Source organism: Nuphar pumila, chromosome 12 (assembly GCF_984573655.1).
Source record: "Nuphar pumila chromosome 12, dmNupPumi1.hap1.1, whole genome shotgun sequence".
Lineage (NCBI taxonomy): Eukaryota > Viridiplantae > Streptophyta > Magnoliopsida > Nymphaeales > Nymphaeaceae > Nuphar > Nuphar pumila.
The window spans coordinates 88,014,541-88,158,719 of record NC_143260.1 but is presented as its reverse complement, the minus strand read 5'-3'; the positions used below and the strand labels follow the sequence as shown (position 1 = coordinate 88,158,719).

Sequence of the window (144,179 nt, the reverse complement as noted above, 5' to 3'; positions counted from 1 at the left end):
ATTCCAAAAATGTAACGACTACTTTTTAAAAGCTATATAAACACACTCAAATAAACTATTCAGAAAAAGGAATGGAATAGACGTGTGAGCTTACAACGAGAAAAATTTCTATTCGATATTTGAAAAGAGAGCCTTGAAAAAGAAAGAGAAAAAGAAAAAGAAAAAAGAGAGAAAAAGTCAAGTCCAGCTCTTTGACAAAGAGTATCCTCTGAGTGACAAACAGAACATTCTGAGAATCCTTCATTCGTGCATTCATATCTTTCTGAAGGTTCTATAGGAAGTATTGTAACTCTGTTATTCACTGTATTCCTTCTTTGTTGAAAGAAGTAGACCTCTGTGAAAGTGGGTGTTGCCCTTCTCTGTTGAGAGAAGAAGACCTCTGTGAAAGAGGGTGTTGTCTTTCTCTGTTGAGAGAAGAAGACCTCTGGGGAAGAGGGTGTTGTACTATTTATCTGGTGACTCGGATGTTACAGTGGAAAGCTCAAGTGGTTTGCTTGGGGACTGGATGTAGGTCTGGATACTGACCGAACCAGTATAAATTCTGTGTTTTATGTGTGGTGCCTTATTGCTTAATTATTTTAATTTATCGATCATTATCATATTTCACTATTCACCCCCCCTCTAGTGGAATTTCATCGGGTTCGGGTTTGGGTTGAAGTATGTTGACCCGCCAACCCGACTCGATTGCCACCCCTAATGAAAACTATACACACTTATGAGGCAAAAGGATTTCTTCCTGCCGACCATGCAAAATTAAATCTACATGCACATCATTCTTCATGTTATCTGTCAAGATTGTCAGTTGCATCGCACTATACTATGCATCGAGTTGTTATTTACTTTGCTAATAAAAGAAATGACTTGTCGTTGTTTACGATAGCGAATCACATGACAATGATTTGATGACAGCTACGACGCTGTGAAGAGATTTCAATTTTAATCGCTAAATGAACAACGATTTGAATACGCAAATCGCCAGCGCAATCGTGCAATAATGTAAATGCCACACACACATATTTCAATATCATAATACAAATATCTTACAAATCGACACTAGCAAACACATAATATGTTACAAATCGATATACATATCGCATAATATATTACAAATCGATACGAAAATTTAGCATAATAGCTTACAAATTGATATTAACAAACAAAACAATATCTCTCAAATCGATAGTATGTTACTACAACCACGATTTGCATTATACTATTCCAATATTTTCTATACAAAGGCAAAGTATTGTGGTCGACATATATGGCATTGCGTAAATCACATAAATCGTCAACTGAAATCCAGGTCTCACAAGGCATATCGATTTTTTACAACGTGCAGGATATGGAACGATGTTTACTGTTGAAGCCCAAACGTTACAATATGTACTTATAAAGGGTGTGATTTCTACATCGATTTGAAGCAGTGATTTGTATATTTAAAGCAGGAACTATTTATACGTTTGATGAAATAACGATTTATACTCATAGACGATAGTGATTCACGTAACAACTATTTAATTATAGGTACGAAGCTTTGAAGCAATTTCCATAAAAATCACTAAATGAGCAACGATTGAAACACACAAATGACCACCTCATGTCGCTACAATGTTGATTTCTCACGCACAGTTTTCAATTACATACTACAATATGTAACAAATCAACACTAGAAAACACTTAATATTTTATAAATCGATACATATATCTCGTAATATATTACTATACCTAACCCTATACCCTAAACTCTAAACCCTTAATATCTTATTAAACCCTAATTTTAAACCCATAATATATTACTAAACCCTAAACCGTAAACCCTAAACCCTAAGTCCCAAACCCTAAACCCTTAATATATTACTAAACCCTAAAACATAAACCCTTAATATATTACTAAACCCTAAACCCCAAACCTAAACCCTAAAACTAAACCCTAAACCTAAACCCTAAACCCTAAACCTTAAACCCTAAACCCTAAACCCTAAACCCTAAACCCTAAACCCTAAACCTAAACCCTCGATTTATATGTTGATTCTGTATATCGATTTATAAGTTGTCAAAATGAATTTTCATATCAATTTGTATGATATTTGATCATCGATTTGCGTGATACTATGACAATATTTTCATAACAAAGGCAAATCGACTAAACATTACAACGATTTTTAAGATATCAATAGGAATTGCCATATCGATTTAAGATAATGTTTTGATTCTTAATATCGATTTAAGATATTATTTTGATTCTAAATATCGATGTTTAAGATATCAATACGAATTTTCAAATCGATTTAAGATATTGTTCTGAATCTTAGTATCGATTTCTATGTTGATTCTTAATATCGATTTACGATATTATTTTGATTCTTTATATCGATTTAAGATATTGTTTTGATTCTAAATATCAATTTTTAAGATATCAATATGAATTTCCAAATCGATTTAAGATATTATTCTGAATCTCAATATCAATTTCTATGTTGATTCTTGATATCGATTTAAGATATTATTTTGATTCTTAATATTGATTTGTATCCTGATTCTGTATATCGATTTATAATCTATCAACAGAAATTTCCATATCAATTTATGGCCGACAAAGATGTCATTGCGTAAACCGCTTAAAACATGAACCACTTAAAGGTATATGTTATTTTATTATAAAATCTTTGGCGGGTCCCATAAGCATTAAACCCCTCTGCTATAAAAGGAGATCCTTGCAATATTACCCCATAAACGTTCCACAAAAAATCTAACACTTTGTTTTCTTTCGTCGGAGCACCCTTTGACGTCTCGGTGAGTTTTTATGTTGTGTAGGTTACCAATGGCTTGCATTCATAAGAGAAGAAACACTTCGTCGTTAGAAGAAAAATCTCTTAACGAAATCATTAAACAATATGCTTTGTATGAGCAATTAGAAGCGTACTACAAAATAACGACGATTGAGAATGATAAAAAAAGGGAGCAATTGCTGGTAAAGTATAGAGCGGAGCCTAATCCGTCAGATATTGAAGATGATGATCCAACGAAGAATGATGAGGAAGAAGTAAAGATGAAAAAGAAGAAGAATGATGACGAAGAGAAGCAAAAGGAAAGGAAGGAAAAGGATAATAAAAAAAAGCAAAGAAAATCGCCACAAAAGGAGGAGGTGGACAATAGGGAAAAGCAAAGGAAGAATAAGGAGAAGGAGGAAGAGAAGCAAAGGCAAAATGAGGAGGAGGAGAGGGAAAGACAAAGGAAGAATAAAGAGAATGAGAAAGAGAAGCAAAGGCAGAAGAAGGAGGAGGAGGAGAGGAAAAAGCAAAAGAAGAATAAGGAGGAGGAAGAGAAGCGAAAGCGAAAAGAGGAGGAGGAGAAGAAAAAGTAAAGGAAAAATAAAGAGGAGGAAGAGAAGCGAAGGCAATTAAAGAAGAGGAAGGAGGAGGAAGAGAAGCAAAGACCGTTGAAAAAGGAGGAGGAGGAAGAGAAGCAAAGACAATTGAAGAAGGAAGAGAAAAGGAAAATGAAGCAGATTCAGGATAAGGAAGAGAAGGAAAGGCAAAGGAAGGAGAAGAAAGACGAGGAAGAGAAGAAAAGACAAAGGAAGTAGAAGGAGGACGAGGAAGAGAAGGAAAGAGAAAGGAAGAAGCAGGAGGAGGAAGAGAATGAAAGGAAAAAGAAAAAGCAGAGGATGGATGCGAAAGAGGGAAGAAAGGAAGAAGTACAAAAGCAGAGGAAGGGAGGGGATGAAGAGGATAAAAGTATGACCAAGGTATGTTAATCGCTACTGGATGTCGCAATGTACTGTTATAGGTATTATTATGTATAGCGAATACTATGAATAGCAATTACTCTATATATCAATTACTGTTATAGTGCTTACTATGTATAGCAATTAATTATGATTTGATATTTTGTATTACAGACAGGTCAAAAGAGAAGTAGAGCAGCAGGTAAAACACTGAAAAGGCGGTGTCAGTGGCTTGTAGTTCTGTCATGGTATAGAAAGCTGAGTGAATATCAGAATGACCGATTACGAAAGATGCACTTCGGTGGCCTTCTGGACCAACATTATTTTGAAAATTGCTGGAACACCATGACCCACTTGGCCAATAAGTGGAACCATAAGACGAACACATTTTAGTTTGGGGTTTTTGAGATAACCATGACCCTAGAAGATGTGGCACGGATTACGGGTCTCAAGTGCCATGGAAGTGATGTCCTAACAAGAGATTCAAACTATAATCCAAGGGACAATTGCACGGCCCTTCTAGGAATGTCGATGGAGGAATGACGTGAGTGTATTTTTGGTGGAGGCAATTCCTCAATGATGAAAGTTTATTTTTTTTGTAATAAATAGGAAGGCCGGTCCGCTGCATGTGCATCTGAAGCAGCTGACCAAGAGTTGTGATGCTTCCTTCTTTATTTTTTTGGACTTACTTTATTTTCTGATTATTCTAGTTCGAGAATAAGTTACTTGTGGCTGCAGTCCCTAGAAGACTTAGATGAAGTCAACAACTAGGCATGGAGTGCTGCTATGCTCGCATACTTGTACAATCAACTTTACAATGCGAGTAATGGTATGAAAACTGTCGGGGGGTTTTGGCCATTTGTTCAGGTATTTGTTTATTAAATATTTAGTACTTGTAGACTAAGCCCGTTCAAGATTGTAGTCTAACTAATATATTATTTTTGTAGGCCTGGACGTGGGAGCCTTGCGTCCTCAGTGTGGCCCTGCGGTTTGTGGTTTTCCCAAGATCGACCAGTGGGCTTCAATAAATGTTAAGGAGGAAAATGCTCAGTTTATTTTAGATGGACTGCAATTAAATGAGATAAATGGTTTAAAATCGTTGTAATGTTTAGCATTCTTAAGTAATCATCACTTTAGGATTTTGTCTTCCTTAGTACAAATCGTTATCTCCTTAGCATCTAACTTTCATTAGCGTAAATCGTTGTAATGTTTAGCATTCTTAAGTAATTATTGCTTTAGGATATTGTCTACCTTAGTACAAATCATTATATCCTTAACATCTAACTTTCATTAGCGTAAATCATTATAATGTTTAGCATTCTTAAGTAATCATCGCTTTGAGATGTTGTCTTCCTTAGTACAAATCATTATCTCCTTAGCATCTAACTTTCATTAGCGTAAATCGTTGTAATGTTTATAATTATTGCTTTAGGATATTGTCTACCTTAGTACAAATCATTATATCCTTAACATCTAACTTTCATTAGCGTAAATCGTTATAATGTTTAGCATTCTTAAGTAATCATCGCTTTGAGATGTTGTCTTCCTTAGTACAAATCGTTATCTCCTTAGCATTTAACTTTCATTAGCGTAAATTATTATAATGCTTAGCATTCTTAAGTAATCATCGCTTTAGGATTTTGTCTTTCTTAGTATAAATCGTTATCTCCTTAGCATCTAACTTTCATTAGTGTAAATTGTTATAATATTTAGCATTCTTAAGTAATCATCGCTTTAGGATTTTGTCTTCCTTAGTACAAATCATTATCTCTTTAGCATCTAACTTTCATTAGCGTAAATCATTATAATGTTTAGCATTCTTAAGTAATCATCGCTTTAGGATTTTGTCTTTCTTAGTACAAATCGTTATCTCCTTAGCATCTAACTTTCATTAGCGTAAATCGTTATAATGTTTAGCATTCTTAAGTAATCATCGCTTTAGGATTTTGTCTTAGTACAAATCGTTATCGCATTCAACATTTTGCACAATCTCGATTGTACAAATTGTTTGGAGACCGTATGAAGATGGGGAGGACGAGGACAAAAAGGTTGTTGTTGTGACTGCGAGACTGTCTGTCTGCAATATTTGGCTCTTTAGCAAATTTGAAGCTGAATTGCAGCATGGTAGTGAGTACTCCTACAAGCTGGCTTGGGACAGTCGGTATCAAAAGTGCTTGTGCTATTGAGAAAGAAGATGAATAGTGGTGGGGCCAGAAACGTGAATTGGCATGAACGCTTCAGGAAATAATTGGATAGCTAGAACAAAGGAGGTTTTTGTGTCATACTATATGATTATAAAGAACGACAATATGACCCCAATTATTTCAAACAATATTAGCAACCCATGCGTCTAAATCGACAGATTGAGGAGAAGCAACCTGAAAGTAAGGACACTCATGTCCCCGATCATGTCATCTTCCAGCATAGACATAACGTCCCTCATGTCCCTTTGGCACTTCCTACGATTTTCTCTGTTGCAGTACACGATAAGGAGCAAACACTGCTCCTAAAGGAGAATGTATCATCTAACAAAAGTTTAGCGATGCTAGAGAGGGAGAATAAGGAGTTATGGAAGGACATGCAGAATTTGGGGAGACAAATTGGGTCACTGGTTGAGATGATTACCAGTGGGTTTAATAAGATCAAGGGAACGAATAGGCCATCGAATAAAGAGACTCCACCAAGGCAAATAAAGAGACAATTTGTATGTCCATCTGAGTTGTCAAGTGCCACTGAATAAACATATGTGATTTGTGTATCCCGATAATTCTATGTTGTAATTCTATCATTCTTTATTGTAATTATATAATTCTTTCCTTAATAAGTGTAACATAGAAGTACCACTGAAAAATCGACGAGAATACATAAACTCAGGTTTGTAATTATATAATTCTTTCATGATTTGTACTTACATTTGCTAAATCGTATAGCAATCACTGACTTAGGGTTTATTATGTATCGTGATTCCTGTGATAGTGATTACTCTGTATAGCGATTACTATGTATAGTGATTATGAAGTTACCATGATTTGTACTTACATTTGCTAAATCGTATAGCGATTACTAGTTTTGAGTTTATTATTTATAGTGATTCTTGTAATAGTGATTACTCAGTATAGCGATTATGAAGTTAGCATGATTTCTACTTATGTTTGCTAAATCGTATAGCGATTACTGGTTTAGGGTTTATTATTTATAGCGATTCGTGTAATAGCAATTACTCAGTATAGAGATTATAAAGTTAGCATGATTTGTACTTACATTTGCTAAATCATATAATGATTACTGGTTTAGAGTTTATTATTTATAGTGTTTTCTGTGATAGCGATTATGCAGTTACCATGATTTGTACTTACGTTTGCTAAATCGTATAACGATTATTGGATTATGGTTTATTATTTATAGTGTTTTCTGTGATAGCGATTACTTAGTATAACAATTAATAATTATAGCGATTATGAAGTTACCACGAATTGTACTTACGTTTGCTAAATCATATAGCGATTACTAGTTTTGAGTTTATTATGTATAGTGATTCCTGTAATTACTAGGTATAACGATTATGAAGTTACCATGATTTGTACGTAGGTTTGCTCAATCGTTAAACGATTTCTGGTTTAGGGTTTATTATTTGTAGTGTTTCCTTTAAGTGCAAGGACCGTCACATAAGATTAGTTTAGGGTTTAGGGTCTAGAGTTTAGGTAAACGTCAGCTGACACACTACTGATGTTATGTGACATGTCATACATTTACACATACTAATGTCGTTTCGATGATTCTAGCAAATGAAATGACGTCTTTTAATTAATGCGAAATGTAATTTATTTATTTATTATAATCTTTGGGCATGATTTTTGAAAAGTGGCAGGATGTGAAACGACGTGAAATGAAACATCGCTTAACTTCGGTAGTGTGTTATGCAAGGAACACAAGACATTTCCTTTAAGCGCAAGGAGTTGCACAGGCAACGTTTCATTTTCCTGCTTCGTGAGCAATAAACAAAAAAACTGACGTTTCAGTTAACCACCATCGTCACAAACACTGTATCGATATCGAAGAAGGACATTGCGATTCAGTCGACCATCTAAAAAAAAGGGTACCTTCGATTCCTTTAACATGCTTCATCTTTTTTATGTCGTTTACAGTTCGCTTACTGAATATAATGCAACAGTTCCTTTACTGAATATTCAGCTAATTTCAGTGCAACATCCACAAAACAAGGTGCCAGAAAACTCAGCAAAGTGCTCTAAGAGAACATCGACCGGATGCGAGATGAATTTGTAGAAGGATACACTATCAATAATTTTATACGTATGAAACCACTATCAGTTATACATTCACGTATGTCATGGTCATGTATATTAACAAGTGCATATTTGTTGTAAACAGACTATACACGATTTTGACATGTATATTCAAAGCAAGAGATTATCCATGCCGGTCCACATCATCATCCCTTATTTTATGGTATATCAGTTATCTTATATATTTATTTTCTTTTTTGATTTACTAATGTACCAGCATGTTTTAAACTTACTATTATTATTGTTTCGTTCAACAGAGTATCGTCCACCGAATACCATACGCGACTGGATTTCTAGATGGACTATAATACTGGGGTGACGAAGACCAAATGGCAGACTTTTCATCAAGTGAAAAGGTTTATGCCCATATCGATTTGCAAGATGTTAAATCGATTTAAGATGTTGTTTTGATTCTTAATATCGATTTCTATATTGATTCTTAATATCTATTTTAAACTATCAATAGGAATTTACATATCGATTTAAGATATTGTTCTGATTCTTAATATTGATTTATATGTTGATTCCAAATATCGATTTAAGATATTGTTTTGATTCTTAATATCGATTTCTATGTTGATTCTTAATATCGATTTTAACCTATCAATAAGAATTCACATATCAATTTAAGATATTGTTCTGATTCTTAATATCGATTTATATATTGATTTCTAATATCGATTTAAGATATTGTTCTGATTCTTAATATCAATTTATATGTTGATTCCTAATATCGATTTAAGATATTGTTTTGATTCTTAATATCGATTTATATGTTGATTCTTAATATCAATTTAAGATATTATTTTGATTCTTAATATCGATTTCTATGTTGATTCTTAATATTTATTTTAAGCTATCAATAGAAATTTACATATTGATTTAAGATATTTTTCTGATTCTTAATATCGATTTATATGTTGAATCCTAATATCAATTTAAGATATTGTTTTGACTCTTAATATCGATTTATATGTTGATTCTTAACATCGATTTATATATATTGATTCCTACATTGTGGCAATCGAAAAAGCATTGGGTCTTATACGTGTTGGATCTACGAAAACAAAAAATATGGTTATACAACTCCTTGGAGTATAACATTGGTGTAGACCGTGACATTGTGCATTTGATATTTTTCTATCTATAAGATTATCGTATTTTCTACTATTGCCCAAAATTTACTTGCTTTTGCATAAACCACAAGTTAAAATTTTCAGAGACATGTTGGGTGTCGACATTGGACCGTGGAGGCTTCACGTCGCCGAGGATGCTCCTTTACAAAATAATGACGTCGATTGTGGCATCTTTGTAATGGAGTATATTGAAGCAATATACTATCAACGAGTATCAGAATTCATCGTTGTATGTTGTACACTTAAACATGTTTTATTATCCTATATTATTGCTAACTACATTTCTATATTGGTCTGACTTTCAGTTTTTTTTAGGATGATATTACAGGATTCCGCACAGAACTATGCAAAAAATTGAAGGATTTTCTAATTGGGAAAGATACAAAGCCCCAGATTGCAAGATTACCTAGAAAGCAATGAAGGACGTGAGGCCCCCAGGAGTAAGAGGAAGCCATTTTAAATGTCTACCTGTTCTCAAGGATAACGTGAAGAGGGTTACATTCTACTGCTAAGAGTGAGAGATAACAATTTTTGGTTCAACATTCAATTTCTCGAACATGACAACTTTTTTGTGTATAGACATTTGTAACAGATTTTGTAGACTGTGTATACAAATTTTGTAAGACTGTGTATAAAATTTATATTGATCCATAAACCAAAATTACACATTGGCACACATGTGTTGAATACGCAAATTGCTACCTCAAGCTTGCAAATCACAACAATGTCAATTCCGCTGGCACATGTTTCAAAATCATAATACAAATATCTTACAAATCGAAACATCTTACAAAATTACGCACCTGGCACTTGTTAATATCGATTTGTAATATATTATGTTGAATTGTTGTATATCGATTTGTAAGATATTATGTGTTTTCTAGTGTCGATTTGTGAGATATTGTTTTGTTTGTTAATCTCGATTTATAATATATTATGCTGAATTGTCGTATATCGATTTATAAGATATTATGTGTTTTATAGTGTCGATTTAGTGATATTTTTTTGTTTGTTAATATCAATTTATAATATATTATGTTGAATTGTCGTATATCAATTTGTAAGATATTATGTGTTTTCTAGTGTCAATTTATGAGATATTGTTTTGATTGTTAATATCAATTTGTAATATATTATGCTGAATTGTCGTATATCGATTTGGAAGATATTATGCTGAATTGCCGTAAATCGATTTGTAAGTTATCAAGACAAAGAGAAGTAAAAATTCTTACCAGCTTTCTTAGAAATGGAAACTTTTGGGTCATTAATTGATGAAATGGGGAAAGGTTCATCAGCAGGTTTAATCATTGGCTTCTTAATGTCAGTTTGATTACTGTTTTTGTCAGCACACCCTCTCTTTTCTCGAGCAAATGAATGAAGCGAAACTGCCTCCGCAACCCACCTTCTTGAGAATGAAGCTTCCCGATATAGTGTCGATTTGGTGATATTGTTTTGTTTGTTAATATCGATTTGTAATATATTATGATGAATTGTCGTATATCGATTTGTAAGATGTTATGTGTTTTCTAGTGTCAATTTGTGAGATAGTTTTGTTTGTTAATATCGATTTGTAATATATTATGCTGAATTGTTGTATATCGATTTGTAAGATATTATGTGTTTTCGAGTGTCGATTTGGTGATTGTTTTATTTGTTAATATCGATTTATAAGATATTATGTTGAAATACCGTAAATCGATTTGTAAGATATTATGTGTTTCCTAGTGTCGATTTGATAGAAATTGTAACTTCATAAATCATAAAAACACATGGTTACACGAAACTCACCGAAAAAGAAAATCATATATTATGTGTTTTCTCGAAACAAGCAGGTTTGTGAGATATTATTTTGTTCGTTAATATCAATTTGTAATATATTATACTGAATTGCTGTAAATCGATTTGTAAGTTATCAAGACAAAGAGAAGTAAAAATTCTTATCAGCTTTCTTAGAAATGAGAACTTTTGTGTCATTAATTGATGAAATAGGGAAAGGTTCATCAACGGGTTCAATCTTTGGCTTCTTAATGTCAGTCTGATTATTGTTTTTGTCAGCACACCCTCTCTTTTCTCGAGCAAAAGAATGAGGCGAAACCACCTCGACAACCCACTTTTTTTAGAATAAAGCTTCCCGATATAGTATCAATTTGGTGATATTGTTTTGTTTGTTAATATCAATTTGTAATATATTATGATGAATTGCCGTATATCAATTTGTAAGATATTATGCGTTTTCTAGTGTCAATTTGTGATATATTATTTTGTTTGTTAATATTGATTTGTAAGCTATTATGTTGAATTATCGTATATCAATTTGTAATATATTATACTCAATTATTGTATATCGATTTGTAAGATATTATGTATTTTCTAGGGACAAGTTTTATGATATTTATAGTATGATTTTTATTATAGAAATATAATAAAGAATTATAATATTACAACAAAGAATTATAGATTTACAACAAAGAATTATAGAATTACAAGAAAAAATTATCGATTTACAACAAAGAATTATAGAATTATAACAAAAAATTACAGAATGATAAACATTACAACAATTTACACTAAAGAAAGTTAAATGCTACAACTATTTTGTAGCTGAAGAATCCACACGTGATTTCTGTGTTGCATTGCTCACTTTTGAATTAAACTCAGCCTGTCATTAAACATAACAATATCAGGCACTATATTAAATTCAATAAGAAATGCAAACATCCTCCCAAAATTGTTACATACCAAAAGACTTGTCAAACTCATGCCATCGTTCCACTCAAACAGGTTAGGGGGATTGCAGGTTTCAATGTTGTAATGCACGTTTGTAGGGTATTGCTGCATGTTAGAAATTATACAAGTTAGATCTTGATTAGTTGCACATAATACAATTTATATGGGAAGCAATATACTGTATTACATACATGTTCATGCTGGTTGCTTAAGGGTTGGTTGTTTCTTAAATATTTTCTTGCAAACCAATTCCAGTGCACCCTTTGTCCTTTGACGACTGTGATCAGAAACAGGTTTCCTTTTGATACCCTTCGCTAGGTGAATATTTCTATCATAATCTACAAGGTTTACTCCTGACTTATCGAAGATGATATTGACGCTTCAATGCAACTTATCATAAAGGTCAGGGGAAATGTGAATTTCACCTACGTTGTTCGATCCCATTTTCTTAGATTGGTCTTCATGAGCTGCAACGAACTCATGGTGAATTAACAACACTTTTTTAAGTAATTCCCTTGACAATTTTCTCATACATACATAGGCTTCTTCATTTTTCGATGCTAAATTCACAACATGCATAAGTGACCTATATAGTTGTTGGTAACAGGAGGCTATGTGGCACTTTTTATCAACACCGGATAGACTGACATTATTTCTATCCAGTAGTTCAATCTTTGCTTGTCTTGTCCATCTTTGCTTTATATATGACTCATGTATTTCTTGTATCTTCTCTTGATTAAGTACCTTTAATGCATGATGACATAAAATACCTTTGAATTCAAACATTTTGCGCGTACATTCAACTATTCTGTTGTCAATATTGTACGTAACATATGCTTCTTTTCTTTTTTATTACTCTTTGCCCTCCCATACAACATAGTATTTGTGCATATTCTCAGTTTATATACGTCCTTCTATGTTGCAATTCATGACCTGTATAACCTCCTTCTTAGTCCATTCAAATATAATTAGTGTATATAGATCTGCAGGTCGCGTCAATATTTTTATGCCCAAAGTTATAAGGCGGGTGTTGAAGCATTTCACATCTTATTCAAGCTCATTCTGTCTAAGACCGTTTATAAATAATTCATACTATTCCATGAAGCGAAACATTGTTAAACATGAATACAAGGTTTTTTTCAGTGTGGCATGCATAGATTCAGCTCTTTGTGTGCTTATCATACCTACACAAAAGTATTGTCTTCCATATGCCAATGCCCACTTCTCTTTGTCTGCATATAAATGTTGTAACCACACACAGTCTTCAAGGTCTTACATCTGAATCATTTCCTCTCAATCAAACATAAATGTGACCTCGTCTATGCTCTCAAGTACACACTTTCTAAACTTTTTATCAAAACCTGTCTTCTGATTAAAAATGTGTCCTATGTTCTTGGCTGCATTTTGAAAGATATGCCACAAATATAGGTGATGATGTGCATATGACAATACATAAGACACTGCAGCCACAATTGCATGATCACCATCTGTAAGTACAGCTTCAGGGTGCTTCTCATTTATTGCCTGTGTAAATACTCTGAATAACCACTCAAAGGTTTCCTTGGTCTGGTCATACAAAAAAGCGTTGCCTAATATGCAACTCCGTGAGTGATGGTTTACTCTGACAAACTGCGCAAATGACCATTGTTCTGTATTAATCTTTACTGACATATAAAAAACAAGCACATCATTGAAGCATTCATAATCTACTCTTGACTTTGAATCTGCCCAAAACAAATTCACAACATACCCATCTTCATCCAGTTTTGCATTAAAGAAACCAGGGTCATTGCTTGAATTCTTCTGTAGGTAATCAACCAAAGAACATATTTCTTCAGTGTTCATGTTGTCTGACCTCTCCCTTCTTAAATGGTTTCTTAGATCCATAGGTATGAATGGTACATTCTCGCGACCACCATCTATGTGCGTGCACAAATTATATGTCTTCCTTGGTGCAATGTCGGCGCAATCAGCTATTTCAGCAATTGCAGCATGCACTTCAGTTACTTTACGATGTGACCTTAACATAAGAGTCATAAATGAAGGAGCTAATTTATGGTTATGATCATTGATTAAAGTATGAACTACACGTTTCCTATTCGAAGGTCTTCTTAACACCATTCTCGCTAGACAACCACATCTTGAATTTGGCTTGCTCATTGTTGGATTTTCACTTGACTTCTTCCAATCTTGCTTAGAACAAACATATGCCTTTCTCACCGCGACACCCTGTGCATTTTTTGCCCAAGAATACCTTCTAACACTGAAGCCAAGTTTTAAGGCATAATCATTGTAAAATTTGTATGCAGCTTTCTCATTATTAAACTGCATTCCTTCTAGGGGAACAAAGTCAAGTGTACTATCATGTAGACTTGAGGTGCCTGCACTTTTGTCAAGTGCACTGCCATGATCGTCTACCTCATTATCAATTTGCATTTCGTCAGATGGAATATCATTATCGAATTGTATTTCGTTTGCTGGAATATTCAAGTCTAAAGTGAATCCAATGCATGCACCCTTCATATCATGTGCATCATTAGTACACATATTCACTAATTCAGGTGCATCGATAGTACAGATGTCCGTTGCTTCATGACTTTTCAGTGATTGAGACACATCATCTTCACTGCAACTAGTTGATATGCTTAACACTGTCATGAGCAAAATATCAATTTGTGTTAGCCAGCGCATACGTTTACAGCAATTCAGCATAATATATTACAAATCAATATTAACAAACAAAATAATATCTCACAAATCGACACTGGAAACAAATAACATCTTACAAATCAAGATTAACAACCAAAACAATATCTCATAAATCGACACTAGAAAATACATAATATTTTACAAATTGATATACGTCAATTCAGCAAAATATATTACAAATCAATATTAACCAATAAAACAATATCTCACAAATCGACACTAGAAAATACATAATATCTTACAAATCGATATATGACAATTCAGCATAATATATTACAGATCAATATTAAAAAACAAAACAATATCTCACAAATCGACACTAGAAAACACATAATATCTTACAAATCAATATACAACAATTTAGCATAATATATTACAATCGAGATTAACAAACAAAACAATATCTCACAAATCGACACTAGAAACACATAATATCTTACGGATCGATATACGATAATTCAACATAATATATTACAAATCGATATTAACAAACAAAACAATATCTCACAAATCGACACTAGAAAACATATAACATCTTACAAATCGATATATGGTAATTCAACATAATATATTACAAATCAAGATTAACAACTGAAACAATATCTCATAAATCGATACTAAAAAACACATAATATCTTACAAATCGATATACAACAATTCAACATAATATATTACAAATCGATATTAACAAACAAAACAATATCTCATAAATTGATACTAGAAAACACATAATATCTTACAAATCAATATACAATAATTCAACATAATATATTACAAATCGATATTAACAAACAAAACAATATCTCACAAATCGATACTAGAAAATACATAATATCTTACAGATCGATATACGGCAATTCAACATAATATATTACAAATCGATATTAACAAACAAAACAATATCTCACAAATCGATACTGGAAAACACATAACATCTTACAAATCGATATACGGAAATTCAACATAATATATTACAAATTGAGCTTAACAACCAAATCAATATCTCATAAATTGACATTAGAAAATACATAATATCTTACAAATTGATATACGACAATTCAACATAATATATTACAAATCGATATTAACAAACAAAACAATATCTCACAAATTGACACTAGAAAACACATAATATCTTCCAAATCGATATGCGACAATTCAACATAATATATTACAAATCAATATTAACAATCAAAACAATATCTCACAAATTGACATTAGAAAACACATAATATCTTACAAGTCGATATACGACAATTCAACATAATATATTATAAATCGATATTAACAAATAAAACAATATCTCACAAATCTACACTAGAAAACACATAATATCTTACAGATCGATATACGATAATTCAACATAATATATTACAAATCGATATTAATAAATAAAACAATATCTCACAAATTGGTAGTATGTTACTACAACCGCGATTTGCGTTACATTGCATATACTGAGTGAATGGATGATACCGGATGGGGTAAAAGCCCTTGCTCGCATCTGTAACCAAATATTCTTATCAACAGGTCCCAGCGTCTTACAAATATCTTAAAGTTTTCAACCGTCAAAACGATAAAATCTACCTGCAATAACAAAACAATGCCTTAATGACACTCACGACGACATACGTTCTTCAACAATAGCATGATGACATTGAAAGGTACTCACCACACTTTAATGACATTTGTTGGAATGTTTGTGTGTCATTGTTTTTTTCCATACTGCCTAATGAAAATGAAGAAAAAGAGATGACTATAAAAAGAGATGGCTGACAAATCCCTCTATGACGCCAACTAATGCTTGAACCAGTCGTTCGATTTATAGTTATCTCGATGAGGTAGGAACGAACCCGGGAATGTTTTCTATCTAACACAAGGCAGGAATGAGAAGGCGGTCATGTGTTGTAACACAAGCTAAAAACAAAGGTGGAACGTGCAAATCTATATACGGGGAGTGGGAGGACATTTTCGTCCAACGCATATCTATCTCACGGAAGGACATTTTCGTCAAAAACATATCTACCTTTTTTATATGTTATTTTATTATAAAGTCATCGTGGGCAACATTGGCATATGAATTATTGCGGGTCCCAAGATATTCTTCCGTGCACACCGAAACACGTGATATTTACAAATTAACGGGTTTCACCATGACTAGCCAATGCCAGTTTTGTAAAGGAGAATGCGAATCATACTTTCATTCATTGTTTGTGTACTCAAAAAGTTTGGAAACAGACGTGTAGGATGTTTGGACAACAGTGTTCGCTTAACAGCTCAGTTGAAGGACTTCGGATTTGCAACGCTCATGGGTTGTAGCTTTTCAAATTACAGTTTGGAAATTATAAAACCTGCGTAATTTGATTATTTTGCCATCACACCGGAAACACCTTGTTTCGCAGGACTTTTTCCGTCGATCAACGATCTCTACCGGGTTTTTCAATTGCGTGGAATTAGAGAACTTCTGGTGCATGGCTTCCTCCTCCAAACTGGTTCAAAGTTAACATTTGCAGTATTTTCAGGAATAGATGGTAGGTCATAGGTGGGATACACTATTCGAGAATCTGTTGGTTTTTAAAGGTCGTCTCTGGTACCTACATCATGCTTCAATGGAGGACCGTGATTGGCTGATCTGGGACAAATTTATTGATTCGATTTCAGGTGACCCTTGTATCATGATAGATGATAGAGGCCTCTCGTATAGGGATGGCAGTGGACTGGGGCAGAGGACAAGGTCTCCACCCCCGCCCCATCTCAAAATCCGAACCTCCATCCCCGTTTCAACGAGGCAAGGCGGGGCAGGGCCCATTTCCCCTCAGTCTATAGTCATCCCTTGAAAGATTGGTGATGGGGGCGGGGCAGGGCAAGGCAGGGATTGTGATGGGGATGGGGATGGGGCGGGGGAAAGCGTGTGTCCATCCCCGCTTCCATCCCGGGGATAGATTTTAACCTTCATCCCCGTTTCATGCCCTTCATCCCCGGTCCAAACAGGGCAAGGCGGGGCCCGTTGTCCCCCGCTCCACTGCCATCCCTACTCTCGTAAAGATGTAGTGGGCAGGGTGTAACAGAATGAAAGGTAGGGGCTCTGCTCAACAGGTTTTCGATGATTTGGTGGTCCATCTTTCCCGGTTCCAAAGAGTTATCATTCGCCCTCTGTTTGTAGAGATTATAATGAAACAGCGCGTGCTAGATTGACTGTTTCGGATGTTGATACTCACTGGTCTGATATGGATCCTGATTGGGTCCGCCCTTGTAATTGATGTTTTTATTCTGTTAATAAACTGGTAGGGGTCGTACTAACCCCAGCTTTCTTTCTTTCTTTGAAGAAAATTACAAACGACACACTGATATTTTACTGCATTCTTTAGTATTATATTGGCCTCTAAAAATATTGGGATAACATTGCACTATATTTTCAAATATGTCATTTGTCATATAGTGTTCGATGAGGAGATACTGGACCAGGGATGAGTCATGGTCCGACGGGATCTAGATTAGGCAGGGCCAAGCTTCATGTGCTACTTGCATGCTATCATATTAATCATTGTAGTGAAGTAGATGCCCTTCTCATCAACTCCATTAGTAAATAAACTTGTCTTAGCGTAACGTGTTACAAGAAACCTGACCTTTACTGGCACTAAATTAGCGACAGTGAAAGTCTGATTGGAGAGGCGCCAGTAAATATATTAATCATTGTAGTGAAGTAGATGCCCTTCTCACGTGAGCCCTTGATCATAGTGCACTGTACGTGGAAATACATATTATTTATTAAAAAATAGCTAAATTAGCTATATAGTTTTTAAAGTGATCAAATTCTAATGTCCAAAAAACATGAGATACATTTGGCTTTTTTCTAAACCCTCTTTGTTAAGAAGTCATATCCATGATCAAGGATGTGACATTTACTATTCCTATAAGGATTTATTGTCTTCAGTTATCAAGGAGGAGGGATTTAAGCTCTGCCATTAAAGAAGAAGTTGTGCTCTTGTCGTAGCTAAGTAATCTTCTTGTACTATTATACTATGGTCTACTGCCTAATCTCGTGAACCTTGAACAGGGTGAGAGGTGGCAAATTTGGTTACGATGACTAAACAGTGACTTAGTTTTTGTTTATTGTTTCGTCTGCAGTTGATCTAGCCTATATATAGAGAGAGTAATGGGCACGTGCTAAATGAGTTTTTCAGGTTTTTTTGTTTTACTTTTAAATTATGACGGTACAGATGTGATCTATGTACTTGATTTTATAGGGATAAGCTCTTGAAGTGTCCGATTCCGATACATGGGTGGGTTTTTATAATGTTCAAAAAATCAACAGTCCAAAATCTTTGTAAATTTTTGAGGCTCAAAATATCATTTTTTTCATCAAAAACACAACCCAAATGTGGATTCCTCGTAAATCAACCATGCTTGATACATTTATGGGTCAGAACGGTAAAAAAAACACCAAAAGAGCACTTTTCTCATTTTACCCCATAGGTCGCAAATTTTGATTATTATAAATAAATAAAGTAAACATCTTTATCTTCAAGTTAAAATTTTGTTTATGACTTTTAAATTTCATTTCTAGATAAATTGCATGTTCATTTACTCATTTCTAGTCAATAAAGATATAACTGATATTTTTTTAGAATTATTTTAGGTAATTAATTATTCAAAATATTTGATTTATACTTAAATATATATAATTAAGCGTGTTTATGACTTGTCAAAGTGTTTTCACAATGTTTGAGCTTAACTAGATTTATTTAAGTAACTTGCGAATTGAATTTTATCAAAAAAGGTATTTTAGTCAAAAATAATTTAAGCAAGCATTTTAAATATCGATAATGGTCAATTAACGAATTTCTAAAACAATAATTTAATAGGGTTATAATAAATTTGCATTAGTTTAGCAAAGTTTAAGATTTTGTTTAGTAAAACCGGATTTCTAATATGGATCCGTAGTCCATATGGGTTTGGACCTAATGGGTCAACCCAAATTAGGATTCTTATGGATTTTTAATGGGTAAAGAGATTTATATTTTTTTTAAAATTTAAATGTTACATATAGATATGGAAATGATATTGTTATCATTATTCTAGTTTTCAATTTTGAATTTTCTATATACCAGATTTGGATCCGGTTTGGACGGGCCACAGGGGGGTTAATGAGAGGCTGGGCTGGGCCCACTAGGGTACCTGACCCTCTCTTTCTTTTCTTTCTCAAACCCACAAGTCGACACTCCCAAACCCCCTTAACTCATTTTCTCCTTTGTTCTTTTGAGAGAAACCCTTTTTCTCTCTTCTCCTACCCCATCTGACCCCTTGCATAGGGATTCATGCCAGATTGTTGGGATTTATGTCACCAACAATCATCCATTGATGTCCCTAGGTGAGTCTTTATCTTCTTCATCTATTCATCTTCTTTTTAAAAAATCATAGTTGATTTTCCTAATTAAGGATTTTTTTTTTCTTTTGTGCACATTTTCAACATTGAGAATCATGCTCGGTAGATCTAGGCCACTTCTACCTGTAGTATCACCATCTCCATCATCGTCATCCTCTTCTTCTTCCATTTCTTCTCTTCTTAATCGATTTCTTCAAGAAAATCAAATTTTCCTTAGAAACTATGTGCATTGGTAGTCGTGCAGCAACATAGAAGTTGCTTGGGATTGTGAGCAGACTATGAAAGAGCTGCGAAGAACCAGCCCAGCCATTGTCGATTTGAAGGTTGGATAAGTTTTTGAGGAAATTGCCCCACCAGATTTTCAATCGGGTGTCAATTTTTGTGTGATGTTGTTTTTGACTTTTGCCTCGTGATTTGTGCAATCCTATAGCATCTCCGTCACCATGAGAGCGCTCTAGCTGAGCCTCATTGTGTTGTTCTTCTTGGTGTTGCATGTGCACGCCAAGTGTTTGGTTATTTGTCATAGACGCGGTTTGTTGTGGTTTTTGCGACACTCCTTGGTCTTTTGGGTTTTGCAACGTTAAGTACAAAATCTATGAGGATAAGAACCCTTAATTAAATTTCTAGATATACTCATCCAACTTGTTTTGTCACCATTGTATGTGATTTATCGCTAAATTCGTCATGCATATAACGTAGTCTAATTTTAGCATAAATAGGTTTGGATATGCTTAATAAATAGATTATGCTAATATTAGATTAACCTATGAGTGAAGCATGTAATTAAAATTGTTTAATTAACATATTAAATTATGTTTTACATGCTATAAATTTTAGAATTTTAGTTTTGCCTTCAGAATTGTATTGTATGTTAAGTGTTTGGTAAAATCCTTAAGAGAGAAAAATTTTCAGATTTAGATATGATTTTAAATGTGTTTTAAAACCATTTTTAAAAGATTAATTATATGTATTTAAAACTTAGTTTTGAAGTGGTTTTATACATATTTACGTCAAGGTTTTGATTATGTCGTGAATGTGCCATAAATGCAAATGAGAAAGTGTAAATGTGCATAATTAACTAAGTTGACATGCACATCATAATTTCAATTTTGTGCAAATGTCCGTGCATTGTTTATGTTCATAATTGAATGTATGTAGATATACTTGTTAATTTAATTTTAAACATGTATTAAAATCTTGTACTATATATATATATATATATATATATATATATATATATATATATATATATATATATATATATATATATATATATATATATATATATATATATATATATATATATACGAATTGTCATGCATCTATCAAAAAAAAATATGATATTTTATGCTAAGTATCGCAAGCGGCTATAAAGCCAAAGAGCATTACAAAAATGCAATTGCTTATAAAATCGAGTAAACTATCCCATGGTAAGTATGATGTGATACATCATGCAAATATTGAAAGAAGTTTGAAGTTCATGTAGAGCATGATTTGATTGTATGAGAATATAAGTATTCTTCTTGTCGTGGTATGGAGATCATGCTTGACATGATTTTAGAATAGTGAAATATTAGATACTTTTGAAAGTACACATTGTGAATGTATGATTAAAATGCATATATACATTATATGAATCCATTATTGAAATGAATGCACATGTAAAATGAATGTACGTGAATCATGCCATATAAGTAATGAATTTATCATGTGTATGAGTATGTATGAATGAATAATGAATGAGTGCATGAATTAAATATGACATGTATCATGCATCGAAGCATAAATAAATTGTATCATGTATCATGCATGAAGGCATAAGTACAATGATGAAATGAGTCACGCTTAAAAGCATGTACTATTGAATCACGCACAAGGGCATGTGAAGGTTATCATATAAGAAAATGGTATTGAGAGTGACACCTATGACTTTAATAAAAGATAACCCTGAGACCACAGGTCCAAATGAGGCACTCGTGAAACTGAGCTCTTGGAGATGGCTAGGTTCATCTCGATCTCAATGAGATGACTGAGTTTGTTCCGATCTCATGTCTTTCTTGAATAGAAAAAGGTGGTACAAACCTCATGGGGTATAAAAATATTGAAAGACTACATGTGCCTCGTCCCCACCCCACAGAGGTTATGGGGATAGGCCTACCTGGGGATTCATAGGATAGGGTCAGAAGCTCTGCAGAGTAAAGGAAGGCGTTTTCTTTTGGTTTTAGCTCGGGTGACGTATACAGGCATAGGTTAATACAAGGACTTCATGTCCATCTCCCAATCGCTTCATTGCAGGATTGATCGTCTAAAAATATATAGCATAATAAATACTCCTATAATTATTTCTAGGTAGTTATACTCTCTTTTATACTAGATGAGTTTAAAATAATTAAGAAAAACAATGCATTAGAGTTTTAAAATCACATTTATCATATGCATAAACATCATAAAGTAGACATATAGATTGTTAATGTTTATGAATGTCATTATATATGAGCATACATGTGAATTAAAAAGATATGTATATGGTTATGTGATTGATCAGATGACTTAACTCAAGAAATTGACAGAAATACATGTGAGATGCATGTGTGTATAATACACCGAAAAGGTTGTGAAAAATGATTTGTTTCTCTTTATGATAATGCAAAAAGGCACAACATGGTCATGAGATCTAACATGTGAGCTACATAAATGCATGAATGCATGTTATTGACATGTATTGTTATAAGGTTGAACTGGTTATTCTTTTATAAAAAAATGAACATGAATATCATAAATGGTTATAGACTTTTATGTTTTGTTGCTTGTAGAGCATGCACATAAAATATATGCTAGAATGGTCAAATGAGATTTTGACTTGTTATATGTAATTTGTGAATGCATATATTATGAATATGAGTGATTTGAATGTCTTGACTTGTTTGAAAAACATGTGCATGTATTTCACGCTAGACGCAGTCAATGAGTCTTGACCTATTTGCCTTACATAATTATATGTGATGTATTTTAATGACTTATTCAGTTATGTAAATGATTGCCATGAAAACAAATGAATGAATAAATGAAAGCTTTGAAATTGAATGAAAGAATGCAATGTGAATGAATGTTATGCATGCAGATTTCTTTGACCCTCATTTATAAATGATGAGAATCACAATATGGTTGTATCAATACAAACTTGATTTGTATAAGTTTAGTTTTGGTGTATCCTATGGACACATTGTATTAACGCCCAAACAAAATTACAGATATCATCCTGAAGAATTGAAGTGAAGGACGGGTTGTTGAGCACTTGAGGGACACTCTTAACTACTTGATCCTTTAAAGAATTTAGTCTTCATTTCTTTTTGAAAACTTGTAAAAATTTTACTGATTTAAATCATGACTATTGTCTTGAATTTTATGGCTAAAGACTTGTAAATATTTTGGAATACGATAAACTTATGGATGTTAGTTTCTTTCTCTTATGCAAATTGAAAGTTTTATTTTAAATCTCAAACTTTTACATAATTTTTCTTAAATAAATTTTGTCTTCAACATTTAATATATGAATTTTGATAGTGTAATAAACTCAATCGAGTTGTGTCTACAGATGGTTCCATATAGTATCTGATACTGAGAGGCTAATATACACTCGTACTTGCGCTCAGGTGGGCCGTCCAATAATTGAAATGGTTGGAATGTATTCTTAGGTGAACTCATTGACACACTACCTTTGGAAGTCATATATAATTTTACTCAAATAAAAAAATTTAAATTTTCTCAAAATTTCAAGTTTTGAAAAAAGTTTTTAAAAGATTAGATTTTTTTAGGAATGTTATAGTTTTGTGATAGATCTGAACCATTAGATGTGTTTGCATGCTCAATTTAGTGAGAATCGACTCTTGAATTATGTTTTTTCAACGAAAAATTTTTATGAGCTAGGAAAAATTGATGGCTTCATAGCCATTGGTTTTGGATTACTGAAAAACCCTGTATACAAGTCATATTTCGGTGATCCAAAAGCATATTCCCATTAAACGAAACCTAAAAATCGCATCTATAGTGTTTGACATGAGAAAAAATACAAAAAACTATGATTTTTAAAAGGGCCTAACGGGGCAAAACCAGAAAAGGGGTCCAGCACCAGCATATTACTCACACATGTATATAAAAAAAATGCGTTGGTTTTGTGCACTTTCTCCGTCTGCCCCTCAAAATAACAATTTTTTGGTATTTTTTCTCACATCTAACACCATAGATGTGATCTATAGGTTTTATTTAGTAGGAACTGAATTTTGGATCACTAGAATCTGACCTGTATACAAGTTTTTTTCCAGTCATCCAAAAATCAATGGCTATGAAGGTACCAGTTTTTCTTAGCTCATAAAAATATTTTTTTTGGTTGTAAAAACATGATCCAAGAGTCAATTTCCACTAAATCGAGTATGCTAAATACATCTAATGGTTCAAATCTATCATAAAATACTTAAAAATTATGGGGCAGAACAAGAAGTGTAGCCTAATATGTTTCAGTTTTCATATATATATATATATATATATATATATATATATATATATATATATATATATATATATATATATATATAAGAACTTAGGTGCTCAATGATATGTGCCTAATCATACGTGCTTAATGGGTTTTTTCTGCTCTTTCAGTATTTTTTTTTTGCAGTTTTGACCCCATGAATATGTTGGGCATGGTCGATTTATGAGGAATCCACGCATGGATCATGTGTTTTCGATGAAAAGAATAATATTTGGAGCCTCAACAATTTATAAAGATTTACCGTTCAATTTTCAAACCTTATAAAATCCCACCCATGTGTGGGAATCCAACACTTGAAGAGCTGATCCCTATAAAATCAAGTACCTAGATTACATATGTATGGTCAGAAATGAAAAATAAAACTAAAAAACCCTAAAAAACCTATTAAGCATGTATCATTAAACACCTACTCTCTCTCTCTCTCTCTCTCTCTCTCTCTCTCTCTCTCTCTCTATCTATCTATCTATCTATCTATATATATATAGGGCAAGTGAATTGAGAAAAGCTTACTCCAATTACTTAGTTCTATCTTGACCAGATTTTGATAAAACCCATCGGTTAAGTTGGATAAGTGGTGCCGAACCAGATCCAGTGTTCAGGGCCAAACACCTAACAAGCAGTAGCTACTAGAGGTGAGGTGAGCATTGGGCCGGGCAGCCCGCCATAGGCCAGTAAATTTGGCCTGAACTGTGTAGGTCCGACCCAAGGCATGTGTGTGTATATATATGTATTTAATCTGACCCAGCCCGATTAGAACCAGGGACCTAATGGGTGGGTTGCGGGATGGAGTTTTCCTAGGCCTTTGGCCCATTTCGTTGATTGAAGAGCTGGACTTTGACTGGGCCTTCCTGGTCAGCCCACTCTATTAGTGGGCTGGCCCATTGCACACCCCTAGTGCCCATCCCCTTCCTCTAGGGGGGGGGGGGGGGGAGGAAATTTCTGAGAACACCGAACACTGGATATGTCTTAACACTACAAGAAAATTGTTAATTAGCGACGGAAATTAGCGACGGATTTTTCCCGTCGCTACTTAGCGACAGATTAGCTAGAGATAGAATCTGTCGCTAATTCGCGACGAATTAGCGAGGAAACGACTTTTATCGCTAATCTGTCGCTACTTAGCGACGGATTAGCGACTGCATGTTTTTGTCGCTACTTTTTATTACAAGAACACCATTTTAGCGACGGATTTAGAGAGGGAACTCTGTCGTCGCTAATCCGGCGCTAATTAGCGACGGAGTAGCGACAGAATATATTCCGTCGCTTTTTTGGTATTTTGGTTTCGCGACGGCTTAGCGACGGAAAAATTCCGTCGCTAAATGTCGCGTAAATCCCTAATCCCATCCCTCTTTCTCTTTTCCCTGTTTCGCTGTATTGCTCCCTCCCGCCGCCCGTCGGCTCTCGCCACCGTCCGGCCGCCGCCGCTCGCCAGCCGCCGCTCCCCGTCCACCGCTCGCCAGCTGCCGCTACCCGTCAACCTCCCACCACCGTCCGGCGACGCGCAGGTAATATTCTTCTTCTTCTTCTTCTTCTTCTTCTTCTTCTTCTTCTTCTTCTTCTTCTTCTTCTTCTTCTTCTAAACGCAGGGGGTACGCCCCTTCCCTGCCGGAAACGCAGGGGGTTTAAGCCCCTGTCGTGCTTTCCGGCAGGGGGGGTCGACCCCCTGCCGAAAAGGCACGGCAGGGGGTCAACCCCCCATGCCGGAACTGCCTTTCCGGCAGGGGGTTTAACCCCCTTCCCTGTCGGAAAGGCAGGGGGTTTAACCCCCTGCCATGCTTTCCGACAGGGGGGGTCGACCCCCTGCGTTATGCTGCCTAAGTGACTTGTCAAAAAAAAAATTCTGTTTTTGAATGCCTATGCTGCCTATATGAATCGTTTGAAAAATAAAATCTATAGTAGGAATAACATGCTGCCGATGTGTATTGCTTTTGAAAAAAACAATCTGTTATGAGATATATTATGCTGTCTATGTGAATTGGTTTCAAAAAAATCTGTTTTTTAATGCATATGCTGCCTATATAAATCAGTTTGAAAAAAAAATCTTTAGTAGGAATACTATGTTGCCTATGTGTTTGTTTGAAGAAAAAAAATTTGTTATGAGATACCTACGTTGCCTATGTGATCTGTTTTGAAAAGAATTTTTGTTATGGATACCTATGCTGCCCATGTGATCTCTTTTTAAAAAAAAAAAAAGTTATTATGTGATCCCTATGTTGTCCATGTGATTAGCTTGAAAAAAAGTTTGTAATATGTGTATATAAGATGTCCATATGGTTTTAAGTGTAGTTTGCATATATGTTGTCCATATGGATTTTAAGTTGAAATTTTTTTTGTAATGTATATATATAAGTTGTCCATGTTGTTCAATTTGTTAGTTTGTTAATGTCTACTGGTAGTTAGTTTTACTTCAATTTGTTTTCTTGAAATCTGATTAGTTAGAGTATTTCAATCTATTAGTCTTTTATAATTATATTTTTCTTAGATAGATTGGTATTTAATGTTCTCACAATCAGTTAGTTAGATTAGAGCTATTTGAATTCTTTATGATAGTGGTGGTTAAACGGAGTTCACATCTTTTCTAGTAAACTAATTGATTGATTTACTATTCCTTTGCTAAGTAGTTCAGATTAGAAATTGTCTATGACTTTATGTTAGTCGACTGGTTCAACATGTTATAGTTGGTTTGTTAAATTAGCATCTTCTAGTTAGATTTGGCTTAACATATATACTATTTTTCTTTTCTCTTCTTTCAATTAGTTAGAGTTGTTTTAATTTGTTTTAATTTTTTTAGTTAGTGTTTCATCTTGTTTCATGATTAGTTAGTTTGTTACTTAATTTGTTTTGTTTTTGTGCAGATTTTTCAACGGAACCAACTCGTGTTCGGCCACCTGTGGTAAGTAAATGACAAAAACAATGCAAATCGGGTAAATACCCGTGGTGAGTAAGTGATGCAAACGTATCACATGTTATTTAATTTATTGAATGCAACACTTTATTGTTCACACACTCACTTAGTTGTTGATATCTAGGACTGCTTTGTTGGAGTTCGGAGATCATGCTGAGCATGATTTTAATGTAGAAATATGGAAGTGTTCTTATTTTTGGAGTACGGAGTCCATGCTAAGCATGGTAGTAGTTAGTGAGATATTGAAGTGTGTTTGCTGCAGGTACATGTTTGCCATTTATTTGATATGAATGATTATGATGTATTGCAATGTTTGATGTAATTGTATCCATGCTTGCATGTAGTTACTTTCAATTTGATTTTGACTTCCATGTGAAATTTTATAATAAAAGCATGCTTCAAATGATTGTATCATGTCATTAATAGTTTGCACATGAAAATATTAAGTTATCAATGCATGCATCAAAATTCTTGTTATTGTTTGACATAGTATATTGCATGATAAATTTGATATTTTCTTCATCGTAGCATTCTGATTGTTTTTTTCTTAATTCGTTAGGATACTATTCGTAACATCATACGACAGAATGACTGCAAACCGTGAATGGATGTACCGTAGGATAGTGAACAATGAGTTATCGCATGAATATATGGATGGTGTCGATAGTTTTATTGAATTTGCAACGGCGAGTGTCAGTACGGTAGATCCCACAGGTCGGATTAGGTGTCCCTGCAAGATTTGTAAGAATAATCGATTTGTAGAACCTCATGGCGTTAGACATCACCTATACAGGAAGGGTTTTGTGAGTGATTATCAGAACTGGACGTTTCATGAAGAAGAATTTAGAAACGATTTTGATGCACGGGTGAATGTGGTGCACGATAATCCATATACGAATTTGATATTTGATGCTGCAGGAACAGAACTGGGTTCTGCTATGAGTTCTAGTGATGTAAGAACTGCCGTAGATGAAGAATCACCAAACGATGCAGCTAGTAGATTTTATGATTTACTTAAAGATGCTGATGAGCCACTTTGGAACGGTTGTGAGAGTCACACTATCTTGTCTGCAGTTCTTCAACTAATGAATTTGAAGTCCGAGTATAATTTGAGTCAATCATGTTTTGACCGTTTGTGCATGATTGTGAAGAGTATGTTGCCTAAAGATGAGAAATTGCCACAAAATTTCTATCGTGCGAAAGTTATGGTCAACGCTCTAGGTATGGGTTACAAAAAGATTGATGCTTGTCCAAATCACTGCATGTTGTATTTCAAGGAGCAGGAAAACGACATATCATGCCCGTCATGTGGGCATTCTCGGTTCAAGCCAAAGACAAGAGGCAATGGTAGCACGAGATCAAAGGAAGTTTCATACAAGTCGCTCCGCTACTTTCCTATCACTCCTAGATTGCAGCGATTGTATATGTCTTCAAAGACAGCTAAACACATGAGATGGCATGCAAATAAAGTTCGACACGATGAAAACAAGATCACGCATCCTGTTGACGCTGAAGCTTGGAAGCACTTTGATCGTACTCATCAGAACTTCGCAATGGAAGTGCGAAATGTTAGACTCGGTCTATGTACAGATGGATTTAATCCATTTGGGGGTAGATCAACTCCATACTCATGCTGGCCAGTATTTGTAACTCCATACAACCTTCCACCAAGCTTGTGTATGAAATGTCCAAATCTTTTCTTGTCTCTGTTGATCCCTGGTCCGACCTCACCTGGTCAAAATCTTGATGTATATCTAAGGCCATTGATTGATGAATTAAAAGTACTGTGGGATGACGGTGTTACCACGTATGATGCCCACAAAAAACAAAATTTCAACATGAAGGCCGTTGTTCTATGGACAATCAGTGACTTCCCTGCATATGGTATGTTATCTGGTTGGAGCACACATGGGAGGTTGGCTTGTCCGTACTGCATGGAGGATTCCAAAGCTTTTAGATTGAGGCATGGAAGGAAGCCTTGCTGGTTTGATTGCCATCGTCGATTTCTACCCACCGATCATCCGTTCCGACGTCAAAAGAATGCATTTACAGCAGGCACAACTGAAATGGAAGGTCCATCCTCAAGATTGTCTGGCATAGAGATTTTAAGAAGATTGTGATACTTTCCAGATGTATTAACAGATGCCCGCAGTCCTACACCCTTCCGTGGATTTGGGAAGGAACACAATTGGACGAAAAAATCTATTTTTTGGGAACTACCGTATTGGCCGACCCTATTGATACGACATAATTTGGATGTGATGCATGTAGAGAAAAATGTGTTTGATAATGTGTTCAATACAGTAATGAATATTAAAGGAAAAACGAAGGATAATCCGAAGGCCCGTATGGATTTAAAATTAATATGTAAAAGACCAGAATTGGAACTCAAAGAGTATAATGACAAAGTACTGAAACCAAAGGCGAAGTACGTGCTCGGACCTGATCAAATAAAACATGTATGTCAATGGTTGAGACAATTGAGATTTCCAGATGGATATGTCTCTAACATTGCTCGGGCTGTGAAGATTGACGATGGACAGTTATATGGGTTGAAGAGCCATGATTGTCATATCTTTATGCAACGATTGATACCCCTAGCATTCCATGATATGTTAGGCAAACCTATATGGGGGTTATTGTCTGAGTTGAGCGGATTTTTCAGAACATTGTGCGCATCGGAGGTCATTGTATCAGATGTAAAGAATCTCGAGGACTCTGTCATCACCACTGTTTGTCTGTTAGAAAAGATATTTACGCCAGCATTTTTCGATGTTATGGAACATTTAATCATACATTTGCCATATGAACTAAGGGTTGGTGGCCCTGTGCAATATCGATGGATGTACCCATTTGAAAGGTATATGTTTTTTTATATTTGTCTCTTTAATGACAGATATTTAAAATTTGAAATGTATATTCTTGTCAGATGCATGTTCGACCTAAAAAAAAAGGTTCGTAATAAAGCAAGAGTAGAAGGCTCTATTTGTGAGGCGTACACTTTAGAAGAGATTTCAAATTTCTCATCTATGTACTTCGAACCTCATATTTCAACACGTTACACATGCCCGCCCCGTAACGATGATGGAGAACAAGTAACTGTAGCTGACAAGCTGTCGATATTTCAACCACTTGGGCATGCATTTGGTAGTTGCCGATCAAGGCTATTGACAGATCGAGAGCAAGATGCAGCACACATCTATATTCTTTTTAATTGCTCAGCGATCGACCCATACATCGAGTAAGTATATGTATATGCAACTCAATTATAAATCCTTTTATGTTCTATATGTGGATACATGACTCGGTAATATAAGTATTTGTGGTTTGCAGACGATTTGATCTAGAGTTGCGAAACGAAGTTTCACATCTCACTGATGCAGAAGTACAAAAAAAACGTGAAACTAAGTTTGTGGAGTGGTTGAAACAGTTGGTAAAGAAGCTAACATAAATTTTGTACTTATAAACAACACTAAGTTACTTAATTGATCATGATCACAATCATTGTTTATGTTTGTGCGTAGGTTCGCAATGGTGATGTTAAAGATCAAGGAATATGTGATTTAGAAAATGGTCCGACCAAAGTTGTGCAATGCTACAACGGGTATATCGTAAATGGTTATCGATTTCATACAAAAGACTACGGTATAAACAAATCAACGATAAATAGTGGCGTGTGTGTCAAGGGTAGCAGCTACGGTGAAAATGAACATGATTACTACGGTGTTATAGAGGAAATAATGGAGTTGACTTACTTAGGCATGAATAACAGGGTTACGGTATTCAAGTGTCATTGGTTTGATCCAACTGCAACAAGACTCGACAAAGCTTCAGGCATTGTGGAGGTGAATCATAAATCCAGGTTTGGAACATATGAACCATTCATATTAGCCTCGCAAGCTCAACAAGTTTATTATACTTCATATCCGAGTATAAAAAAGTCAGATAGAAATGAATGGTGGGCAGTTTGCAAGGTGAAATCCAAACTATACCCCGAGTATGATCAGTTACAGGAAGATGAGTTAGCTGAAGACAGTGATTACTATCAATCAGATGATGTCTGTGACTTCGCTTATGGTCACGATGTTGCGCATGATATGCATGTCATATCTCCATTAGCTGATGAAACATTCATAGAGGAATGTGATCCAAATGATGTACCAAGTGGATGGGCAAACAATGAAGAAGAAGAAGAAGAAGAAGAAGAAGAAGAAAGTCAAACTAGTGACGAGGAAGAATTCTCAAGCTAGTGAGCAAAATCTTATACTACAAACCTCTATTTAAATGCATTGTAATACTTGATGTGAGTTGTATTGCAATACTTGGTGTGAATGATTAAAAATTTTATTTCAATGTATTGTAATACTTGATACGAATGATTCGAATGCATTGTAATACTTGATGTGAATGATTTCAATTATCTGAATGTATTATAATTTATGCAATTAACGAATGATTTGAATTAGTGCAATACTTGATGTCAATGATTTGAATTATTTGAATGCATTGCAATGCTTGATGTGAATGACTTGAATGCATTGTAATACTTGATGTGAATTATTTGAATGTATTGTATGACATATGTTATTTGTTAGAATATGGTTCGTGGAGGTTATAGTGGTCGCTCATCCAGTAGTAGCCAGGCTCAAATTCATCTTCACGGGCTTCTGTGATAGGTATATCATATAACTAATTAGATGCTTGATTAGTTCAAATGCACATTCTGAGAATTTCTAATGTATTTTTTTACAGATGATGTTGCGCCTGTACACGACCCACCTACACCAGTTGATCGCACAAGTCAACAGCCAACACAGGAAACAGGGTCTTCTCAGGCTGGCACAAGAAGACTCATTCGAATAGTGTATATCGATAATCGACCGTAAGTATTTTGTTTTCAATTATTGCATATCTTTTAAATATTTTATATTGATATTTACTGTGTAACAATTCATGTGCAGCACGAGGTTTGAGCCACAAGAAGTAGTACGGGAGATTAGGAATTCACTTCTTCAACATCTACCAGGACCAGTTGCTCAATGGAAAGAGTACCCAAAGGAGGTGTTAGACAGATTGTGGTCCTCATTCATGGTATACAGTTGTTCCTCATAGTTAATGTGTTTCATATTTAATTTATTTAAGCAATGTCTACTAACTTTCTGAAAATATTTGTAGGCTTCGAATCGCTTTGCAACTACGGTGGAAGAAAATGATGCAAGGAAGGTGTGGCAGAAGATGGCTGCCAATCGATTTGCAGACATGCTGCACACTATGAAGACTGCAGCAAAAAAAACATCTGGCGTAGTAGATGATCCATTACTGTGGAAGGGCCATGGTCCTATTACTATCAGGAGAGATTACTGGGATGAAATATGCGATATGTGGGCGGGAGATGCATTTAAAAATCGCTCTGCGAAGGCTTCACAAAATCGATCGAAGATGCCCGAAGCCCATCTACACACAGGTGGATCTAAGACATTTGGGAGCCACCTAAAGAAAATGGTAACTCATCAATATATAATATTAATTTTATAAGTATTGTTGCAAATTTGTGTACTAAATCTTTTGTCATTTAACTTCGCAGGAAGCAGAAAAAGGAGGCAGTGTACCATATAAGGATGTGTTTGTAGAAACACATAAACGGAAGACCACGGGAGTCTTCGTATCAGAGAAGGCGAGAACGACAACGGTATGTATTAATTCTATTAATAATCATTGCAATATATATGCAAGTTATCATAATGTTATCATTAATTATTAATGAATACTTTAAACATTATTTTGTAGGAGGCATATGAGCAACAGATGGTAGAGCGATATGGCGAAGACGCTACTCAGCATCCATCATTTGATCCTACAGCATGGGTGACTGCAGCAGGTGAACCCAAAAAAGGTCGCGTGTTCGGGTTTGGGAGTAATATGAACACTTCACCAGTTATTAGTTCTTCCAGTTATGGCTCACCGACTTCTTGCGCCGACATAAGCTCCAAGCAGCCGACTATTCTTTCCGGTGATGATGTACGCGAGATCATTAATGAATCACTGAATAACTACTTCCAATACACCGTCGCCCCCTTTCTCCGAAATGAGATCAAGGTCGCTGTTCAGGATAGGGGATCTTCGATTCCAGGTCCCTCTCAGGTATAATCACATATATAGTTTTTTTTACTGTCTTAAAGCACATCTGAGCATGGTAGAATCACATATAGAGTTTTTCTAGATGCCTTAGAACACATATGAACATGCTATAATCACATATTCAATTTTTTTACTGCCTTAGCACACATATGAGCATGATAGAATCACATATAAAGTTGTTTTGCCTGCCTTAGAGCACATATGAGCATGCTATATTCACATATTCAAATTTTTTACTGCCTTAGCACACATACGAGCATGATCGAATCACATATATAGTTTTTTGCCTGCCTTAAAGCACATCTGAGCATGGTAGAATCACATATAGAGTTTTTTTATATGCCTTAGAACACATATGAACATGCTATAATCACATATTCAATTTTTTGACTGCCTTAGCACACATATGAGCATGATAGAATCACATATATATATTTAACTTTTTGTCTGTCTTAGAGCACATATGAGCATGATAGAATCACATATAAAGTTTTTTTTATTGCATTAGAACACATAAGCATGCTATAATCACATATTCAGTTTTTTTACTGCCTAAGAACATATATGAGCATATTATAATCACATATTCTATTTTTTGACTGCCTTAGCACACATATGAGCATGCTATAATAACATATAGAGTTTTTTAACTGCCTTAGAACACATATGAACATGTTATATATCATTTATGATAGAATCACATATAAAATTTTTGGCTTTGCCTGCCTTAGAGCACATATGAGCATGCTATATTCACATATTCAATTTTTTTACTGCCTTAGCACACATACGAGCATGATCGAATCACATATATAGTTTTTTGTCTGCCTTAAAGCACATCTGAGCATGGTAGAATCACATATAGAGTTTTTTTATATGCCTTAGAACACATATGAACATGCTATAATCACATATTCAATTTTTTGACTGCCTTAGCACACATATGAGCATGATAGAATCACATATAGAGTTTTTTTATTGCCTTAGATCACACATGAGCACATGATAGAATCACATATAGTGTGTAATTTATTTCATTATATTTTGTTTATCAATACTGACTGTTCTTTTCTTGTGTAGGCTGCTAGCGATAATCAGGGTAGTGGAGCTGAAGGGACAGATAAAGACAATGAACAAGAAGACGCACAAAATCTTGGCGATGATTAGAGGACTGTGTTGAAGAAGTTCTATTTTTTTTATTTTTCCTAATTGTAATTGTTGAATTGTAAATAATTAAACTTCTTAGTTTTAAGGTGGAACGATTAATTATTATAGATACTTGTTATATGAATTTTTTTGTGTGGTTTGTTTTTTATTTACAGGAAATATAAATTGTACAGGAAATATAAATTGTACAGTTCTCGGTAATTAATTTTTAAATAAATTTTTTTTGATTTTTTTTCGTTTTTGCGACGGTTTAGCGACGGATGATTCCGTCGCTATTCATATTAATCTAGCGACGGCTTAGCGACGGAATTAAATCTGTTGCCACGCCGTGGTCGCCGTTTAGTACCGGCGGATTGGCGACGGAATATAGCGCTCGTTATTCCGTCGCAATTAGCGACGGACTTGGCGACGGAATTATTCCGTCGCCAGTTAGCGTCGAAATATTCGCGACGTAAGCATACTGTCGCCGCGTTGTCACTAATCCGTCGCTAACATGGTTAGCGACGGAATGTGGTCGTCGCTAATCTACTGCTTTGTTGTAGTGTAAGTGGTATTAGGACCATATTTGGTTTGTATTCAGCCCAATTGTTTTTGTTGCAATATGGACATAATGTGTGCAAATCAAGTTAAGGGCACCATGGATGTTGCACCTTGAGTTTCAAACTCTCGACGTCTTTCAACTAGAATGCCCGAAGCTGACCTAGCCAGGTGTGTGGAGCCCCTTAGGCTTGGATATCTTTTATCTTAAAATTGAATGGCAAGCATTTACAAAAGGCACTTTATGAGCTATCCATAGGAAAAAGGTAGGACCCATTTTAGGAATGGACATCCCACCACGGTCGTTTGGAACAACATCGAGAGCAACCCTAAGGGCCTATTTAGATTTGGGGAGTTATGGGGAATTTGATTTCAGGAATTAAATTCTCAAGATTTCAATTACATTGTAGTCAAGAAGAGTAATGTGTTTTTAACTTTTATAAGATTTCCTTAAGAGGCAACAGTGGAAGAGGATTTCAATCTCAGTTTGTTGAAGTACTCCAAGGTTGTAAGTATCGTATCGTTACTCGTATCAGTTGAATCCAAATTAAAACCGTATTGTATCGTATTATATCATAAAATATTATAAATTTTTAATAAAATTTCCAAAAAATAAATAAAATAAAAATATCAAAAATTTTTAAAAATGTATATCAAATGAAATAATAATGATTTGCACAAAATACAACCATAAAAACACATATGAAACATTTATGTCTCTATGAACAGCATAATACATCAGCTATCTCACAAGAACAATGCAAAATATTAAATATCTTGCAATTAAGAATATGCTAAAGACTCAAAAATATTATAGTTGTATTAGATTTTCAATTGGTTTTCACTTATTATTGAGTGTCTCATTGCCACGATGGATTATATGATGCAATTTTTATTGGAGTGTAGAGCCTGATTTCTATCCTGATATAAATCTTTAATTTTAGTGAATCCAACTTCACGGTAAGTTGGTGGGGGTTGTAAGGGATAATGCTCCTTGAAGCAAAAAAAAAATTGGAAAGTAACTTTGTAATTTTACTCCTAATAGAGATTTTTTATCTTAACACATTTTCTTGAGTGAAAATAGTAGAAATGCACTTTTTCTTTTTATCTTAACACACTTCTTTTGATTAAAAACAATGAAAATGCATTTCTAATACGAAAAAGTCAGCCCTTAAAAGGTATTTAAAACTCAAAATGATAAAAATAACTTTTTATTTTTTAAAGTTTGCGGAAGGTATAGTGGTCATACAATACACCTGATATAGGTACGATGCACACTCATATTGTGTATTGTAAAACCCAAAAGTAACAATAGGTACTATACTTATAACACTGCTCCAAACAATTTAAATAAATCATAGGAATTGGATTTTGGTCTTGAGTTCTCTACAGTTCCCAAATCCAATCAGGCCAATACAGTCCCGGTGACGGGCACAACTGACATGATCTTCTTGACCATTTATGTTAGAAATTATTACTCACCGTAACGGATGAAATTTACTAGTTATGTTCAACCCTATTAACTTTGAGTTTAACCCAATTCTAGGGATGTAAACTGTTCATATAAAGCCAATACCAAATCCAAATAAATCAGATATTGGCTAATCATACTTGGATTCAGATTGAAAAAAAGCTAATACCGAATCCAAAAAAAATACATGTAATCAAATTCAAATATCATGACAAGTTTTGAATAAAAACCACGATAAGTTCTAATACCAACAACAACAACAACAACTACGCCTTCATCCCAAAACAATTGGGGTCAGCGATATGAACCAAAAAAGAAATTCATTTTGGGTCTTCCACATGAATCCTTTTCCTCCAATCATTTCTATCCAACGCCATGTCCTCGGTGAGGTTCAAAGCATTCATATCCTTTCCTATCATCTCCATCCAAGTCTTCCTAGGCCTACCCCAACCTCTTTTAACTAATATATTTTCCCATTTCTCCAACCTTCTAACTGGAGCATCATTAGGCCTTCGCCGAATATGTCCAAACCACCGTAAACGATTCTCTCGCATCTTATTTTCAATGGGTGCAACACCTACCTTCTTGCGTATCTCTTCGTTCCGAATCTTATCTTTTATTGTATTTCCACACATCCATCTAAGCATCCGCATCTCAGCTACACTCATTTTTTGAATATGATGTCTCTTGGCAGCCCAACATTCCGTACCATATAGTAAAGCGGGTCTAATAGTCGTCCGATAAAACTTTCCCTTCAACCGCAATGGCATTCTACGATTGCACAGCACTCCAGTAGCACTTTTCCATTTCATCCATCCAACCTTTATCCTATGATTTACATCTCCATCAATTTCTCCATACTTTTGAATGATGGATCCCAAATATTTGAAATAATCATTCACCGGTATATCTTGCTCACCAAGCTTCACTACACTCCCATCACTACTTCGTTGCTTACTAAACCGACATTCCATATATTCAGTCTTACTCTTACTCAACTTAAAACCTCTAGCTTCCAATGTCTGTCTCCATAATTCTAACTTAGCATTAACCTCAGCTCTAGACTCATCAATCAAAACAATATCATCAACAAACAACATACACCACGGTACATTTTCTTGAATTGATCTCGTAAGCTCATCCATCACTATCGCAAATAGGAAAGGGCTTAAAGCAGATCCTTGATGTAACCCAACCGTTATCGGAAAATTGGTTGTCACCCCTCCACAAGTGCGGACATTGGTTACTACTCCTTCATACATATCTTTAATTATACTAATGTACTTGAGAGAAACACCTTTCTTCATCATTGTCCACCAGAGAACGTCCCTAGGTACTCTATCGTATGCCTTCTCTAAATCAATAAAAACCATATGCAAATCTTTGTTCCTCTCTCTATATCTTTCAATAAGTTGTCTAAGAAGATGTATAGCTTCCATAGTTGATCTTCCAGGCATAAAACCAAATTGATTCTCCGATATCATGACAACCTTCCTCAACCTAGACTCAATCACCCTCTCCCAAAGTTTCATAGTATGACTCATGAGTTTTATACCACGATAGTTTGTGCAATCTTGTATATCACCCTTATTCTTATATAAAGGCACCAAAGTACTCTTCCTCCACTCATTAGGCATCTTATTTGTTCGCCAAATCAAGTTAAAAAGATTTGTCAACCATTCTAAACCTTTCTCTCCCAAGCATTTCCAAGCCTCGATAGGTATACCATCTGGGCCAACTGCCCTTCTTGATTTCATTTTCTTCAAAGCCTCTGCAATTTCTTTCTTTTGAATCTTGCGCATGAAGTCACGATTTATCTCATGAAAAGGAATGGAGAAGTCTCCAAGATCTTGAGCATGACTATCATTAAATAGCTTATCAAAATAATCTTTCCATCTCTCCTTAATCTCCTCATCTTTGACTAAAACCCTTTGCGTTTCATCTTTGATACATCTAACCATACCCAAATCCTTCGATTTCCTATCTCTCATCTTTGCAAGCCTATAAATATCCTTCTCGCCTTCTTTGGTATCCAACTTGTCATAAACCTTCTTATATACCTTAGCCCTCGCATTTCGAATAACTTTTTTAGCTTCCTTCTTTGCTATCATATACTTCTCCAAATTCTCATTATCACGACTCTTACTTAGATTTCTATAACACTCTCTTTTAAACTTAATAGCTAATTTGACATCCTTGTTCCACCATGATGTATCCTTACCTAGTAGTGCACCGCCTTTAGACTCACCCAATACCTCCTTAGCTACTTTTCTCATACCACCCGCTATCTTATTCCACATTGATTCTGAATCCTCCTCGAGACACCAATCAACTTCCTTAACTACCTGCTCTACAAACATTCCTTGTTTAGCTCCTTTCAGTGCCCACCACTTAATTCTAGGATCTATCCTATGTCTATCCCTTTTGCGGCATTGTCTAATTCTAAGATCTAAAATTAAGACTTTATGTTGTGTAGCTACACTTTCTCCTGGTATAACCTTACAATCGATGCAACAACCCCTATCTCTCTTTCTAAGTAGGAAAAAATCTATCTGACTCGTATTAACCCCACTTTTAAATGTTACTAGGTGAGACTCCCTCTTCCTAAACCAAGTGTTTGCTAAGATCATATCATAGGACAAACAAAAATCTAAAATCCTTTCTCCACTTTCATTTCTTTCTCCTATACCATAGCCTCCATGGATATTCTCAAATCCCTCCCTACTAATGCCTACATGTCCATTAAGGTCACCGCCGATGAAAAGCTTTTCTCCATAAGATGTCTCTTGTACTACTCCATCTAAATCTTCCCAAAATTGATGCTTAATGGAATCATCTAAACCTACTTGAGGTGCATAAACACTAATAATATTAATAATATCCGTACCTAATACTAATTTAATAAGTAAAATTCTATCACCCTTCCTACGGACCTCAACTACATTATCTATAAACTGACGACTCATAACAATCCCTACTCCATTCCTATTCCTATTTATTCCTGTATACCAAATCTTATATCCCCAAGGTTCGATCACTTTAGCTTTCTCACCTACCCATTTGGTCTCTTGAAGACATAAAATATCAATCTTTCTCCTACACATAACATCTACTAACTCTACCAACTTACCAGTTAAAGACCCTATGTTCCAAGTGGCTAACCTAATTTCATGGTCTTGGACTAACTTCTTTACCCCCACCCGTCCAACAAAGTGAGGGAACCCTTGCCTATTTGACACCACACCCGGGCGCCGGTGTGACGCGTCACTTCTGGGCGACGACCTAGCAACCCTTGCACATTTATCACTGCCTCCGGGCCTAGAGAGTACAGCGCGTCGCTCAGTAGGGAACGCCCCAACGAAATTCTCATATTGGTTCATTTTCATAGGATATGACAAAGTTTTTATGCTGGCTGTCACAGGCCTACCGCAACCCTCCTCCTTTATCCGGGCTTGGGACCGGCAGTGTATAACTACACAGGCGGAGTTCGATAAGTTCTAATACCGATAAACACAATATAGCGTATCGATAGCAATGTATCACCATTGATTTAGAACCTAAAAAATTCTCAAAAAGCAGCCAAAAAATAGGTACCGTGATATATCACGACAAGTTTTGAATAAAAAACACGATATTTTTCTTTCTTTTGTTTTTCTTTCCAGATTTTGTCTTCCAAAATGATGTGGCATTAGGAAGAAACTGATTTTTACGATATCATTTAGGAGAGTTCATAATTACACAATTTATTGATATTTTGTCAGCTATTTTTTATAAAATATTTTTTTTTACTATTTTCCTTATTTTATCTTTCTTTTTTTGTTCTTTATTTTTCCTTACACTTTGTGGGTTTGTCGTGGTCTGAGGTCTAGTCTTCTTAATTCTGTGCAAATCTTTTCATGTTGCACTTTATTCATCTTTTTTTTTTCTTTCATGCCATTCCTTTTTATGTAAGCCCATTTTTGTTTAATTCATGATATAATCTAAGGTTTTCTTTGTGAGTTCAAATATTTTGGTAGTTTTCAATTTTCATTTTGCTATAGTGAAAATTGCCTTATAAAAGCGTACTGTTGCAGTTTTTTTGTCTTCATCTAAGTTCACGTGGGTTTTGTATATAAACATTCATTGTTTACATTTTTTTTTCTTAAGAGTTACTGATAGTTGCAACTGATAAAAATAATTTAGTGACTTAAATTTACTTATTTTCATGTATTTTTTTAATAGTAAATAAGTTCTCAATAAATTAACGTATATAGGGAAGCAGATCAGGTCATGCTGAAAATGAGGGTTTTTGCTCATGCCAATACTTTTAAGCTTTTTAAAATGCAGATCGGATGGCCAGGATGTCGGCATGAGCAAAAACTCTCATGTTCAGCATGACCTGATCTGCTTCCGACTATATATAGCTGATATGCGATATGAGTGGCAAATTATAAGTTGCCGATATATTTAACTTGTGACCATTGATATATATATATATATATATATATATATATATATACATATATATATATATATATATATTAGGTGGTTTTTTACCATGATACCGTATGGTGGTGCACACTCTTATTTGTATGAATCTAACTCTACGAGAAAAATACATGGAGAAAGAAAATATATGGAACCTCTCATAGTTGATTCGGACAAGGGTGCTCAACGTTTTCCTCAACCTATCGACACCCACAATGTGCTCAGGCCGTCAGGTCAAAAAGTGAGCAAGACCCTAAATCCAAACAAGAGAGATCTCTTTGGTTGCACTCATCAAACAATCATGCTTCATGTGAATCCTTTACATGCCCTCATTGAATATGAACCATTCACATTCACGGAACCCTCTGCACACTTATGTCTTTCATTAAATGTGTCAAACTGGGTCACTCATGGTTGGACCCGATCTGAAATGTCCAACACTAACCACCAAGTGGCAGATCCATCCATACGTGTTTAGCATGGTTTATATATTTATTATGTTTGAAGATACTAATACATCATAACATCATATTTTTTAGACAATGACACTCAACGGCTCACAATTCATTAAAATAAGGATGGTGTAAAAATGGTATATACCATCATATTTCAGTCAATTTTACATAAAAATTTGACTGAAATATTATTTGACATAAAGTACTATTAATATAGGCTGTTGACTTTTCAACCATACAAAATCCTCCAACAAGTTGGAAAACATGATCTAAGCATCTATTTCTATGACTCAAACATGTAGATCACACTTAGAGGGTCAAATGTTATAAAAAAACCACTTAAAAATAGTATAGCTTTCCACCAAGGTGCCATTTGGATGACACCCAAAACCAGATTTAAAACCTTATTTTGGGTGTCAAACCAGGTTTTGCACCAAAACCTGATTTTGTTGGCCGTTTGCAACTTTGCATGCCACCAAACTAGATTTTGGTAAACCTAGTTGGTGTAACGACCCCAACTCATACCTTTTGAAAATGCAGAATAATTTTTTTTTCAATCAATGCGAAAACCTTCCCAGAGATCCGGGGTTCTCACAGTTCCAATTTTCATTGGATAGCCCAACACCACAAATGAACTTACAATCATCATTCATAAGTACCAACCCAATCCTTTATTTATGAACCAGAGTAAATTGTTGCTACAGTGCTTTATACAACTGAGAAAGTAAAAAGAACTGAAAGTAATAATAAAGCCAAAACCAAAGAAAGAGTCACTCTGCCACTGCTGAAACTGTCCAACCCATGTGTGACCCTCGCCCATCCCTAATGACCAGTCCAACCTCACTGCTCACCATTTCCTGTGAAAAACTAACAAAGTAGAGGGGTCAGCACTGAAATTCTAAGCACGACTACTTCTAAGAAAACCAGGTGAGACAAAGAACATGGATAAGATTTCATATATTGATTTGAGTGAGTGCAAATATAACAAATGTGCAGAATCTGACAATTTATATATGTGACAGATTGCATATACTCACCAATAAATAACAGTAAGGCAGTAGCACATAGCAAGAACCAAGTAACCAAACCTTTCAGCATGCTTTTAGGAAATTAATTACATACCATTATCATATCATGAACTAGAGAACATTCCAAATTATGCATGATGTAGTGCAGAACAGGAAAATGCATGATACCCTTTTCAATGCATGAATTCCTTTATTATCTTACCTTTAAGTTCTCTTTTCCTTTCCATATGCATGCCCTATTTAATGCATACATATTTAAGTTCCTCTTTTTAATTTTCATAGCCCGCGAAGACACAAAACGGGTAAAATCCCTGAGGTCAAGTAGGTTCCCAAAGTAGCTTAGCACACAATTTGTATTTTATTACTGGGTTCCAACTTAGCCCTCGACCGAGTCACCTTCGGAACATTAAACCTCGACATCTAATATCGGGGACACAAGGGACACCTCACGCCCACAAGTGTCACTTTCTTGGTAACAAACAAACTCACAGTTGTGACCAACACACCACTTCCGGGCAAAGTGACAGACTCTCCCTAAAACCGTGGCCATGAGAATGAACCTCAATATCGGATTCAAGAGATCAAATTTACGCACACGGAGTTTTTGTATCCTCACAGTCTCCCCAAGACCGGATCTCTAAGATCTTCATTCTCCAGATGGAAGACCCCAGAACATATGTTACACTGTTCTTTATTATATTTTTATTTAAATTCAATTCTTTAAGTTTGCAACACATATGCAAAAGTAAAGTAAAAAGGCTCGCATCCACCGTTGCGAGAACTATTACGGGGCTCCAGCCCGCGAAGACCACATGAACAGTGTAGTAGTATGTCATACCATCTTATATGGTGTAAGTGATGCAGTCAAATCATAAGTGAAAACAAACCCACGGCTCTCCAGGCCGATGATGGTCTATTTAGGCCATCGATGCATCACATAATGAAACCAAGTAGTGTTTACTCATTATACTATGCCAATGGTGCTAAAAGCATGTGCACTCATGCAATCATAACTCAACCATATGCATGTTATTTATCAATCATATGCATTTTCACTATGTGTGTGTGACCTATATCACATACGGGTATTAACCAATCCATGTTTTCTTGGAGTGTGTGAGTGTACATGTACTATTTCACATAATAAATCAAGCATTCATGCCCAAAAAGAATTACCAATAACTGAATCATGCTCACACTCATGAGTACCATAAACATAACAATAACACTTACATAACCTTCTTCTAAATAACATTTCAGCCTGTTCTTGACACATAGATAGGTGTGTGTAGGTTCCAAGATTTTCCTTTATTCATATCAGAATTTAAATCATACACAATATTTAAAATTTGAAATATATTTTCATTAAACCTGATTCATATCAGTCAATTGAAATCATAAGCTTTCATGGCAAACCAATACACCAGCCTTTAAATCACTCATAGAATTCTAAACAAGAATATAATGTTCAGCTAGAGACAACCAGGCAAGTCACAGTATGTATTAAATTCAGTTTTATGTGTCCATCCTTCTTGAACAGGGTATGATGACCCCTTATTTTACATGATTGAAATTTTCAAATATGACTCAATAATCCACACTGCATATTACAAATATGTGCTTAAGCCACACTGAAGAACCAGCTTGAGATACTTTAAAGCAACTCGTGTGGATATGCATTATGTACTGAAATGACAGTGGGTGCCTATGCAAACAGAAATAGTAAAGACAGTTAGTAAAAAAAATTCTACTTCTTTCAGGACACGCACTCAGCACGCGGATTCCGCACAAAATTCAAGATCATACAATCAATCCCAGAATACCCTATCCTTTCCCCAATGGAAGTAACAACTTGAACGAAAACCAGAAATCACGATTTCCATAGGAAAATACAATAATTTCCATGCAGTTACAAAACAAACTTTTGAAATCAAAATTTCAGATTGGCTGTATTCATCGGGGAACAACATACATTGCTAAACATCAAGGTCCAATTATTCAGCAGGGATACAGCAAGAAAACTTTTTTAAAAAAAGAACAACGATCACTCTGCCCTTCAGCTTAGAAGCTTTAACTCCTACCCTCAGCATGATTGCAAAGATTACAAAAAGAACATAATAGAAGAAAACTTGGTGCTTCTTGGTAGGGATGCAAACAGGTCAAATTTGGGTAGATCTGAATCTGAATCTGAAATATAAATAGTAGATCCACATCCAAATTAGATTTGAAAAACAACCTAAAGTTTAATCGGACTATGAAATATATGTGGTAATACTGGATTAAGAAAAAAACAGGACAACAAAACAAGCTATTTACATATAAAATATGTATTCTGGTAGGATTTTGATTCCGATCAATTCTAGATCTGAATTAAAATGCTGATCCAAAAACCGACCGAATCTGAAAATAATGCGATTTAACAGATCCATATCCGATCTGAATGCACATTCAGATTTTACTTAGAGGGTCAAAGTCCAAAAATAACATGTCAAACTTGAATCAGATATCCAATCATATCCGATCCATTTGCACTTCATGGTGACCTCTATGAAGAAGCTATTAAATGTTTAAAATGGACAGCCTGTGGCTGGTAAGTTGGTCCCCAAAAGAAGATTTCTCTTCAGCATGTGCAGGAGTGCTTCTCATAGACAATATAAGTGCTACCTTTATTTCCATGAAAAAGGATAATAATTTTGTCACTAATCTGGTGAGTTTAAAAATAAGGAAACATGTTCTGCTGCTCCCACGTGCAACAGAAAAATGGGATTTCCCTAAACACGAAGTTGTCTCTACAAATGGGCAGCACTAAATACGAGCTTGATTTTTAGGTGTTCATAAATTTGAAGGGAGACCCACATGTTTACATTCATAGGGGTCATCTAGGAGCACCATCACCACCAGACAGTTGGATGTTGTTATTTCTGATGTTGAGCCATGATAAATTATTGTGATATACACTTGGTTTATACAAAATCTAATTTATATTGTGATATACACGTGATTTATACAAGATCCATGATAAATTATTGTGATATACACTTGGTTTATACAAAATCTAATCTATATTGTGATATACACTTTATTTATACAAGATCTAATCTATGTAATAAATATTGGCGATATTTTGACAGTACTGTGTATTTTCTAAATATTGCTTATTTTTAAAAATGGTAATATTTACTTGTTAAAAATGGGTTTTAAGTTTTTTTTCATATATTTGTATTATTTTATATTTTTTCATATTTCATATTTGCCAATATTTTCCAAAGGGTTTTATGAAAAAATCAAAATATTTTATTTGATCACGAGTTTTTCCCTCCACAAAAGATGTTGATATCAATGTTTTATTATATTCGACAAAAACTTTAAAAGTAGAAACTAACTTTTTGAGCATGTTTTCTGCTTATTATTTTATTGTGATATTTTTCTTTCTATGAGGAACGAGGAAACACCTAGTCACGCCCCCAAACCCATTGGGGCTAAGTTTATTGTGATATGATTGCATTATTAACATTTTTCATATACTTTTATATTTTATTTTGTATACTTTCTTATATATTTTTAAAATTGAAATATATCTATATTTTCTTGATATTTGTCTGAAAAGAACACATTTTCTTTTTCAACATCAATAGTTTTGATCAAGTACGGAACTCGAACCATCTAGGGCAATACCCAAAATGTTGAGGCCATTTTCGTCATTTTCAAAATATTAATAAAAAAATGAGAAAAAGGCCATTGGTCGACCAAAAGTGTTTGAAGGTAACCTGAAGATGATAGTTGGATTATGTTTTCTTTTTCTTTTTTATATATTTTCCCTTTTTTTTTCTATACCGAGCAAAGGAGAGAGACGATGCCTGCTCTCTCCCTAGGGCTCGCCCCAACGAAGGCGCTCAGTTCACCGGAGTACGGCCGCCGGGATCTCCTTCTCCAGAAAGCCTTCGCCGGAGAGAAAACCGGCCGGGGGATCAGCTACTTCTTCGGTGGAGCCGCGAGATTTCCCGGTGGAGGAGGTGCGCCGTTTCCCCTGCACCATTCGGTGGCCATCGGCTTCGATTCGGTGGATATGTGGCCGGAAACTCGCCGGAAGGTCGGTGGAGTCGTCGGATCCTCTTCCGATTTCTCAGGTTGGCCTCTCTCTCTCTCTCTCTCTCTCTCTCTCTCTCTCTCTCTCTCTCTCTAGCTCCTACCCTCTCTGCTTCGGGTGGATAATTACGAAATGGCCCCTTTTCCCGAAAATGCCGAGGCGAGGAGAGGCTGTTGAAGTGTTGATGATGGGTTCTAATTTGGATCGGGCCAATATTTAGTTGGATACCAATCCGGACTTGTCGGATTTGGAATGTTGAATCCGGGCTCCCAGTTGGGTTGAGTGAGGACTTCTATCAGTATCCAGTCCAGATCCATAAGGCCTCAGATTTATTTCTGTTGGATCTAAATTTTAGGGCTGTCAATGGGTTGGGTCTGTATGAGTAAACAACCCGACCAGAACACCTATGGGCATAAAAAATGCCAACCTAAATATTATTTGGGTCGATCTTTATGGGGTCAGATTTGACTTGCAATTTTTATCCAATATCTGACCTGACTCGGCTTAATCCTGAGAATTATATATATATATATATATATATATATATATATATATATATATATGGTCAATCGATTGTACGTACTATCTAGTTTGAATCTGATTTGACCAATGTTGTCAGTATGGTATCGGCCACTGAATCTGACGGTGCTATATATACATTGGTGTTGCTTGGTCTTGCTATTATATGATTTTTTTTAATAACGGGGAATCTTCTTAGGGATGTGGATCACTTACTGGATCCACTTAAGGATGTCAACCGGTCGAGTTTGGTTCAGACCCAGGTGAAATCAGACTTGCACCAGATTTTTGGATATGGTATCAGGTCCGGACTCTGGTTTAATCGGGTTCCTGATAAGAACTACATGAATCAAACCTTGACCATACCCGGTAAAACCATATTTTTTTTATCAATTTTACAATGAAAAATTACTAGTCTTAATAGGAACTTGGGTATAAAATTTCACAACCTATACCGGGGTCTATGTATTAATCGGACCTTCAAGTCCGGACCCAGATCTTAATTGGGTCTTCTTATTTATTACCATACCCTAACCCTATAAGATTTGGTTCCGGTCGAGTTATGGTAAACCAGGCCCGTTGAGATCCTAGGTCCATCCACTCACCTTGATTAGTCCGCTGACCATCATGCCTTTGGAAACTTACTAGTAAAAGGGGCGATCTTGTCTGGCTTATAGGATTAAATGATTATAATGTGAATCCCCACTTGTCACAACGCTCTCAGGTGGCATTATTTAGTGCATATGTCAATTTGATGTTTTTTTTCAATGATTTAATATGCACCCCAATGCTCTTTTTTTCCTTTATCACAAAAAAAAAAACTTAGCCGAAGCGAAGAAAACCTTGGGTGGGCCCCACGATCAACCTGCCTTATGTGGCGACTTCTGAAAGTTACGGACACACCTGTGCGCTGAAAGAGTTTGATCCAGTGTCTTCGTCTCGATGTTCTCACAACTGGTCACATGGGCGACTACTGCTGTGGTCAATGTTGTCAATATCAGTTTCAGACCTAAATCGATTTTCAATTTAGAGGATCCTCGATTCAGCCTCGAACGGAATCAGAATGCTTGTTTTTAAATTTAAAAAATCATTAAAATAAAAATATTAAAATATCAAAATAAGGCCCGAGCCCTAATCAGACTGATTCTGCTCGATTCGAGGTGAATCGGAGTTGAATGAAGCCGATTCTATTGGCTCCCCCTTATAGAATCAAATTTTGTCATATTCGCATCGATGCTGACAACGATAATACAAGCAGAATGTATGTTTAGAGATTTAGACTTTGAAAAGTTTGGCAGGGTCTGCTTACACAGAGGATCATTCTCTCTGTTTATGGAGATCGTAAGATTTATGATCTGAACCCAATCCAACTGACTCTCTCTCTCTACTTTGTTCATGATTCAGTATGACATGCTTCCCTGTCTCTGTTTGCAGAAGAGTTGTTGGGTACCAAAAGGCAAATTAAGCCAAAGAGGACTGTGGCTGGGGTGGATCAAGATGAGCTGTTGGATCCATCCATGCTGGCTGACCCAGACAGCTGCTTCCATGAGTTCAGTGGTGTTCAGATACACCATAAGGTATGTAGTGCAGAAGAAGAAGAGCAAGCAGAACTAATGGGTTTCTCAGTTCAAAATGAAGCTTCTCATTTCCAAGCCAGAAATGGCAGATTAGGACTACCCATGATTCTTCTTCACGGTTTTGGGGCGTCTGCTTTCTCATGGAGCAAAGTAACGAGGACTCTTGCTAGTATGGTTGGGTCAAAAGTACTTGCTTTTGATAGACCTGCCTTTGGATTGACATCAAGGGTGGAGTACCCTCCTAGTCCAAGTTCTGCAGTGGTGGCTTCCACTCATTTGAATCCTTACTCAACGGCCTTCTCTGTTCTTGCAACACTTTCTTTCATGGACTTGCTGATGGGAGACAAGGCGATTATAATGGGGTGAGAATACTTCTTAATTTCCTTTTATTTAAGCTTTCATTTAGTTTTTTACCAGTTCAAGTCTTAATTCAGGAGCCATTGATATTCTTCTTCTTTTTCTTTCTGATATGAGACTAGCTTGTATCAGAACAGAATCAACGGTTCCTCAATAATTACTATGTAAGATACACCTATATAATGGCATAAGTTATAATAAACTAACATTAGGATGGTTTAATGCCATTATCAGAAGCTGCTTAATGAGAATTTGATGTAAAGTCCAAACTATTATGTTGTTCACCAATGTTATACCCATGAAAAATGTTGTAGTTCCTTTTTTATTACTCATGTTCTGGTGGACTAATAATACAAGGCATAGTTCTTCAAGTAACATCTATACTTGAGAAAAATCAGAAGCTCAGTTCCTTGATGAATTTTCTTCACATTAAATTCTTGATATAGCTTATTTAGCTCAGGCAACATTTTGGTGAGTCTTTTCCTTTTCGAGCATCACCAAATTGTACCAACATAATTTACTATAATTTGCAGGCATTCAGCTGGATGTCTTGTAGCAGTTGACACATACTTTGAAGCACCTGAGCGTGTTGCTGCACTGATCCTTGTTGCTCCTGCAATTGTTGCACCACTTGTCTCATCTAATAGAAAGAAGAAAAATCTTACTGAAAGAGAAGATGGGATAAGAAATGGAGAATCTGGTTCAAATGACCAGGATAATCTATTTTATCGCATTGGTAGATTTCTATGTGCACTCTATTTTCAAGTCCAAAGAGCCATAATGTTCATAATAAAAGGGATTATGAATTTCATCTCCTATTGCTACAAGAAGTCATTGTCGGCAATTCTGCGGACTTACTTTGCCATCATGCTGGTAAGCATAAAATCTTAGAAAGGCGTTAAGTATTAATTATGGTTTGTTGAATCCTTGAAGGGTTAATGTTTTCTGAGTAGGGACACCATTGATAATTTGAATAAATTCAACATTATGGAGTATCATTCTTTGTGTGTATCTTGTGTAAGATTGCCAAGTTCTCGGTTCCTAGAAATTGCCTTCAACTATATAGTTCTTTGATTGCAGGTAAGGCTGATAATGAACAAATTTGGCATAGCAGCTGTTAAGAATTCTTGGTATGATGCAAGCCAAGCTACCGAGCATGATATTAATGGTTATACAAAAGTAAGTTTAAAAAAACATATGTTTAGTTGTTTGCTTGCAGGATTATATGACACACTTTTGAAGTTTTGATAGTTTTAATCCCTCATGATTTCGTTTGAGTGACATTATTTGATCTTATCACTGTGACTTGTTTACGTTTTTGGTAATCATTTACCATCTATTATATCATGATTCATTGTTCAAGTTCTTTCAGAAAACATTATTTTCAAGAGGATTATTTATGTCAGCAAGTGCATGTGTCATGTGGAGCAGTAACAATTACAGCATAGCAACACAGATTCTCCATTTACTGAATTGCAAGTGAAAAATAACAAGCGTATATGTCCTAACGATGAACTTGGGAAATGCTTGAGGGCATGCATATTTTATAGCAAGATTTTTATGACATTTGTCTGCTAGGTACTGTGACTAGGATATGATTGCTAAGTCAAATTGAAGTAATGTTTTTCCTTATATAGGTAGTCAATTTGTGCAGAAGATTCATTTTACTACATGATGCATATTTAGAGTCCAGGCAGAAGCATATCTTGTTGAAAGCCTTGAGCTTGGAGTTCGACTTTATATGTACACATAACAAATGCATGGCAATTATTCCCTTCAACTTGTGGCTCTAGCTTATTGGTCCAGTAACAAAAAAATCTTATAAATGAGGAGATATATCTTCTTGATGTTACAAAGAGAATTATTTTAACACAAAATTACCATGGTCTCTGTCTTAATATGATAAAAGTAGTTCCATTACAACTGAGGTTATACGCCTCTTGGTGGTGCCAGATCAAGGGGAAAACGTCATCCTCCAAAATTGTTCCCGCATCTCAGTAAACATTACCTAAAATAAATGAAGAACAGTTATATGGAATCCCAACAATCAAATAAAACATCTCATTCAGAATGCTAACTTCCACTGAAAGTCGAATGTGGGGAATCAGTAAAGTTCCTGACATTCAGGTCCAGATGCGGGCATTATGAGTTCTTGGTGATGTCTTTTGGACTCACCAATGGGATGCTCATATTATTTGTGGACATTGATAGTCCTCAAAATCCAAACTCATGTATGTGTGCCTTTGTTGCATTGCAGAAGATAGGTGGACATTTTCTTTTGAATGAACTAATAGTTTTATGATATTCCCCTACTGCAGCCACTGAGAGCTAAAGGTTGGGAAAAGGCACTTCTGGAGTTCACAATAGCTTTGCTCACTGAACCTGAGAAAAAGCCATCAAGCAAGAGCAGACTTTCTGAGATTGCATGTCCTGGTAAGACATAAGTCTTGATTTGTTTTACAGTGCTTATGAAGAAAGCTTCCAATAACTCTTGAAGTATGCATATACTTCACAAAACTTGAGAGTGCACTTTGTGTCTTAATTCACAAGTGGAACATTATTCAGCAACTACTAAAACAGTTTTGTGAAGTCTAGGATCTTAATTTATCTATTGTATATTCTTCATTATTACAGTTGATTTTCTTAAAAATTTGAAAGAGTATGTCTTCTGTACCTGCTGTTTCATGAGAGAATTGCTCTCGTTTTGTAGTACTTACATAAACTGATCTCGTGTTGATCAACAACCAGTTTTAATTATCACGGGAGAGAATGACCGCCTTGTTCCTGCATGGAATGCAAAACGGCTATCACTAGCTATACCTGGCTCCCATCTTGAAGTGATCAACAACTGCGGCCACTTGCCCCATGAAGAACGAGTTGAAGAGTTCCTTTCTGCTGTCAGAACATTTTTGTCAAGAGCTTTCAGCATTCACAGCAATCATGTTCACCAAGAAACAGCATGATGTCATAGTATAAAGATTCACTTTCAAGAGTATGTTAAACTCATAGTTTGGTAGAAGCAAGCATCTTGAGATGAGGATGTGCTTGGATAAGTTTCTTACCTGTTGCGGCCCTAATTTAATCTAAGAAAAAGGAGGGTGACAACCATGGATTAACCAAATTCCCAACCATGGGAAGACTAAATTCTTATGATCAAATAATGATTTACTTATTTAGCTCTCTGCAGTGTGTATTTATAGACTACCACTTGTAGCATGTCATATATAAGCAATGAAAATTCATTCTTTTTCCATATAATACCACATTTATGCATACCTAGTGAGTCTAGACAGAATTTACATTTATGAGGGATGAACTTTTGAGCATGTTTTTCACTAAAATGGAGAAAATGTACAAGATGTAAGCCGAAAAATTGGACAGAGAGGATTTTGAGAAACTTCAAAAGCATTCTGTTGAAAGAATGGTAGCCAATTGGTAAAATTTTATGCGCAATATCTGATGGTTGTGTGCAGCAGAGCCTCTATCAAGTCGGGTGAAATTTGAGCCTGGTCTACTGTAATATACATATATGTGTGCATGTGCATGTGCATGTGCATGTGCATGTGCATGTGCATGTGCATGTGCATGTGCATGTGTATGACTCCATTGTGTTCAGTCTACTGTATGATGTTGAGGACATGCTCAATTCTCTATGGGATCACTAAACATCATATGTTCTAAATTTGAATCAATAAAGTAATTGATATGCTTGTGCCAGCTTTCTTTTAGCATAAAGTGACAACAAAAGAAGAATATTAAAAAGACTTGAAAGTAATGCTGACTACAAGGCATCCTGGCATTGGTAACAAGACAATCTGACTCGTTCTTACAAATGATTCTCAGAATCTCAAGTTATCTATATCCACTATGATTAAAAAGTGTGATATAAAAAATACTCACCCTTTTTAATCATTCAAAATAGCCATCTTCATTTCTTTGAAGAAGTGCCGCGTCAGGAACCCTTTTTTTTCAGTAACGAAAAGAACTGCCTGTCTATAATGTTTGGAGATGAATTCACGGGCATGTCCCCTCAAAGCGCCTTTGAATCATGGGACGCACCCGAGCGGGGACTGACCTGTCCCTGCCCGGGTGGCATCCCGCATTTGATACGTGGGAAGCAACTGGTCTGGCGAGGACCCGTTGCTTCCCGCCCCCTTTGTATTTAGACTCTGTTTGGAAACTAGCAGCTGGGATGGGGAGTTAATGCAATTGGCAAAGACTTGGTTAAACTACCTTGGTGGCAGACGTTTGGAAACCGGTAGCTGAGATGGGTGTTTATGCATTTGGGATGGGAAGTGAGGGCCTCTCTCTTTTGTATTTACACTAATCAATGGATTGATAGCTATCACCTCCTAGAGGTGGTGGTCGCTCCCAAATCCAAGATTTGACAGCTGCCACTTTTTCAAATGCATAAGCTCCATCCTACTACCAGTTTCCAAATAGAACCTTAAAAGTGATGGGATGGAACCAATGAGTGGTCCTGGACAAACACTGTCTGGCATGTTTAGGCAGTGTTCGTCCAGTGAAGCAAACACGCCCTCAGGGACCTCAACCATCCCTTTGCCAAACACGGCCTCAGGCATGTTCAGTCTTGGTTTATTCTTATTTATACACTTGTCTGAATTCACTAACTTAGAAGACAGCCTAAAACATATATGAATGGATAGAGACTGGTCCCTTTACATACATAGCCTCCACCCTTGATACATATTTTCCCTCTTTTCTCCCAATAAACAGAGTTTCCTTCATGGAGATCAACTCCATTCTTTAAAAATCATTCAACATAGAACTAATGACATGAAGGGACACTTGTTCCGTTGGATGGTGACAAGAAGGCAATCAGAAGGAGGCTGGGCCTCAGGGAGACAAGGAAAACAAAAACTCTTTCTAACTTTATTATTAGTTATCATCTTTCCTGAATCTTATCTCTTCTTCATTCTTACTACTATCTGAAAACTTGTAGTCAAGCATAGGAAATGGAACTTAACAACCAGCAGATTTTCACCATAATGTCTCCAGGTCGTATGCCTAGAACAAGAGGGAGCATCAGGTGCAATGTGATTGCACACTTTTAGTATGATGCTGTGCTTGATCACCATCCATCTTTGTGATGCAGTTTGTCAGCTGTGGGGCCCAAGCAATGACGGAGGGTGATAAGGTGCAGCAGCACACTAAAAGCATGCAATTACATTACACCTGATCCTCTCTCAGAACAAGGTAGCCCGTCCTTCAACTTGAAGCGCCTTTTTTGCCGATCCACTCATCATCATTTTCATTATCATCTTGGATTAAAGAGCTGTGGGTATAATTAAAAACTATTCCATGATGAAATATCTTGTTCATTAACATTATCAAAAACTAAACTCAAATTAGAACCAAACATCATTTAAGTTTTAAATATAACATTTACTTATCAAGGACGCTTAATCAAAGGTATCCCCTACTTGGGAATCGTTTAATTTTCGATTAACATCCAAATCAGATCTAAAATTTGCACCAAAGATACACAATCTGATAAAATATCCACAAGTGGCATGACATTGAATACTTATTCATAATGGCATATATTATACAGTAACATAGTGGTGCTCTTTCTTTTGTATCATAGCAGAGGATTAGCAGAGATTGTGAGACTTCCACCATCCAAGCCAGAAGGATAATCCATTGCACTCAGGAAATCATCACCAAAAAGGAAGGCACCCGCTGCCATGGCCCCACCAGCAGCCCCCATACCAAAGCCTGGTCCCAGTGTTCCTCCTTTTGCTGCTGCAGAATCCCTTGCTGGCATGCTCAAGTAGGTTCCACTTGGCTGGCTTAAACTTGGAGCAAAGGGTGGGAGTAGAAAACCAGCATGTGATGGTGGTGGAGGAGGTGGTGGAGGTGGAGCTGTTGTTGGTCCTGCATTATTAGGTGGGAGTTGTGGTTGTGGATAGCTTTGCAGCATACCATGGTATGGAGGAGGTTGGGCTGAGTAAGGCTGGCTTGGATTCACATTAAAATTGGAGGGCACAGTGGTCTCATTTCCCACAGAAATGGACATTGAAATGCCATTGAACACTCCATCACTACCTGCTAAAGAATTTACACAAGGGTGCATGAGCAAAAATGTCAGTTTTAATAAGGATGTGCAAGCCGATGCGTGGCGACTCCCTGAGGGCAATGGGTAAGCCCACAGAGTTTTAAGCTGTCAGGACAGCGACCGTTACGAAAGTAGCGCGGTTAGGTCTCTGATCCTTGAGGTGGTTTCTCCGTGTAAATATAAAAAAAATAAGAGCATAACGAAAACAGAGAGTTCATTTTGAATGATCCAAATGTATTTTCTTAAGGATGTGCAAGATAGTTAGCAATTCTTGGTAGGGGTTAAGGGATGTCAACAGGATGGTATTTAGATCTGATATCCAGCCGAATCTGATTCAGTAAACCAAATCGGATCAGATCAACAATCTGATTCTGATTTGGTATGCAGATTTACATCTGTGTTGGAATCCCAATCTGCTGGATTATCTGACTGATTACATATAAAACACATCTGATTAGCTAAGTTAAGTACCTACCTTCTTTCTGAAACCAAATCTGAACCGAGTTAGGCTTAGATCAGATAAGGATTAGATCTGACCCAAGTCGAACCTGTTTACAGCCCTAATAGAGGTGGACATCGGGCTGGTGCAGTCCGACATGACAAGGGGCCCATTCGGACCTGATAGGCTCTTATCCTTACCCAAGTCCACTGAAAGCCTGACCCAGCTCTTGTAGGGTTCAGGTTGATTTCCAACTTGTGATATCCTGTCAACTTAGTGACATTATTAAATTCCTCTGCCAGATGAGCAGATTGTCAAAATCCATAGAATTGGCTGCTTTGAATCGAATCAGCACTTCACCCATTTGTTGAATTGTTTTTTTAATATTTTGTAGATAATTATGATATTTGTTTGTTATTATATTTACGTAAATACATACTTGGACCATTTTTTCCCTGTATTTTTTATGATTTGTTGAATTTTGAAAAGAATTTGTTTAAATAAACCCGATTAAAAACGAGTCGATTCAGGACGATGTAGTGAATTGATTTGAAAAACGATTCGGTTCAGAAACCGATTCTGACAGCATCCCATGAAAGCTTTAAACAGTTTGTATCCGACTTTTAACCATGTCATAGAAAGATGTGGACCCTCGATCAATGAAATCAACGGCTGGCATCTCTCTCTCTAAACCACGATAAGAGTGTCTGATGGACTTACCTTCAAGCGAAGGCCCCCGGCCGTCGTCGGGACCGTCCGAGATCCGGACGGAGATGTCGACGAAGCCGCGCAGCTTCTGGGAGTTCCCCTTCCTCAGCTGGAAGCTCCCGGACTCCGCGATTCCCGGCGCCGGATTTCGGTCGAACTTCGCGAGGAACTCCCTCAGGAAGATCCTGGCCGTCCCTTCCAGCCTTTCCCTCAGGAACAGAGGCTCCCTGCCGTACACCTCCACGTGGAGGGTGACAGCATCGAGGCCGCCTCCGGCGGAGGCGTCGACGGTGGCGGCGAACTTGGTGTTCCAGACGGGGCTGGTGCCGCCCCGACCGTCGATCTTAGTGCAGTACTTGCGGTCGGGATCGATCCACGCCACCGCGAACCACTGGCTGCGGAAGAAGGACCGCCGGAGACCCCGGGCCGACGCCACGCACACCTCCACGTGGTACTTCGTCATCTCTCCGTGAGAACGATGTGGGTCGCCGGGCTTTTGAAGAGAGAGAGAATTTGGTGGTGGCGGTGGAAGAAATAGAGAATCATGCTTTGCTTTGGTATTTCATATGGAACAGGATGAGGAGAAAGGAAGATGCCTTGGTTACAAAGGGTTTAAGGCAATTGGATTTGGAGCATAGATGCAAAACCCTTTCCTGCTTCACCAATTGCTTTTCTTGTAGGACAATTGGCATGCCCCCACAAGGAGTAAGCTTAGTTGGAGCGGGCCTCCGCTGGCAAAGCGAGTTTTTTTTTTTTTTTATTACTCGAAAAAAATCACACCCAGCACCGAGACCTGATCGTCCTGAGCCGACAGCCCCTACCCCTAAGGGCGTATGCTAGCGAGTTCTTTTATGAGAAAAAATAGTTGTTGTAGAGTCAGTCGAATCTTCTCATCCTTTTCTTTCACTTAGGGTACGTTTGTGTGTCAAGAAAAATGGGTGTTTTTTTGCAAAAATGCATCAACAGGTGTGTTTTAGTGACAACACAAACAGCGGAAACCATCATTTTTTGGGGAAAAAACCCTCGATGAACATGCCAAAATACACGTTGTCTCTAGGTTTTCTGCGAAAACGGTTCTCATGGGGGGTGCGATTCCGTTTCTGCAGCAAGTATTTCCATGGAAGGGGGTGCCACAGCACTCCCCTTCGGTGACATGCAAACGCCCTCTTAATGATGATTTTGATGGTGGTCATTCTCCTATTCCTCTCTCATAGCTCCATCTCCTCTCTTGACCCTACAATACAAGTACAGATAAAGCATGGGACTACCACGATAATGACATACCTCACCTTTAGTCCAGTCCTGCTACTACCTGCCCGCTTGAGAGCTCTTCCCTTTTCCAGAACCATAATTTGCACTTGCTTTTGACCGCTCCTGACTTTGCTTTGGGCTGCTATTAGGCTGGTTCCATTCCTGCATGTGCTACCCCCCCTTGCATGAGCCAACACCCAGTATAGGCCTTGAGCGCAATTTCGGTTATAAACAAAAAAAAATGGAATGGACCCACAACCCATATCACAGACATGTGGGTTTTGGTGAGAAGAAATGGTTTATGTGGATAATAGGTCTAGCCATGGGCCATGGCAACAAATATTTCGATTATTATTGAAAATGTACCAAAAATTTATGGAATTTTGTGAACATTAAAAACATTGGTAAAATCTTGACATTTTCGAAATATCTTGATATTTATCTATATATTGTTTCTTTAATTTGTCTAATACCTACCTAATACATTTAATTTTATTTCTTCTCAAGGAAAAATATTCATTTTTATCAGCAAAATCTTAAGGGATTTTGTATTCTGCTTTTCACATATTTTACAATTTGCATTCTTTTTTACATTTTTTGAGCTTTTTTTTTCTTCTTTTTCGACTACTACCAGGAAATACATCCAGCTTCGACATTGCAGCAAGGGACACCTTACGTGGGTTTCGAACTCGTCACATCTAGTCAACCAGGTGACATTCATAAATCACCCCTACAAGATAAGCAGAGTATTTGGGACAATTTTTCTATAAAAAAAAAGCCCAAAAATAAGTTGTTACAACATGCATAAGCATGATTGGACCTTGGCCATGTTGCCCATTTAACGATCTTAACTCTGGTCCATGTTTCTGGATGAGCATCCTGACCGGACTGTGGATTGGGTCTGGATTGGACCCATTGACAGCCACAAATGCTCCAGCTTGAAGTCATGGTCATCCTGCCACCCTCATTAGAAACACAAAAAGAGGTCAAGCTGGATACTTTTCTTAATGGCACTTCCTACTCTAGAGTTATTCATCTTCAAAATTTCCAAGGGTTACACTCTCTCCGAAATTTTCCAAGGTTTGGAGTTTGTGAACCTGGTTATGTTTTTATCATGTATGAGACGCATCAATGTAAAAGAAATGTCAGAAATTCATGAACCTTTTTCTCATTTCATGTAATGACCAAACATGAACTGAAAATATAAACTTACATCCCAATTAAGAGAATACAAAGGGCCATAGCCAAAATCAAAGAGCAACTGGTTTACAAGTTCACTGTGTAGTAGAAGGCTTTAGCTCTGGAGGAACTACCAATAACATTCTGCCAGCTCGCCTGACCATGGCATCACCCTCCTGAGGGCAGATTGGAGTCCTTGTATACATCATAGTTGTTGATCCCAATACATCATCTCCAAACCCACATGCCTGGAAAAATGCACTGCATATGAAGAATAAATAATAAGACAACTTAGCCCCAAGGGGAGTTGGCGTAATGGGGTGGGGCCTTGGCCGTTAGACGGGTGGTCAAGGTTCGATTCCCATAGACATCTCCCCTCTGCGCAAGCCGACACCCAGCACAGCCCCGGGGGCCAAAGGTCCTACCGTCGGAGTTTTACACTGCCAGCACAACTACCATAGGTATGGCAGACTGAGACAGTACGATCAGATCTTTATGCAGCGTGTGGTTTCTTCCAGTTATAAATCAAAAAGTAGCAAGACGACTTTTTTTTATTTTAATATGATGTATCTAGTTAAAACCTTTAATTACTTATTCAAAGCTAATTAAGCCCAAATTATACTTGGACCTGAAACCAACTGGGTCTGATTCTAGAGCTGTTTAAAATCAGGTCAAATGTGATCTGACACAAATTTGATGCAGTCCAAACCCACTTATGCCAAGAGCAGACCAGATCATATTGTATATAACCAATTAATCAGTCATATTCAATCCCACCACTCATCTCAATTGATAGGGATGTGTATGGACCCCACTCTCATAGTCCCCAAGTGAGATGTGTGGTGGAGATTGAATATAATCGATGATTGGTTATATAGAATATGACCTGATCTGCTCTCACTTACACACCTATGCAATGCCAAATATGTAATTGGGACTTTTTCTGCATATGCTGATGCAAAAGATTGACAAAAATATATACCTCTCTTCTTTTGAACAAAGTGCGGAGATATCATATATTCCCTTGCTAGTGAGGACTCTGCAAAGTCAAAAAGTTAGGAACTATCATAAATAACTTTACATAATCAATACTTTTTAAAAAGCAGCTCATTAACTAATAAATGAAGAAAAAGAAAGTTTGGCTATGTGAATGGTGAATCTGTTTCTGTTGTGCTACACGTTTTACAGGTTTTGGTGTTATGTTTTTTGAAAGAAAAAACTTTTACAAATCTCTCACTCGGAGAGAAAAGCCAGAACGCCAACCAAATATGAACATTTATACCTGATAATTCTCTGAACTATCTTCTTGCCGATGCCCAATCCTTGAAATGAAGGAAGAACCTGAAAAGAAGCCAACAATCACTTATTGCGGTATTGGAAGTGAATAATACATGTTGAACAATGGAATAGAGATTCAAACAATGCAACGCTTTTGCAATGAACTCTACAACAGGCTATTGCATACAAATGTTAATGTTATGCCTTATCCAACAGCTCATACTATGTTGGTGTTGGCTGAGCAATTCATTGAGGTAAATTTTAGCTGAATATGTGGGTGTAAAATTCATGTTCCTTACCTCAACAAAAAACTTTTAAAGGTTTTTTGCAAATTAGTCCCTACCTTATCACTAATTTGCAAAATTGTCCCTGCCTTAGAATGTTTTGCATATCGGTCCCTCCCTTTCATTTAACCATTGCAAATTCATCCCTGGGGTTAAGGACCATCCCTGCCCTCTCACAGCAGCCAGTAAATGCACATAAAATGTTCATTTTACCCATGAAAAAAGTTCAAATAGATTGTTCTCTCCTAACAACCAGGATATGCAACCCCTTCAGCAATTTGAGAATGGAAGAGCGTAATACTTCACCATTCTATTACAAGTTCTGATGGATAGGATTTCTGCTAAAAAAAACCCAAGTGCAGAAGTAGAGTGAGAGGGCTGCTCTCTGATGTTGGAAAAAATATAAGCATCAGAACAATACTAATGCAACATAAAATTAATACAGAAGTACCAAGAGCCCAAAATGCAGAGGAAGAATCCATCCAAGTTATTTGAGCCCCTAAACAAACAAAGATCAAAATTTATAACTTTCCACTAACATCACAGAAGAAATATATAAAACCCACAAAGGCAAAACAGACACAACCAGGTAAATAGTGCAGTAAGTGATTACAGAAAGAAATTGAAAGAAAGAAACAAATAAAAAGGGGTCAAAAAGGGAAAAGCTCAGAGAGAGAGAGAGAGTGAAAGTGAGAGAGAGATTCCCTCCTACATGAGAGGGATCCGAGTAGCTATGGAGGATGATGGGTACACACTTAGCACGGGGGTAATCAATATTTTGGTTTTAACAAGGGTAAACTAGTCATTTCATGTATCCTCTTACAATGGTTACTGTTTAATAATAGTTAATCTAACACCATGTTAACAAAAGGACTGCTTTGCAATAACGTTAGACAAGGTGGAGATGGATTTGCAAAATCACATAAGGCAGGACCATTTTGCAAATCAGTGATAAGGTAGGGACCAATTTGCAAAAAACCAAAACTTTAATTTTCAGTCTATGAAGCCTACTATCCTGCCCAACTCCTCATGCATGAAATGTATAGCATTTCTTGGCTTTAGGAGGTACAAATTACTAATGCATTAACTTCTTTGATTGCCTGAAAGAGGCCAACTTGTCATAAAAAAGAAGCATGGGCAACCGCTATCCATCTTTGCAAAAGGAATATGCACCCCTAACAGGTAAGAATATGGTAAGAGAAATGAAAAGTTGCCTTTTCTGCTGTTACTGTAAAGAAACACTAGTGCAAAAAATAATGTCACAATATGACTACAACGAATGCACAAGCACATAAACAAGAAGCCACTAATGGGCTAGACATCAAACACACAATGTGTGAGAGAGAGAGAGAGCTTAAAAATATAAAGAATAATATATTGAAATGTTCTTTGAAGCATTGAAAATAAGGGGGAGAAAGACCCCTTATTTATATACTTTTTGGGACTAAGGGGGCCTCCCATAGAGTTGTATGTAATGAAAAGAGGCAGAAGCACCAATAGGGCAAAAGTCACCCTTTAAGAGTGACTATAAGAGCCAAGAACACAAACACCAAATGTGCACACACAAAAACTCAAAAATATAGAAAATGACTTAAAGTCATAAGTTGGATTTATTGAAGAAAGGAAGAGAAGGGTGTAAAAACCCATACAATTACAAGGGGGAACCTCCTCTTTATATAGAGGAGGAGAGCACTTTAGAAGGACCATAAAGGGGGCTCCCTTCTAGTCGTTGGGAGCCCTAACGGTCATAAATATGACTGTTGGGGCCCCAACGACTAGATGGGTGGAGCCCCTTTATGGTTCCAAAAAGCAAAAACAGAAAATAAAAAGGAAAAAGAAAAAGGGGAAAAAAGAAAGAAAAGTAAAAAACAAAAAAGTACATATGGAATTACCAAAACACCCCTATCGGGTTTTTGGTTTATACAAAACAGGAAAAAGCTATATAATTATGTATATATACATATATACGTATATATATTTATATATATATACTAATGTATATATATATATATAAGTATATGTATATATATATTTATATATACATAATTTAACATGCCCCCTTAAACTTTACGGGGAAAAGACCAAAAGTTTGCCAAGAAGAAACATGAATCGTGGAGTTGGGAGCGCCTTGGTGAAGAAGTCAGCTAGTTGATACTCTGAAGTGACATATGGCAATGTGATGGTCCCTTTGAGATATTCGTCTCGAACATAATGGCAATCCATTTCGATATGCTTGTTCCGCTCATGAAAGGTGTGATTGCTGGCAATGTATATCGCACTCTTGTTATCACAACAGAGCTTGGTGGGAGTGGAAATGAGAACGCCCATGTCACCAAGAAGACTTCTGAGCCACACAATCTCCATAGTTGTCATCGCCATAGCACGATATTCAGCTTCGGTAGATGATAAGGAGACACTCTGATGCTTCTTGCATCTCCACGAGATGAGAGATTCACCTAAAAAAATGCAAAGACCCGTAATTGAGATCCGATCATTGGGATTACCTCCCCAGTCAGCATCAGTAAAAGCAGTCAATTCAAGAGATGAGGAAGAGGATAAGAAGAGTCCCTTGGAGATGGTATTTTTGATATATCGCACGATTCTCATTACGGCTGCCATATGAACTGTAGTAGGAGCGTGCTGAAATTGGCTCGCTGCATGAGCCGCATGAGCTATGTCTGGACGTGTGATGGATAGATAGGTGAGGGATCCAATTAATTGACGGTAGGGGGTTGGATCTTCAAGAAGAACACCATCTTCAAGTCTTAGCTTCGCATTGATAACTTCAGGAGTCTCCACTTTCTTTTCATCAGATATTCCTGATTTGGTACAAATTTCTGCAGCTAACTTCATTTGAGATAAGATGTACCCACGCGCTGAATAAGCCACTTCAATTCCTAAAAAATATCTCAAATAACCAAGGTCAGACATATCAAAAGTATCTTTTAACATAGACTTAACATCATTTACTCCCTTTTTGTCATTCCCAGTGATGATCATATCATCAACATACAGCAGAAGCATAATAATGGAGTCACCTGTCCTTTTGACAAAAAGAGCAGTGTCAGTATAACAAGAAGAAAAACCTAAATTGATTAATACATTACTAAACCTGTCATACCAAGCTTTAGGAGCTTGCTTAAGTCCATATAAAGCCTTTTTTAATTTTAAAACTTTTCCATTTAAATTCATACCTGGAGGCGGTTCCATATAAACTTCTTCATTTAAATTACCATTCAAGAAGGCATTTTTAACATCAAGTTGAAAGATGGACCATTTTTTAACAGAAGCTATAGCAATAAGGGCTCAAACACTAGTCATTCGAGCAACTGGGGCAAAAGTTTCATCATAGTCTACCCCATACTCTTGGGCATAACCTTTGGCTACCAACCTAGCCTTATATCTTTCTAATGAACCATCACTCTTAGTTTTTACCTTAAACACCCATCTACATCCAATGGGTTTCTTGCCATTGGGAGGATCAATGATTTCCCAAGTTTGCGCCTTTTTAAGGGCATCAAATTCAAGCTCCATAGCTTCATTCCAATGAGCATATTGTTTAGCATCATTGTAATGAGATGGTTCATGAAAGGAGTGAAGAGCAAGAAGACATGCTCGATAATTAGGGGAAAAAGAGTCATAAGAAACAAATCTATTTGCTATCTTAGGAACACGATTTGATCTTCTTTGAGAAGTCTCTTCTATTGACTCACTTTGAGAAAATCTTTCAAGGGCACAAGGAGGATTTCTTTCATTCCTTCTAAAGTAGACTTGTATTTGTCTTGAAGCATTTTCTTCTAAGTTTTGATCATTACTTGGATGTTCAACAAGATTTTCATTAAGAGGTTCACTAGGATCAACATGATCATCTATGATGTTTTCTTGAGGTAATAAGTCAAATAAAAAGGAATAGCCAATATTTTCATTTGGTTGGTGCGAAAAGCCATTTTCTTCTTCGAGGAATGTGACATCTTTTGAGATATAAAGTTTATTCTTAAGTATGTCAAAACATCGATATCCTTTTTGTTTTTCGCCATATCCTAAGAATATACAATCAATAGCCCTAGGAGAAAGTTTATCATTTTTGCGAGTTAAAACAAAGCATTTACATCCAAAAATTCTTAATCTTTTATAATCGGGAGACATATTGTAAAGTTTTTCAAATGGAGAAAGAGTTTTCAAAGAGGACGAAGGGATTCTATTGATGAGATATGTTGAGGTTAGAACCGCTTCGGCCCAAAAGGATTTTGGGATATTTTTTGAAATCAATAATGTTCTTGTAGTTTCTATTATGTGCCTATGCTTTCTTTCCGCAAGACCATTTTGTTGCGGAGTATTGGGACAAGAACGTTGATGACAAATTCCCTTTTCTTTTAAGTAGCTTTGAAAATCATTAGACATATATTCACCTCCCGAATCGGACCTAAGAATAGATAGATTTCCCAAAAATTGATTTTTAACCATTGCATGAAATTCTTTAAAGAAGGAAAAGACTTCGGATTTGCGACTTAGGAAGTATATCCATGTAAATCGAGTGAAGTCATCAATAAAGACCACATAATACGAAAAACCTCCTTTAGACAAAATGGGGGAGGGTCCCCACACATCGGAATGAACAAGTTCAAATGGCTGAGTGGTAAAGTAACTTCTTTGAGAAAATGGAGTAGCTTTAGATTTCCCAAAAATGCAATCTTTACAAGTCATGTGATTGTCTTTACAAGTATTGTTCAAAAAAGGAAAAAAAGACATTTTTACAAAATTTGGATGACCAAGTCTCTCATGCCAAATTCCAATACTTTTGTCTTTTACAAGATTGCAAGATGACTTAGATGGAAGCGTCAAAAAATCCATAAAATAAAGATCACCCCTTCTATGGCCTTGCCCAATCAGCTTCCCTGACTGGAGATCCTGCACGGTGCAATCTTTAGGTGAGAAAGAGACTTGGCATCCATGATCGGTGATTTGGGAAACGAAAAAAAGATTTAAATTAATTTTTGAAACAACTCTTACTTTAGGAACGAAAAAGTTTTGAGAATTTTTGAAGTCAAGTGTTCTAATACTTTCAATTTTTAATGATGTTCCATCGGCCGTTGAAACATAGGAGGACATGGGTTTGGAAAAAACATTTGAAAGAGAGTTTTTATGAGATGTCATGTGAAACGAAGCACCAGAGTCTAGTATCCACATACCTGGAGGTGATGAAGAGTAGGCGATGGCGGCTCCGGATGTTGAAGGAGAAGACTTGAGAAGGTGTTGGAGAACTTCGGAGATATGATTAAGAGATTCTTTGATATCTCCTTCTTTGGTACTTTCTTCCTTCTTTGGAGAATTTTCTCCAACCACGGCAACCTTTCCTTTAAGCTTTGGACAAACCAGTCTAATGTGCCCCGGTTCATTACAATAGTGGCATATGATTCCCTTTCTAGGCCCATTGATATTTTTGTTAAAATGGGGAGGTTTATATGCTTTAACATTTGATCCGGGCCTATTAACGGCCAAAACCTCATCATTCCTAATGCTCAAGCCAAGTTGAGTTTCTTCTTAACATACCTCGACAAGAGCATCTTCAATAAGTAGGGCTTTGCTTCTATGGAGAAGAGATGCCCTCACTTGTTCAAATTCCGGGCGAAGTCCATGAAGGAATTGAAAAAAGTGCTCTTTTTCAATTTGTTCCCTTCTTAGTTCAATATCTTGTGGAGCAACCCATTTGGGCTCAAAAAGGGCAAGCTCATCCCAAAGAGGGGTTAGAGAACTAAAATAGTCCCGGACACTTATATCCATTTGTTTGGTGGAACGAATTTTTTCTTGACAAAAGAATTGCCGAGCAATATCCTTTTGGGTATACATACCCTTAAGGAAAAACCAAGCCTCATTGGCCCTTCTAAACTTGGCAATATTAGCACAATTTTTAGGATCTACATTGTTCATAAACCATGCCAAAATTTTGGCATGATTACTTTCCCAATCCTCTATTTTGGATTGATGTTCATTAATGGCTTTGATGCGCTCATCGCCATCTAAAGCTTTTTCAACCTCATTTTCAATTTTGGTGAGAACAAGAGAGGGTTCGGGAGTAGTTCCCATAACAAAACCCCAAAGTTTCTTGCCTCTTAGATGATTTTCCATAGCGGAGGCCCACATGAGATAGTTGGATCCATTTAGCTTAAAAGAAAGCTCCACTTTACAGTCACGTTCCATCGGCACCAAGTATACTTCCTTCCTTCAAAACTTTGAGAGGCACGCGTTCCAAGATGACAAAAGAAAAGCCCAATCACCAACCGAGCTCTGATACCATGTAATAAAATAGGCGGAAGCACCAATTGAGCAAAAAGGCACTCTTAAAGAGTGACCACTAGAGCCAAGAACACAAACACCAAATGTGCACACATAAAACTCTCAAAAATAGAAAATGACTTAAAGTCATAAGTTGGATGTTATTGAAGAGAAGAAGAGAAGGGTGAAAAACCCATACAATTACAAGGGGGAACCTCCTCTTTATATAGAGGAGGAGAGCACTTTAGAAGGACCATAAAGGGGGCTCCCTTCTAGTCGTTGGGAGCCCCAACGATCATAAATATGACTGTTGGGGCCCCAATGACTAGATGGGTGGGGCCCCTTTATGGTTCCAAAAAGCAAAAACAGAAAATAAAAAAGGAAAAAGAAAAAGGGAAAAAAGAAAGAAAAGTAAAAAAACAAAAAAGTACATATGGAATTACCAAAACACCCCTATCGGGTTTTTGGTTTATACAAAACAGGAAAAAGCTATATAATTATGTATATATACATATATACTTATATATATACGAATGTATATATATATAAGTATATGTATATATATATATTTATATATACATAATTTAACAGTCTACTACTCCTAGAGGATCATCTAGGTAGGGATTCTTCTACTTGGTCCTCTAAGAAAAGATTTTGTAAATACATGTCAAAAGCATTTTGACATTTATTTCCCTCACGCTGAGTATACACATGAATATCATTAGGATTCTCACTAGGAGAATCATCTCTTTGATGATAATGGTTATCACAAATTGTATCATTAGATTTTTTAGAGTTATTTCTACGTAACAAGTCAAATAATAAAGAACAATCAACATCTCCCTTGGGTTTTTGATGTTCAAAACTATTTTTTTCTTCAACAAAAATCACATTTTTTGAAATATAAAGTTTATTATTTTTAGTATCATAACACTTATATCCTTTTTTATTTTCACCGTAGTCAATAAAAAGTACATTCAAGAGATTTTGGTGAAAGTTTGTCTTGTCCTAGAAAAATAACAAAACATTTGCAACCAAATATTCTTAATCTTTTAAAATCCGAAGATATTTTAAATAATTTTTAAAAAGAATAAACATTTTTTAAAGATGAGGATGGCATCATATTTATAAGATATATTGCGGAAAGAGCGGCTTTGGCCCAAAAATTCTTTGAAACATTTTTAGAAATGAGAAGAGTTTTTATGGTTTCAATAAGATACCTATGCTTTCTTTCGGCAAGACTATTTTGTTAAGAAGTTTTGAGATAAGATCTTTGATGAATAATGTCATTTTGTTTAAGATAATTTTGAAATTCTTTTGACATGTATTCTTCTCCAAAATTATATCTAAAGATAGTTATATTATTTTAAAAATTATTTTTAATAAGAATATGAAATCCTTTGAAGATAGAAAAAACATTGGATTTATTTTTAAGAAAGTAAACCCAAGTGTATCTAGTGAAATCATCAATAAAAACAACATAATATGAATATCCTCCTTTAGACATGATGGGTGCCGGTCCCCAAACATCCGAATGCAGTAGCTCAAACGCTCTTTTCGAAATGAAGTTGTTATGTTGAAAAGGAAGAAAATGTATTTTTTCAATGATACAATCATTGGATCAGGTTATTGCTCAGCAGAAGGAAGACCCAAGCTTTGCAAATATGGTTGTAGCATGCAAGCAAGACGAGACAACCCTACATCTAGAAGATGAAAGCATCTGGTACAATCAGAGGCTATGAGTGCCAGAGGATCATCAGCTATGAAGGGAGCTACTTGATGAGGCATATAGAACTAAATATACTATATATCTAGGTAGCACCAAGACGTATAAGGATATGTAGAGGAACTACTTGTGGAATAGCATGAAAAGAGATATCACGATGTATGTGTTGAGATGTTTAGTTTGCCAACAGGTCAAAATAGAACATCAAAGACCTTGCGGAATACTACAGATGATCGAGATACCTCACTGAAAGTGGGAAGATATTACCATGGACTTTGTGGTAGGTATGCCCAAAACATGACACCACTATGATACTGTATGGGTCATAATGGATCGCCTTACAAAGTCGGCACACTTCTTACAGACTAAGGTGAATTAGACATTGAAGAGTTTAGCAGATTTGTATGTAGATAAGATTGTCAGGTTACATGGTGTACCTGTCTCAATTATTTCTGATAGAGATTCAAGATTTATGTCTAAGTTTTGGGGACAACTTCAGAAAGCTTTGGGGACAAAGCTTAAGTTTAGCACGGCTTTTCACCCGCAGACGGATGGACAGTCGGAGAGGACGATCTAGATGCTAGAGGATATGTTGCGCGCTTGTGCGTTGGAATAGAAGGGTGATTGAAGTAAATATTTGAAGCTAGTCGAGTCCACTTACAATAATAGTTATCATTCGAGCATCGGTATGGCTCTATATGAGGCTTTATATGGATGACCCTCTAGGTCTCTAGTTTGTTGGAATGAGGTTGGTGATTGAGCGATCGAGTCACCAATAGTTCTAAAATGCTACACCGACTAAGTGCAGTTGATATGAAAGAGACTTCTGACCGCTCAACGCCGTCAAAAAAGTTATGCATATCTACAGCATCGTGAAGTCTCATTTGAAGTCGGGGATCATGTGTTTGTCAAGGTATCATCAACCAAGAGTGCATTTCGGTTTGGCAAAAAGGGTAAACTAAGTCTGAGGTATATAGGACCTTTCTCCATCCTCGAGAAGATTGGAGGCGCAGCTTACAAATTGACACTCCCGCTTCAGTTCTCGAACATCCATGATGTTTTTCACTTGTTGATATTGAGGAAATATGTGTCAGACCCGACACGTATTATCCAATACCATGACGTTGAAGTGCAGAAGGATCTCACTATCGAGGAGCGTCTGATAGTGATTTTAGACTGACGAGAGCAAGTTTTGCGAAATAAGATGATTCCTTTAATGAAGGTACGATGGCAACACCATAGACTCGAAGAATGTACATGGGATTCAGAAGCGAAGATGAAAGAGAAATATCCAAGCTTATTTGGTATGTAAACCTAGCCAAATTTTGAGTATGAATTTTTTTTAAGGGGGGTTGGATGTAATGTCCATGATTTTTTGAGGAATTTTCATAAATATTCATGAATATTTCTGTAGGTGATAATTTGGTAATGATAATATGTGTTATACAATATACATAGATTAGGTCTTAGATTAAGACATAGAGAAAAATAAAATAAAAGCACTCAAAATGCCAATGGGTCCTGTCGACCCTAGTGGAAACCCCATATGGGGGTGTCGACCAACCTATGTGCATAGATATTATATGATATATATATTATATACACTAAATACATTACATGAAATAATATTAACCTAAGTCTACTATATATAAACAAAAAATAAAAGAAAAGAAAACTTAGTGAATTAGAAGAATGAAAAGTTAGAAGAGATTAGATCAAGAGCAGAGATTAACCCAACCCCTTGATCTAATCCTTGTAGCCTATAAAGCGGGAGGAGGGGCTCACACACACACACACCCGTATTTGGCCCTCTTTAGTTTTTTGTTCGTTCTCTCAAAATCCCTTATTTCCTCCTCTTTCTTCTTCTTTTTCCTCTATTTTATCTTATGGTTTCCTTCTTGCATAACCAAGAGGCAAACCTATACATATTGGAGGAGTGGGCTGAGCACCTAGCTGCACCCACCATACAAAGCAAATGGCTGGTTCACTTGGAAAGATCGCATTTTTCAGCTAAGAGGAGTGTCTTCGCAAAAAAGGTAGGGGGTTTTATTTTCTACACGTAGATCAAAACTCGTAGGTACAAGTTTATTCTAATTTCTAATTAAACTAACCTTGTACTGAGACCCCCATGAGAGGATTCGGTGTTGAATTTGTCAAAATTAGAATAGAGAGGGTTTTCTAAAGAAAAACCCCAACACTGAATCAAGCTCCACAACTCATCACATTATGACTGGAGAGTGCACAAACCAAACTATATCTTTGATGAATGTGTTATAGTTCAGGATCTGGAGCATAAGGATTGTTCAACCTGTTTTAATTGTGAGTCAAAGAGGTTAGTGATGCCATGAGGTTTGGTTATAATCACAAGTGACTTGATTAATGTTGCTTATAGCATGGGTTATTCAGTAAGGGCACTCTTTATCGCTTTACCATAGTTGAACCATAACAAAATGTTTAGGTTGGCTAACAAAACCCATTCATGATGTGTTTATATGTAATCACTATGGTTGGTCAACATTTGGGAGTGATATATAACTTGTGAGGTCACATTTTTTTGCAGGTTACTTAGTCTTTGATTGGTGGAAATAATGAGTGTGATTGATTTGGTTATGATTTATTTGAGATTTTTTATTTCTTGTTGGTTGTTGCTTTATCAATAAAGCATTTTTTATTTATTTATAATTTTAGATATTTTTTATAGTCTTTTTAAGTTTAAAAAAAAAATTGAGGCTTAGGCTTTCGCCTAGAGGCGTACCTCGCCTCAGATTTTGGTGGAGCCCCTCGCTACGCCTCAACCCTTTTCACAACACTGGAACAAACAAAACCAATGTTATGTTATGTTCAGTTCTTTTTGTCCAACCCTGAACAAGGCACATTTGAAAGCAAGAAAAACTCTGATCGGAAAAGAAAATTTTGATTACAAGAAGTTTTGATATGATAATTTTTATAAAATGAAAAAATTTCAACGTGAGAAAAATAAAGTAAAAAATCTTGAAAAAATGAGAGGAGGAGTGGGTAGTGGTGGAAATTCTCGGGCCCATTTTTAGGCAGGTGGGTGATAATGGGTGGTGGTGGTGGTGGTGGTGGTGGTGATGGCATCTGACGTGGTGACTGAGCTTCTCAGGGGCCGTTTTTTTGGGATGTGTAGTGATGGATGGTGGTGATTGACGGTGGGTAGGGCGTTTTTTAGAGAGGTGGGTGGTGTTGAGATGGATGGTGGTAGATCTTCTCAGGTGCTATTTTTTGGGAGGTGGGTGATCGTTGGTGGTAGTGGTAATGGTGAGATTGTCTTGGTAGAAAATATTCCTCTTCTTTTAAAAATTATACTAATTTTCAATTTGTATCCCTTTTCTTACATCTTTCCCACTTTCAAACGTACCCTTAACGTAGTATACCTTTGTCGGCTTAATTATTACCACTAGAAGAAGATGAGGCGAAAAGAGAGGGAGGGAGGAGAGGCACCTTACCGCGACGTCGTGAATGGAGGCCGTCAATCCGGCGTCGGAGGAGGCCCTGCCGAATCCCACGAGACGTCCGTTGGACTCCGTCACCGGCAGCACCCCTTCGAGCCACTCCTGCCACAGAGATCGCTCGGCGGAAGCCGTCCAATCGTCCCAGAAGAGCGGGGAACTCCTCCTGGCGAAGGCGGAGACGACGACGAAGCTGCTCCGGAGGGCGACTTCGAGTTTCTCGGGGTCGGCGGGCCGAGAGGAACCGTTGGCCAGGAGCTCCGGGAATCGGTGGCCCGACTGGTTGGTGGCGGCGAGGAGGGACCGCAGGTGGCGGAGGTCGACGTGGGAAGGGTCGGTGGAGAGGTAGATGGGAGGAGGAGCGGGGAGGGCCCTCCGTTTCTCCTCTTGGGACCCGTAATTCTGGGCTCTCGCGGAGAGGTTTAGGGGCTTCAGATGGAGGGTCGCCATTTTTGGAGAGAGAGATAGTTTCTGGTTGTTTCTAGCTTTTTTTTCTAGTTGCTTTTGCAGATATTTGGGACGCAGGGTAATTAACAAGACGTTGTATCCGATATTTTGAATTTATCGAGATATATTCACAAGATGAATTCTTGAGAAATTAGAATCAGGACACTTTCTCATTTATATGTTACAATTTCAACAAGATTTTTTTATTACTTGCATATTAATTCGGTTTTACGATATCATGAAGTCTTGGCAATCAACCTACTCAAAAGCATCCAAAAATCATATTTTTTGGTAGAAAATACACGATGCAACAATTGATTCCTACAAATTCACCATGCTGAACACATTTGCACGGTCGGTTATGCCCAAAAAAAGTTTACACTTCAGTTCTCATATTTTAGTGACTATATATATATATATATATATAGGGTCATAGTCGATTGTATCCACCAAGCAAATAAGGCAGAACCTAATTGTTTGGTTTTTTTCTTCTCACATCTAACATCATAGGTGTGATCTACATGTTTTATTTAGTGGGAATCTGCTTTTGGGTTGCAGGAATCTGACATGTTTACAAGTGTTTTAGTGATGAAAAAAATTTGCTATGAAGGTGTGCTTTTTCTAACTCATAAAAACATGTTTTATCGTTAAAAAAACATGATCCAAGAGTTGATTAGTACTAAATTTTGCATGTTGAACACATCTAGGGGTAGATTGTGTCAAAACAAATCACATTGTGAGATTCAAACTAGATTCAAGGTACAATCAATTATACCAAATACAAAACCATATATATATATATATATATATATATATATATATATATATATATATATATCTGTGTGTGTGGATAATGATAAGGTGCTCTTGGAATACCTACTTTCATTTCATAAAAGCTTTAGATTTTCAAATTTCTTAAACTTTTTTTTATAGAACCCTATAAATTACTTAGTAGAAAACAAGTTTTGGATGATTATCGCATATATGTTTTTTAACACCTTTAAATATCCATGGCTCAATGTATCAAAATTTCATGACTTAAAAAATCTTGTTCTTATATAATAAAAAACATGATCCAAAGTATGATTATTATCAAATAAACTATGTTGAGTACATCCATCAGGTTTAATTGAGAAGATACAACCTACAACCATGATTTCTAATATGTGTGAGTAGGTACTCGGAGAGCACCCTATCATTACCAATATATATATATATATATATATATATATATATATATATATATATATATATATATATATATATATATATATATATATATTGGTAATGATAGGGTGCTCCCAGAGTACCTACTCTCATCTAATAGAAGCTTTAGATTGTAAAAAATTTTAAACTTTTTTAGTTGATCAGGCCCTATAGATAAGATCTATAAGCATTATTTAGTAGAAAACAAGTTTTGGATCATGTGATTATAGCATACAAGTATATTTTTTAAGACCTTTAAAAATCAATGGCTCATAATGTATACAAATTTTATGAATTAAAAAATCTTACTTTTATGACCAAAAAACATAATCCAAAGCATGATTCCTATTAAATAAACTATGTTGAGTTCATCCATAAGGTTTAATTGAGAAGATACAACCTACAACATGATTTCTAGTATGTGGGAGTAGGCACTCTAGGATCACAATAGCATTACACTCTCTCTATATATATGCCAAAGAAATATCATCCAATCACTTGTAGTAGATTGGTGGGTAGGGATGCAAATGGGTTGGAATCATGATGTAGGTTTTGCAAATTTTGGCTGTTTGGAATCGAACTCCCCTGTATATTTGGTTGTTCCACATAACGAACATTTTGCATCCCTACTGACAAGCCTTCCATTAGTAAAACTATTGAGCTCCTCTTTAATACTCACCAAGAATTACTCCTAACTTTGACCTCGCAGTAATGAATTTACAAACCTCAACATCACAAAATCTGACAAACTCAAAATTGCGTTTGAAAGAAAAGCGAGCTCTATGTCTGAAAATTGGAAAGATTTCTTATTTTATATTATCTACTTCAATATATATCAGTATCAGCACATGTTTTCCCAACTTTTTCAAGCTATAATGGCGTTAACTTCCATTGAATTACAGATTTTGTTTCAATATGGCATGGAGAAAACCACTGCTAAGATTTGGACATCCCGAGTCGAGAAGTGTCTCGTTGGCTGTAAACAGTATAAAACTCCTCGACCAACGGGAGCTCTGGTTGTCTGGCAGGAGCAGTGAGTGCACGTCACCTTGTGTTGGGGCGGTTGTAAGTTCAACTCCTAATGGTATGGTTGTATAACGGGTGGGCCGGCATCTACCTAACTCCAGCTTGCCTATAAAAAAAAAAAAAAGTATACAACTCCACGAGTACTCCCAACTGCCCTGTAAAATTAGTTTTTCATTTGGCTTAGGCCATTCTAAGTATCGAACTCTAGACCTCTTATAACCTAAAAGCATTAAGCTGACCCACCTAACTAGGAATGCAGAACCGTGTCTCAAAAATTTGCCCTCCATCCCCACCTTCATCCTCGCATGGATTTTGATTTTAACATTCATCCCCAATCCAAACGAGGCAAGGCGGGTCCCCATTTCTCCGATCCTTCTGTCGTTATCGCCTTTTGCCATTAGAAAAATAAAAGGAGAGGAGAGAAATAGGAGCTTGTGTGGCTCGTTAGAAGGAGAGAAATGAGAGAGAAGAGGTGTGAGAAAGGGTTTTATGTTAAGAGTTAGGAATATATATATAGGATTTTATAATATGTATAAGAGTATAATAGTAATTTTCTTAACCGGAATCAGGGATGGGACGGGGGCAAGAGTAAGTATATCCTCGCACGGGTTTTGATTTTAACCTCCATCCCTAGTTCATTCTTTGTTTCATGCCCTCCATCCTCGATCCAAACGAGATGAGGCAGGCCCCATTTCCCCCTCGGTCTAGTGCCATTCCTAGCATTATGCCATCTACATGATGTCAATTTCATAAATCCAGGCTTTAAAATTCATTTAAATAATAAAAAAATATTTCTAACTGTAGGAAAAGAATGTCTTGGCTCCACTTTGCATAGATTTTTTTTGTTATCAAACAATACTACGCTTTTTCTATGGTTTCACTTAGGGGTGTCAATAGGCCAAGTTTGACCTAGATGTGATCCATACCAAACCCTATAAGGTTAGGGTTTAGTGATAACTAAGAATGTTCAATTAGAATTTGGGTCAGAACTGAAGGGTCTGATTAATATATGGAGCCAGGTATGGATTATGAAATTTTATACCAGACCTCAATTCGACTCGAGTTCCAACTAAGATCCAGGTATGGTTTCTATTATGATAAGTTTGATTGGACCTGAGTCCAAACCCGATACCATAACTACAAATCAAGTCTTGGTGTGCCTTCACATAGGTATGAACCAAATCCGACCCGTTGACACCTCTAGTTTCACTTATTCTTAAACTCTACAATTTACAATATTCTCTCCATGTCTAAAATTATAAATAGTCAACGTTGGAATATCCTTTTTACCCTTTGCATGTGTGAAACTAATGAAGTCTGTGCTATATATCACTTCGCTCCTCAGGTGCCACGTACACCCACTTAAAATGAGGTTTGCACATTTTTTTTAGGACTTCACAAAGTTTGCATAAAATTATATGTCAACTTCCTGTTAAGATTGAACAAAATGAAGAAGTTGGCATATATTTTATATGGACTTCATCATCCTCGCTTATGTTCGTTGTTTAGATGTTTAGAATGAACAATCTATCTTTCCAATAAAGTTTCTTCCTAACTGCTCATCAGATAAAGGTGATCTTGGTCATCAGATCAAAGTGGTCTTGGTGGCAGTAAAAAGTTAACGTCATGATCTTTCTCTTTTCTTTATTATATTTTTTTGAATTTATGGTGCAGGTAGCCAGAAAATAGCATAGAAGAGACAAAAAATGTGCAACCGAGGAGGGTGCATATTTCTATTCTGGTTTTAGAACTCATAAATGAAAAACCTAAAGTGGTTTTGTTCTAACTCAAAACAAAAAACTTATACGCTTATGTCTTAGCTTTCCCAAGATGGTAAAAATACAAGTTTTCAACATTTGAACGGAAAGATACTAATATGAGAAAAGAGATTGTTATGCAAAAAATAGTTATATATTTGGGGGGGAAGTTCACATATATAAGAGAAGTTCAACATGAGAAAGGTAAAAATGTCTTTTTACATCTAGATATTTGTGATTTTGGATATAGGGAGAATATAAAAAATTATAGAGTTTTTAAGGAAACACATCAAATTACCCATACAATATGATCATTTTTCGAACTAGAAATATGAAGACTATTGTGGGAACTGAGCATTCCCAACATTTCTTTTATAAATCTGACCATGAAGACGCATTCAACATGGTGAATTTGCTAAGAATCTACTGTTGAATTATATATTTTTTATAAAAAATATGATTTTTGAATGTTTGAATATTTATAAAGATTTTGAGCCATTGATTTTAAAGCCTAAAAAAATGCTTATACATCATAACCATATGATTCAAGAATTGGTCCCTATAAAACCAAACATGTAGATCACATCTGTATGGTTAGATTTAAGAGAAAAAAACTAAAAGACAATGAAAATCATGGTTTACATCAATGTTATCAGTATCAGTATCGACCATGAATCATTTGGCCAACAGTTCATGTGAATCAGCTGATATTGATTCTCATGTGAATCGTTTTGAATCAGCTAAATATATATATATATATATATATCATGTCAATCAAAATGTGGCATGGGCTAAAACCATTAAAATAATATTAGAAATTAAATTTTAAGCATTTTTTACATTTATTAAAAAATAGCCAATTTAGATCAGTATCATATCAATTTTCTATCGATATGATATGATACTGAAAACATTGGTTTACAAAGTAGTTCTCATATTTTAGTGACCCTTTATATATATATATATATATATATATATATATATATATATATATATATATATATATATATATATATATATATATATATATATATATATATATATATATGGAAATGAAAACCTCTACAATGAAAACGGTCCCAAACCTACAAAAAAAAATTTGTTTTTTTCAAAATTGTGATCATAGATATATGTTCAACATGATTAATTTACAAGAAATCCGCACTTGGTTCATGAATTTTGGATAAAAAAATGATATTTGGAGCCCCAAAAAATCATGAAAACTATAGAGTATTGATTTTTGAAACTTATAAAAATCTATCCAGGCATTAGAATCAAATGCTCCAAGAACGGATTCCTTTAAAAACAAGCACATAGATCGCATCTGTATGGTCTAACTTTTGAAAAAAAATACCAAAAATCCAATAAAAAGTTTATTTGGTAAGTTCGGGAGGGTTTTTTATTAGGGGAGTTTTCAAAATTATATATATATATATATGATCTAACATTAAACTAGTTGTGTTTTATGTTACATGGATTCAACTTTATAAAAATAACTAAAATACCCTTAAAGAATTGTACTTTTGAAAACGCAAGGCTATCTTTTTGGGCATTATAGGTCTTTTGAACTTGGAGGAAATTGAAAAGTCAAACATTTTTTCCAAAATGGTATTTTTATGAATCCATCAAATTTGTTTTTCTAACCTCAAAGAGCAATCATATATTTTAAAAAATCACTCTTTTAAATGTATTTTAGTTATTTTAATACGATTGAATTCATCTAATGGTAAACACAACTACTTTAATATTAGACTAACCACAATATATATATATAGAGAGAGAGAGAGAAAGGTAGTAGCTACTAACTATTTTTCTAGCAAACTGCGGTGCTAACCAGACTTTCAAAGGGTTTTTCATAGTTTTCTTAAATATGATTGTACATATGCATTCTACATGCTTAATTTTATAGGAGTTGACTTTTCGACTGATACATAGGTGCTTTTTTAAGGTTTAAAAAATCAATGATCAAAGATTTTCCTAAATATTCAAGGCTTAAATAATCATGTTTTTCATCAAAAAAACATGATCCAAGTATTGTTTCCTAGTAAATTGACTGCGCCAAACAGATTTGCACAATCAGATTTAATATATGAAAAAAATCTTTGAAAGCCCGATTAACAATGTGGTTAGCGAGACAAGTGTTTAGCAACTATCACCTATATATATATATATATATATATATATATATATATATATATATATATATATATATACACACAAAAAAACCATATTGTCCTTGCAAAATGACACGTCTTTTGAAATACCTAGCAATTTGACAATTTTTTGCATGTCTACAATTTTTATTCCTAATTTTTTAAGACATTTTTATTCCTTTGCAAATATAACACGACCTTCACAAATGTCTCCAAAATGTGCACACTTGTTCATAAAAAAACAACACAAAGAGGAGGACATTCGCAAATATAGTACAATCTTTACAACCCATGGTTGCAAAGGTCATCCTATATTTGTGAATGTCCTTGTACCTTTTTTTAGGCAGAAAGATATAATACGACCTTCGTAACTCATTGTTTCAAATGTCTCCAAAATGTGCATCGCGCACTAAAAGGTAAAAGGCCTTTAGTGATGCTTTTAAAGTGTTGTTGAAGGCTTTAGTGACACTTTTGCAAATACTAGGCAAGTGGCTCTTTGATTGACATGTTCTGACATTCACAAATACAGTACAACATTTGCAACCATGAGCACTAAATTTTTCAAAATATGTGAACCTCCTTTTAATAAATTCGTACAAGGGGCATAGGCATGAGGTCGTTCACAAAAGTGAGTATTTAGTAAAAAGAGGTTCTCACATTTTAGAGACGTTTACAACCATGAGTTGCAAAGGTCATCTTGTATTTGCGAATATCCTCGTGCATTAAAAAAAACAGAGCAAGAGGATATTTGCAAATACAATAGAAATACAATAGAACCTTTGCAACCGTGAGTTGCAAATGTCCTCCTGCCTATGCCATTTTTTCAAAGGTTATATTTTGAAGACATTCACAAGTAAAGTTTTACCATGATTGTGCTATATTTATGAAGAATAAATGTCTTAAAAAATCAAGAATCATAATTTTGGATATGCAAGAAATTTTGTCAAATTGCTAGAAGTTTCAAAAAATGTATCATGATCATTTTTCTTAAAGGATTAATATTTGGGGTTCCGATAGGCACTAAATTATATTAAACTATTGAGCTGAGTTCAAGCTTTATCAACTCAATCCTACCACGTAGATATGTTCAGGATGGTTTGTTTGTTAAGGATCAAACCTTGGGTTATGTTATTCTGATAAAAAATATGAGTTTTGGAGTCATAAAATTTTAGTGCATCGTCATCTTTATTTTTGAAGCCCTTCATATGACCTAAAACTCATTTTCCACTAAACAAATTTATAAATCACATCAACAGTGTTTAATCTCCAAAAGAAATCTAAAACCTATGATTTTAAGTTCAATAGTTCCATATAATTCGGTACCTTCATTAACACAAAATATTAACCTTTGTAAATTTTCAATAGTTCGGTACCTATGATTTTAAGTTCAATAGTTCCATATATATATAGAGAGAGAGAGTAATGAGTCCATGAAACTTGCTAAATGAGTTTTTCAGGTTTTTTATTTTATTTTTAAATTCTGACAGTTAGACTTTATGAGTTGTTATAACGTTTGATAAAATCAAGGGTCCAAAACCTTTGTAAATTTTCAAAGCTAGAAATATCATTTTTTTCATAGAAAACACATGATCCAGGTGTGAATTTCTTATAAATCGACCATGGCCAATACATTTATTGGGGTTGGAACTGCGAAAAAAAACACTGAAAGAGCAGAAAAACTCATTTAGCACGTTTCATTTAGCACGGGCCCATTTCTCTATATATAGAGAGTGAGGAGAGAGAGATTTCTGCAACAAAATAGGCACAACTATACATCAGGAGACAATGGCCGAAGAAACTTTTCAATATTTTGAAAAAATTGATAGTCAAAGCTGAAGTGCCAAATCTGGCTGATGACTATCTGAAATAGATAGAGATGATGGCTTGGCCTGGCTTCTCATGTTCCGAGCTTGTTCCCAAGCACCTGTTGAATGGGGCACTGGCATATCGACCAAAGGTTCTGTTGGCTTAGACCCTTGCCTTTGTCGATCATGGCCTGAGCTCAGACCGTTCAAACGTGCCTGAACAAATGACATATCCATGACTGCAGTTTGTCGAGGAAGCTGAGAGAAAGATGGAGGCAGCGGGGATTCAGGGCGAAGAGGCCATAAACTGTTCCTTGCAAAGCTGATCCCTTGACCCGGTTCAGTGCCCAGGCTTGTCCTCGACATATTCTTGGCTGGTCCAGGCCATGCTGCACCATTGTCATGGCAATAGACCGGCAGCCTTGAGTCGGCATCAGTACCTCCATTTCCAGCAGCCCATGCATTACCGTTTCTCGAGACCATTTCAAGAAGCTTAGATTGAGAAACTGAAGAAGCCAGCTCAGGTCTAGGCACCAGCATCTGCTTGGGATCAGGCTGAGTCGTGGACTCAAAGACTAATGAACCAACAGAAGCACGAGAAACCGGCAATCCAATTCGGCTAGCAGGGGAAAATGAAGCAGGTTGAACTGCTACAGTCTGATCTCTACTGGTTTTCTCTACGGCAACAGAATGGCCGCTTGAAGCACTGAAAGCACTCGTGACACTATTTGATGGAAGTTGCACATGGGTTGCTGGAAATGAAGCAACATTTGTGGCTTCTAACAACTTGCACCTCTTTATCTTCCGCTGTGCAACCATCTGTGCAGTAGGTCCCAGATCGGCAACAAAACGGGTAAGGCTTTCCACATACCCAAAATCCCCTTCATTAACCTGCGAAATTTTTAGGATTAGCAAAAAGAAAGTCCGTTAACAATGACATTTCTTTATAAGAATTTCAGCTGTCATAAAGATGGCAATGTTTCAACAGACCATAAACCCAGTTCTCCAGCATGAACAGCCTGACTGCAAACCCAGTTCTCAGAGAGAGAGAGATTTAAAAATCTTCTTAACACAATATACAGTTTAATATGAAATTCAAAGTGTGATCTTCAAATCTGGAAAACTGTCGACAAGTCCAGGCAGAACACTAGTGGAACTGGGGTAACTCATATTCTAATGGTCTTGTCCCGCTCTTGCTGAAGTCCATAGATGTTCAAAATCTTACTGAACCAGGTAAGGTATTCCAAGCACAAGCATATTTATCATAGTAAGGCTTTCACTAGACTATAATAATACTGTTGACATATCGATCCTACACAGAAAGGAGCGATCTTTTATCATCTAAAATTCCTTGACAGTGTCTGTAACCATTTCTCTCGGGCACAGTGCTCATCAGAAGTCTATTTAATCATGCAAATCTCAAATGTGTTTTTCTATCTTCTGCTACTTGCCACATAGAGGTTTATAACTTGTCACAAAAACATGGAGACGAACCAGGACTCGTTTCTGAGACATGAATTTGAAATTTTTTACAATAGGATACAATGACATGATTTTTTAATTAGTTAATTGATTGAAAATTATTGATATTTAATAATATAAAATATATTTATTATTAAAAATATAATTAAAACTACTATTTTTTAAAAAAATTATAAAATAATGCTCGTGGGTGTCATAAAGTATCATGTCATGTACCCTGGACACAAACCCTAAATGGTGTGCCCTATGACAGCCTATATCCAACTAAAACAGCACCCAACATGGAAGAGAAAATTAAAAGGGGAAATTGAAAGGAGTAACAGAACATCCCTTGGCCGCCACCATGAACCAGATGAATTGAATTACAAGAAGGCTCCCATGTGATGCACCAGAAACGGCAACTCAGGTAGAATCAATCAGCTACTAAATCACACCCATGAGCCACACAAATAGACCAGATTATTCCATCTGATGCCATTAAATGGTGGCAAAGCAGTTTAGGATGAATGAGGCTCACCTTGCACACCACACGCTTCTGTTTCTATGCATATATATGGTCCAATAGAGGACACTGTCATGGGTTTTCATCATATGTCTGAGAGCATACTATATAGTTTCATGCAACTTTCTAACAACTGTAACAATTTTCGATAACACATAACTCACACTCTCATGATATCGTATAGTAATCACTATAAAATTATTAATTTCTAGTGTAAATGCAAACCAATTGATACTAAGGTAAATATCAGCATGTCACGAGTACATATTTTCCAACAATGAACAATAATGTAAACTTACCATACACAAAAACGAAAGATAATAATCATTCCACAAGCAAACAAACACATTTTTCATTGTCAGATGTCTAAACGTTCCCATAATAACATAGGCATGAAAGAAGGCATATTAATGAAAAGTAAAACCTTGCTTAAGATCATCACATAACTGTCATGGTGGTAGTGCAATAGATATGCCAATCCAAACACAACACTAAGTTGCAAGGCTGAAAACAACAACCATCTTTTGTGCCACAGAATTCTTCATAATCCACTTCATATTCCCATTATAGCTTTTGGCATCTGAGGAAATTATATGTTCAATTGCTTAACTGAAAATTAGCTGGCTTTAGTACTTTCTTTTAGGCTCCAAAAGGACATCAAGGATCGACTAACAAAATAAATGAGAAACCAAAGAAAAAAGGCATTGCAGTAAGTGCAAAGAAAACCCTGCCGCAAGCATACAAGATCTATCACATCTGTACCTACACCCTCTCACAAGCTCAAGCAGAGTTCGAGTCAAACACATAGATTAGCTTCACGTATTAAATCTTACATCTCAGCTGTAAACCTTATAATTAGAGTCCAGAGATAATGTTGACTCAGCAGAAACCTGGTATTCACCTGATCACCCTTCAAAGCCTTACCCAAAAGCAAGTAAACAACACAAAATGGAGCAACCCCTTAGCAGCTGACAATCCATATGCAAAAGACAAAAAAAAGAAAGAAAGCTTTAAGAGTAGACAAATTCCTATCAGAAGCATGAATACAAATTTTCTGTCAACTTGGAAACAAAGAAAAATAACAGGTATTACAAAATGACGAGAAATCACATATATGCATTTCTTCATGGTGGTATAAAGAAATACTCACAGGTCTGTCAAAGGCCTGCAATTCCATCAAGCAGCAAGAAAGTGACAAACATAATAGGTAACCTCCAAGACCATTGTCATCATCAGACCATTAATAGCTTAGTAGAGAGAGATGCAGCTTTTTCAAGCATTCTGGTTATTGTAAGATACACTTTCCAACATTATTATATTCCCCTAGAACCTTATTATTTCTCACAATTGTGCTTATAAAATGAAGGATGTCATCTTAAAAATACCTTCAGAAACAAGATATAAAATGGATGAAGTTCATTTGCACAAATTCGAAAGTAATCATAGTAAGTTACGTGCAATGAAGAGAACTCACATAAACAAGATGTCTTGGGCCCCCATACAGTGGCAAAGGAGTTGATTCACTTCTAGTGGATGAAGGGTTCCAAGAGCTATATGTGGAACGACGATCTTCCTCAGAAAAACAAGATCTCCATCCATCCCTTAGAGACCCTAAAAAAATTCAAAACTAATTCAGAAATATAACCATGGTGAATATAAGTGAACCTTCAGCAGATAACATTTTTGAAAAAGATGAGAAAGCATGATGATGACACCATCACTGTCATAGAAGTGTCTCCTGATGTCTGTTAGACAAGTAGTAATTCTGAGGACTTCCCTAGATATCCAATGCTTATACTATAGTAATCTCACACAAAAATTGAAGAACTTTCAAGTTCAACTTGTCAATGTCAGGTGAGAGCCAAATCTACAGAAAAGCACATTGTAGAAAAAAGTAATACAAGTCCGTATCATGGAAATGTAGGGAAATATAACTGTAAAACTATGGTACCTGGACACTACATTTTTCCCTCCGTACACGTGTCCCCATGTCGACATGTGTCGACACCTGTCGACACCTGGACATGCCATTTTACCCTCCGTACATACAAGTTTGTATTCAATTTATAATTTATAATTATATTTCCAGTTTGTAACTTTATATTTCAGTATATAATATATTTTTTAGATATAGCATATATATTTAGATTATATTCAGTTTATTTTGTATTTATGTGATATTTAATATATATATACATACATACATATATAGCCACGTCCTCGTACCCACATTTTTTGGAATTGCCGTGTCTTACCGTCCGTACCCACACCTGCACCCATACCCAGGTGACAGCTGCAAAATGTTAACAGCCTGAAAACTTGGCAGCTGATTCCTTTTCCGAACAGTACATACTTTAACCCTTGCTCATAGTTGTAGAAGAGACCAAAAAATATGTAATCAATTTTCAGCAAGGTGCATGAAAACTCTCTCGCTCTCACTCATGTGCATGCACGCAATGCACAGAGACATACATACATGCAAAGATATATATATATATATAGAGAGAGAGAGAGAGAGAGATGTATAATACATAAAATTACCTACCAATAGAAAAAGGTATGCTTAAGTATATGTGTGTATGAGTGTTTTGTGCCAGAGCAGACTTCAGAAATGCATGCTTGCATTCATGACAATAGTACGGTCATAGACTAGCAGTATCATGCACAAGCAAAAGCTACTAACATGATCTCAAAACAATTGAAAAAGCAAAGCTTTTTCTCTCACCAATAGATCAGTTTGAGAAACATAACTCCAGTACGGGCAGCTCAGAAGTATCATGTCCTCACCTAAAATATCTTCTTCTTGGTCTCTTCTACGATCAGCAAGAGGGCTTGAACCATGAGACATGGCAGAGGGATGGTGGTTCCTTCCAGAACTCAAACTGGCAAGTACAGAACCATGTTTCTCATTTGCAATAACAGTAGCACCATCTGGGGCTGCATTCCTCTGTTTTCTATGACTAGTAAGTGGGGATGCTGACACACGATCTGAACTTCTACTTTCACATTGAGCCTTTGAATTACCAGAACCTTTTGGTACCTTCACCATTTTACCAGTTTTTGTCGTTTTTGATAAATGATCCAATACAAAGTTCTCAGGATCAGTTTTGAGACTATGAAAGGTCTTCTTTGCCAACTCTTGTATAGAACGAGCCTAGAAAATCCAGCAGTCATCTATTCAATTAAAAAGCAGCTAATATCTTCTCAGTGACTAACTACTCCAATAAAAGAACATGGAAGACAAAAAATCTTATTTATCAAATTCAGTATGACAGAAGAACCTAACCTGCCTATAATATATGGTAGTTGAGGAATTGAAATGCATCGCGTTGCCAGATATCAGAAAGACATCCCTCTGCAATTCATAAAATAATGATCAATGCCCTATCTGATTTAGTTTCAGGAAAATACAAAAGAACTGACTTAGGAAAAAGGACTGTCAGCTCTCAACAAGCAGACAGTCTCTCTTTCTCCTTTTAGGTAACAAAAAGATTCCAAAATCAAGAGAAATAGAATGAAGTGCAAAGTGAAAGAAAAAAAAAGGAGGATTTTTGACAGGCCCCAAACAACCATGGTTTCATATGATCCTTAATGGAAGGGGTCTGACTTTGAATACAAATCAGAGGATTCAAGTCTTCAAAAAGTGCTAAATCTTAGGTAATCAAATGCCGTTATAGAGACTGATTGCTTCAAAACAGAAAAAAAAAGGGCCACAGTTATACAAAATTATAATATAAAATAAATACAACCTTTTTTATTAGAAAAGTAAATCAACATGTACTTCTATTAAAAGAAGTCAATAAAAAGAAACATAATACAAAATCAATACTCAGAAGTTTACTAATTGTTAGAACTGATACTGTTTTCATGAATTGGATAAGAAACACAAAACAAGATGTATTAGCAAACAAGGTATGGCACAAAGCAAGAACCTCAAATTGTTCCAAAGTTGCATACATCCCTTCCTGAAGTTTTGCCCTCATAGTTCCAAAATCCATTGGTTCATTAATTATATCATAGTAACCTTCTACCTGTCAAAAAAAAACAAATAAACAAATAAATACTTGCACAAATCAAATCTTAAACATTACCAATCTATCTTCAGATGCCCACCTCCTCAGGATCAACTGGCTCAGCAAAAATTTCATGTGTATCTTTCCTGACATGAAACATATATTTAAAATTAAAATTAAGAGCAGTAAAAGGTTAATCAAATTTTCAAATGATATAAATCCAACACAACGTGAGCTACACCAAGAATGAAAAACAATACTCAATCAGTGTATCACTTACTTCTGCAATATATCAAGGATAAGCTCAAGTGTTTTCTTGTCTGGAATCCAAGGCATCGATGGAGAGACTGGTAATGTGTCTGCGGCAGAAAATTTTGATTCAGACAACTCACCCTTAGAACATATGTAAATCTCTTGCAAGGAATGTGAAAAGGCCAGATAGTTAGGCAAATGGACTAACCAGTACCACCCAAATCGTCATCCTGGTTTAGAGCTTGCGCTTCCTGCAGTCATAAGCAACCTTTTAGAGGAAAAGATCCCTCAAGCTACTAAGGAATTAGTTTCAGTAGACAGATATTCAAACATAAATAATTAGATTCAGATACCATAGATGCAATAGCATTGATCTTCCTCCACTACACTTCAAATGGAAAACGGAAATATAGCCAAAGAAAGAAGTTTTACTACATATTGAAATATAAAAGAAGCATAACAATAATAAGAAACAAAAACACAGTCACATCCAAGGAAAAACAATGTTTTCCTTTTAACCTACATAGAAGAGTGAATATCCCAAATCAACCATCCCAAACTTATCAGATTTCCATTTACAGATGGACAATGGCAGCATATCTCATTTTGATGCAAAGGAGGTATAACCAACACTTTGTATAGAAGAATTTCTTATCCCAACAAATAATGGACTTACCAACTTTTCTTTGCTGTAAATACTAAATTGAGATGATACCTTCCGACTTCTTCTTCCCATAGCTATAGCAAATGAAAATATCTTGGGCAGACAAATGCAACTGTGTGTGGATCCCTTTAGCCTAATCACAAAGGAGAACAAGGCACACCCCTATCACTCTTATGTGTGTATGAAAGTCGTCTCTCTGACCTAATGTAACCGCTGAACCACCCTCTTTTCCTCCTTCCCAACCTCGTCTCTCTGTCTCACCCATTCTTTCTCATTGAAGGTTGTATTTTAGCTGGAGAGCAGTAATAGCTGAAATCTTATATAGATTACTTTCTCTGAACATAACGGCACAAGACAGATAACCAACTATTTTTACCTCACAGTAAATGCTGAAATGATAACGCCCCGTCACTTTTCCAAACTTGGATATTTCTAGTGAAGATGCTCTGTCCTCACTCCCCACCCACACCCAATCAGATACATGCATCTTTCTATTTCTTTTCTAAAAGAAGACAGATATATTCATCTTAAACAGGTAAGTGGCCTTAAGGTTCCGTTCAAAAATCCAAAGCAGATAAATGCATATTAAATAAATGACTCGCTTTAGTTCCATTCAGACACAATCAATGCAATATTGAGTGGCGTTACAATCTCGACCACTTTTCAATAACTTTGGCATCTTTTGTTGCCCCTTTCTAAATAGTAAACTGTATTCAAAAGGCAAGTTTTTGATAGGCAGTAATATTTAGGTTGGACCTAAATATTTTCACATGCAAGGTTACTATCTAGACCATAGTCACAAATCTCGTTCTCGAAAAAATATTGGGGAGGAAAAATCTTGTGATATTTTGAAAAATCTAGTCTTCCCAGGAAAATATCAATATATGTAAAAATATAAAAATAGGTGATATTTTGAGACATATCGCATTTTTTCAGTATAACATTAACCTTTGGTATTTTCAAAATATCGAAGATATTTGTGAGTATGATCTAGACCAGACTTACCGGAAGCTTCTTAGGTAGGTGGGAAGCGTGCTTCCTGGAAACTCGCTTCGGAAACGTAATACTCATCGCTTTCAAAACTTCATGGGACTCTCGAATCCCCATGCTTCTATGCTTCCTATATGCTTTTCTGAGTTTCCTCATGTTTCTTTTCATGTTTTTCATGTATTTCCTCACGCTTCCACTCACTTCTCATGTACTTTCTCTAAATTGGTAACCATTATTGTTAGATTTTAACAAAAAACTAACTCTTTTACTGAAAAATCATGAAATATAATAATCAATTTTATTTTAATTGTTATTTGCTTCTTGTTCGATTCCCATTCAGTTACCATATTGCTTCATTTTTTATTCTTATTTTGCTTTCAAATTGATACTTCGCTTCTTGCTTCCTATAAATTTTAAAATGCCTCGCTTCTCGCTTCCGCTTCCTAGTTTGGCAACCTTGATCTATACAAAGTTTGGCACCACCTATGTCACACGAACACTCCATTTTGCCCTATGTACATGTGTCATAAGGTGTGTCCCCGTGTCAACACATGAACACGCCATTTTACCCTCTGTACATACAAGTATGTATTCAGTTTATAATTTATAATAATATTTTCAGCTTATAACTTTATATTTTAAGTATATAATATATATTTTAGATATAGTATTATATTTAGATTATATTCAGTTTATTTTGAATTTTTTTTTATTTATGTGATATTTAATATATATAGTTGTGTCCCCGTACCCACATATTTTGAAATTTCCATGTCGTACCTGCACACGCACCCATAACCAGGTGACATTGGGCACCACCCTCCCTAAAGGTTCCTTCAAGTAGGCAACCACAAACTCTCTCTCTCTCTCTCTCTCTCTCTCTGGGGACCATCCAATCAAAAGGAAGGTCCAAAATCTACAATCAATAATATTGGATGTTTCTTACTCTCCGTCTATCGAGTGGTTAGTGGATCAAATCTTGTATATTTGATCTCTCTATTTATTTAGTAAAGGACATGTTTTAGATTAAGATATTTTGATATTTAGACATGTTTTCTACTATGTCACAAGGACTCGGCCAATTGGGTGTCGCACCCGCGTCGATGCGATGCAACGTGGGTGCGCGTGTGGGTGCGGCACCCGGTGTAGTCAACATTGACCGCACCCAAGGTCATTTACGTCCAACTTTTGGACTTTATATATATATATATATATATATATATATATATATATATATATTATTTATTTATATATTTATATATTTTTTGTCGCACCCAAGTTTTTTAAAGTGCCGCACCCCCACAACTGCACCCATGTGACATAGGTTTTCTAACAACATTAAAAGCCAACTGCCCATGATGCAGCTATAATTTTATAAAAAAATGGGCTTTGTATTGAAACAGCATAATTCACAGGATGTTTAAAAGGAAAAAAAAATCATAACATATCTGAATGTCCTACTAAATAGATAAAATCAATGCTCTCTCTCTCTCTCTCTCTCTCTCTCTCTCTCTCTCTCTCTCTCTCTCTCTCTCTCTCTCTCTCTCTCTCTCTCTCTCTCACACACACACACACACGCACATACATGTTCAGCTGATTAAAATCTTCATCCTTAAAAGCAATGGCATTTTTCAAAATACATGGATTAGTTACTTTTAAAGTAGAGTGAGTCTTATTTTGTAGGGAATCAAGAAAAGTGAAAATACATTATTTAAAAAGTAATAAAGTGGACGTTAGTAATTTAGATTTGAAAAATAAAGAACAGTGTCTTTTTTTGGAAGAAAACACAAAGTCAAACACTTTAGCATTTTGAATTTCAAAAGTAAAAGTGACTTTTTTTCTCCACCATATATTTTAAAAAATACCATTGTATTTATGAGAATTTTGTCATTTTGATTGGTTAAATGCTGTGAACATTAATATAACAAGTTTAAAGTTATATAAACAGATACACATATATATAATTCAATTGATCAAAATGACCAAAACACTTTTAAAAGTAAAGGCATTCTTTAAAAAATATATAGTTACTTTTTGGGGTCAAAAAATTCACTTTCACTTTTCAAATTGAAATTATTAAGTGCACATGGATACAAATATACAAATATGAGACACTGATTCTAAGAGTTTATAAAAATTAAAAATTAGGATGAAGGCACACACACATACATATTAAGAGAAATAAAAAAGTTACAATTTATGTATATATATATATAAGATAAATAAAAAATTTATATTATGCGATAAAATTTCAAACCAAAATATACTTGTTATTTAATAACATTAATTTATATACTTAAAAGTACAAAAAATATAAATTTAAACGTCTTTTTTATAAATTTTATGAAAAAAGAGCTTGGCATTCTATCAAACCATAGCCACATTCAATGTCATTTAATGATGGTTTTAACTTTTAAATTGTTGAAGCAAATGACATTGAGTTCAACCGACACATTGTATGCTATAAGAGTTTAATACCACATAAGCCGAAAGTAGATGATGATGGGCCTCTATCTTTTATATAAAAGTGAGAGCTTGTGAGTGGTTTTAGCCAAAATGGGTATGATGGAAATGGAAAAATGTGCCACATTGCACATTTTTTTAATAAAATAAAAATTCAAACAAGCAATATTTATCTCAAGACTCAGGTATGATTTTAACAAGTTATCATAGGCGAGTTAGAGCACATCCCAAGTTATCCCACCTTGTAAGCAACATACACTACCCCTAAAAGTAACATATTATATAGGTTTGACTTGTTACTTTTTGCAAAATGTGTTTAACTTTTTCTTTCCCTCCCAAGATTCTCTCTATCCTTAAAAATAACTATTATTTTAAAAATGTCTTGTTTTTAAGGGTGTTTTGCACATTTCAATCTATTGAACACTGCTAACACTAGCATAAGAAATTAGATAACTCCTCCCCCCCCAAAAACACACGCACGCATACACACACACACACACACATATATATATATATGGAAAATCAGTTTCGTGTACCGTCCACATGGTGTAGACAGTGTTGATGTTTGATGTTCTAAGTGATATTTTGCAAATCATTCCTCATATATGTGCTCTGAATGTTTTGTTTGTAAGAATCAACTGTTGTAATGTGCTTTTTTTTATTAAAAAAAATATGATTTTATGAGCTTGGAAATTTAAGAAATTTTTCGGTTCTTGATTTTTGAAACCTTATAAAAACATACTCAGATGTCATATTCGGATTATCCAAAACTCGATTCCTATTAAACAAACCATGTAGATCACATCCATAGGATCAAATTAGAAAAAAAAGAACCAAAAAATGAAAAGATTGAGAAATCAAAACTGTCCATTCCCTCCTACCCGAGGAGGAACCAATCACTCGCATACAACACACATACATAGGAGAGAGAGAGATGCACAGAACACAAAATGGACCCAACTTAAAAAATGGCACCAAAGTTTTGGCTTTATTCAAAAAGGCACCCAGCTTTTATGTTGCTTAACCTGAGAAAACCAAGTCTGCTTTCACAAGTTTCTCATATGCTTATGTTTCTTTTCCAAGTGCAGCCACAAGAGGGTTAGTGAAGAGGATGACATTGATAGAGGTTGCACCAAGGTAAGTGATCAAAATTCTCAACATAGGTATTTGAGTCAAGATCAAGCCCCGCAATCTACCACGATAGGCATCAAGAAAGTAAAATACAATTGAGATAGCAAAGCTATAATTCAAGAAACCAAAAATTGGCAAAGAAAAGAAACAGATAGAGAAAATGCAAACAGCTACAAAAAAATGGACAAAATTAAAACCATTTAGGAACTCAAATACCTTCAAGAAAAAATATGGATGGGTACATAGAATAAAATTATAATTTTCAAATTTCAGACAAGACCTAGGAAAGCATTCATGCCCAAGCCAAGGCATGTTAGGGTCATGAAATAAAAGACTTACAATGAGGTGACCTGATGACTTGGCATTCTAGATCTTGTTAAACATCAGCATGAAACATGTTTGTATAGCTAGCTAGCAACTCAGCCTAATTTTGAATTTGTAGTGCCATTGACGAAGGCATTTGCAACATTCTCCAAAATGCAGGCATTAGAACATCAGAACACCTTCCAACCTCTGCATCCAACCTTGAAGACTTCAAAAGACAAGCTATATTATATAGATGTCTCAAATGTAATCATAGAAGATAACTGCTCTAGTAGAAATGAAAGTAGGAAATGGAAAAGAGGTATATTTAAATTTTAAACGAATAGGAAGTGAGATGTATTAAGTGGGAAATGGAAGACCCAGTTCTGATCAAATTTTGGGCCAAGGTTTAGAACCCTGAGAGAAAATTATCAAGGGACTGGTAACCCCCAGTTGAGACCCAGGTCCAATCAGACTAGGTCGTAGCTATTTAACGAGAAAAAGAGTGGGGCTATTTTTAGTCGAACGAGAAAGAGAGGGTGAGAGAAAATCAGTGACTTATGTGTGTCTGTGGATATATATATATATAGAGAGAGAGAGACCACTTACTAGTTCACCACTGATAACGAAAGAGGCATAGTTGGCAAACTCGTGACTCGGATTCAGATTGCCCAACCCTTGACTCGCGAGTCAGTGGGTCGACTCGATAACACAAACGAGTTAAGACTATGCATTTTCTAGTGTTAAGATATGGAAAAAAACAAAATTCATAGTATAATAACTAAATTTAGCACATCACATCAATGAGTAAGCTATATAAGTATTCAATCAACTATACATAATTGTTAATATTTATGTTTTAAAAACATATAATTATTTATAAGTATTCTTTTATTTGCATTATGCATTAAAACCACAAAATGCATGACAGAAAACACATAGAGGCAGGTGGATCGGTGGTCCTGAATCGGTGACCCAGATGGGGTCCAATTGGGTCGACACGAGCAATTCCCAAGTCGACTTGCCGAGTTTGCCAACTATGAAGAGAAGTCGATGGAGCTCGTCACTGACAAGAAGTCACTACTCCCTAAAGTGTCAAAGGATGGTCAACAGAAAGGAAGAAACTTGACAATAATAGGTAAAGTTTGCACTGACCACATCTTCACCTGCATCCAAGTCGCAACATGTTGATGCAGGTGATTTGGGCTTCAAAAGCACCCATTTGGCCCTTTACATATGTCAACTAGTACCCTGCAAGTTCCTAAAGCTGCAATCTTAAGTAGGATGGTCATTGGATCAACAAGAGGTGTATACAGTATTGTAAGTATCGTATTGTATGGTACGATATGTACCATATCGATTGCATTTTAAGATACGATACACACTCATATCGCGATATGAGTGTGTATTGTACATATCGTACAATACACCCCTGTATCATATGATACAGGTACAGGGTGTATCATATAATACGTGTTCAACAGGATTTAAAGAGGACGGAAAAATCATTTCATGTTTTGGGTTTTAAAACACCTCCTAGGACCGGTTCTTTCATTTTTTTAGAAGCCATTAGAGAGGAACCCACATACCTAGAGGGCTTGGAAGTGTTTTAAGAAGTCGATTCTTGCGCAAGAAAGAGGGATTTTGCGCTCCTCACACACAAAGGAGCATTTTTTCATCCATTTTTTGCTCAAAAACGTATTTTGAGGTAAAAAGACCTTTTTTTATTCATTTGTGTAAGATCGAAGTTGGAAGAAGGTAAGCACCTTTTTTATGTTTTTGCAAGATATTTCTTCATTTTTACCCTTAGTCCCATTTTTTATGCCTATAGAACTCAAAATCAAGCCTTAGATGTGTTATTAAGCCTAGCTTTACTTTTACCTAATTGTGATGATTAGATTTACTAATCCATGCACTAAGAGGTAAATAGAGAGTGGAGGTATTGGAGAATTCCCCTCAAACGATCCTACATTAAAATATTGCACACCAATTGGCTTAGGAACGTGTTGAAAGGAATAGTAAAATGTGACTTTTGTGATTTTATAATGTATGGTAGATTGTACAGATTTAAATGTCATGTTGTGGGGTGTAGCAACTTCACCGTGCAGTTATGTACCCATCATATTTCGTCTTATATTCGCGTTGATCTTCTTACTAGCCTTATAAAAATAATAAAAGAAAAATACAAGTACATGCAACACTTGTCGAAGAAAATTCGCCAGAGGTGATCCCTGACTAAAAAGATAAGGATGATCCATCATCATTTCAAGCTACTGAGCACTGCAATAAACTAAAAAAATCAATGAGTTGTTCTGATACTGAAAAGGATATATATATTCCTGAACTCTAGCTTGTATGCCTTTGTTCCTAGCATGGCCTTTTAAATTAAAAGTTCTAATTGTAACTTTTATAATGAGTTATGGAAACCTTTTGCATTTTGTATGTAGTGATATTTTGTCTTAATCGATTATATTTATGGTCATTAGATTTACTAATGGCTCGACGTCCTCCACGTGCTAAGGACCTAGCATGGTGATACTGTGAGGTTAACAATGGTCATATAGAGGGCATGTAAATCTGAGATATAGGTTCTATGTAGTGCTTCCTGGGGGATTGCACCGCATGAACATGCACAATGCAGCGCTTCCAAATGAAGGAGTGCCACCATGTTGAATGGCTATAAATAATGTACAAGTTGAGATGTGCATTCATATAAAAGATTAGAAATATGAATGATAGAAGAAGGAAGCAAGTAATAGAAGTAATGACATAATTCTAAGTAATTGCTGCAGAACCAAATGATGAAGAGACACAAAGGCCACAACAAGATGTCATACCTGATGCAGAACGTGGGATATTTAATAATGAAGATGACTGATGTTATTATTTTGTATCTATGTAACGAAATTTATATTTAGTTGATTATGACATCTATGCTTAGTTGAATGTTTAATGACATATCTATGTTCAATTAATCTTATTCCTTAAATTTATTTTGTTCTTGTATTCTGTGTTTTTCTTTATTTTTTTGGATTTTTATATTTTATTGAAAATGCAATTTTTTAATGACACGATACGATACATATCTTATTTTGAGCTTGGCACATAGAGGTTACGATACGCTTTTTACAACCTTGGGTGCATAACCTTAATCCAATGACATTAGGCCAATGAGCTACATCACTTGTTGGATGGATGTAGCCGGACCTTCTCAGATTTTACCAAAACTAGACATTTGGTATAGCTATATCAAACCAACCTCCCACAAACAACCCAACAAGAAAAAAGAAAAAGAGAAGGGGACAAAAAAAGTTTATGTAGAACTTGTAAATTAGGGTTTTTACTAATTTCATCAGACAATATAGATCAACTCCAAACAGGGTTGAGGCAAATCTATATCCGAAGTCAATAAATCACTAGTCATAGCTGGTGCCATACTTTCACACACCTATGTCTAATGTACTAACAATGAGTAGAGCCATTTGCATCGCAGGAAAGAGAGGATAGCACATTCAAAGGAAATGCCAGATCATAACATGAGAAGAGGTTTTAAAAAAACACACATACAGAAGAATGATTGAGTATTTAGGAACATGACAACAAAGATCCTTTGAAAAGCATAAGAAACCATTTCTATGATGCCTTTCATGTGAAAAACAATAAATAAGGAAAAAGAGACATGATGACATGTAGATTCAGACACAGATTTGTACAGCCATTATTTAATATTTTTAATGAATTTTATTACATTTAATAATATTTCAAGCAAAATGTATTTTTAAATATTAAAATATCAAACAATAGCTTCTTAATGATTAAAAAACAAAAAACAGTGTACTTGTGTCCTATTTTTGAAAAAAAAATCAAACTTGCAAGTCAAACCACCATTGTGCATCCTAGTATCCTCATATCCTTCTGGCATACCTTGAACTTTTTGAGCCCACGCTAAGGATGAGATCATAGGATAGTAAGATGGCAATTCCTCCACCATGCAGGTAATACGCAACAGATTTGTCTATTAGGTACAAAAAGTTTTCTTTACAATAGTAGAAACTGAAAATAAAAGACCGACAGTTATAAGGTAGGAAGATCATGTCTCAACTTGGTCAGATCAAATTCAAATTTCTTAGTACCAATCTAGACTATGTTCCTTTTTGGAAGCATGAACTACTTGAATCAGGAACATAAGGACAAAGATGACCTTTCTCACTTGAAAATTTTACTGGCTTTCTTTTCATTCTTTTGTTTGTAGATGATGCATTTTGAACTGCATCTGAAAACAATGCGCAGAATAAAAATGTAGCCAATTACATTTTCCTGTCAACTCTTGAAATGGCATGATCACCTTTACAAGCATTCATATAAGCAGAACGACTTGATTCTAGCTGTCAAGATTGATACAATATGATTTCTCTTGAGCACTCATATATTTAAGTAGCTTATCGTCCACCGAAGCTACAATGACAGACAGAGATCACTTTTGCAGGGCAGCTAGCAGTACACTACATCCTTGTCATCCTTTGTACAATTTTTTGCTTGCATGGGGTATTTAAGCATAAAAAATGTGTGCAATCTACATATGGAGACCTCACATAAGAGTACCTTGTCACTTATTCTCTTATTGTTACCAACCATGCTCATGAAAGCACTTTTCAGATTAACATCAAAGCATCCCCATTTTCCAGAATTGTGTATATTTGTCTTTCCTTTGCACTATTTGTTCAGTTACAAAGAACTCAAGCATGGCAGTATGTTTATTTTAATCCATATGATGGTACAACTCAAGACATTCAGAGTATTTGTTTCAGTTGTGTTCATTGATTTCCCACACCAAGGATATAAAAGGATAACACTGTTCTTCACTAATTCCCCTGAGCAAGGGGTATAATAAGGACAACAATCCTAGAAACTCATTGTTCACTCACACTTTTAGCCCCACCACAACATCACAACAAGATCTGTTTCTGTATTATTATCAGTATCGCATCCTATCATGTTCATTTTTTAATGTGAACTAATTGACTCACTAAAATCACCAGAAGCCCAATGGAGAGAACAATATCAAAAAAGAAAGAAACACTAAGGCACCACCAACCTCCTAAGCATGATTAATAAAAAAACTTTGCAGGTGGTTTCATTCAGCAAACATAACTATTTCCAGTAGAAGTCCTACAGCATAAAATACAAGGATTGTCCAACATGCACGCAGGCAATGTCATTCAAATGCTTACAGGTACTATGAGGCCAGATAAGCACACCATAGTACAAGCCGTCAAGAAGGAAGAATCAGGGAAAGGAAGGAAGCAAGCAAGCAGAAATTTAATATAGGTTATCATACAACGAAGATCTCACATGCCTCCAAACATTGAACTAGAATAATCAGACACCACTTCCCATCATATTGGCCCATCGTCAGCATAGCTCGCTTATTATGTTGCCATCACTTCCTCTCTTTTTTCTCTTGTTAAGAGATCATCAAACTAATGATTGCCCCTAATGCAATTCAAGCCTGAGACCCCCTGGTTAAGATAGTGTGACTCTAACCTTATTATTAATCTGTTACCGCAACTAATCACATACACAAAACCCGATCAGTGGATCATCCTCTCAAACACCCATTAAGGCGAATACTTTTCACTCACTAAACTGCAATTACCCAACAACTCAAGTCACAGACAACTACTTTATTCCTCAAACTAAAGTAGGCCACAAAAACACAAACTTATGCATTCAGATACTTTTTTCCCATTTCCATCCCATTTCCATCATACCCCATCACAGAAATCCTCCTTTAAGCATTAGTCCCACACCGTTTCTGCCAGCAAACACTCAAAAAGAAAACCACCAATCCCACAAGCCAATGAACCCCATTCACCACATTTTCTCTTTTCCTCTCCTATCCACAAACAAAAACCAATGCAATTAGCATCAAACATATATATTCTCTACCAGCATGCATAACCATCACCACCATGCAACACCATCATCGAATAAAAGATCCATACAACATAGTCATTATGAATATAACTTTAACAATACAATCTTCAAAAGAAGGAAAAAGAATGTGAAGTAATAAAAGAGAAGCAATGACCAAATGGGTAACCTCACTAATTGGGTGCACCACGAACTATTAACATATAGACCAATAAATGAGCAACTACATACATAAAAGAACAGATAGAACGAAGGGCGACTAAAGGGACAGTGTGGCGAGCATACCTTCTCCACCTCCTCTTCCTCCCCCTCTCGTTGTTGGTGGTGGTGGCGTTCCTCGTCCGTATCGTCGTCGTCGCCGCCGGCCGGGCGCTTGGTGCCAAGGGAGCTGACGACGACCTCCACAACGGCCCTCAGCCGGCGCTTCTTCCGGCCGCGCTTGCGGCCGCGCAGCGAAGGCGGGTAGGCGGAGGAGGCGGGCCTCCGCCCGCGCCTCCCTCGTGGGGCGCCACTGGCACGCGTGAGGGCTGAGAGCCTCCACGTGTCGAGGGCCGAGATCCTCGAGCTCCTCCTCTGCTGTCGGCCCTCCGCCATCACCTCATTTTTTCCCCGAAACCAAACGCGGACCCCAGAAAATCCCAAAACTTTCCGAGAAAGCAGGAGAACAGGAAGAGAAACACGGGTGATCTAGAAATCCCCTCCTAATGGGAACGGGAGAAAATTTGTGGATCCATTGAACCAGCGGTCACATCACAGAGTGAGAGAGAGAGATGAGAGGTGATGTGACCGTGGTCCTGTTTGGGTATTTCGTGTGTGTTTTTCTCTTGGAGTCGCAGAACGCGATTAAAGGGAAAATGCGTGCACACAGAGAGGGGAAATCGCGATTTTTATAGAAAAAAAAAATTGTTTTGCGGGGAGAAATGCGTAGAGAGAGAGAGAATAAGAGAAGGGGGGCGGAGATGGCGTACAAGCGATGAGAGGTAGAGCTTTTTTTCCCTTTTTTCTCTCTCTCTCTTCCTTTTTCCTTGTTATCCAGACTACTTTTTTTTTCTATTTCCTGATCTCTCTCTCTTTGGGGTGGTAGGGTTTTGAGAGGAGGAAGTTTTTTCTAGGAAAGAGGGGTGAAAGAGTGAAGTAGGCGTTTGTTTTTTCTAGGAAAGAGGGTGGAAACCAATGTTGTCAGTATCGTCTTGGGTCACGAATCATCTTCCAAACGATTCACGTGAATCGAGCGATATTGATTCAGGGCTGAACCATTTTGAATCGCCCAACTTTTAACTACAGAAAGACACGTGTCAAATAATATTAAAAACTATTTCGACTATTTTCAGATTTTTTTTAAAATTAACCGGTTCAGGCCAATTGCTTATCGATTTCCTGGAGATACGATACGTATCGGGTGATTCAGGCCAATACGCACACCGATACTAACATTGGTGGAAAGTGGAAACACAAATGTCAACCGGTCGGATTCAGATGAAAAAAGATAAAAGTGAATGGGATCTGATTTAATTAGATTTGGATTCAAAATTCATAAAAAAAGTTAAAACTGAATCCAGATTCGGCTAACTTAAAACCGGATATTTACACTTAATCAGGTTCTGCTTTTAGTCGGATTCAGGTTGGGTTTCAATGACAAACTAAATACTGAATATGAATCCAATTGCTAATGAGATGTGGATTTGGCTACCAAATCCGACTAATCCGATTCAGATTCGGGTCGAATGTCTGGTTACATCTGTTTCGTTGACATCCCTGCATGAATTTGATGTTTGATTATTAGTTTGTCTTTCGACAGTGGCATGACTTTGGGCTCCTGGAACAGCTCGGAATCGGTTTACTGTGTTTACTTGTTGTATCATTGACTTGCATGGCTCTTGGCTATTATCTTAGAAAAAAATTGGATGTGTTTGCCAATGGAATTGTTTTCCCTAATGTTGTCAAATTTGTATCGGTCATGGAATCGGTAGGCCAACGATTCAGAATCAATCTGAATTGGCTGGATTTTGACCAACAGTTGACACATGTCACAAAATTTATTAAAACAATATTAAAAAACATTAAAAACTATTTTATATTATTTTTACAATTTATTTAAAAAATCTGAATTGGGTCATTTTTTTTATTGATTTGCTAGTGATAGTGGTCTCTCTTTTAAGGAGAAACTAGAATATGAGAACTATTTTGTGAACCAAGAATTTCATGGGTTTTTATCCTTTTCTTAAATCTAACCACACGGATGTGATCTACATGCTTCGTTCAATAAGGACTAGCTTTTGAATCATCTGCTTCATAAGCTGGATTTTTTAAAGCTTCATAAACAAAAAGCTCAAAATTTTCATATTTATTCAACTATCCAAAAATCATATTTTTTCATCAAAAAATATATAATTCAACAGTTGATTCCTATCTAATTCACCGTGCCAAACACATTTATAGGGTCGGATTTGCAAAAAAAATATTGTAAATGCCTAGTTCACAGGGTGTTCCTTATTTCTATATCTCATAATATAGTGGCTCATTTCATAAGTTCGTATATGCCAAGATCTTTTCAATTTGTTTTATTTTCTTGAGAATCTTTGGTAACATCTCATGAGATTTGGATTCTCAAGCAAGTAAGAAATTAAATATCTTTGGCATTGGCTAACCAAACAACATAAATTGAATGGTGAGAAACCAACTCTCATTTTCTCATTTACCTAAAAAAAAATGTAAATTTATAGGATTTAGATCTGAAGTTGGAAGGACAAAAGGATAACATCAGTTTTTTTTTTTTGATATTTACATAGAAAAACTGCCCTCAGGATCAGAGACCTAGTTGTGCTGGCTCTACCTCGTACTTACGGTCATTGTTCTAACCAGAGTCGTACCTGTGTTTTATGGGGCCTGAGGCGGAGGGAAAAAATGGGCCCCCTATTAATAGTAGGAGTTTGGGGGCAGCGCCTCCGATTTTTTTTTAAAGAATCAAAATAACAATAAAATTTGCATTCACATTAAACAAATATAATATTCCAAATATTTATATTATATTAAATAAAAATATATAAATTATTTATATAAACTACCTAAACAATGGCCCCCTAATTTTTTTTGGGCCCAGGGGCCCTGAGGCCCAAGCCTCATTGGCATCTTTACAGGTCCGGCTCTGGTTCTAACAGCGTAAAACTCTGTAGGATTACCTTTTGCCCCCGGGGAGTTGTCACGCTTCGGCTTGTGCAAGGGATCAGAACATATGCCACCTACCTAGCGGCCTAGGCCTCATCCCACTATGCCAAACCCCTTTGGGGCAGATAACATCAAAATTCAATTATTTAAATGGATTTTTTCTTTTTGCTGCTCAAGACCTGCCTGGGACCCTGATAGCCCCTACCACAGCGTTGCTCTCCCCCACTCTTTTTCTTCTTTCTTCTTCTATACAGTAAATGTCAGGTGAGTGCCCAGGCTCAAATGGGACACTTACCAGGCAAGTTACCAGTATGATCCCAAGAAAAAAATGTAACCAAGCTAGATTTGATCATTTACTATCCAAACCTGAGCCTCTTGACATCTCTAATCATTCTTGTGTTGGAGAGTCACACTCAATAGACCTAGTTGGCGACACCAATGACATAATCATGATCAAGAACCATCATCATCGCCATAGTAACAATACTAACGGGGCTCTGCTTGTCTGGCAGGAGCAGTTAGTGGACGTCACCTTGTGTCGGGATGTTGCAAGTTCAAATCTCAATAGTATAGTTGTATAACTGGTAGGGGTCTGCTTAACCCGAGTTTTTTTTTTTAAGCAAGGAAAGGGACGCAACCACCCTTGGCAGGCTTTTGGTTGATAGAACTCTTGATGTCCTCCTTGCCGACGGGATGGTACACCCATCTTTGACCTTGTGGTAGGAGATGAACTCTACCAACTTCCAATAGTCGACCAATGGGTGCTCCGATCATCTGGTAAGCGCAGTTTGCGCAAGTCACCATGTGATGGGACTTTGCAAGTTCTAACCCAACTGATATATGGGTGGTTGAATAACTGTATGGTGATTAGAACTAGGGGTGGCAATCGGGTCGGGTTGGCGGGTCAGCATACCTCAACACGAACCTGACCCGTTTATTAAACGGGTTAGCTATGGCAAACACGAACCCGACCTATTTATTAAATGGGTAACCCGACACGACACGGTTAACCCGTTTAATAAACGGGTCGGGTAAACGAGTTGGCGGGTCGGGTTCGGGTAAACTGGTTGGCGGGTCAGGTTTGGGTAAACGGGTTGACCCGCCCGCTTAACCCATTTATTAAACGGGTCAGCCGGGTTGGCGGGTTTGGCATACCGCTAACATGAACCCGACCCGTTTAATAAATGGGTTAGGCGGGTCGACCCGTTTACGACACGAACTTGTTTAAGCCAAACCCAAACCCAAACCCGACTAAGAAGCGAGTTGACGGGTCATGTCAGATTTTGCCACCCCTAATTAGAACAGGCCCTTTGGAATGTCTGGTTGGCTTAAAGGTTGTTAGTAAAAAAAGAGGGAGCCCTAATTCCCCCACCTCTTTTATAGAAAAAAAATCTAATAGTGGTTGTTTTATGTCACGTGACAGATCAGGGTTGCCCTTAGCGATAAGCCCGGCCCTTTCTAATTTGTGAGGAACAATAATAATAATAATAATAATAACATACAAAATGGACACAATGCTAAATGAAACATGCTAATGATTTTTTAAGGATGAAAAAATAATATTTGAAGCATAAGTAAGCCGTTTTTTTTTAAACCTTATAAAAACCTATTCATGCAGCATAATCAAATGCTCCAATATGTGATTTCTATAAAAACAAGCATATAAATCACATCTGTACGGTCCAAAAAATAATAATCCAATAGCATGTTTCATTTAGCACTGTGCCCATTTTGTAGGCTTTCATTTTCCATAATAATAATAATAATAGCTAATGTTTGCTATATATATAGTCAATTGTATTTACAATCTACTTAGCAAACAATGTTCTTCTTTTAATTTTTTGTTCTCACATCTGACACCATAGATCTGATTTACATGTTTTTATTAGTGGGAACTGATTTTTATATTGCTGAAATCAAACCCGTATACATGTTTTTCTGGCAATTCGAAAATCAATATCTACTAATGTATCATTTTTTTCCACACATAAAATCAGTTTTTTTGTCAAAAAAGATGATTCAAGGGTCGATCCCTACTAAATGGAGCATGCTGAGCACATCTATGAAGTTAGACTAAGTCAAACCAACTTTCAGCATGAGATCTCAAGTCGATATGTTCAATCAATTGTAGAAAATATATACTTGTGAGAAAAAACTATTTTATAGGGATAAAAAAGGATTTTATAGAGATCAACTCTTGGAGCATTTTATTCTAACACATCTGTCTGGTTAGAATTAAAAAAAAACAAAAAAAGTCCAAAAAACACATTTAGTAGGTTTCATTTAGCATGTTTTTATTACTATATATATGTAGTTTTTTTTTTCACTATATAGATGTGATCTACATGTTTGATTTTATAAGAATCAGCTATTGGAGTGCTCGATTATGACAAAGGGTAGGTTTTTAATAAGATTAGATAAATTGACTACTAAAAGCCTTCATAAAACTTTTAGGTTGGCATGCCTAACACATCTATGAGGTCAGTTTTTTTTTTTATAACAAGGAGCCCTCACTGAAGCAAGGAAAACCCTGGGTAGAGCCCTACGACCACCCTGCCTTACTTGCCCTGCCTTTAAAAGCTACTGACACATCTCATCTGCTCGCCATGAGGGTGACTCCCACGGTGGTATCTATGAGGCCAGAATTGTAAAAAAAAAAAAAACTGACCCCCCCCCCAAAAAAAATCATTTAGCATGTTTTTATAACACACACACACATATATATATATATATATATATATATATATATATATATATATATATATATAGTCACTAGAAATATGAGAATTACAGTGTAAACTAGGCATTTCCTACAGGTTTTTGGCAAATCCAGCCATGTAGATGCATTTGTCATGGTGAATTTGCTAGGAATCAATTGTTGGATCGTGTATTTTCGATGAAAAAATATAAATTTTGGATGCTTGAATATTTCTAAAAATTATGAGCCGTTGATTTTAAAGCCTTAAAAAAATCTTGTTTATGCACTAGAATCATATTATTCAAGAGCTGGTCCTTATAAAACTAAACGTGTAAATCACATCCGTATGGTTAGGTTTAAGAGAAAACAATAAAAATCCAAGAAATTTACAGTCTACATGCTAGTTTTCATATTCTAGTGACTATATATCCCCTCTATGTGTGTGTATTGCACAAACATTTTCCAGTCATAAGAATAAATTTTAGCATAAAATACCAAAAATTAGGCATGCTACTTAAACAAACAAAAAATCATAATCTCAAATATTAGGTTATATATATATATATATATATATATATATATATATATATATATATATATATATATTTGGAAGTTTGTCTTCGCTCTCACTCAATGGGATGCTTTAGAGAAAAACTTTTCTGTAGGAGCAAGGTGGGGAATGCAGCTCTTTGCTAGCCACCTATGACTTTTTTTTTTCTTTTGTTAAAAGTTTTGAGGTCATCAGATAAAACAGCAAGAGATTATGCTGCCCCACGGCAAGAGTAAGGCACATTAACTTTTCTTTTCCACTTTATTATTATCTGCTTGTTTGTGATAACTTTGTCTGTTGGGAGCTTGCATGCATTTTCCAAGAATAGAGCTACAAGCCAACTCGTTTTGATAAATGAGCCGAGCATGAACATAGCCAGTTTGACTCATGTAAGCTCGTTTTACATATTATATATTTATAACTATATATTTTTAAACAATATGTATTATACAAATATTATATATTATTACGCTTTAAAAAAAACATAAAAAGTAGTTTTTTTAGAAAATGAACCAGCTCATGATTGGCTCTTGATGAGCTCATTAGCGGAGCTCGAGCAGGGGTGCACTCTTAACGAGTTGAGCCCGAATAGCCCAAGCTCGGCTTGTTTACCAGACCTACTTAGGAGAAAAGTTCTCATTTTTTTCATCATTATGACGGATTTTTTTTATTTTTTTAAGATCTATGTCCAATATGGACATCAAATTACCCAAGCAAATCAGATCCATTTGCACCTCTACCTCAACGTGTTGAAAGAAAACATTTTGTTGAAGCTCATTCCCAACTTGGTGAAATCATATATTTGACTGAAACATGCCCTCTTGTTCATCTTTCACAATTTTTTCCATCGCCATCATCATCAAAATAATAACATTGTCACAAAATAGAGGGTAAAATCCTATTAAAATAAAATAAAATAAAATAATATGAAAAAGTGGAAGAGAATCCAATTGGCCTTTTGGTGACATGCATCAAGGGGTCAACCCATGTTCCTAGTGCACGTCACTTTGTGTTGGGATGTTGCAGGTTCGAAACCCAATGGTATAGTTGTATAACTTGTAGGGGTCTGCCTAACCCCGGCTTGTCTTTTAGAAAAAAAAAACATGTTCCTAGTTAGTTAGGAATTGACACCTCAAAAGTTTAGACTAATGCAAATTTCAGCAGCTTACCTAATTATCTCTTTTCTTGGCTACTGCAAGGAACCCAAGGGGTTTGGTGTAGTGGGATGGAGCCTAAACCATTTGACTGGCAGTCTAAGTTCAAATCTCATGGGCGTCACACCCTTTAAAAGCTGAAGCTTGGCGACTCTCTGGGGTTGAGGGGTAAGCACTTAGAGTTTTATGCTGACATGAACAGAGACCGTAAGTACAGCAGGCTGAGCCAGGGCTCCTGAAGTGGTTTCTTTCAGTAAAAAAAAAAAAAAATTATGGCAAAGGATACCTTGTATGGGCTTCAAACTTGTAAATGTAATACCAGCATGATGACATTCACAAGTTGCCCCCAATCAGAATGAGCAAAACCTTGGAAGCAGGGCTTACTCAACCTACTAGAACCATTATCACGTAATTGTTATTACCATATTCACCTATTCATTCCAAGTTTGAATCAGAAGAAAGCTATTAAAACAGGGTAATACTATATAATGAAAATTTTGAGAATACAAAATACTAACATAAACCAAAGGATGTGGAAAAGCTGAAACAGGTTGAGGATGAAGGCGAGTGAAGGGGAGGGAGGGGGGCTTACACGGGGGATCCAGGCAAGGTCATGTCCAATGGTGGTTCACGTAGTGCACTCTTGGTCGGAAGTGGCCGGTGCAGAGCGATCTTCCTAGACTACAGGGTGCAAAATGACCAAGAAGACCACTTATTCTGAAGCGGAGCTATGAAGGGATGTCGCTTTCTTGGAGCTGGATATTGATAGTGCAGTTTGGCTCAGACAAAAGGCAGAAGAGGACGGTGTTCGACTTCATATTTGAGAACCTTTATAAACTGTGGTCCAGTTAATCTCAAAGACATACAACTTATTGTTAGGGAACGACTGAAATAAAAAGATGAGAAAAGGAGAAGAAAATCAACCTGTTCATAATGTTGAATTTAGTATTGGAGGGAGGACAATACAACATATTGAATACGAGGCTATCATCTCATTTTGTTCTCTATACGACTGTCAATTACTAAACGCAAGGTGCTCATAAGGAGGTTGATGGTTTGGATGCTTCTAAAAATCAACAGTCTGAGGGTGATATTCTGGTCACCGAAGTGTATGGATCTAATTATTATGTTGATATGAGACTTCCTTGGCAGCATCTGCAACTTTCAACTTCAGAACTTTGAAGGTCCTTGTTTGCTTATGGGGGGATTGGAACACTGTCAGAGACCAGTCTGAAAGATGGGGAGGATCGATTTTTTCAATCATCTATAGGGAATTTAATGACATCATTCTTTATTGTGGCTTAACGGAGATTCCCATATGTGTCAAATTCTCAATAGGCAAAAAGGTTTGTCTAAAGATCAGATATTTGTGCATGAAGTACCTGATATCTTGGGGACATGCCCTGTCAGTTTTGGGGATCAAGGCCTGACAGAGGGCGATCAGGTGCTTAATGCACACATCTTATGATACGTGATTGCACCCGATCCGGACTCAAAAGGTTTGCACCATGTGGCCAGTAAGCTGGATTGTATTCTTGTGAAGGATCAATGGATCAATACCTTTTCATCTTCTTGGGCTGACTCTGTCTCTAAATATTGCTCTGACCTAGGGATGGCAGTGGATTGGGAGCGGGAGACAAGGTCTCTACCCCTGCCTTCATTCTCGCATGGGTTTTGATTTTAACCTCCATTCCCGCCTCATTCTTCGTTTCATGTCCTTCATCCCTGGTCTAAATGGGGGTGAGGCGATGCAGAACCCTGTTTCTCCAACCTTTCTGCCATTGCCACCTGCATTTAGAGGAAGGAGAGGAAAAAGGTAAGAGAAATAAGAGCTCATTAGAGGAAGAAAAGAAAATAGAGATGATAGATTGGAGAAAGGGTTTTATGTTAAGGTTAGGAATATATATATATATATATATGAGGGTATAATAATAAATTTTTTTAATAGGGATCAGGGACGGGATGGGGCCGGGGCAAGAGTAACTTCATCCCCGCATGGGTTTTGATTTTAACCTCTATCTCCAGTCCATTCCTCAGTTCATGTCCTCCATTCCCGGTCCAAACTGGACAGTGGCATCCCTAATTTGACCACATTGGCTTAATTGTTCAACATATTGAAAGGCAAAGGCCTCCATTCCTATTTTATAAAGTGTGGATTGGCAATGAAGAAGTTATTGATATCAACTTATCGTGCTGGCAAAAAAGGATCCGGGGTGTTCCCTTGTTTGTGGTGGTGCCTAAACTTAAAGAAATGAAATATGGCGTCAAGAGATGAAATAAGGATGAATTGGGTGACATCCATGAGAAAACTAAAGCATGCCAAGAGGATCTTAGCTCAGTCGGATAATGGGGAATTAGCCTGGATTAATAGAGTCAAATTAGGTGAGTAAGGAGCTTCAGGAGGTCCGTAGTTGTGAGGAAGCGACTTGGAAGTAGAAATCGAGAGTCTGGTGGTTGCAAGAGGGTGATAGGAACTCCCACTTTTTTCCAAGCCAAATTTAAGCAAAACCAATTGTTGAATGGTAATAAGGTTCTTATGAAGCAAAATGGTGTTTTAGTTGGGAGGAAATTATGGCTGAAGAAAAGAAATTTTCAGGAGGACCTATTCAGTCGAGTCAGTGACCTGCAAATTTCCCATAGAGATAACCATGACTTGCTTTTTCCGGTGACCTATGAGGAGGTTCGTCAAGCGATGTTTGAACCCAAGGGAGATAGCTCACTGAGGCCGAACGGATTTTCAAGCATGCTTACCGGGAGATGGTGAAAGTTGATTTGTGTAAGACAATTATTTTCTTTGAAACAAGTAAAACTTCTTAAGCAAATCAACTCCCACTCACATAGTGTTTATTCCTAAGATTCAGGAAGTGATGAGACTGACCTATTAGCTGTTAATAAAATTACTACTAAAATCATTGTGAACAGGATGAGGCCTAGTAACCAAAGGGCATTTTTGAAAAAAGTAGGAATATTTAAGAGAGTATTCTCATTGCCCATGAGGTGGATATCATGAATCATAACAAGAATGACCATTTTTTTTTTTTATCGAAGATGGATCTAATTAAAGCTTATGGTAGGGTAGAGTGGGACTTTCTTAGATCTGGTTTGGATTGGAAGAGAGATGAATTAGCAAGATCATGGTATGTGTGTCTTCCTTGAGTTTGGCTCTGCTCATAATTAGTTGGTTTGGATTTTCAAGCATCTTTTTTGGGATGAAGGCGTAGTTGTAGTTGTAGTTGTAGTTGTAGTTGTAGTTGTTGTATGGTATGTGGGTCTTCCTTGAGTTTGGCTCTGCTCATAATTAGTTGGTGCCCAAGTAAGGTTTTTCATAGCTCCATAAGTATCTGTCAAGGCGACCGGACTGCTTATTTTTGGTGGTCATGGAAAGACTCAGTGGCTTTAGGAAGAGGAAGACAACGATAATATCTATCTGATTATGGTCAGGGAATTTCGATGGACTTACAGCTTCTATGCTGATGATTCATTGTTCTTTATCAAAGACACAGTGGTTAATTTTTTAAAGATCATAAATGAGTTTGAGGCAGCATCTGACTTGCAGGTGAGTAAAGAAAAATCTGTCTTGAATCCATTTAGTGTTCCGAATGGCCGGGTGATTCAGGTGATCTATATCTCTCTCTCTCTCTCTCTATATATATATATATATATGTCAATGTGGCCGGGTGATATATATATATATATATATATATATATGTCAGCAAGGTCAGATTACATGTGTTTAAAGGGAGTTTTAAAGCTAGCCATTGCCAATCCCTCCTGCCAAAGTTTCCAAAGGAGTTAGATTCTTGGAATGAAAATTGCTTTCTATGGCGGGGAATGTCACCCTTATCAACTCAGTGCTTACATCTTTTCCTATACTAGATGATGTGTTACGAAGTCTACCATAAAGAAGATGGAGATGATTATGTGACAATTTTGCAAACCACATCTACTTAGCCGGGAGGTGGTTTGCAAACTGAGGGTGGCATTCTTAGAGGCTGTTGGTGAATATTAACTTGGTGCTATTGGTTAAGAGTACACGCAAACATTGCAAAATAAAAAAGTATTAGATACAAACTTTTAACTTTGGTAGCTGAAAGTCGTAATTATTAACTATAAATAAATAAGTAATTATAATTAAAAGTATTATTAATTATCACCTTACAATTTTTTACTATAGTTATAAGCCGTAGTTAATACTCATACTGCGTATTTGAGGGTCAAAATCGAGTGTTAATGATGCACTAGTTAGTAGTGGGTCAGAGACTTTTAAATAGGTCCATAGACTTTTAACTACGGCTTAGCAATCATAGTTAATACTCGGATCGCATGAAAACAAAATATTTTTTTTTCTCCCTCCCTCTTTTTGCTTTTCATTCCACGCCTGCGTCGTAAACCCTTTCTTTTTCCTTTCATGTTCCCCACCCTTGTCGGAAGGAGTTCCCTCTCTCTCTCTCTCCAGATCATCCCCTCTCTCTAACGCCCACGTTGCGGATGCTGCTCGCCGGAGTACCCCTCGTTGCGGATGCTGCTCGCCGGAACCCCCATCTCATCTCTCTCGCTCTCATTTCTCCTGATCATCCCCTCTCTCTAGCACACCAACCATATCACGTCGCCGAAACCCCCTTGGTTGCTTGAGGCGACCTCGTTGGAAACCTGTCGAAACCCCCATCTAATCTCGCTGTAAGCCCCTGCTCACCACAAAGAGAGTGAGAAGGGGCTACCGTTTTTTGGGAGATAAGCAAGGAAGGATCGATTCCTTCACACCATCTCCTCCGTTCATCCCATCTCTCTCGCTCTCATTTCTCTTGATCATCCCTTCTCTCTAGCACAACAACCATATAACGTCGCCGAAACCCCCTTGGTTTCTTGAGTCGACCTCGTTGGAAACCTGTCGAAACCCCCATCTAATCTCGCTGTAAACCCCCTTGGTTGCTGGAAGCGATACAATAAACTGTATACTCCTGCTTTTTTGACGAGAAGCATTAGGCGGCAAGTAGTGCTTTTGGTTAACCTCCTAGTTTTTTTTTTGCAGAGAAAGTATCAAAGCTTATAATTCTAGGTTGTTATTAAGAAGTGGATTCACTGAGATCTGCACTTTTGTTTTCTCAAGATGTCGTCCCTAAAGAATGTCATCAATAGGCGCATTCACAAAGAGCGTTGTCAGCCGTGAGTGATTTCCCACTTCCTTGAAATCTTATTGTCTATTAATTTACATAGTTGTAATACTGAGGTACTGACTGTTGTACTATTTGCAGAGAATCAAGGAAAAAGTTGGGTTTCCTTCAGAAGCACAAAGATTACGTCATAAGGGCACGGGAATTTCATAAAAAAGAGGAGACAATCCGAGTAGGTTCCATTTTGAATTCCTTCTCTTGCATACAAGAGAGAAACACTATTTAGTGATTTAACCATTTCTAAGACTTGTGTCTTGCTTGGTTTATAGAAACTTAAGGAGAAAGCAACATTCAAGAACCCAGATGCATTTTACTTTAAGATGATCAAAACAAAGACTGTGGATGGAGTGCATATGCCTAAGTAATACCAGAATTCTTATAATATTTTATTTTTGAGCGATTTTTTAAATAAAAAAACTTGGTTAAATGTATGGGAATATGTATGTCAGAAGTCAAGCAAATGAATACAGCTCAGAGGAACTCTTGTTGATGAAGACTCAAGATATAGGCTATGTGCTTCAGAAAGCTCAGAACGAAAAGAAGGTTTTTTTTTTTTTTATAGTATTTCTGATATCCAACTTTCATGCATTGCATTGATTCTTTTATAATGTTTTTGTGTTTTCACCAGAAAGTTGAAAGGCTGAGCTCCACATTGCATTCTCTCTGCAGCCGTCCATCAAACAAGCACATTTATTTTGCTGATGATAGGTAATGACTTTTCAGATTTCTGGTTTGGAGCCTTTCTTTTGAGTTGCAATCTGGAGTCTATTAGAACTAAAGAGTGTACCATATTAGCAACGTTCACTGTATTCCTGTTTGGCAGGATTTAGTTTACTATTGTTATAAAGGGGATTTCAATAAGTTAATTCCTGATTCATTGTATGACGTATGTATTTCATATTAATAAAATGGCCAAGAACTCCTGGTAGCCAATCTGCATTCTTCTTCTTGGCCTCCTTGTAAACAAAAATAGATGTTTATTAGATATTGGCTCGGCTTGAACTTAGCTGAGTCAATCTGTAATCAGCTTTAGCAAGCTCAAAGAGCTCAGGCTCATTCTTGGCTCAGCTCAACATGTGTGCAGCCCTGTCAGTATCTGACCTTGCATTCTTGGTAAATCACTCTTTATTTATGTGTGTATTTATTTCTCATTTTGATTCCGGGAGGTCTGCTAGGATCTTGTGTTATATGGTACTTAGACTGTGTGAAAGGTCCAGTCTTGTCTACTTATTTTGCTCGTTCTTGTTGTTACTCTGGTTCACTAGATGCTCTGTGACTCTGTCTGATATTAACAGTGAACATGGTTTGCTAATAATTCATTTATATTTTGAGCAATGGGATGACAGAACATGCATGTATGTCTTTGCAGAGGATGATGTTCTAATATGGGCATGCACAAAGATTCCTTATTGATAACCTTAGTTTTTCTACTAAATCCTTGAAACTAGATCTACTATTTATTTCGGCCTGTGCTTGACTAATTCCAAAGCTTATGCTTTTCAGCTGCTAATGAGCTTACAAGAAGGCAAGATTTCAGCTGTTGTGGCTGCAAAACATGTAATAGCAATGAGTATAATTGATGTTCCTTTAGATCCTTATAGTGTGGCACCTATTTGGAAAAATAACACTTGTTTCTTTTGCTTGTCTCTGAGAATTGCCAGTTTTAAGCATTTCCTTGTGGGTATACCAGTGTTTCATGGGAGATTCATATGCATGCGTTCTTTATTTACAGTTATATATATATATATATATATATATATTGATAACTACCAGTTCTTTAGTGAGGTTCTTTTGGTATTGGTTTATCTTCCTGCTGTCTGACTAACAGAGATTTTAAATTTTCCTTTGATTTTAGGGAGGAGGCCAAAGAGTTACTATCACATTTATCAGAAATGAAGAACTTCCTCTTTCTGCATCCATCAAAGTTCCTGAAATATTAAAGTAGCATCCTGTTTCTGTTGTCTTATGACCGATGATTCCATTTCTCTATTAATGTCTTGTTTGTTTGCATGTCTTTGCTTGGCTTACCAAAAAATGCATATTGAAAAAATCTCTTCCTTTGCTTATTGTACTTTACTGAAGTTTTTTAATTAAAATTTAAGGCTCTGGTCAGAAAGTAACTGACAGAGGTCACCAGAGTGGTAAGTGTGGAATCTCCATTTCCAAACTGTTTGGAAGCCATGAAAAAGGGGGAAGTAGGAATTGCCAGTTTCAATTCCTCATCTCAGCTACCACTATTGTGAGGTGATAGTCACACCAATGACCTTCCGGTGACCTTCTCAGTTAATTTTTTAGGGTAAAATCTGCATCCCAAACAACATGACTGCGGAAGTGGGAAATTCCTACTAAATTCTAAATAGTGCTCCCAAGTAACATTAAGGATTTGCTAAATCTATAACCATTATGGAATCCACTTTTTCACCCCCAAAGAGGTGGTTCCCAAACAGAGCCAAGTTAATGCAAACTCTGGAGATTCCCAATTTTATTAGTATAATAATTAATTCATTGTTGTTATCTTCTGAGACTCATTTATGAAAGATCAATGGTTGATGTTTATTCAGGAAAACAACGACATCATACAAAGAATTAGAGGCAAAGATGTACAACAACAACAACAACTACTACGCCTTCATCCCAAAACAATTGGGGTCAGCGATATGAACCAAAAAAGAAATTCATTTTGGGTCTTCCACATGAATCCTTTTCCTCCAATCATTTCTATCCAACACCATGTCCTCGGTGAGGTTCAAAGCATTCATATCCTTTCCTATCATCTCCATCCAAGTCTTCCTAGGCCTACCCCGACCTCTTTTAACTAATATATTTTCCCATTTCTCCAACCTTCTAACTGGAGCATCATTAGGCCTTCGCCGAATATGTCCAAACCACCGTAAACGATTCTCTCGCATCTTATTTTCAATGGGTGCAACACCTACCTTCTTACGTATCTCTTCGTTCCGAATCTTATCTTTTATTGTATTTCCACACATCCATCTAAGCATCCGCATCTCAGCTACACTCATTTTTTGAATATGATGTCTCTTGGCAGCCCAACATTCCGTACCATATAGTAAAGCGGGTCTAATAGTCGTCCTATAAAACTTTCCCTTCAACCGCAATGGCATTCTACGATCGCACAGCACTCCAGTAGCACTTTTCCATTTCATCCACCCAACCTTTATCCTATGATTTACATCTCCATCAATTTCTCCATACTTTTGAATGATGGATCCCAAATATTTGAAATAATCATTCACCGGTATATCTTGCTCACCAAGTTTTACAACACTCCCATCACTACTTCGTTGCTTACTAAACCGACATTCCATATATTCAGTCTTACTCTTACTCAACTTAAAACCTCTAGCTTCCAATGTCTTTCTCCATAATTCTAACTTAGCATTAACCCCAGCTCTAGACTCATCAATCAAAACAATATCATCAGCAAACAACATACACCACGGTACATTTTCTTGAATTGATCTCGTAAGCTCATCCATCACTATTGCAAATAGGAAAGGCAAAGATGTAACGCCCCAAAATTTTAACTTGTGATTTCGAAAACATTGTTGAAAAACCTTTTATATTTTATGATTTTGACTTTTAAAATCGTCAGTGGAAGCAATTTAGAAAGGAAAACAAGTTGACAAATTCTGGGCACGTTAGTTTTAAAATCATCATCATCCATAAAACAACTATTTAAGGGAAATAAGGAACAAAGCCATAGATTATTTATAAAATTTGTAGTTTCTTATAAAAATAAGTATTTCTCCCACAATCTACAAATATAAAGAAAACCCAAAACACAGAGCCAAGACACCAGCAGAAAGAAGGAAATCTTGAGCCAAGTTACATCGCGCCATCGGCCGTCTGTAAAGTCCTACTCGTTACTTACTCATGAAATAAGTCAGTTTCATAACAAACTGATATGTGCACGAATAGACAACGAAAAATAAATAAATTAGGACATTCATAAGTTAAACAATTTATTTCATTAGAAGCAGTAACTAAAATGCGAGAAAGTAAATTTATTTTAACATGACCAATATATGCAAAAAACTACTGTACTGAAAGAGATATTCATCATAAGATATAAACAACATCGTAAGCAATATGAATCTCATTAATCTACAACTATTGTGAACAAGATATTCTTTAAGTTCTGATATTAACTGGCCTGTGGGTATGCACAAACACGAAACGTAGAAACAATTTCTTTGGCATGGGTTGCGTTCCTTTCTCCTTTATTGCGTCGGGGTCGGAAGCGGTCTTGACTGTTTCTACATTTCATGTCTATGCGTACCCACACGCCAGTTAATATCAGAACTTAAAGAATATTCTGTTCACAATAATTGTAGATTAATGAGATTCATACTGCTTACGATGTTATTTATATCTTGTGATGAATATCTCTTTCAGTACAATAGTTCTTTGCATATGTTGATCATGCTATAATAAATTTACTTTTTCGCATTTCAATTACTCATTTTAGTTACTGCTTGTAATAAAATAAATTGCTTATCTTATGAATGCTATACTTTATTTATTTTTTGTTGTCTACTCGTGCACCTATCAGTTTGTTATGAGCCTGACTCATTTCATGGGCAAGTAACGAGTAGGACATTACAGACAGCCGATGACGCGATGCAACTTGGCTCAAGATTTCTTTCTTTCTCTTGGCGCCTTGGTTCTGTATTTTGGGTTTTCTTTATATTTGTAGATTGTGGGAGAAATACTCACTTTTGTAATAAACTGCAAATTCTATCAATAATCAATGGTTTTGTTACTCACTTTTCTTAAATACTTGTTTTATCGATGATGATGATTTTAAAACTAATGTGCCCAGAATTTGTAACTTATTTTTCTTTATAAATTGCTTTCGCTGACGACTTTAAAAGTCAAAATCCTAAAATATGAAAAGTTTTTCATCAATGTTTTCGAAAACACAAGTTTAAATTTTGGGGTAAATGATCTAGAGAAAATGTATATGGACATGGCCTTGAAAAAGAAGCTTTAGGTTTTTCTTTTCTTCATGTAGTATAACATCCAAAAATCATCATTGTCATGTTCAAAATCCATTCGATTTCTGATTTTCTTCATTTAAGCAGAAGAATGGAAGGAAACAAAAATTTCGGGAGGATGAGCTGGTTTGCCCAACGGACAGGCCTGTATACAAATGGCGGAAAGAGCGAAAGCGATAATTAGTGTGAACAACAAGACTAATACCACAATTAGAAACTTAGAGCTATCAGATGCCAGAAGCAGTTTAATGTTTATTTTTACTTTTTTTTGATAGGCAAGCTGTGGGATATCACCCCCTTGAGATTTGAACCTATAACTTTTGGTTATGATAGTGTGACCTTACCATCCAGCTATCTCATTTGACCCCCAATAGTGGTACTCTTTGTTTTGAAGAATCTATGCCAAATATGACCTAATTTGAAATGGAGTGGGGAATTGTAATTTCTCCTAGGGCATTTAATGAATACTCTCCTAGATTTTTGTATGCAAAACAATGTCTTTATTGAACTGTGGAAATGAGATATACCTTTTTTTTCTTGGGCCATTTAAGACTTGCTCTTTGAGTGAGGAATCTCATCAAAAAAAGCAGATAGAGGGATCTTAGTTCAGACTTATGTTCATGACCTTCCTTTTTTGGTTGGTGCTACTGTAAACATGTTTGAACTTTGCATCTGAATTGTTTTTTTTTTTTGAAATGTATTTGGTTCAGTTCGAGCAGTGTGTATAATGTCTAGAGTTTATTTCTTTTTTTTTTCCTTACATGGGGAAACTGACGTTGCGTCAGGAGTCCTGCCACGCTGGAACGAGAACACTAATGACCTCAAACTGATTCTTAAACATTTTGCAGAATTTTTTTAAATAAATAAATAATTTTAAAACATTGCCAAAAGATATCTCAAGAACCCGGGATATATCGCAGATTTAATATGCACAACTCAATATGCATTTCATATATAAAATAAATCAAACCATGAATGAATTTAAAGTAAATTGAATTTAATAGAATAGTCCTCGTATAGGGTTGTACATCAAAATAACTATTAGAATCTTGTATACCAAAAACATAACCCTCGATCTCTTCAACAAGCTAGGCCCTCCATCACTCAGATTCAGTACCTGAAAAGGTTTTTTAAAAATGGAGTAAGAACCAAAGTTCTTTTGTTTCCTTTTTTTTTGTAACTTTAATATACAGGTTGTGATTATGCTTACTGACTTTGGACTGTAATAATGCCCCCACTTGCATCATAACCCTGTGTTTTTTTTTTTCTACAATTTTTTCTTTCATCTGCTTGTTTTTTGATAAGGACTATTCCACCTGAAACATAGAATTTCGTGATTGATGGTGTAGCTATAAATGGTGTAGCTTGGAATTGCTATGGTCAAGTTTATTATTCATAATATTTTATTTGTAATGGAAAGAGTTTTGTCTTAGCTTTAAGGCTATGTCACAGAGATTCGGCCAGACAGGTGCCGCACCTGCATCGACACGGGTGCGGGTACGGCACCCGGTGCGGTCAACCTGACGCACCCAGGGTCATTTTGGTTCATTTTTGGATTTTTTTTTTTTTTATAAATTTTGCCCTATGAAATGGGCTGCGTAATTAAAAAAAAATCTTGGGGGGGGGGCTGCCCCCCCTATAACCCCCCCGCAAGGGGCAGCCCCCCTGGACCCCCGCCCGCTGACCCGCGGGTGGGGGAACCCCTGGACCCCCCCCCCCCCCTTCTCTCTCTCTCTCTATATATATATATAGATTATCAAGATCATCATCCCCAGCCAGTCCATCATAAAAGTCTTCACTTGTAAAAACTCTTTTGCCCTTGTCACGAGCTTGAAGATCCTTAACCATCTTCATCACATCTTTGAGTTGTGACTGTGTAGGGTCGTCAACAGACTGATTCTTGGATTTATAGGCCGACCCCTGCCCCTGAGTCGACCTTTTAAATTCTTTCTTGTTTTCATACTCTTTGTCAGTATCATCTGCTGATTCTGACTCATCAGACATTTCCTCATGACGATTCTGCTTTTTACTGATTTTCACATTCCTAGCCGTGTGACCCCTATCCTTCTGTTTGATCTGAGTCTGTTCAGCACTGGCTTCAGCTTGCTCTGCCATCATCTTGGTCATCATTTTCTTGAACATGACGTACATCTGGGGATCCACGTCATCCTCTGCTTGCTGACCCTGACTACGGGGTGAGTCCATTTCCTCTTCTGAAGCGACTGAGTACGCGATGCCTTCAACTGATGTGGTTTTCTTTTCGGACCTTGTATGAACCATCAAATATCACAAATATTCTTCTGAATGTCACTGTTGCTCTCTACAAGGCAGAACTGATGATTAGGCTTTTGAAAGAAATTGGGTTGGAGGAAGATATTTGTTGAGAATTTTGGTAGACAATTGAAAGAGTATCCCATTACTAGGGATTGAGTCGTCACTGGGATTACGACAATTGCGTTGCCATTCTTTGCAAAATAAACAACTGGAAATATGCCTTGTTACCTAGGCGAGGTCGTCAAACCAAGATGAAATGAAGATTAAAGGAATTTTATTAAAAATATGATTTTAATAATACACTTGACAAAGGGGAGGGGGACAAACAATTTTCCACCACTCCTGATAATCAGAGGACACTCGAGGACCAGGAAAAATAGTGAGAGTAACAAAAGAATCCCAGCCATGTCTGGCAGAATGGTATGCTCCGGACCACTGATCTGATGTGCGATCGAACTCTGACAAGATCCCTGATAGTAGACGAATTTCTTTGCACTTCTGTCTCTGAAAGAACTGCCTGACACACCGCTCTGGATGGTAGTATGCGCAGAAAAATGAGCCAAGTAGCCTAAACCGCTTGCCATAAGCGTATATGTATCTGGGTGGTGATTCCTGACGATCAAAGTAGTCCCATACGACCTCTTCCTCCTGAAGGTTATCAATCAAGAATCGGTATCGAGCAACTGGAAGAAGCTTTTCATCATTATATCTGAATGCACTGGCTCGGGCTGGCACATGCCAGAGGAACCAAGATTGCAATGCATAGGTGCACCCTTCGACTAGAATCGATTCTCCAAGTGTGAAGCGGGTCAACCCCCGGTAAAGAAAGGCGAGTGCGACCATGGCTATAGAGAGGCGTCTGGTCTGTCGACTCCCCCACCTTCGCAGAAGTTGAACTATCCTGATATCCATGTAATTCCATCAATCTGGAAAGAGAGCGAGTCCCACAATGCATAAGACCATCGCATTCTGAATTTTTTCTCGAGCTGTTCGAGATAAGGAACTGACTTCCACAAATGTCCCATACTGTCTGTAGATTTCGAGCAGGTCCACATATTCGTTTCCATCCTCCTCTATCAATGGCCAAGACTTGCGTCCTGTCATGCGAGCTAAAGCATCCTTAGGGTCCAGACCCTTGACATTAATCAGAAACTGCTTCTCCAATGGATCTCCAGGCTGACCAGCTGACTCAGGTAATCCCATAATTTCTGAAAATTCATCTATCAGCAACGTCATCTCGCCCCATGGAAACCAGAAGGTAGAAGTGCTCGGATTCCACCGCTCTGCTAGTGCATGGATCAAATTGCCGTTGACTGTCTGCTTTCCCACTGCGGACGCCAGTTCTAACCCACAATCGTCCAAGTGGTCCGGAAACATACGAGAGAAGTTCTTGAACCATGAATAGTACCACCGGGGAAAGAAGGATCCGGTGCTGAGGACTCGATGCTCGGGATGGCTTTGTCGCACCTCGTAGGAGATGTGACCTTCAGGGAAGACTGAATCAAGTTGACTGGATGCCATAAGACTGGAAAACACGGAAAATTGGAATAAAACTTGGGAAAATATAGGAATTTTGAAAAGAATGCAGGCAGGATAAAATGAAGTAGGAAATTCGAGATCCAGAAGAGAGAAAGGATGAAAAATCACCTGGAGTTTTGAAGGAAATTAAGGGAAATTTGGAAAATCGTCCAGGGTTTGATGAAATATGAAGGAATACTTCATAAAATGGAAAATGAAGCATTTGAAAAATTGTCCAAGGTTTAAAGCATGAACAGTATAAAAAATGGATTGGAGATTTCTGAAAAATCGTCTAGTATTTTGGAAAATTGGGAAAATATGGAAAATAACAAAGAAATGACTATAACACATTCTGCACAAACAAGTATGCACATACAACATTCCCTAAAAGCTGACTCTAGATGCACAAGTTTTGAAATAGCTGTAGGACCTTAATCCTAACTCTAAGGTTCAGATCATCTGTGTCCAATCATGTTATGCCTATATACTTAAGCCAAAGCTCGATATACGTGGCATAAAATCAATTTCTCCGGTTCTAGGTTCAAGTTTTCTAACATCCTTGAGCACCTGCCGATATACGTTGGACTATGGCCCTTGATACGTGGCAGGGGGTTTTCACCCAAATAGGTGGCCCAGTTGTGAGGCTCTGTCCCGAACTATGTTTCTGGAAGAGAGACCAGCAACGTGAAGATCAGGACAATATAGGTAGGGTGATTTTTGAAATATGAGCACATGCAAGAAAATCAGAAGGCTCTAAAACCTAAAGAGATAGAGATTTTGAAAATTTTGAAGGAGCAAACATTGTTTTCAATCAAAGCTAGATTGGGGAGGGTTGTATTAGACCTAAGTCTATGCGAGCATGAATAATTTCCTCCTCAATATGGTCCTACCAAACCATGCCTAGTCTACATGCAATCCATGTCAGCTGAGTTCAAGTCTAGGCTCCTAGGTTCACATGATATCATGAAATAAAAGCTGACATTCCATGGAACACGATTTTGACAATTTGAACTAAGTTAAGCACACAATTGATCAGGCGAAGACAGGTCCCATCTCGGTCGCCAAACCTATTATCATCGCAAAATTTTTACTTTTGCGAGTCAAACTGACATTTGAAAAAGATTTTGAAAATAACTCGCCTCCGTTTTAAAATGCGGGATAATTCCGAAGAATGAGACTCGCCTGTCGGTACGAGGTTCAACCGTCCCTAACGCCTTTACCAGGGGTAATTGAACCAAGGATCAATTGTGTGCTTAGTTTTGCTCAACTTGTCTAAATCATGTTCTATTTCCTAAATGCACAAAGAATCATGCATATGCTATGAATTTCTGAAAATGCATATTTGAAAACATGATGTTTGCTTCAACGATTGGAAAATATTTGGAGATTCTTGGAAAATATAACACTTGGAAAATCGTGAATCATGGTTGAGATATTGTATCTGAGAAAGTGAAAATCGATTTCTGAAGAATCTAGAGGTTTTGTGAAAATCGATTTTGAGAAATGTGAAATAACTTTGGAAAACTTGATTTCTTTGAATTAGAACTTTAAAATTGAAAATATAACTTAGAAAAATCGAATTTGGAACTTGCATAATACTTGAAATATCATTGACAAATCCATATTTTGAGAAAATCGATTTTTGAATAAGACTTAGGAAATTTTTGAGAAAACTGATTTTTCTGAATTAAAATTGAAATTTGTAAATGCATGAATTGAATGAATATGGATTTGAAAGACTTGATTTTGAGGAATTGAGGAAATCCTTTTTGTATTTTTGAGAAATGCAATGCATTTTGAAGTTAGCCTAAGAGTGTAGGCTGAATGTGGCTAATACGAAGATTACAAATCTGGGTCTCATTCGTATTCTGACTATGGCCATAAATACAAATTCCACCAAGTTTGTCAACTCCATAAGAGCTAGTGCACGTGCCATTCGTGTAGACTATAGTGAATTGGTAAAAATATGTATGAATTGGCATACATAACAGTTATATATCAAAGCTTAAAACTATATGCAATGCATCCTATTCTATGCAGGAATTGAAATTCTTATTCCAAAATTAATTACAATTTACATCACTAATCAAATTTAAATACATGAATTTAAAAGAAAGTAAAGTCTTCAATGTTCCTGCAAAACTAGAAAAACTGGTTAATGAAAATATGTTGGCTTTTCTAGGTTTATCCAGTAATATCTAGAAATTACTGGATTTTACTAGATATAAGCCTTTTCCATGATTTCCTGATATAAACTTAATAAAATATGAAATAAAATTTAATAAATATAAAAGTGGAATTTGAAATTTTGAAATTGGGTCAAAATGACCAAAATACCCCTGATAGCAAGACTATGGCCTTGAAATCAGGGTTTTCAGAAAGATATTTTATAAAATGCAAGTTTTGAAATTCAAATGAAGATAAATCAAACTAAATATGATGTGACATGATTAAAAATATGAAAATTAGGGTTTATAATTTTGAAATTAAGGTCAAATGACCAAATTGCCCCCGATAGCAAGACTATGGCCTTGAAATTAGGGTTTTCTGAAATAGATTTTGGTAAAAACTTGGGATTTATGATTGAAATAAACACAAAATCAAACATGAAACATCCTAATATGATTCTAAACATGAACAAACCCTAAAACTACACACTTATGCACGAAAATCAAGAAATATCACCAAAATTGTGATTTTATCAGTGTTTTTGGATCTTTCAAGTATCCTGTTTTGCAATTTTATTAATTCAGGCATCAAACGGATTCCAAAACTCATAAAAATTGGTACCTGCACTTGTTATAACCCTAAAATCAGATTGGAATTGCAAAAATATTTTTTTGACATTATTTTAATCTGAAAATTGCATTAACAACCTAAAATAAGCTATTTTTAACCTAGGTCACCAACCAGTTTCAGAGATAGACCCGAATCAGGGGTCAATCCTCCATGAAAACTTCTGAATTTTTATAGAGATAAACTAGGAAGAAGAACAAAGATTTCCCAATTTACAGATCGGAAAAAACATCTTCGGTTAGGGAGAAACCCTTCCGGCAATCTGAACTAGAATCTAACAAACCTAACAGGGGTTAAAACAACTACTTCAGATTGAAAATACAGACATAAATATCAAACTTAATAAAAAATTTCTTAAATTTTAACAGTAAACAGTAGACAGAAAAATAATAATACTCACTTTTTACAGATCATGAATCAGATCTTTGGTTTGGGATCTATGAACAACACAAGTCTGATTAAGGTTTTGGTAAACCCTAACGAGTTTTAAATTTATTTTAAATTTAAAATCACATTTTCTGTCAGAGGAAAAATACTGAACAGATATAAAAAAATCTCAAAATTTCAAAGTCGATAGATCTAATCAATATGAATCCATGGCACTTTACAGATCTCAAATCGGATATAAGATGAGAAAAATATCATAACAGCAAGTTACCTTCCTGATTTTAACAACGATTTTAAAGTTTTAAAAACCCAATTTGATGTCTGATTTTTTTGACAGGGTTCCCGAATCCCAAAAACTCTGATTTTTTTACAGTAGTTCATTTACATATGCATGTATCACATATAAAAAAATCAAGAATTAACAATAAATATTTCAATCCAAAACAACATGCTCTTTTCTGTTCTAAACTAAAACCACACAGAAATCTAATAAAATCTAATAAAAACAATAAAAGAAACATTAAAACAATAAAATAAAAATTAATTATATGCTGGAAGACGTGTAACAAACATGGATAAACAAATAAATAAATAAAATACAGGGAATCAATGGCTGGAATTTGATGTTACCTTTACAAGCATGGATTTAACCCATTAAAAGGGTAAGTCACATGTTTTATCGGTTAATAATATAAAAAATAATGCAATAAACGATTCTAATGGATTAGAATCATGAAAAACAGCATGGAATAGAGTTAGATCATCTTCTTGAATTGATTTTGGGGTTCTTGGATGAGATCCATGGTTAAATCCATGAACACAAGAGTTTCCATGGTGAAATCTATTGAAAAATCATAAAAAACTAATAAAAATAATAAAATAATATTAAATAACTCACCTTGGGGCTGCAACTGCAATGGAGAAAGCTGGAGGTGCTGGAGAGGAGAGAGAAGCCACGAAAATTTGAGAGAAAAAGAGCCCCCTTTTGACCTCTTGAAGTCCCCCTTTTATAGGTTTTCAAAACCTCCTTAATTAGGGTTAATTAAGGAGTTTTATTTTTTTAGAACTCTTTCTAATAAATCCAATAAAGGGGGCAACGATTTTTTGGTGAATTATAGCCTAGGTGGGACTCTAATTAATCCCTAATTAAACCCTAGAAAGTCCAAATGTGGCACCACCTAGTATGGACCCACATTTGGTTTTTAAAACTTGAATTTAAAAGCTTTAAAAACCAATGGTTTAAAACTTAAATAAAATGGATTTTTAAAATTGTTTTTGACTCCTCTAAACCCCTAACCTAACTAGGACATTAACTAACCCTAGTCTAACCTTGACTTCTTCAAATGTGGCGCCACCCCGAGTGGGCCTCACTTGAATTTTCAAAAACGATTTTAAAACTTGAGAATGAGAGGTTTTTCAAAAGAGATTCAAAAGTAGACTTAGAATTAAAAGTTTTTGAAATGACATAGAGTTCCAACTGAGTCAGAACTCCTCTGGATATGGCTCCAACTGAGTGGACCCCACATCAGAGTTTTGAAAATTTGAAATAAATATTGAAAATGACTTTGAAAAGGGGTTAAAATCAATAGTTGAAATTCAAAGTTTTGAAAGTAGAGTCTCAAGCGAACTGGAACTCCGGGTTAGAGTCCTATATTTTTAGGACTCTATGATTTTGGTTTTTAAAAGCCAAATGAAGGAGTTTTTGAAAAGATTTCATCGAAAATGGTAAAACAAGTCAGAAAATACAGTCAGAGTTACACTCCTAACTCAATCAGAACTCTAAAATAGAGTCCTGAATTAACTGGACTCTACAAAATGACCTAATTTTTGAAAAACAAATGAAAATAAATGAAAATAGAAGCAAAAACAGACTCTAGAACAAACTCCTGACTGAATTAAGACTCTGGGACAGAATCCTGATCAGACTGAAACTCTAGATTTTTTTGGTATTTTCTGAAAAACAGTTGAAAGAACTTGTGAAAACAGCGAACACAATAATAAATATTGGAATAAAACAGAGTTCTGATTCAACTGAGACTCTGGGGACAGAGTCCTAATTGAAATAAGACTCTCAGATTTTTGGATTTTCTGAGAAAACAAATGAGAGAATTTTGAAAAACAGTTAAAAATATGATAAAATTGAAGTTTCGGTTCAGAGTCCTGATCTGATTTGGACTCTGAGAAAGAGTCCTGATTCGATCAGAACTCTAAGAATTTTAGTTTTCTGATAAGCAAATGATGAAATTTAGGTAAAGCTTTTGAAAACCAGTGAAAATGAAGTAGAAAAATCAATTTTGGATAGAGTCCTACTTCGATCAGGACTCTGGGGCAGAGTCCTGATTTGATTAGGACTCTGAGATAAAACCTCAGAATTTTAAAATTCTTTGATAAAAGTGTAATAGTTTTGGTAGATTGAAAGATTTCTGAAAGATTCTCTCAAAATTGAAATCAGGATCAGAGTCCTGATCCAACTAGGATTCTCTGAACAGTCCTGCTTTGACTGAAACTCTGAGTTTCTGACTCATTTTGAAAGATTTTGAAAGATTTGATTGAAAATGGATAAAATAGTTGTAAAAGATTAGAGTCCCAATCCAATTGAAACTCTGAAGAAGAGTCCTGATCCAACTAGGACTCTGAAATTTTGGTCAAAACAGAAGATTTTGAAAGTTTTTTTTTCGAAAACAGGTAAAAAGGTAGTAAAAATTAGAGTTTTGATCCGACTAGGAATCTGGAAAAAGAGTCTTGATCCAACTAAGACTCTAAAATTTTTGGAGATTTTTGACAAGTAAAGGAATCTAGAAGCGACACCATCTAAATGGGTCTCATCTGAGAATTGAAATCAGTTGAAAATTGAGTTTAAAATGAATCTAGATTGTTTTCTGAGAAAATATTTCGAAATATAAAGTCCTGGGGGTTGGCAAATGACATAATGTTGATTAAAAACCTATGTTTTAAAATTAATTTTGAAAGAAAAGTTTTAAAAACCCAAGTCTGGATTAAATATTTTGAAAACGAGAGTGCTGGATCTCGAAAATGAGATGTAATGACATGCAATGCTATGCAATGCAATGAAATGATATGCTGAATTCATGCAATGATAAGCAATGACACATGAAATGGATGAATACTGAATGAGGAGGAAAATTTGGGGTGTTTACAGACCATTTTTGAGATCCAACACTCGTTTTCAAAATATTTAATCCAGATTTGAGTTTTAAAACTTTTTCTTTCGAAATCAATTTCAAAACCTGGGTTTTTATTCAACATTCTGTCATTTTCGAACCCCGGAACCTTACATTTCGAAATGTTTTCTCAGAAAACAATCTGGATTCAGTTCAAACTCAATTTCAATTGATTTCAATTATCAGATGAGGCCCATTTAGGTGGTGTCGCTTCTGGATTCCTTCACTTATCAAAAAAAATCTCAAAAATTTTAGAGTCCTAGTTGGATCATGACTCTTTTTCCAAAGTCCAGTCGGATCAGAACTCTACTTTTCACTATCTTTTTACCTGTTTTCGGAGAAAATCTTTTAAAATCTTCTGTTTTGGCCAAAATTTTAGAGTCCTAGTTGGATCAGGACTCTTCTTCAAGAGTCCAGTCGGATCAGGACTCTTCTTCAGAGTTTCAATTGGATTGAGACTCTAATCTTTTACAACTATTTTATCTATTTTCAATCAAATCTTTCAAAATGAGTCAGAAACTCAGAGTTTCAGTCAAAGCAGGACTCTGTTCAGAGAGTCCTAGTTGGATCGGGACTCTGATCCTGATTTCAATTTTGAGAGAATCTTTCAGAAATCTTTCAATATACCGAAACTATTACACTTTTATCAAAGAATTTCAAAATTCTGAGATTTTATCTGAGTCCTGATCAAATCAGGACTCTACCCCAGAGTCCTGATCGAAGTAGGACTCTATCCAAAATTGATTTTCTCACTTCATTTTCACTGGTTTTCAAAAGCTTTGCTTAAATTTCATCATTTGCTTATCAGAAAACTAAAATTCTTAGAGTTCTGATCGAATCAGGACTCTTTCTTAGAGTCCTAATCAGATCAGGACTCTGAACCAAAACTTCAATTCCATCATGTTTATAACTGTTTTTCAAAATTCTCTCATTTGTTTTCTCAGAAAATCCAAAAATTTGAGAGTCCTAGTTCAATCAGGACTCTGTCCTCAGAGTCTCAGTTGAATCAGAACTCTGTTTTATTCCAATATTCGTTATTGTTTTCACTGTTTTGACATGTTTTTTCATTTGTTTTTTATAAAAATACCAAAAAATCTAGAGTTTCAGTCCGATCAGAACTCTGTTCCAGAGTCCTAATCCAGTCAGGAGTCTGTTTTGAAGTTTGTTTTTACTTCATTTTTTTATTTATTTCCATTTGTTTTAAAAAATTAAGTCATTTTGTAGAGTCCAGTTAATCCAGGATTCTATTTCAGAGTCCTGATTGAGTTAGGAGTCTAACCCTGACAGTATTTTCTGACTTATTTTACCATTTTCGATAAAATCTTTTCAAAAACTCCTTCATTTGGTTTTAAAATCCAAAATCTGAGAGTTCTAAGAGTTCATGACTCTAACCCGGAGTTCCAATTCGATTGAGACTCTGTTTTCAAAAATCTTGAATTTCAATTATTGATTTTAACCCCTTTTCAAAGGTATTTTCAGTGTTTATTTCAAAATTTGCAAAACTCGATGTGGGCCACTCAGTTGGTACCATATCCAGAGGAGTCCTGACCCAGTTAGGATCCTATGCCATTTCAAAAATTTTAAATTCAAAGTTTACTTTTGAGAATCTTTTGAAAACTTTCTCAATTTCAAGTTTTAAAATCGTTTTTTGAAAAACTCAAGTAGGGCCCACTCGGGATGGCGCCATATTCGAGTAAGTCAGGGCTAGACTAGGATTAGTCAATGTCCTACCTAGGTTAGATGTCTAGGTGAGTCAAAATCAATTTTAAAAATCCATTTTATTTAAGTTTTAAACCATTGGTTTTTAAAGGTTTTAAATTCAAGTTTTAAAAACCAAATGTGGGTCCATACTAGGTGGTGCCACATTTGGACTTTTTAGGGTTTAATTAGGTGTTAATTAAGGTTTAGTTAGAGTTCATTTAGGGTTAGGAAACCATAAAAAATCGTCCTCCCTTGGTGGTTTTAGATAGAGTTTGAAAAAGTCAAAGTTAGGTATTAATTAGTCCTAATTACATGGGTTTTGAAAAACTATAAAAAGGGGTCTTTAGAAGGGCAAAAGGGAGCTCTTTTTCTCTCAAATTTTCGTGGCTTCTCTCTCCTCTCCAGTACCTCCACCTTCCTCCATTGCAGCTGCAGCCCCAAGGTGAGTTATTTAATATTATTTTATTATTTTTTTATTAGTTTTTTATGATTTTTCAATAGATTTCACCATAGAAACTCTTGTGTTCATGGATTTAACCATGGATTTCATCCAAGAACCCCAAAATCAATTCAAGAAGATGATCTAACTCTATTCCATGCTGTTTTTCATGATTCTAATCCATTAGAATCGTTTATTGCATTATTTTTTATATTATTAACCGATAAAACATGTGATTTACCCTTTTAATAGGTTAAATCCATGCTTTTAAAGGTAACATCAAATTCCAGCCATTGATTTCTTGTATTTTATTTATTTATTTGTTTATCCATGTTTATTACACGTTTTTCAGCATAGAAATAATTTTTATTTTACTGTTTTAGTGCTTATTTTATTGTTTTTCATTAGTTAATGCATGTTTTCTCAAGTTTATTAGATTTCTGTGTGTTTTTAGTTTAGAACAGAAAAGAGCATGCTGTTTTGGATTGAAATATTCACTGTTAATTGCTGATTTTTTTATATATGATACATGGTAAATGAACTACTGAAAAAAAAAATCAGAGTTTTTGGGATTTGGGAACCCTGTCAGAAAAAACAGACATCAAATCGGGTTTTTAAAGCTTTAAAATCGTGATTAAAATCAGGAAGGTAACTTGCTGTGATGATATTTTTCTCATCCTATATCCGATTTGAGATATGTAAAGTGCCATGAATTCATATTGATTAGATCTATCTACTGTGAATTTTTGAGATTTTTTGATATCTGTTTTGTATTTTTCCTCTAACAAAAAATGTGATTTTAAATTTAAAATTCGTTAGGGTTTACCAAAACCCTAATTAGACTTGTGTTGTTCATAAATCCCAAACCACAGATCCGATTCATGATCTGTAAAAAGTGAGTATTATTATTTTTCTGCCTACTGTTTATTGTTAAATTTTCAGAGATTTTTGATTAAGTTTGCCATTTATTTCTGTATTTTCAATCTGAAGTGGCTGTTTTAACCCCTGTTAGGTTTGTTAGATTTTAGTTCAGATTGCCGGAAGGGTTTCTCCCTAACCGGAGATGCTTTTTTCAATCTGTAAATTGGGAAATCTCTGTTTTTATTCCTAGTTTATCTCTTTAAAAATTCAGAAGTTTTCATGGAGGATTGACCCCTGATTCGGGTCTAACTCTGAAACTGGTTGGTGACCTAGGTTAAAAATAGCTTATTTTAGGTTGTTAATGCAATTTTCAGATTAAAATAATGTCAAAAAAATATTTTTGCAATTCCAATCTGATTTTAGGGTTATAATAAGTGTCTGTGCCAATTTTTATGAAATTTAGAATTCATTTGATGTCTGAATTAATAAAATTGCAAAACAGGATCCCTGAAAGATCCAAAAACACTGCCAAAATCACAATTTTTGTGATATTTCTTGATTTTCGTGCATAAGTGTGTGTTTTTAGGGTTTGTTCATGTTTATAATCATATTAGGGTGTTTCATGTTTGATTTTGTGTTTATTTCAATCATAAATCCCAAGTTTTTACCAAAATCTATTTCAGAAAACCCTGATTTCAAGGCCATAGTCTTGCTATCAGGGGCAATTTGGTCATTTGACCTCAATTTCAAAATTCTAAACCCTAATTTCCATATTTTTAATCATGTCACATCATATTTAGTTTGATTTATCTTCATTTGAATTTCAAAACTTGCATTTTATAAAATATCTTTCTGAAAACCCTGATTTCAAGGCCATAGTCTTGCTATCAGGGGTATTTTGGTCATTTTGACCCCAATTTCGAAATTTCAAATTCCATTTTCATATTTATTCAATCTTATTTCATATTTTATCAATTTTTATTTAAGGGAATCATGGAAAAGGCTTATATCTAGCAAAATCCAGTAATTTTTAGATATTACTGGATAAACCTAGAAAAGCCAACATATCATCACTAACAAAGTTTTCTAGTTTTGCAGAGACATTGAAGACTTTATTTTTAGTCATTTAAATTCAATAGTGATGTAAATTAAATTAAATTTGGAATAAGAATTTAAATTTCAACTTAGACTAGGATTGCATTGCATATAGTTTAATTATGCAAATATTAAATGTCTGATGAATGCATTATTCATGCACATATTTCAAATTCACTATGGTCTATACAAATGACACGTGCACTAGCTCTTATGGAGTTGACAAACTTGGTGAAATTTGTATTTATGGCCATAGTCAGAATACGAATGATACCCAGATTTGTAATCTTCGTATTAGCCACATTCAGCCTACACTCTTAGGCTAACTTCAAAATGCACTGCATTTCTCAAAAATACAAAAATGATTTCCTCAATTCCTCAAAATCAAGTCTTTCAAATCTATATTCATTTAATTCATGCATTTGCAAATTTTAATTTCAATTCAAAAAAATCAATTTTCTCAAAAATTTCCTAAGTCTTATTCAAAAATCGATTTTCTCAAAATGTGGATTTGCAAAGGATATTTCAAGTATTTCCCAAGTTCCAAATTCGATTTTCTAAGTTATATTTTCAATTTCAAAGTTCTAATTCAAAGAAATCAAGTTTTCCAAGTTATTTAAAATTCTTCAGAAATTGATTTTCCTAAAACACTTGGATTCTTCAGAAATCGATTTTCATTTTCCTCAGAAATATTCTCTCACTAAGTTCATGATTTTCAAAGTGTTATCTTTTCCAAGAATTCTCCAAGTATTTCAAATCTCAAAGCAAACATCATGTTTTCAAATATGCATTTTCAGAAAATTCATAGCACATGCCTGATTCTTTGTGCATTTAGGAAATAGAACATGATTTAGACAAGTTGAGCAAAGCTAAGCACACAATTGATCCTTGGTTCAATTACCCCTGGTAAAGGCGCCAGAAACGGTTGAATCTCGTACCGACAAGCGAGTCCCATTCTTCGGAATTATCCCGCATTTTAAAACGGAGGCGAGTTATTTTCAAAATCTTTTTCAAAGGTCAGTTTGACTCGCAAAAAGTAAAAATTTTGCGATGATAACAGGTTTGGCGACCGAGATGGGATACGACCATAACTGATTCAAAATCAGAATGATGTTTTAAAAAGGTTAAAAAAGATTCGAACTGATGAAAATACAGTCTTGATCCAACTAGGACTCTGAAATTTTCATCAGTTTGAATCTTTTTGAACATTTTTAAAACATCATTCTGATTTTGAACCAGTTATGGTCCTATCCCATCTCGGTCGCCAAACCTGTTATCATCGCAAAATTTTTACTTTTTGCGAGTCAAATTGACATTTGAAAAAGATTTTGAAAATAACTCGTCTCCGTTTTAAAATGCGGGATAATTCCGAAGAATGGGACTCGCTTGTCGGTACTAGGTTCAACCGTTCCTGGCGCCTTTACCAGGGGTAATTGAACCAAGGATCAATTGTGTGCTTTGTCTAAATCATGTTCTATTTCCTAAATGCACAAAAAATCAGGCATGTGCTATGAATTTTCTGAAAATGCATATTTGAAAACATGATGTTTGCTTTGAGATTTGAAATACTTGGAAAATTCTTGGAAAAGATAACACTTGGAAAATCATGAACTTAGTGAGAGAATATTTCTGAGGAAAATGAAAATCGATTTCTGAAGAATCCAAGTGTTTTAGGAAAATCAATTTCTGAAGAATTTTAAATAACTTGGAAAAACTTGATTTCTTTGAATTAGAACTTTGAAATTGAAAATATAACTTAGAAAATCGAATTTGGAAATTGGGAAATACTTGAAATATCCTTTGCAAATCCATATTTTGAGAAAATCGATTTTTGAATAAGACTTGGGAAATTTTTGAGAAAATTGATTTTTTTGAATTGAAATTAAAATTTGCAAATGCATGAATTGAATAAAGTTCGAACTTTTAAAGGAAAGCTAAGCGAATTGGATTTGAAAGAAAATTCGAGTCCGAACTCGGATCTCTCTCTCTCTATATATATATATATTGCCGCACACCCGCACCCATGTGACATAGCTTTAAGGTCATGCTTTTGTGACCCTGTGGATTTATTGCTATAGTTTTGACATTCTACGGGATGGCCTGGGATTGATAAGAGGACAAAATTCCCTCATATTATGTATTGTATATCTGGTATTCTGGTGAGCTTCATGTTATGAGGATATTTATAGCAAATATTGCTTTAAAATCTCCACAGTAATCTGAATCTATTGTTTCTGTACTAAAGATGTTTTCTGAAGATTCCAGATGTTGTTGTTAAACTTGAACAACTGGTGATTGAGAGAAGATAATTGTTGTTACATGATACCTAGTATGTTCTAATGAATTGCTATAAAAAACTTCTGTCACATGGTTCTTGACAATGAATTGGAAGATTAATCAGTAGTTTTCATAGGTGAAATCTGAGCAGCCAACAGTTAAGAACTTCATGACTTGGAGATGCTATGGTATTGATATAGTGATTCAGCTTGCTGCACTTGTGAATCACTTGTCATAAATAGTTGCCTTGGTTCGGTCACCATTATGATGTAATATGTAATTGTGTAAAATCCATGATGCAACATTTGACTGTGACGGTGGCTAGAGTAGACCACTATTATTTCTTTGTTTTGCCATGGAACAGAGAGAAAGGAAAAAATGCATGCTACTTGATAATAGAGTGTTAGTCTAAAGTGCCATGCTTACCCTTTCATCAGCTTAGGCATGAAGCTCAACTATATACATTAAACAAATGCTCTAGATAATGGGAATACATGTTTATCTATGAGCCAAGTGAAGCTGACTGTTCTTTACAAGTTTGTTTCTCTGTTTGGCTTCTAGGTCATTTGTAGCATTCTCATGATGATTATAATTAGTTATCTTAGTTATTTGTTTATAGTTGATTACCTAATTATTATTAGTTTCCAAATTTGTCTTGTGGCAATCAACCTGCACAAACAAATTAAGGATAAATTAACAATTGAATAAACAAACCATACAACTAACAATATGAATAAACAATATACAAAAAATAAAATCATGTTTACAAAAAAATTAACAACAATAGATAAGTGAATGTTTTCTCATGATAGATAAGTGAGAGTTATGTGTTGAGTTGTTTGAACTTTGAAGTGGATTTTAGTAGCCTTTATTGAATCAAATCTTGCATGGGCAACCTAGTTGTGGCTCTTATTTCTTCTATATGTATCCATGCCTTTACGTTTTGCATTCTAAAAATTGAATGCATCTCTGTGTGTGTTTTTGTCTCTTTCTTAACCTGTCACATGGGTGCGGGTGCGGGGGTCCGGCACTTTCAAAAACCTTGGGTGCGGGTGTGCGGCAAAAAAAATAAAAATAAAATATACATAAATAAGTATATATATATATATATATATATATATATATATATATATATATATATATATATATATATATATATATATATATATATATATATATATATAGAAGGGGGGTCCGGGGGTTCTCCCCGGCGCGGGTCCATTTCATAGGGCAAATTTAAAAAAAAATCCAAAAATGGACCAAAATGACCCTGGGTGTGTTGACCGCACCCAGGGTCGGGTTGACCACATCGGGTGACGCACCCACACCCGCATCGCGTTGACGCGGGTGCGGCACCTGTCTGGCCGAATCCTTGTGACATGAATCTTAACACTTCTTGCTTTTGATTATTCTCTAGTTTAGAGATGACATCTGGAAAAAAAATAAAGGGCGATGCTTCATTACAATGGTTTGCAAAGCTAAAAGCTGGGAAGAAACTTCTCATTACATGTGAACATGGTGTACCAGTCGATAAGAATAGGGAGAAGCTAAGTGCTAGAGCATTTATTTTGCAAGGGACTGCTCAAAATTTCTATTAAATATCTTAAATTTCAAAGATATGCCTTGTACTCCAGTTTTAGATGTCTACAATGAGTTAGCGCTAAGATTTGTATATTAAATGAGATTCATTCGTAGTAATATTGGATGATGATGCTAAGTTATTACCAAACTGGTTTTAGTAGGTCCATTTTAAAGAAACAAGGTTTCGTTTCATTTCGTACTACTGTTGAGTGTTATGCCCATCTACCACCATATATTATGGATAGTCAGTGGCAAGTACTAGTTCAACATTGGGAGACTGAGGGTGCTGAGGTTAAATTTTAAACTATAGTCATTGATTGATCTTGATTGAATTTATATTTTTTTTAACAAGGGGGGTTTTAACTTTTATCTTATAGGGAATTAGTACTCAAAAAAAGGCAAATCAACCAAAACTAGTTATATACAACACATTTGGCAGCTACAATCACATGAGCACTCGTTATGATGTAAGTTTTTACTCATTGCATATAAAATTCATTGACTATATATATATATATATATATATATATATAAACTAAACTATATTTTATTATTTGAAAGTATTATGCAATTTTGGATTGACTACAACTTTGGTTTATTTATTTATAGTTGAAGAGAAAGAAAAATGACAAATTACCTCCGAGGTCAAAAACATGGAAGAAATGTCATACTAGGAAAACAGGAGTTGTGAATAGCTAGACAAATGAAATCATTGTACAAAACTTTTTATTAAGCATATTTGATAAAAAAATTGCGTAAATTAACTTGAATTAAATTTGAATAAATGTAGGCTAGGATAGACGAGCAACATGCTTAGTTGTCACAAAAGGGGCTACAAGACGGTACTAGCCGAAATGATGTGTTGTCTTAAGTCTTGGGTCAAGGCACGCAAGACCGTGTGTGGGGTTTGGGGATGGGCGTCTCCTCTAGAAAGCACATTCTAGGCCCTTCATCATCTAGGTCATCACAAAATTGTAGTTCATTGTGGCAGGACAACCGAGAACTGGTTACTAGGGTAAATGCATTAGAGGGAGAGTTGTCCGAGATCAAGGAGATGCTAAATCAAATCCTGAGGTCTCAGGTATATATTCAATCATATAATTGTACAATCTTTTTTTATTTTAAAGGATCATTAGCTTTTATGGTACATTTACTTAACAATTGTTTATTTTAATTTTGTAGGATTCGACATCATCATTTCGGCAAGATAGCTGACAACCACTTTTAGTTTCTTAAAGGTGAACAATCTCCTGTCACTTATATGTAGTAGAACACCGTGCTTGCTATGTAATTTACGTGTTGATGATATTCGTACATACTCTACTTTCAACTCTCAAATAACATCAAATGTTCTTTATGCAAGCAGTGGTTATGGAGGGCTTGGACACGATGGATCTTCATTGAGCTTCAACATTGATACTAGTGTTCTTTTTGTTATATTTGTGCAGCAGCTTGGATTTTGGATCGTTGTACATGACTATTGGTTCTATTTGAATGTTTTGTCACAAACATTGGGTTATTAGTTGTACCTTTTTTTGAATGTTTTGTGTGAATCATGAAATCTGGTAAATCCATTTATGAGCTATGTATTCTTGGGCTAAAACTTCTCTTCAAGAGTTTGGCTGTGATTTTTCTTTATTGGAACCAGTGCACCTAATCAAGAAAAGGTCGGTTTAATCCTTGATGGATTCATAAAAATGCATGCGGTTATACATAATTTCATGATAAGTTAGGCGGTTCTACATCCCTTTCTCTGCTATGTTTACCCTTTTTCCGTTTCAGTAGCCTGGATCCATTGTCTTTTCTTACACGTGCTGTGGCTAATGCAATGGCTAGATTCTTTTGATTCTCGTTGATTGCTTTCTTCTGCTAGGTTGCGTCTTGCGTGGTAATCTACATAATGTGTTTAGTGGAACTGCAAACTACTTTTTCACTTGTAACATGACTGCTTTCTTCTGCTAGACTTGGAAACTTGTTTTTTATGTTATTTGATTAGTTTTTAAGGCACCTTTGAAATAATACATGGAACAACATGGCCTTCATTTGGAATGATTGTTCAGACATATTCTTGTTGATAGTCTAATGTTGGCATTACTACTGGTTATTGAGTTTCCTGTTAGTACTGTGTGTTGCTTTAGGTTTTGCATCCTTTGTTGACAATTGCAGCTTTTGTGAAAATTTTCAGGTAAATCAGAAAATGATGAAATTTACCCTAATTAAAGATCTTTATGGGGAAATTGATTGACTAAAACCTGGTAAAGTGATAATTTTTCTGTTTAATAGTTTAGTTTGTGTTATTTGAGGTTGATCTAGTGGCTTCTGTGTTGTTGAAAGAATTGTTTCTTTGTTATATGATGTGGACCATCATCAAGCCTTATCTCAAGTCGGCTTTGTTATATGATGTTGGCCAACAGATCTATTACTCTCACTGTTGCCAAAATCTTTTGTGTGCTTTCTGCTGCTCTACATTCCTAAGGAGCGCTATTTTCAGGAGGAAAGTGGAAAAAAAGTATGTGGCGTTTCTTTCTTTTGCAGACGGTAAATGGTTACTGTTGTGATCGGTCGTGCCCAGAACTCTTGTGTTGAACTAATGACGCAGGCAATGAGATTGTTGCACCCTTGTTTACGTTGATACTGTAAAAAACTTGTTAGTCTTAGTCACACGGACTCAGCTAAAAGGTCGACGCACTCGCGTCGACACACCCCGACACGGGTGCGGCTTCAGACACGGGGCGGACACAGTCAACTAAGTGTCAGACTTGGTCAACGCACTGAGGCCGAGTCCGTCTATATTTTGGACTCGGTCAACTTTGATCGAGTCTATTTTTGTTTATTTATTAAAATTAATTTGGACTTGGGGCCCGACCCTTAAGAGGCTACGTAGGGGGAGGGGCAGATGGTAGACCCCTCCCTGTCGATCGCTCCATCTCCCCCACTCGTCCCTTGCTCCGCATCCTCTTCAGGCTCGTCGGTGACCCCGACCCCGGCGACCGTAGCCGCCGGCGATGCCAGCCACCAACGACCCCAGCCATCGAAGCCGCCGGTGACCTCAGCCATCGGCCCTCTCAGGTACATCCCTCCTCCTTCTTCTGTCGCCCCCTGCCTTGGATCTGTTTTTCGGTAGGGGGCTCCGCCCCCTACCTTAGTCGCAGTTTTTCAGCAGGGGGCGGAGGCCCCTATCTCAGATATGTTTTTCGGTAGGGGGCTCCGCTCCCTGTCTCAATCTGTTTTTTCGGTAGGGGGCGGAGCCCCCTACCTTCATTTGGTTTTCCGTTAGGGGGCTCTGCCCCCTGCCTCAGTCACAGTTTTTCGGCAGGGGGCGGAGCCCCTTGCCTCTGTTATTTCCTGTCAAGTACACACAGTGAGAGGGGTGGTGCTCCTGCTACTATTTTTTGAAGTGTTTATTAACTTTATTTACATATTTTGGTGCGTACTGCATATGATTTTGTGTTCAGTTTTCAATTTCACTTTTCTTTTCAGTTTTCAGATATAATGGCGAGTTCTAGTGGCAGTGTCAATACAGTTGGTTCAAGTTCTAACTCCGAATTAGAAGTTTCTCAACCACTTTGGAGGCTTGTGACAAAAAGGATAAAAGCTAGTGATGGTGGTGGGAATGTGCAGTTTCTTTGCAATCTATGTAAGACTGCTTTCACGGGTTCTTATACGCGTGTGAAAGCACATCTTTTGCATATTCGTGGTCAAGGAATTAAGCCATGTTCTAGGGTTGACAAGGACTTGTTAAAGCAATTAAAGAAAGAACAAGAAGAAGCTGAAAAGGAGAAAATTGCAGAGATGAGAAACGATTCGATTAATCTACCTTTTGCTATTGCTAGTGATGAACAAGAAGAGCTTTTGAAGAAAAGAAAGATGAAAGACAATAAAACAATACAAGGGTCATTAAAAAACATGGCGAGAGCAAAAATTGATAAAAAGATTGGTCAATTCTTTTACTCAAGCTCAATTCCTTTTAATGTAGCTAGAAGTCCATACTGGAAAGATATGATTATATTTTCGGCTAATTGTAATTTGAGTGGTTATGTGCCTCATAGTTCAGAAAAACTAAGAACAATTATTTTTGCAGAGAAAAAAAATAGAATTGAAGACTTGTTAGAGACCCAAAAATTTGCATGAAAATGACATGGAGTGTCTATTGTTTCTGATGGGTGAACTGATATACAAAGGCGATCACTGATAAACTTCATTGCTTACTCACTTAATGGGCTAATCTTTTTGAAGATTGTTGATGCATCTGGGGAGTATAAAGATGCTGAATATTTAAAGAGATTATTTGTCGAAGTGATAAAAGAAGTGGATGCAGAAAGTGTGGTGCAAATCATTACTGACAAGTTCCAGTTTGCAATCGTGCAAGAATGGATTTGGCAAATGAAGATACGTGGTTCATATATTTTTTGGACTCCTTGTGCAACACACAGTTTAAATTTGACACTTAAGAGTATATGCAATCCATCAAAAGATGATGTACATGCAGATTCAGAAAATAGAGCATGATGTTCGAAATATTAAAATTTTTATTGTAAACCATCATCACGCCCTTTCTATATTTAATACGCATTCTGATCTCAAGTTGCTGAAACTTGTTTTGCTTCTCTCATTGTTATGATGAAAAGAATTAAGCAACTCAAGAATGCATTGATGATGATGGTGACTGATCAAGATTGAGATTTTTATCGTACTGAAGATGATGTTAAGGCTTAAGCTATCAAAAATTGCATCTGCGGTGATTTTTGGTGGGATAAAATTACATATTTTGTTGAATTTATAGAGCTATTTGAGAAATGTTGAGAGAAGTTGACAGAGATGTACCCATGCATAATAGAATTTATGAAATGTGCGACAATATGATTGAAAAAGTTCAAAGTATCATTTTCAAACATGAGAAGAAAGATGTTGCACTTGATGATTCAGAATTTTACAATCATGTACATTCAGTTTTAGTGAGAAGATGGGATAAAAGCAATACACCTTTGCATTCTATGACACACTCTATCAATCCAAAATATTATGCAAAAAAATGGTTGGCAGAAGGTCTTGGTCCTGTTTCTTCAAATGAAGATCCTGAGATATCAAAGAATAAAATGATATGTTTGGAAAGTCTTTTTAATGATCCTCACATGTTTAAGGTTGTAAATAGTGAGTTTGAAAAGTTCTTAGAGAGATTTGATTCTTTAACAACACTTATGGCAAGGGACGATGAAGATCTCCTTAATTGGTGGGCAACATATGGATCAAAGACACTAAATCTACATCTTGCAATGAAGTTGTTATCCCAACCTGCTACATCATCGTGTTGTGAAAGAAATTGGAGTACATATGCTCAAATTCACAATATTAAAAGAAACAAACTCACTAGTAAAAGAGTTGAGGATTTGGTTTATGTTCACTCTAATCTACGATTAATTTTTTGCCGCACCAAAGCTGAGTATATACTTTTTTTCTTTTGTATTCAAAGTTCGTATTTAAATATTTGTATTCAAAGTTTGAAGTTAGATACTAAGTTAGTCATATTTTGATGCAGTTGTGGACCATCCAAGTATTGAGATGTAAATCCAGAAGATTTTGACTTTGAGGGAGAACATGATTTGCATACTCTCACATGGACTACCTCGATCCTGTTCTTCCCTTTAATTCAGAGATGAGGCAAATTTATGATAAGTTTTGTTGTTATCATACTCATAAGCTTCTTTATGTGTTATATTTTGGTAAGTTTGTGTTGTTACTTCAATAGAATTACTTTTTTATTTTTGCTTTAAAATTTACAATCTTATTATATATATATATATATATATATAGCCGTGTCCCCTTGTCCAATTTTTTTTTGCATAGTATTCTATGATCGAGAATATGCTGCAACCAACCAATTCATATGCATCTTGAGTTTTGTTGTTAATATTACTTTGACTTTCATATGCTTATTCTTTTATGACTTCATTGCAGCCAATTTTTGTTTTAGAGTCCTATTTATGTTCTAACGCTTGGCTGTTTTTTTGCAGGCCATGTCTGAGTCTTCGAGCAAATGGAGTGTATGCTAGACTTGAATAAGAAGGTATGCTAAGCCTTAATGTCAATTCTTGCTGACGATTTGTGTGCAAAATTATAAAATACAATTTTGCAATACCTGCTTCATACCTTTTTTATCCTTCATGAAGCAAATAAAAGAATTGAAAGAGAAACACAATGCTCAAGCTCAACAGTCTCTTGATTTGCGAACCGAACTTGATTCAACACAGGTCTTTATTTCGGCTCATTTATTTAAACCAGTGGATTAGTTCATCCAATACTCCGTGGCTAAGGAGGATTTGAGGAACTTATACTCCTGACCTCATAGAAATCTCTTCAAGAAGCGAGGAAGTTGCTTTTCGTGGCTAAGGAGGATTTGAGGAGACAACAATACGCTCTTCAAGAGAGAGAATATGTTATATTTCAACAAAGAAAATCAGGTTTCAATTTTCTAAATCTTGTGTCTTTGAATATTTTTTTGGGAAACCTAGAAAAGGGAAATGATGAGATTTACATATTTTTGGACAGAAAATGCTCTAGCTAATCAGGCATGCATCTTGCTTTCTGAATTTGACAAATCAGTAAGAGATGTATCTGCGTTGTTTGCCAAAATAGGTGTCACTTTTTCAACTCATGGAGCTGCTTTCTCATACTTGTGTTCTTGCACTAGTGCATACTAGTAACTTCTCGTTGGGCTTGTATTATTTTGTCAGAGAAAGGAGAAGCTGAATGGTGGAAATCGGTCATTGGTTGATGAATTTAAAACATAACTTTCGCATAAGCTTAATGAACTCTTGAGTATTGTGGCTGCATCCTTGACTCAGCAAATAGAGTATCTTGAAGCTATTGAAAAACAGTGTAATTCTTGCCTAGATTTCCATGATAAGTTTTTTCTTTTGTTTTTTATTTATCCTTGAAATGTCCCTTTGAAACTCATTTCAGTGTTTTGACACCTATATCATTAATCCATGTCAGTCTGAACTGGAATTGGAGAAGAAAATGGTGGCTTTGAAAGGTTTGTATGCTTCTCATCTGGAAGGAAATGTCGTCCGGCTACATAAGGCAAATGCAAATTCTAACCTAGAAGAGGTTGCATCATTATGTGCAAGTAGCTTGTCTTCTGTTGTAGAGGTAAAGATTTTCCTGGACTGGAATTTCTGTTGTTGTTTAAGTTCTTTGCCGAGTGAATCCTATGATTTGGTTTGGTTTAGATACTTAATGTGGAGGCTGGAGAAGCAAAATAAGATGTTCAAGGATTTCCAATCTACGTTCTTTGATCACCAATGTGAAATAGCTAATTTTGCTAGAGAGCTTGACTTTCTTACATGGTTCTAAGACTTCAACATTTATTGTTGGATCATGGTATATCATTGCAATACCATTGCATTTAAGATTTTCAGAGTAGTCCTTAAATAGTAATTTTGTAGTTTTTAGTACATTTAGTTTGGTCAACTTCTGCTAGTATTTACCAGAGTTACCAGTCGAGGAAGCGGGAGCGGGAAGCGATATGGGAAGCGGGAGCGGGAAGCGAGGCACTTTCAAAAATTTAGGAAGCGGGGAAGTGTGGGACCACTTAGAAGAAAATTCCGAACCGTCTCGAAAGCGAACCGAAAATGACTTAGGAAGCGAACCGGATGTGAAAAAATGGGGAAGCGAGGGGCAAGCGTGGGGGAAGCGCGTTTCTCATAAAAGGGAAGCGCGTTTTCCATAAAAGGGAAGCACACTTCCCAAAAAAGGGGGACGCTTTCCCTCACGCTTCAGAAGCGCGACGTTTCGTGCTTCCGAAGTGCGCTTTGGGGAAGCGCGCTTCCCCCTTTACTTAGGCTCTTTCGGTAACTCTGGTATTTACTCGCATTGTTTTTCAGATATGGGATGGAAAATTAAATGAGGGTAGTGCTGAGGAGGCCTCTGGATTGAGGGTGTGTCTGAAGGTGCCAGATTGTTGGGTTGTGAAAAACAAGCGGTAGAGTCGATTTAATGGGTAATTTTGATTACAGCAAATGTAATATATGTACATTAACTGACCGAGTACATAAGTTATGTGATTTTTTTGCATTCAATTCATGATGGAGGTTTGAGCCCATTTATTGTTTGATTTCATCATGGTGTGCATATCTTGATGTGTGGTTTCCTGCATATATGATGGATCTTATTTTTTTATATATAGTTTAAGTTTATTTTATCCGAGCATTTAAAAAAAAACATTAACTATGGCCATGGATCGTAGTTAATAGTCATCGATGATTAGTATCATTAACTACAGCCACATGCCATACTTAATACTCATTAGGGACTACGGCCAATAGCCGTAGTTAATAGTTTGTTATTATCACGTTAGTATCCTCATTTGCTACGACTATGATCGTAGTTAATGCTATCCTCATTTACTACGGCTATATTCACTATAACTTATTAGACACGGTACTATCCACTAAGGCCACTTGCTATAGTTAAATCCTATTTACTACAACTTTTTTAGCATTAATCATGGCCAGCAGCCATAGTTAAAAATATAAAATTTTATAGTGAAACTAGCATCTAAAGCCAAGACCCTTGATATCTTCGGGTGAATCATCTTCAGATGGAGTGGCACAGTGGAAGGAAATCATGGGGTTAGAGATCGACTCAGATGAGGGTTGAAGTCATTGCCAAAGGAGCTCAATGGATTGTGGTCACTGGTGAACTCATTGACTTTTGGTTCGACCCTTGGGTTGGTCTTTTCCCCCTCGTAAGTCTTCTTGAGAGTGACATTACTAAAGAACATTTCAGATCTTTTAGATGAGCGAGAATTACCCATATCATCTCTAATGCAAATTTTTTGACTCACGAAATATCTAACCTTCCTATGCATATTTCTTCTCATGTATTGCATGTCTTATCTAATTGGGGAGGAGAGGAGCATAGTGTGGATCAGCTTTCTTGGAGGCAAAATGAAGAATTTAATTTGTGCACTGCGTGGGAAGTTATTGGAGACCATGGCCAACTTTTCCCTCTTCATCATATGGTGTGGCTGCCGAACTTCTTCCCGATTGAGGGTGGCATACACCTTGAGAATGGCATTGGATAGCTGGTTGCTCACGGTGGAAAGGATTCAATGGTTCGGCGTTTAAATCATAAACAGATGCTGCATGTGTCACGAAGCCGAGGAATCCAACTCTCGTTTGTTCTTGCATTGCCTTGTGGCTCTGTTTGGAAACTGGTAGCTGGAATGAGAGTTAATTCATTTAGTTAAAACTTCAAACTACCTTAGTGGTGGATGTTTGGAAACTAGTAGCACGGATAGGAGTTTATGGATTTGAGATGAGAAGTGAGGTCCTTTTTCTTTTGTATGTGTACTAATGAATGCATTTAGTAATGGTAGTTACCAAATCCACGATTTGGAGTCTGCCACCTTTTGAAATGCATAAACTGCCTCAGACTATTAGTTTCCAAACAGATCTAAGTCCAACATGGGTTTGATTTCCGCAGATTTAAGGCGCATTGTGCCTCACAATTGATGGACTGTCAGTCAAAGATGGAGGGCAATAGGTGCAGCGGCACACTCAAAGTTAGCCATGTGATGGCACCTGATCCTGACTCCCTTGTCAACCAATGTTGTTAGTATAGTATCCGGCAGAAAATCCTTACGATACTAACTTCAGTTGGCTATTTTTAATAAATATAAAAATACTTAAACTTAATTTTTGGTTCTTTTACGTTCTGATTGACACTAAATATTTTTTAATTATTTTTTAGCTGATTCAGATCGATTCACTTGCAAATTCACCTGAATACTATTCCAAACAATTCAGGGCCAATACCAGTACTGACAACATTTGTTTTACCAACGGGAGCCCTGCATATGTGAGACAGTGAGAGAGGATCGGGTGCAATATGATTGCATAAAAATTGTGCATTAAACATTCTATCACCATCCATCAGGTTTTGGGCCCCACACCTGACAGGCCCTGTCTTGGGTGATTAGGTGCTTAATGCACAAATATTTGTGCAATCATATTGCACCTGTTATGAGAGTTTTCCTTTGGATTAGTCCCAAAAATATGCAGAGGATGTGACCGAATGCAAGATTCCTCAGTTAAAAATGGCACAGCCCAACCATTCAGCCACACGTGCAGCTACTTGGTGAAAATATCTGTTTGCAAAGGCATATCCTGTATCCTGGGACCCACAGCCATCTTTGAGATACAGTGTCCAACTTGCTTTCTTCCACTGCTACCATGTTGAGGCACG

The 144,179-nt window shown here is 36.0% G+C and overlaps 5 protein-coding genes across 11 annotated transcripts; 2 read left to right on the top strand and 3 right to left on the bottom strand.

The window, feature by feature from the left end:
- The first annotated feature begins 46,398 nt into the window (after positions 1–46,398).
- On the top strand, positions 46,399–52,500 carry LOC149821153 (uncharacterized). Its single transcript, XM_089982287.1, has 6 exons — positions 46,399–46,833; positions 48,747–49,251; positions 49,780–50,119; positions 50,327–50,425; positions 51,565–51,679; positions 51,995–52,500. The coding sequence occupies exons 1-6, from the start codon at positions 46,494–46,496 to the stop codon at positions 52,207–52,209; spliced, it is 1,614 nt and encodes a 537-aa protein (XP_089838413.1). The 5' UTR covers positions 46,399–46,493; the 3' UTR covers positions 52,210–52,500.
- A 2,241-nt stretch (positions 52,501–54,741) lies between these two features.
- On the bottom strand, positions 54,742–57,128 carry LOC149821152 (Calcium-dependent lipid-binding (CaLB domain) family protein). Of its 2 annotated transcripts, none has more exons than XM_089983495.1 (2): positions 56,485–57,128; positions 54,742–55,318 (listed from the first exon to the last, which is right to left on the bottom strand). In XM_089983495.1, the coding sequence occupies exons 1-2, from the start codon at positions 56,933–56,935 to the stop codon at positions 54,849–54,851; spliced, it is 921 nt and encodes a 306-aa protein (XP_089839621.1). In that variant the 5' UTR covers positions 56,936–57,128; the 3' UTR covers positions 54,742–54,848. The 2 variants fall into 2 exon arrangements, with proteins under 2 accessions (XP_089839621.1, XP_089839622.1); XM_089983496.1 differs by having other exon boundaries at positions 54,742–55,315.
- Positions 57,129–58,870: 1,742 nt separating this feature from the next.
- Positions 58,871–72,394, bottom strand: LOC149821151 (GCN5-related N-acetyltransferase 3, chloroplastic-like). 2 transcript variants are annotated; one of them, XM_089983040.1, is made up of 4 exons: positions 71,931–72,394; positions 60,185–60,243; positions 59,885–59,941; positions 58,871–59,163 (listed from the first exon to the last, which is right to left on the bottom strand). In XM_089983040.1, the coding sequence occupies exons 1-4, from the start codon at positions 72,381–72,383 to the stop codon at positions 58,998–59,000; spliced, it is 735 nt and encodes a 244-aa protein (XP_089839166.1). In that variant the 5' UTR covers positions 72,384–72,394; the 3' UTR covers positions 58,871–58,997. The 2 variants fall into 2 exon arrangements, with proteins under 2 accessions (XP_089839166.1, XP_089839167.1); XM_089983041.1 differs by having other exon boundaries at positions 58,871–59,150.
- Positions 72,395–80,310: 7,916 nt separating this feature from the next.
- LOC149821150 (uncharacterized) lies at positions 80,311–98,876 on the bottom strand. 2 transcript variants are annotated; one of them, XM_089982817.1, is made up of 9 exons: positions 98,347–98,876; positions 86,785–86,827; positions 86,605–86,683; positions 86,425–86,470; positions 86,244–86,342; positions 85,598–85,666; positions 85,099–85,465; positions 83,786–83,922; positions 80,311–81,218 (listed from the first exon to the last, which is right to left on the bottom strand). In XM_089982817.1, exons 1-9 carry the CDS (start codon positions 98,653–98,655, stop codon positions 80,349–80,351), a joined length of 2,019 nt encoding a protein of 672 aa, XP_089838943.1. In that variant the 5' UTR covers positions 98,656–98,876; the 3' UTR covers positions 80,311–80,348. The 2 variants fall into 2 exon arrangements, with proteins under 2 accessions (XP_089838943.1, XP_089838944.1); XM_089982818.1 differs by lacking the exon at positions 98,347–98,876 and adding an exon at positions 92,164–92,259.
- An 11,174-nt stretch (positions 98,877–110,050) lies between these two features.
- Positions 110,051–143,216, top strand: LOC149821149 (putative U3 small nucleolar RNA-associated protein 11). Of its 4 annotated transcripts, XM_089983462.1 has the most exons (15): positions 110,051–110,578; positions 110,658–110,791; positions 110,881–110,971; positions 111,069–111,160; positions 111,249–111,342; positions 111,428–111,507; positions 112,655–112,740; positions 134,923–135,012; positions 135,114–135,169; positions 136,117–136,186; positions 139,943–139,995; positions 140,180–140,807; positions 140,925–141,080; positions 142,531–142,677; positions 142,841–143,216. In XM_089983462.1, the coding sequence occupies exons 2-7, from the start codon at positions 110,736–110,738 to the stop codon at positions 112,737–112,739; spliced, it is 498 nt and encodes a 165-aa protein (XP_089839588.1). In that variant the 5' UTR covers positions 110,051–110,578; positions 110,658–110,735; the 3' UTR covers position 112,740; positions 134,923–135,012; positions 135,114–135,169; positions 136,117–136,186; positions 139,943–139,995; positions 140,180–140,807; positions 140,925–141,080; positions 142,531–142,677; positions 142,841–143,216. The 4 variants fall into 4 exon arrangements, with proteins under 4 accessions (XP_089839588.1, XP_089839590.1, XP_089839592.1 ...); XM_089983464.1 differs by lacking the exon at positions 136,117–136,186 and having other exon boundaries at positions 110,051–110,791; XM_089983466.1 differs by lacking the exons at positions 134,923–135,012; positions 139,943–139,995; positions 140,180–140,807; ... (1 more) ...; positions 142,531–142,677; positions 142,841–143,216 and adding an exon at positions 139,468–139,588 and having other exon boundaries at positions 110,051–110,791.
- The last annotated feature ends 963 nt before the right edge of the window (positions 143,217–144,179 follow it).

Coding starts and splice junctions, on each gene's coding strand:
- LOC149821153 (XM_089982287.1), top strand. CDS start 46,494: ATGTTTTCTTTTTCTTTTTTATATATTTTCCCTTTTTTTTTCTATACC. Junction 46,834..48,746: donor ATCCTCTTCCGATTTCTCAG/GTTGGCCTCTCT, acceptor CTCTGTTTGCAG/AAGAGTTGTTGGGTACCAAA. Junction 50,120..50,326: donor CTTACTTTGCCATCATGCTG/GTAAGCATAAAA, acceptor CTTTGATTGCAG/GTAAGGCTGATAATGAACAA.
- LOC149821152 (XM_089983495.1), bottom strand. CDS start 56,935: ATGACGAAGTACCACGTGGAGGTGTGCGTGGCGTCGGCCCGGGGTCTC. Junction 55,319..56,484: donor CCGGGGGCCTTCGCTTGAAG/GTAAGTCCATCA, acceptor TAAATTCTTTAG/CAGGTAGTGATGGAGTGTTC.
- LOC149821151 (XM_089983040.1), bottom strand. CDS start 72,383: ATGGCGACCCTCCATCTGAAGCCCCTAAACCTCTCCGCGAGAGCCCAG. Junction 60,244..71,930: donor CCTCCATTCACGACGTCGCG/GTAAGGTGCCTC, acceptor GCTTCTTTTCAG/GTTCTTCCTTCATTTCAAGG. Junction 59,942..60,184: donor ATAGTTCAGAGAATTATCAG/GTATAAATGTTC, acceptor TTGACTTTGCAG/AGTCCTCACTAGCAAGGGAA.
- LOC149821150 (XM_089982817.1), bottom strand. CDS start 98,655: ATGGCGGAGGGCCGACAGCAGAGGAGGAGCTCGAGGATCTCGGCCCTC. Junction 86,471..86,604: donor ATCCTTGATATATTGCAGAA/GTAAGTGATACA, acceptor GTTTCATGTCAG/GAAAGATACACATGAAATTT. Junction 86,343..86,424: donor AGCCAGTTGATCCTGAGGAG/GTGGGCATCTGA, acceptor TTTTTTTGACAG/GTAGAAGGTTACTATGATAT.
- LOC149821149 (XM_089983462.1), top strand. CDS start 110,736: ATGTCGTCCCTAAAGAATGTCATCAATAGGCGCATTCACAAAGAGCGT. Junction 111,161..111,248: donor GATGGAGTGCATATGCCTAA/GTAATACCAGAA, acceptor TATGTATGTCAG/AAGTCAAGCAAATGAATACA. Junction 111,508..112,654: donor ATTTATTTTGCTGATGATAG/GTAATGACTTTT, acceptor CTTTGATTTTAG/GGAGGAGGCCAAAGAGTTAC.